Here is a 112,995-nt window from a genome sequence, read left to right on the forward strand (position 1 = left end):
TGGCTCCAAAGGGATCAGGAGTTGGAGAGGTGAGGCGTTGGGTACTATAAAATATGGCAGCAAGTGAGAATGGTGCAAAATGCTGTAGCTGCTAGAAGGGATGGTTAGGGGGGCAGGGAGGGTAAATAAACTTACCTGACCCCTTGTCAGGATTCCCTACTTTGGGATGACAGTGTCATCCGTATGTACTCAAGTTATGGTTAGTACATCATTTTGGCTGTGACTATAAATATATTTGTTAAGAATCCCTGCTATATGGTTATTGTTTTCCAATGATGTAAAGATGGGAACAAATTTGGTAGTACCCTTACAAGTTACAACTCCCTTAAACAATGCTTCGTTCCTCCAATAACATGATTACATTAAAAGCTATTGTTTCATACCTGCCTGCCTCAGAGACTTTGAAAGAGATAAATTATTGCTCATTCTCCAAATATATTCTACAATGGCACGGACAGATTTGTTAGTATCCCTTAGAAAAGATGACAAACAATTGGATTATATTAATAATTGCTTACTTGAATTAGGATATAATGTTTTCAATCTTGTAATCAGTCACTCAGTCTATTTAAATAGAGAAAAGTAGTGTCTGTTTGGTATCCTCATGTGCACCACACTGAGCATGGATCAGAAAACAGCAAAGTAGAGGGATCTCTGAGGAAATCATAAAGAAAGCTCTACACAAGGATGTTAAAGGTAAAGGCTATTAGACCACCTCCAATCAGCTTGACGTTCCTCTAACCGTAAAATGCATGGTTCTGTAGCCAACCTCCCTGGACGCAGCGGCAAGAGAAAAGTCTTAGGGGTTTTTCCTTATCTTTTTTTGCTGGAGACACTTTATTGTGGGGAAAATTACTATAATGGTTCTATTTCACATTTATATTCAGAATCTACTACATGTGAAATTGGACTCCCATCTTAGTAAATTTTCCCCAATGTGTTTAGCAATCAGCTGAAAAACATGGATATTAAAACATGGATGCTGAGAAAAACGAGAACACAATTCTTGACAAAACTTGATTGCAACAGAATTACGTTTACATGAAAGACAATTTAATATTTTAGTTACAAAGACTTAACAAAAATTGGTATTTCTCTAAAATTATAGAAAATATTCAATATATGTAAAGCATATAAAAATATTACTACAAAAACAAATGTATGCATCTGAAATTATTTAAACTGCAAAATAGAAACTATTCAATTACACTGGTGTTTCATATACAGCCAGTTATAATGGCTGTGCAATTACATTTACATCCTAGCCAATCAAATGCCGGAGTTTGGCATTCAGATCCCTCTCCTTGGCTAACAGTTCTCCACTGTGTTTTTTGTAGGCCTCAAACTCTCTCCTCAGGTGCCCCAATTCCTTCTCGGTATTTCCCAGTCTTGTATTTAGTTCTACTACCCTGGCATCAGCATTGACGGCTGTGATGTCTCTCTGATACCTCTCCTCGGTGTCTTTGATTGTATTTTGAGCACTCTGCAGGCGATTAGTAAGCTCAGCTGCTTCTCTCTGACGTTCTTGTAAGAGTTGTCCTCTCTCCATGCACAGATGCAGAAGATCTTGCTTCTCTTTATTTAACTCATCCACTTTCTTTTTAGCATCATTTTGCTCAGTCCTCCGTACTTCCTCCAAATGGCACAACTCCTTCTTTACTTGGTCACAGGTTACCTCTGAATCCTACAAGTCACATATAATCATTTTAGCAACAGATTTAAAAACATTGTACCATTGCTATCATTAATTAATTGTCAGCAGTGTCAGGACGGTAGAATTGTGGTCAATTTGGGAAGAATTTTTGCCCTGGCTGTTGATCATGGCATTTACCTGTGTCCAATGTTTAACTGAACCCATTGCTTCACTATAAATAGGGGCATAGGGAATAGTTCTGACTTGATAGCAAAGCTGCTTTTTAGCAAATGGACAAAACAATGTTGCACTGCAGGTGAGGCAAATGTATTATACAGTATGCAGAGAGTTAGATTTAGGGCAGACATAGGAAGAAGTCCCCGCTATGTACTAAAGTGAACTATCAGGGACAGTGTTAGCAATAGCTGCTATCTCTGTGAAGGTCCATACACACTGGGCGACTATGCCTAGCGTGTATGGACAGCGATGATAGAGTTCATCGCTGCAAGGAAAGCCGCTCCGTGCATACACACTGATCGGCTTTCCCCCTGCCTGGCACCGACGGAGGGGAGGAGGACGGCGTTGCATAGTGGAGCGCTATGCAAAGCTGTCCTGAAAGCCTCTCATCTGCTGGTATAACCAGCAGATGAACGGCTTTCCCGGTGATGTTGCGGGAGTGCGCAGCAGCGGTCATCGCGGGGCCATACACACTGGGCGGCTTTGAGCTGAAAGCCGCTCAAACCTGTTGTTTTGAGCGACTTTCAGCTCAAAGTCTCCCAGTGTGTATGGGCCATGAGTTACATGCCCAGCACAATGGAGGAGCCTTTCACATTTTTCAAAGATTCCTCTGAGGGAATATGACAGTGTGGATGCGGTATGCGGTCCCTGGGTCGGCAATCACTAGGTTGACCACTAATGGTCGACAGTAACTAGGTTGACACCTAACAATGGTCGACATACCCTAGGTCCACATTGACAGATGGCCCACACAAGATTAAGGGTAATATGGCATGGTCGACATGAATAATGTGGACATGGGTTTTTTCACTTTTTTAAGTTGGATTATCATACTTTACTATCCAAGTGGGCACAGAGTGAGAATATAATAGGGTGTCAAGCGCAGTGTGGCACCATTCCCAAAGCATGGCGAGCGCAGCGATCCATGTGAGGGGACACTTATATGGTGTCCGTGTCTATATACTTATACAACCAAAAAAAAGGTGAAAAACTCAGTCAGCCTTATTCATGTCGACCATGTGCACCGTAACCTTGTGTTGACCTTTTGTTAATGTTGACCTAGGGTATAGTGTAGCAATAGCAAAAAGCATCCCTAGGTATAAAACCTTATTCAACACACAGAAATACTCATGCACACAGCTCTCCTAGAGGACACAAATCACTGATCACTCTCATGGTGGGTTTTCTTGGATTTACTGAAGTGAATAGTAGTATACTTTTAAAAGATTCCTATTGGCTCATACATAAGATTGTACCCCTGATGAATTCTCTGTGAGACCAAACGTGTTGGATATTTTAGTTTCATCATCACCGAATACAATTGTTGTGATCCAGAAATGACTACTGAGATAAGAAATGTCCATTGTTTTATTTGAACAAATTCTCTTGAAGAAAGAAAAGTATTGGGCAAATATAAGCAGTGGTAGCACTGGTAGCAGCAGTAATATAAGCAGTGGTGGCAGTAGTAGTAGCAGGGCCGCCACTAGTAATTTTGGGGAATGGGACTGACCTTCAGTCCGCCCCCGCCCCCCCCCCCCCTTCCGCTCCCGCCGCACCTGCGCCCCGTCTCCCTCCACGGCCGAGGGGATGGTAGGGCATGAAATACCACCTGTCAGCACATGTTTTTTTTTAAAAATCCATGTCAACCTAATGCTTGTGTCGACCTAATGACCCTGTCAACCTAATGCCATGTTGACCTTTTGAGTGTGTCGACCTAAGGCCTGTCGATATTCAGTGGTCAACTAATACATGTTGACCTAGTTACCTTATACCTCCAAAATTATATTTTTGCACATGGGCCAACCACTTGCACGTTCCGCCACTAACTAGTAGTAATATGAATAGGGCAAGTAGTAGCAATGATAGACGTATTACTACGGTAGTATGGACTCTTGCCTCCAGTCTCTGCTGTAAGAGCTGCAGCTCCCGGCTCTTGCTCTCCTCCAGCCCCAGCAGCACCTCCACTCTCTCCTGCAGGGGACCCAGCTCGGTGACCGCAGCCTGAAGCTGGGCACGCAGCTCCTGGATGTCCCGGTCCCTACCCAGCAGCTCGGGGTACTTGCCCTCCCGCAGGCTCTGGCACTCCGCCCGCAGCGCCTCGTTCTGCCGCTTGTATTCATCCTTGAAGCGGATCATGTCCTGGTGGTTGGCGGCCAGCGTCCCGAATCTGTCCTCCAGCCGGTCCCCCCGCGTCCTCTCCGCGGCCAGCGCGCTCTCCGCCTCCGTGCTCCGTCTCTGCAGCTCCCGGTTCTCCCCTTCCAGGCCCTGGCACTGCAGCAGCGAGTCGTCCGCCCTTCGCTTCAGCAGGCAGATGAGCTGCGACTGCTCGTCCAGCCGAGACCTCAGCAGCCGGTTCTCCGTTTCCGCGTCCCAGGGCAGCGAGCTCAGCCTCTGTATGGAGGAGGCCCCGGCCTCATCGCCCGGGCTTCCCCTGATATCGCCCGGCATGGTCATGGTCATCACTCGCTGGCGAGACTGGGGACTGTACAGGACGCCGTACACGTCTCCATAGCAACCACTGTTGTTGGTTACTATGGCCGACAGTGCTGTAGTATGAATGAAAATACGTGCTGTTTACAAAATACTTACTTATAGCTTATGCTTATATAATTATATTTAATGTAGGATACAGTATTTATATGTATGATATGATTTGGTACTCTTTACCTAGAAGGGTGCCCATCGCGGGCATTGCATGCACTAAAAAATCGCATGCGATGCGACCGACGCGATGCCCGCGATTTCCTATAGGGAACAATGTTAAATGTCCCAATTGACCCGATTTTCCTGTTCAATGTCTCAATTGACCCGATTTTTCCATAGGAAACAATGTTAAATGGCCCACAGAGGCCAAATAGGCACCCTGAAGTGTGAAATGGCCCCCACAATTGTTAACGCCACCCCACGATCAACGTCAACCCGAAGCGTGGCGAGTGCAGCAGTATGCGTCCTACGACCTTTTCATACCCCCACTATCCACGTCGGCGTGGAGTTGAGAATAGAAAGTGTGGCGAGCGCAGCGAGCCACCGAGCCCGAAGCGTGGCGAGGGGACGCGGATACCTTCACAGGTATCCGCGTCCCCTCGCGTGCTTCACAGCTGTCCGCGTCCCCTTGCGGGGCTCGCTGCACTTTCTATTCTCAACTCCACGCCGATGTGGATAGTGGGGGTATGAAAAGGTCGTAGGACGCGTACCGCCGCCCCTCGCGGGCTCGCTGCGCTCGCCACGCTTCGGGTTCACGTTCATGGTGGGGTGGCGTAAACAATTGTGGGGGCCATTTCACACTTCAGGGTGCCTATTTGGCCTCTGTAGGCCATTTAACATTGTTTCCTATGGAAAAATCGGGTCAATTGAGACATTGAACAGGAAAATCGGGTCAATTGGGACATTTAACATTGTTCCCTATGGGAAATTGCGGGCATCGCGTCGGTCGCATCGCATGCAATTTTTTGGTCGCATGCGATGCGACCGACGCAATTTTTTTTTACAAACGATGCCCACGATCAAAATCGTGGGCGCCCTTCTAGGTAAAGAGTACCTATGATTTATATGTATGATAGCTGCATGCATTGTATGTACAAGTGCCTTGAGTCCTGTTGGAGAAAGTGCGCTATATAAATTAACCCCTTGAGTGGTGGGTTTTGCTGGGGCAGGACAAACCTACCAGGGCTGCCCCAGCAAAACCTACCACAGGAATTTGGAAGCCCCCCCTCCCTCACCTCTGCTCCGGCGTTAGTACGCTGGAGCTTCCCTGCCGCCGCTGTCCCCGCTGGGGATGTTCGTGTTGGCTCGGGAGGACTCGGGTGCCTGAGCGCTCCCGAGTCCCCCCGAGCCGCGCCGACCATACCCGAGCCTGCTGCCGACGTCACTGTAAAATGAGTGACGGCTGGCTGGCGGGTCAGGGGAGCTCTGGCGTACCGATCACCGGAGCAAAGGTGAGGGGGGGGGGGGGACTGGAAGTTTGTGACGGGGGGTGACCTCTAGAGGTGCTGCGCCAGTGGTACGCACCTATTGTATATTAGTGGTATGCCCGGAAATTTTCCGGGACAGCCCGCTGCAGCAGCGCATACCACTCAAGGGGGTAAACCTACAGACTGGGGCATTAGGGGCCCAACAGGGAAATGTAGCTGCAGGGACCCAGTGAAGGGATGTGTGGTAGGGATCAACCATCTATGATTCATAGTTTATGGCTGATATAGAATAGTTTTGCTGTTGATGGGGGAGAACCAGATGGTTTCCCTCCATCGATGGCACAACATAAACAAATAGGGTTGGTTTTTCCCAAATGTGCCTGGACAATGAGCGCAGCCCTGCCCCTGACACCTGTGAAGCCCTGATAAAAGAAAATGGATGACCATTGATAGTTAAGACCGTCAATGGTCATCCATCACATATTATGCTACCATTGATGACAGTTTGGGGTATTGTTATCCATGGCAATCACAACAATGGCCATCACTAGTGTGTAATCAGCTACTGGTAGGTGTGGTCATCAACGGGAGGGGTGTGACCATCTGAATGATACCGACACCGCAGGGCCGGACATCGCTATTGCCCGCAGTGTACACACGGGATGATTCTGACTTACTAGGTGTTTTTGACTATGTAGTCAAAATCTCCTGGCCAAATCGCACTGTGTGTACACGGCTTGACACACGCATGTAGGCAACAGGAGAGAGAGGGTTGGATCAGGCCAGGGTTGGTCTTTGTGGCCACTGGGATAGAGTGGCATGTCTCTGGGGCAGTCAGGTAGGTGGACGTGACACCATGAGCATGGAGCTGTGGGGGGAAGCACCAGGGCCAGCCAATGTAGCTATACTTCCCCATACATGAATGTGCCCCCACTTTCTCATAACCACCTGTACTGCTCTCATTGATGATTTTATGAGAATGATTTCTCAATATTTCCCTTTCATTTACTCCCCCCCCCCCCCCCAGAATACATGTACCCCACCATGTGCTATTCCTGTAATGTGTACCTCCTCAGATTGCACACCCTGCTGGCTCTGACCTATGCAGGGCACCAAGCTGGTTGCCTAAGATGGTATCTCTGCGGGCAGGAAGTGGTCACATGGATGTTTTTGTGCAGGGTTTATCATACTAATGCACAAGTATTTGCTTTCCAGTATATGCATTGGGTCCTTGTATGGCTCACCTCCTACAGTGTAACCTTCGTAGTGCGCCCACCATGGCTGCCTCATGTGGTGCACTTGTGGATGGGATGAAAAATACATGGACCTGAGTATACATTGAAATCATCCATTTTGGCTAATTTATTTTAGGGGTGATCTATTCCACCCAGGGTAATCCTACGCAGAGCGCCTAAAATGGCTGCTGCACCTGGTACCTTGTCAGGGTGGAGTACACAACCCATGGAAGTTATTATCTAAAATGCTACACCAATCCTGCATTATACTTAAGGGTTTCTTTTGTCTGTTACTGTACTACCAATATACTCTGTATTATGTGCATTGATTTTTAATGTCTGCAAAGCGCCTTGAGTCCTGTTGGAGAAAGTGCGCTATATAAATTATACTTACTTACTTACTTACCATCAGGCAGGTAATTGGAACATAGTCAAACAGGTGAATGTAATACAAATGCCAGATGGGTAGATGTATGTGACATAGTCAGGTTGAAGGGTAGGTGAATGTAACAGTCGACAAGACAGGTAAGTGGATCTGACACAGTTGGGAAGACGTATAGGCAAAAGTGACACAGAGAGGTAGATGATGTATGACAGTCGGGCAGATGGGTGGATGGATGTAATGTGGACAGGCAGTAGGTGGATGATGCAGATGAGTAGTAGGTGGATGTGACATAGATGGGCATTAGGTGGATGGGACATGGTCGAGCGGATGGTTGTATGACAGTCGGGCAGATGGGTGGATGGATGTAATGTGGACGCACAGTAGGTGGATGCGACATGGTCGGGCAGATGGGTGGATGGGCAGTAGGTGGATGATGCAGATGAGCAGTAGGTGGATGTGGTACAGATGGGCATTAGGTGGATGTGACGTGGATGGACAGTAGGTGGCTGTGACTCAGTCGGTCAGATGGCCAGTAGGTGGATGTGATGCTGTGGGGCAGAAGGTGGATGTGACGCAGTCTGACAGATGGAATAATGTGGATGTGACGCAGATGGGCAGTATGTGGATGTGACGTGGATGGGCAGTAGGTGTATGTGACGCGGACAGGCAGTAGGTGGATGTGATGCGGACAGGCGGATGTGCAGTAGGTGGATGTGACACAGACAGTAGGTGGATGTGACGCGGTCCGGTGAACGGACTGGCAATAGTTTGCTGTGATTGCAGTCGGGTGTATGGTCAGTAGATGAATGCGGTGCAGGTGGGCAATAGGTGGACGGGCAGTAGGTTGACGTGGCGTGGATGGGCAGTAGGTGGATGTGATGCGGATGGGTGGATGGCAGTAGGGGCTGTGTTGTGCTTGGGCAGACGAGCCGTAGGTGGTTGTGACGTAGGCAAGCAGAAGATGGATATGATGCAGTCGATCACACAGGCAGTAGGTGGATGTGATGTGGACAGGCAGTAGATATGCATGACACGATCAGACAGATGGGCAGTAGGTGGAGGTCACGCTGGTGGGAAGTATGTGAACATGGGGCGGACAGGCAGTAGGTGTATGTGACAAGGTTAGGTAGTAGGTGGATGTGAAGCGGACAGCCAGTAGGTGTATGTGACAAGGTTAGGTAGTAGGTGGATGTGAAGCGGACAGCCAGTAGGTGGATGTAGAATGGTCGGACGGATGGGCAGTAAGCCTTCGGGGGGCCCGGGGCACATTAGAAAGGGGGGCCCCCTCCTACTTGTCATTACTGGCCGCAAACTGCACGGGAGAATATTACACTGTCAAAGCACAGCATAAAAGCAGTATAAACTTGGTCAATGGTCAACTGCAGGGGGGGGGGGGGATTAATATAAATATATATATATATATCTCCTCAGCGCTGCCTCTGATTAAAAACCCTCCCATGACAAGGCCGCCACTGATGCTGTCCTACATGGGCCTGAGAAGCATATGATGAGCTCCACCAAGCAGAGCTCAGCACAAGCCTCTCATCCTCTGACCTCTTGTGCAAAGTGTTATGGGACTTCGTCAACTCCCAGTAATGCATTGCACACTTGCAAGTATTCTGGTGAATTTTTATCGATGTGCCATAGAGAGCATTCTGACCAACTGTGTTACAGAGGGTTGTTAAAACGGTCCAGTGAATTGTAGGGACCACACTTCCAACGGTGGAAGCTATTCAGCGGAAACGCTGTAAGCGCCGTGCAAATAATATTGTAAAGGATTTGACTCACCCAGCGCAGGGTCTATTCACACTTCTGCCTTCTGGTAGGCGTTTAGATGTTTTAAAAATAGGACAAGCAGATTAAGGAATAGCTTTTTTCCTACAGCAGTTATAGCTTTAAATTCTAGATAGTGTAAGTGCTGATTGTATTAATGTTTTATGTACTGTGATTAAGTTTGTCGCTGCTATACATTGATTTAAGGAAGATGTTAAAACTTAATTTCGTTGCCCTATTGTGGGGTAATGACAATAAAGTGAATCTCATCTCATCTCACTTGCGCAGTCAGTGTGCCTTGACTCCTGATGCTCAGCACCATTAATCACTGTAACATTGGCAGATAGGTGAAGCTGCAGCACTAACCCACTCCAATTTTTAAAATACATGCCAACCACAGGGGGCCCCTAGATAGAGGGGGCCCAGGGGTACTGACCCCCTGTGCCCCCATTATAATCCGGCCCTGGGCAGTAAGTGGATGTGATGCGGCCAGGCAGTCGGTGAATGTGAGGCAGATGCCAGTAGGTGAATGTGACGTTGACGGGCAGTTGGTGGATGTGATGCGGATGGGCAGTAGTTGAATGTGACGTGGTCGGGCGAATGGGCAGATAGTGAATGTGATGTGAACGGGAAGTAGGTAGATGTGACACATAACTTATTAACACATATACTCTGTACTTAATTTCATGTTACATATATGTCCCTTCATCTTGCTTGATGCCGCTGAGGATCCACCTTTTTATTTTTCTTCAGCTTCTTGCTCCTCTGTGCAGCATGGAGCACAGGCAGATTGACTCCTCCCCCGCTGATGTTATCACAGTGATTCCTGCTGCTGCCCATCCCCTTGGTGGACACGCAACACAGGATAACAGGTACAAGGTAGAATCCGACAGGGCGCAGGTACAGGACAACACACTGAGGCAAGATGCAGGAATGAAGACACAACATAGGCTTTAACAGGGCAAGACTGGCAGGACAACACACTAAGGCAGGACGCAGGAATGATCAGGGCCGGCGCCACCACTAGGCAGCTCTAGGCATTTGCCTAGGGCGCCGGCACCTGGAGTGCTGGGGCGGTCAGGGGTGTCCATGCCGTAGGGGTACCTGCGGCGCCGTCATGTGTATAAAGCTGGCTGCGGCCGGCGGGGTCCCTGTAGTGAATAGCAAATAACTAGCGCTATGCGCGCGTCGGCGCCGGAAGCGCTAGTTATTTGCTATTCACTACAGGGACCCCGCCAGCCGCAGCCAGCTTTATACACATGACGGCGCCGCAGGTACCCCTACGGCACGGACACCCCTGACCGCCCCAGCACTGCAGGGACGCCGGGGCAGCAATTTTTTTACACAGGTACCACCCCCCCCCCTTCCTCCCCCCGGCACCGGGGCGCCCCCACCCCGACTCGCCTGGGGCGCTCCGGTGCCTTGCACCGGCCCTGGGAATGATGACACAAAAGGGCAAGACTTCAGAGCATAGACAAGGCTTCAGGAAAGGAACAATGACCAGGAAACCACTCTGGGTCAGAGGCTAGGCTCAGAGGCTTTGACCGGAAGGGCATGGCTGGGCTGAATCCAAGATAAAGGAGAAGAGATACAGACAAGACCAATCACAAGAGAGCAGCCTGAGCTCAGGTAATGAGCTGGTCTACCACAGCTGAGGCACAGAGCTAGAGCACACACAGACTTGATTCAGGGTTGCCAATCCTTCCGCATTTAGCGGGAGTATCTCGCTTTTTGATCCTTTCTCCCGGTCTCCTGGGAATATATTGGATCCTCCCGGCTTTAGCCTGCCTGTCAAAAAAAACAGTGACTGTGCATGCGCAAGTCACAAAGTGCAGGGGCTGACGGTGACCTCGCGGCTGTCCTATTACATGCCGGCCGGGGTTCTGTAGGACCGGACGTGGTCACCGTCATAGCCCTGGCAGCGGCAGCACAGCACAGCATGGGACAGCCGTGGGAGCAGCAGAGGGCAGCGCCGCAGACGACATGGTAAGCTAGCGGCTGGCTGCTTCGATGCTTCCCTCCTGCTTTTCTCTCTCTGCTCCCCGCTCTTTTCTTTAATAGGGCTAATAGGGCTCAGGCTGTCTTCCCCTCCCAGGCTGTCTCTCTCCCCCCTCACTACAGACCCCTACGCTGCTGCTGCCGCTGCAGCAGCAGCGCAGCTTCATAAAAATCGTTCCCCTCCCCACTGCCTTATAACATTTTAATGAGGGTTCAGGAGGAGAGGAACAGTTCGTTTTATAAAGCTGCAGCAGCGTGGAGGGAGGGAGGGAGGGAAGAAGGAAGGTTTTCAAATTTGAAATGTACTTCGGATAGCTCCGCCCATGGCCCCGCCCAATTTACATGCCGTAAATGGGCCAGGGTCATGTGTGGAGCTATCCAAATTACGAATGAGAGCTCCCATGCCCCGTTTCCTATAACAAGCTACTCTCTCCTGCAAAGCCCAGCTGAGAAGCCGGCAAGTATGACTTGATTACTCCAGCTGAGCAGAACAAGCACACAGAAGCTGATTACAGCAGCTGTAACTGGTTACATACGAAACGATAAGCATGATAATATTGTTGATGATATCGTTATCCTTCATCTTATTTGCTAATATTGCATAGTGTGTACCCAGCTATGTAAAATAGGTGCCCGTAATACAGTCTTTTAAAAACTGTGTATATGGTGTGGTGAATACAGAAAAACACACACTACACAGATCACTGAACTATGAAAACTGCAAAAAGTACACAAAAATATTCAAAAAGTGACATTCGGTGAACTACAAATACAGAATTGACTTGCTGATTGCAGATCAAGGGCCACAAGACTGAAAATGGTCACGGGTGTATTGTGAGAAGTGAGGCAATGTGCCATGTGGGTGAGACCAGTATATTGCAAGGGTACTGTATGTGGGTATGACTACAGGTTAAGTATCCCTTATCCAAAATGGTCGGGACCAGAAGAATTTTGGATAATAGATTATTCCGTATTTTTCAATATTTTTATATTTGAATGAGGTATCTTGCATATATAAACACATCAAACACATGAAATACACACACATATATTTTATTTGTGCATGAAACAAGGTTTTAAAACATGAAACAACGTTTGTGTACAATCTCAGACACTGAATGTGAATGCCAAACAATCATGTCCTGTGCAAGATTTAGTGTCAGTTACATGTTATTTCCCCAGAAGTGGATTTGGATAATGGATATTCAGATAAGGGATACTCAACCTGTAGTACTGTGGGGGTGAGGCCTGGGCATGTTGGCATGTACACTCCCTAAACCAGGGGTCTTCAACCCATGGCCCGCCAGCCCGTCATGCTCAGGATTTTTTTTTTTAAAGTAAAAGAAAACGCTGCCGAGGGAGGCAGCGTAATGGAGTCCCCCCGGGTGCCGCCTACCCGATTTCCATTGGCTGCAGGCAGGGCAGAGGAGTGGATCCAGCGCGGCTGAGGGAGGAGGAGGCACGTCTGGTCACGAGCTGGGGAGTTGGGACCCGGCGAAGCTGCGGGAGGAGGAGACGCAGCTGGCAGGAGCAGGGGACCCGGTGCTGGAACTGCAGGAGTAGGAGGCACAGCTGGCGGAGGGGACCCGGCGAAACTGCAGGAGGAGGCATGGATGGTGGAAGCAGGTGACCCGACAAAGCTGCAGGATGAGGAGGTACAGCTGGCGGGAGCAGGGGACCTGGCAATGCTGCAGGCATTACTGGGGGCATTGTGTGTGGGGCATTACTGGGGGCATTGTGTGTGAGGGGCACTGCTGGGGCATTGTGTGTGTGAGGGGCACTGCTGGGGCATTGTGTGTGTCACTGTGCAGCCTTCAGTCAACTTAAGCGTGTGAGGACAACGACCATTCCTGCGGTAACCAATGTCTGGTCATGCAGGTTGCAAAAGAGGTATCAGGTAATTGTTTTCCTGCTAGTTCACACTCGTTATAATTAGGCCACACCCCTTTTTTGGGAGCGCGCCTACGGCGCTTGCAATTTATTAAATATCAAATTATATATATGGGGGGGGGGCACAAATTTTACTGTTTGCACTGGAACCCAAATTGGCTGCTGATAACTATTTGGGTATGTGTGTGTGTGTGTGGGGGGGGGGGGGGGGGGTGTGCTGAGTATGGGCGGCTGTGCCAACTATCTATGAAGGAATGTGCTGACGTTATAGGGGAGCTGTGATTCTATGAGGCTGTCCGAAATACCGCAGTAGAGTATAGTGGCCCTCAGGCTTCACTGGATTTTTTTAGGTGGCCCACGCTGTCTTAAAGGTTGAAGACCCCTGCCCTAAACAATCAGCCATAATGTCTCCTTAAAAACATATAAATACAATACTTGATTTAAGACCGGCGATGTTGATTTATGACCGTCGATGTTGCCAAGCGCCCAGACAGTCATAAATCAACATCGACTTCATATAGGGATGGTTGGATATAGGGATGGTTGGAAATAGGGACATCTGCTGTGTGGGTGAGCAGTGGTTCTGTTCAGGGGGCTCTGCATTTTTTCGGTGACACTGCTCCCACACCACACCCCTAGTTATGGCACTGGTAAATAGGTCCCTGTACCCTTCTTTCATCAACAAACAGTTATTGCTGTAACCTGTTGTGCACAGCAATATAAAAATAAGACTATAAAGCCTACTGAAATAAATGACACAAGCACAACCCAACTGTAATAATGAGCCACTCTTAATGTTTATTAGTATCTGAATCTGAAAGAGACCTTTCAAAAAAACAGTTCACTATAGTGACAAATCTGTACAGTGAGTTGCAATTTGTACATCAGGAAGTTCGGTTACCAGAAACTTATTGTTCCCTTCAGAATCTTTTTTCTCATGCAGCAGATTTCTCAGATACAGAACAGTACATATTCTTGTGAAATCAGTAGATTTACACAAAGGTGTACAGGGAAGTCAAAAAACATGAGGAATAATGAAATTCTTCCCTTGGGTGCAATACTCAGGCATAGACTTTCACAATCATTAAACAAAATCTAAGATTTGTTCCAGGCTAAAACTCCCAAAGCCCACCAAAGAGAAACGCAACACGTGAAGCCATTTATACATGTATGTAATGCAGTATATACGTGTACTGTAGCTGGAAACTATATTTCACTTCATTTAGAATTGAATTAAATGTTAAATGTTCTAAAAGTACAATTTCACTATATTGTGAAGGTCTAGTATTTCTCAAGTGTCAAACATTTTCATCTTGTGATTTATGGGTTGTGCAATGAGAAACCTTATAAAAAATACAATCAATATATACATATATAAGGGGTGGAATTATTTCAGGGCCAGAGAATACAGTATGGTGAGAAATAATAGCGTGAGGTACAGCATATTTCGGTAAAGTAGTTAGCCATAATTTCCATTCACTGTACATCAAGGTGAATGACTTGGGCAGGGGTCAGGTTGATCCCAAAAGGTCAACAGGCACAAGGTCGACATACAAAAATGGTCAATACGTGCAAAGGATCAATGTGAAATAGTCGACACAACAATAAGTCGACAATGGTTTTCGTGGGTTTTTTTTGTGTCAATTTATATATTTGATAACAGGATCCCAAAGTAGTGTACCGCATCTCCTCTCTTGGCTCGCTTTGCTCATCTTGCTTCGGTTAAGGTGCCTCACGCCTCTATCGCTGCATTTGTTACACTTTACCGTTCCCATTTGGAGTCCACATGGGTGGTGATGTACGTAAAAGTAAAAAGAATTCCCCAAAACGCATGTTACCTTTTTTGGTCTATGTCGAACTTGTCAACCACAACCATACTGTGTCGATCTATCATCTGGATCCCAAATGGCTTACCAATGTTATAATGTATGGTAGGAAATATATTAATTTATTAACATTTACTTATATAACGTCAGCATATTCTGCTGTTTTTTTATTTAAATTAAATCAAGAAATAAAGTAATACAGATATTAAATCAAGAAATAAAATAATCCAGTCATTAAACCTCTTTGAATCAGAAAGCAGCCGTTACCTCCAGACAGTATCTAGATATGTATATGCCTCCTGAGCATTAAGTCACCCAGTGGAAAGCTTTTCAGCTATATAACAGAGAACGTCACTGTTTTCTGCTTGCACCTGATGGCAAATTCTGCACACGCGAGTTCCTGTACACCTGATCCTTATATGTACACTTCCAGTCTCTGGCTTCCTTTTTTCTTGTACACGGGGCCTTTTCCATTTTGCCCTGCTGACTCAATTAATTTAACGACCACAGGATCCTTCTTGAACCTCACTGTAAACCTGGATCGGCAGAAAGGATGCAGAAATAATTACACAATGTACAGCATTAATAAATATATATATTATAAACAATAGTGGGAAAAGTGTGACAGTATAACCACCTGTAACTGGTCTTACTCAGAAACAGAGGTGAATGTGATAGGAGTAACAGGAATGTTTTAATCCTACTTCAGTTCATTTGCTGCTTTTTACTGTGTACAGTATTAATGTGATGCTAATATGTTTATTATTCATTTTATTTATTTATTAACGCATACCTCCCAACATTACCCTCTCCAGGAGGGACACAATGCTCTGTTTCTGGATTTTCCTCTGAATGTGTGATTGCCATCACCTGTGCCGGACAGGGTAATTGATAAGAAAGGTTCTTCAACACAGGTGATGGCAGTTATTCAATCAGAGGGAAGTCCAGAAACAGAGCATTGTGTCCCTCCTGGAGAGGGTCATGTTGGGAGGTATGTTAACGGTTTCTTATATAGCGCACACATATTCTGATTTATAGCCCAGGTAAGCAGAAACAAACATTGCTATATACATGCAAACTCTAAGCTGTTTGGGGGTGCACACAGCACAACCTACTCCATCCTATAGCCCAGTGGTTCCCAACCCTGGTCCTCAAGTACCCCCAGCAGTGCATGTTTTCCAGGTCACCTGGCAGGTGCACTCATTATTCGGGCACATTTGAAAAAATCCACAGGTGGAGCTAATTATAGCACTTGTGATTCCATGTGGAGACCTGCAAAACATGCACTGTTGGGGGTACTTGAGGACCAGGGTTGGGAACCACTGCTATAGTCAATATATATGCGGGTAGTGTATGGGTCATGGTGCTGCTTGTCTTATTTGCATCTGGAGCTAAAACACTAAACCTACCACTGGAGGCAATCGGCGTGTCATGTTATACATTATAGATAGTAATGATACAGAAACATACTCATCAGTAATCTGTAGGTTCAGCTTCTTTTGTGTTGTTTCCAGTGCGGATTGGTTAAGTTTGGTCAGGATTTCTATTACATGGTCACTGGTAAGAAGGATGTCATTTCCCCCCTTTCCGCCAGATGTAGATGTCTGGAACAGAGAGAATGGTGGAACTTCTTTAGTCTTCACAAGGGCACTATCTAAGGATGTGGTGAACTTAAAGGTCACCTACTTACCAGTATAAGAAGTCATTTTGGTTGCTGACTCAATGAGCAGGATGCATTAAAGAGAACATTGTGGAGTAAAGCTGGCATTACCCTCTAAAAGTCTATGGGCTTCACTTCGCAGCACTATCTGGGAGATCCGTCACAGATCCCTCCCAGCATGCCCTAAGGCCGGCACAGTCACTCTGCGCATGCACGGAGGGACTCCGAGGTCGCAGACCCAGAAGTCCAGCGACAGAGCCGCATCTTCTTATCAGAAGAGCTCTCCTTAGCATTAACAATCACACTTGTTAGTGCATATGCAATTATTAAGAATGTGAAGACCAGCGATGTGTGGCAAAATGCACCGACGGTGGTTAGTGCATCCAATATGAGAATGCACTCTATCAATTCACAGAGAAGATATGACATCACAGAATTGATAGGCAGCATTTGTATATTGGTTCCACCTACAAAATGGCTGCCTTCATGTTGGCATCAAGTAATACCTCAGTGATTACTTCAGGCATGTCACAAGTTGCTAGGAAACTTTAATATGCGCTGTGTGGACCAGTGAGGTGCATTTGTGCAAAACGCAGGTTTATATCCCTGTGCATTTGTTTAGATAGGTCTACTGTGTGTAGGTGACCTAAGCACTTTAGTGCATGGAACACATATTACCGGAGTCAGCTGAATGAAGAAGAGCCCATCGCTGAACTTGCTAACAGACACGTTGGCAATTTCATCCATTTTTACAAGCACCTTAACTTGCGCTTTTGAATCCATAAGAGCAAAGTGAGATTTTGTTAGTAAAAATATCATGGCTGTTCCCTGAAATAAAAAAATAAAAAAACACATGCACATAAAGTAAGTTTCCATAATCCAAACAAATGATTTTGATGTTATAATAAAGCATATGTTGAGCAGAGTAATTATGGAGAACATACCTTGCCATCAGTTTTGCTGATTCTTTGGATACTGGCAGCTACCTCTACCTTACCAGGTACACCTGAAGCCGCCTTCTGAAATTTAGGGTTTCTCTGTATACCCGCATAATCTCCCTGGAATGGTTTTGGAACACTAAAAAGAATGAAAAACATTTTTTTTTTAGTACCCCATATTGCAGACCTTTAAGGGAAGCATTCATGCACACCAAATAAGCTAAGTACACTAAGGACACAATCCAGTCAGCTGTGATTTAAGGTCCCCATACATGATACAATTATTTTATACAATTTGTACTAGATCACATCGCATCGCATAGGTTTTGCAATGCAATGGGATGAGATCTAGTACAAAAAGTATGTGCAGCACACACTTTTTGAGCTGTGCGATGATATGTGCACGGGAGCGCATATGTCATCGCACCCATCGTACCGTGTATGGCCATGTTCACTCATGGCTGTGAGTAAGTACTGAATGGCTAGAAGCCGTACGACACCTGTAGCACTGTCGGATTTTTGTTTGCAGAGGATTATACAATGTCACAATGGCCATTTGCCTCCTGTATGTGAATTAACTCATTTGTGCTCTAGGAGGGTTTTGTCTGTATTTAAATAGTAAAGAAATAAAATATCAGAATAAACAGAGTGAATGTTCTGTGAAATGGTCAAAAAAAATAGAAAATGGTTTAAAGGGTCTCTCTTAAAAAAAAAAACTATTAATTTGGGTATCAACCATTCTGTTAGTGCACGGTTTAGATCTCAGCTTTGAAAAAAATATTATATATTTTTTAATTCTAATCACTCAATCCATTATTACCTACCTGCAACATTGTGTATGTACATTTTGTTTACTGACCTTGCTGGGTAAGATTTCTTTTTGCCACTAAAGAGCTCACTGGCGCTTAGTTTATCCTGAAGGGCAGCCTTGCGTTGAGGAGTTAGGCCTTGTCTGTATTTCTTGCACTAACCAAGAAAGAAGAACAACAAATATATGTTCATCACATGCTGTACAATTATACTGTCCTCCAGAAGTCTACTCCCAGATCATTGTTCCAAACCATCTTTTCATTTTTATTTATTTTTTTAATTTAATATGCACATTATTATTTTATTAAGCTCACTGGGAATCTAGGAAAATCTCAGAAAATGACCACACAAAATAGCAACCATATTCGATCAACTCCTCATTGTATTCACCAACACGTGTAGAAAATCCCCCAAAGTGACATTTCTCTATGTTTTATCTATTTATGGAACCACTATCAATAATAGCGCCACAAGGTGTCTCAAGGATGTTTTGAATATCACTGGTGGGGTCAGTCCCTCTCCTACTAGGTGCACTGTGCTGCTCCCCCACTCATATGCCACCTCTTGCTCTAATACTGTAGACTCAACCCTTTTGGTCAGTATACTATACTGTAGACTCAACATGAAGCATGGCCTCAAGCCATTGGCCTGTATACTCACCAAAAACTGGACCTAGTCTAGTCAATGAACCCTGCCATAGTTAGTCAGGCTCCCACACAAATAATAATGCAATATTTGAAGCATGTCTTCATACTACAAATAACTTAAACTGAGAAGACTAACTTCATAGAAGAAGGATAGTGAAGCCAGTAACATTTTAGTACCCAGTGATGATTTTGTAAAATGTTAGTATATGATGTACGGTAATGGTGGTGGTACATTCTTGGCAGTTTGATGTTAAATATCTGGCACCCAAAGAGAAAACTGTTGCCTACCGCTGATATAGTAGTGTTGTATGCTGTTATAGCTTTAGTTATGGTATAAACTGTAGATATGTGTCCTCCTCATACATAGATTCAGTACGCCATGTAGCGAGAGATGCCCATCGGTAGTGAGCCGATAGGTCCCGTGTAAGTCTGCTAAAGTTAAGCATCTTGTTTGCAACACAATGTGACATACAAGTGGAAATCTGCTGGTTAATTTGATATCTGACATTTGTATATTGTGTGTGACTGAGTCTGAGACACGGAACAGAACGTATTCGAAAAAAGTTGTGGCTGATCCTCTGTATAGCGGGTCGGTATGGTATGGTTGACCACACTTAGTAGACTCGGCTTAGTCAGAGATAGTCAACAACCACTAGAGCGGCAGTAACGCTAGTTAGACACCGGCGGCTGATAGGTGGGACCATGGTCGACGGGATTTTTTCAGGATTTTATTTTTCCTTTGGCCATAGAATTCAAAGGAATCAAAAGGATTACATTATTAAGATGTTTTAGTATCCTACCTTCCAGTGCTGGAATATCCTCATTAATTCTTGATTTGTAGTTGTAAGAAACTTATATTTAGCAGGTGCCCAGGTCTTGTTTGTGGGGGACAGAGATGGAAGACTTTTCTTGAGTCCCAAAAAATATAGTTGAAGCTGGGTAGTCAAAAGAGGTAAAAAATATCAACTATATATCACTTACAGTATAGTATATACATGTATTGTCTGCAAGTTACATGCATATCACATTTGCATTTACTACTACAATGTTGCCTAACTGATGTAATAAAATTAGATGTTTCTTCTACACTGTTTAATCTCTTTAGTAACCAATATAATCTGTTCCCCATAGACAGAACAACTCACAATTCTGCGGTAGATGAAGTTGGCCAGTGTCTTTGATGCAGAAGAGCGAAAATGTTTCCTGTATTCCTTTCTGACCTGTAAATAGAATTTGTGTAATATATCTATTTCACACATATTCATACATCAGTCATAGGGTTCTGCTTGTGCTGTTGTGATTCATTTTTATTATTAGTTATTTTTGTAACATAATCTGTCCTACATATTGCAAACCATCCTCTTTTCCCAGCATGACAGCAGACATATGGCAATTACTACAAATGGCATGATTTTGTGATATATGACCAATGGTGCGATTAGATTTGTATTGTACAAAAAAAATAATGCATTGAGTTTTAAATAGCTAAAACTTGCTAAATGCATCCCATACAGTACTGTAGCTGGAAGATAATTTTATAAAATATTTCTCATTTCATTTTCTATAATATTATTGATCATTTTGTGCATTATCCCTTTGAGTGTCAGCATTGCCGTGAGAGACGTGCAAAATACATGCTACAAATACCAGCGTCGCTCACGGTTTTTTTGGCGCAGTGTTTAACAAAACTTAAAACTTAAATGAATTGACTTCAGATCATTTGCTGGCAATAACTAAAGTGATTCATATTCCTCGACTTTGACCTTGGAATTTTTAGCGTATATTTTGCACATCTCTCCCAGCAAAGTTGGCACTCCAAGGGTTAAATAAAGTTAGTAAACAATGCGCCATCAGAAAGCAAAGGTGTCACTATCTCAGTCTCTGTATTTCAGAATACTGTGTATTATGGAAATTTGCATATGGACCTGCTTAATATATAACATGATATCACAAGCTAGTTTTATATGATATTGTCTCTGCATAGACATCCTCTGAATGCTCCGGTTTCTTCCCACATGCCAAAGACCTAATGATAGGTTAATTGGCTCCTGACAAAAGAACGCTAGTGAGTTAGTTGTATGCTGTCCCTGGGGCCGATTTCACATATACTGTATGCATCCCATATAGCTATCCCAAGATGCTTAAGGTTCTGCATTGGCAGCATATGTGCCTGGTCTCCTACAAGAATGTCATCATTATCATCATTAGTGTATAATTGTACCTGCCCTATGGGATGCGGTCATTGGGTCACCAGCATGCTGGTCGACAGTCATTAGGTCAACACCATTAGGTCGACATGCATTTAGGTCAACATGAGTCTAGGTTGTCATTCAGGAAGGTTGACATGAGTCTAGGTTGACATGCAGGAAGGTCGACATGAGTCTAGGTCGACATGGGTTAGGTTGACAGGGTCATTAGGTCGACAGGGTTATTAGGTCAACATGGGTTAGGTCGACAGTCAAAAGGTCGACATGGGGTTTTGAGCCAACATGTGCCGACAGGCGGTATTTTATCCCCTACCATCCACTAGGGCGTGGTGGGAGAACAAAATAGTGTGCCGAGCGCAGCGAGGCACCGTGCCCAGTGCAGCTCATTTGTCCTGAATGTGTTGACATTGTCCCGAATGTGTCGACATTCGGGACAAAAAAAATATGCAAAACCCCATGTCAACCTTTTGACTGTCGACCTAACCCATGTCAACCTAATGACCCTGTCAACCTAACCTACAGTATGTCGACCTAGACTCATGTCGACCTTCCTGCATGTCGACCTAAATGCATGTCAACCTAATGAATGTCGACCAACATTGTGGTGACCTAATGATCCATACCCTGCCCTACAGTAGGAGAAAAAGATAGCATCCACACCCTATATATAGGCACTATACAAATAACTGTTAATAAATGAAAAATGTCTTTATCTATTGTTTGGTATTTCAGTAGAACATGATGAGATATATTTACAGCTGCTGCTGCTGTTCGCCCTCCATGTGCAGTGGTGTAGCAAAGAGCTATGGGTCCAATTCATGTTTGTAAGTAAAGCAAAAACCAGGCAATTAACAGTTCATGGTGCTTACATCATGCTGGGGGCAAGCCAAGCAATGTGGAAAGCTACTGCTGGGCTGCCCCCAGCCTCTGTCTGTGCGGTGAACTCATGTGCACAGCATCCACCCCCCCCCTGGCACCACTGCTTTCGGCATATCAGGGCAGACAGCAGCAGGGGCTGCTTGCTCCTCTTCCCAAACCTCCGGACTAACCACCACAAGCTGCGTTTGGGAGGTATGGGCCTCCCCCATTGCTGTAAACGGGTCCCAGGTGGTTACTTATTTACAATGTCCATTTTACCCGTGTTTAACCCGCAGCATTTCCTGGGCTAGATTACCAGGTCTTTGGATCCAGGATATATTTAGGGAGGCCTTTTACATTAAGGCCCGACCCTGGTCAACCTGGCAAAACCCTGGGGAATAAATCAAGCCTTATGTGCATGGAGCAAGCAAATGCAGTCACTCTCCCTTGTAGTACGAATGTGGAGGAAGGCCACAAGAAGGCAGAATGTTAGCAGTAACGGCTAGATGAACGGTGATGGTGACGGCTAGATGAACTAAGCTTCAAAAAGTGATAATATGGAGAATGATAACCAACCAATCAGCTCCTAACTTGGATGTTACAGCAGGGCCGTAACTAGGGGGGGGGGGGCTAGGGGGTCATGCGCACCGGGCGCTGGAGGGTGGGGGCGCTAGTGTGGTGTCCCAGCAGCGTGGTCCCTGGGATGAGCAGCGGGGGTCCGGGGACTGGTGGGTTAATGCCAGGTCCTAGCGGGGTCCCGGGGACTGGTGGGTTAACGCCAGGTCCTAGAGAAGGTTAACTCTGGCTCCTAGCTCTGCCGGACGGTGGGCGGGAAGCAGGTTTTGAAAAGACTTGCCGGATGCTGATTGGCTGAATTCAGCCAATCAGCGTCCGGCAAGTCTTTTCAAAGTCATCAGCGCTTCCCGCCGCCAGGCAGATAGCCGTGGAGAAGGAGTGAGTGAAGGCTACCGCTACACCAGTCCCTGGACCCCTGGACGCTACACACAGGTATGTTGGCAGCGGGGGTCCAGGGACTGGTGTAGCGGCAGCTTTTACATACACAGCCGCTCACTATTTGCCTGGCGGCTTTCACATACACAGCCGCTCACTATTTGCCTGGCGGCTTTCACATACACAGCCGCTCGCTATTTGCCTGGCGGCGGGAAGCGCTGATGATTTTGAAAAGACTAGCCAATCAGCGTCCGGCAAGTCTTTTCAAAATCTGCCTCCCGCCCACCGCCCGGCAGCGCTAGGAGCCGGAGTTAACCTTCTCCAGTCCCCGGACCCCCGCTGCCTGACCCCAAGGCAGTGATTTTTTTTTTGGGGGGGGGGGGGGGGGGGGCGGCGACCAAATGAACACCTAGTTTCGGCCCTGGTTACAGGCTGAGTTTTAAAAATGTCAGTTATAAGCTGATTGGCTGGTTGTTTATCACTTTCCACTTTTTGAAGCTTAGTGCATCTGGCCCTGAGAGGCCAAAGTACAGATGGAGCAGCTCTCATTGGAGTGGCTCCATGCGATAAAATCGCCATGCTCCATCCCCCCGACAGGATGAGTTGCGCACACACGAGACGCTGGTCCTGATGAAGCTCTGTTTGCGAAGTGTACACTGACCTAACCCTCAGTGTGTTATTCCCTCTTCCCCTCCCCACTTATACTGCATTTTGTGTCCAGTTTTATTTTTAGACCGAGTGAACGCCAGTCTCCACTGGGCTCACTAATTGTCTCAGGCTGCAGCGTGAGACGTCTGCGCTGCAGCTTGCTGTTTTACAGAGCTGGTGTTAAGTCGGAAGGCGTTGTATTTGGCACGCCGCCGCTCACCATAGTCTCTGTTTACTTTTGCCGCTACCTTGTATTTATTTGCCGTCTGCCTTGCTCGCTGTGTATGAGCTCCCTCCTTACCTTCTAGAGCGGGCAATAACTCGGACGGCGCTGTAATTGACACGCCACCGCATGCCTTAGCTCTTGAAGGGTTAACCACCAGTGTATCATCTCTATACCCCGGCTAACACAAGGTGTCAGAGGAGTGGCAGTCCTCATTGGCTACCGCAGGCTGGGGAGATCTGCAGTCCCAATTGTATGGTGATTGCTCAGACACTGGTGTGCTTTTTGGAGGGGCCTCTGTAACTCCCTAATTAATACCACACTATCTGGGATTAATTGTTATACTGGTTACACAGTTTCCAAGCCATAGTGCTTAAGGTGATAGGCATTTACAGATTTCTGAACACAACTCCAATCTGACAGGGCACATATAGTAAAGCATGTTGTACTCCCACAATACTAGTACTCACTGCCTGTCAGCACGGTTCTAATTAAAAAAGAAACACAGTTTGCAAACTCTTAAAGGGGACCACAGGGGAATTGGGCCACACTGAGTGAGGATAAATTCGCTTATCCTTTTTAATACACTGTCCGTGTTTTATGTTTCACTGTTTTGTCTATATTTCGCCTCTTTGTCTTTTAATATAAGTTAATAAAAGCTAAATTTTATGCTATTTTTCTCATGAGGTGCACCACACAGAAAGACATTTCCTTTTCTCCTTTTTGCTTCAATGACAGAAATAGCTGCCAAATTCACAAGTCATGGTCTTTTATGCAACAATCCTATATATTACATAACAAATAGTAAACTTTCTGAATGCACTTTTTCTCCCCAATGTACAGAGGTAGTACTGCATTTTTATTGTCCTCCAGTATCTTGAGGGGGATAAAGTATGCAGTTACCTTGTACCCCTTCCAATAAGCACAAATAGTAGACGATGCCTCCGACTGACGCTTTGAGAGTTTCAGGCGTCCTAGTATTACACGTGCCTAGAATCAAATTAACAGTCATTACAAAACATTATACAGTGCATGTATCATCTATGTCATCTATATCTATATACGTATCGGTCTAGTGTCCGTGTGTCAGCAAAACACTGCCATCTGTTGGCAACAATGAAACTACATCTACTGTAGCTTTTAAAGCACTTGCTACAAGCAGGGTTACAATGCCATCTGTTGGCATCAATTGAAACTACCTCTAGCTTTCGAAGCACTTGCTTTGAGCGGGCTTACTATTATTACACATATTTAGTTATTTACAACAGTTTCTGCCCTAGTGGAGCTTACAATCTATATCCCCTGCCATGTGGACACATACATCATCTGATTCATTTCTCATTAGAATCTAATTAGTGGGAGGAAACCTATATGGAGAACATACAAACTCCACACAGATATGACTCTGGTTGGAATTGAACCCATGACCCCAGTGCTAATCACTAAGGCACTGTGCTGGTAAAGTGTATAAGCCATAGAGGAGACACAATAATTATAAATTGCATGCAAACATTCAGCGCATCATGCAAAGATTTTTTATTATTATTATTATTATTATTATTATTAATATTATTACTATAAGTTTAACATTAAAACTGAGTCCAAGTAGTCACTTACCCTCCAGCCTCGGACATATGCTTGCAAAAGTAAAGCAGAAAACTTTATTTTCTGGTATTGTTTCTTTTGCTGTAAATAATATGCAGATACTGTAAATAAAAGGTTCATTTTGTAAACTTAATATTACTATGCTAAGTCAGTGTTACCATAATGCATATTTGTGTGAATTAGCAAAAAATTGTCTATTGGTTTACTTAATGTCTTTCAGTTTACTGAAATGTGATGTATATGGATTCAGCATCATAGATTGGACACTGGTCTAGAATTGTGTGTGAATTGAATCTAGTAATTTCCGTCTATAAAATCACTCACTCTCCATTATATCCATTATATTCACTGTGAAGTATTTTTGACTGGAAAAATAAAGGGAATTTAAGTTCCGCAGAAGATTCCTCCTCAGTTCACTACAGTATACAGTTATATAGCATGGAATATATAATGAGAACATTAATATAGCGATCAACTACCCTAGATCAAAATGATTATATATTATTTGTATTCATTCTGTATACAGGGTTGGTCATACTCTTTTGAGTCAGAAGGATGCGATCACTAGGTCTACAAGCATAGGGTCGACATGCATTAAGGTTGACATTCAGGAAGGTCGACATGCGGGAAGGTCGACATGACTGACGGTCGCCATGGGTCAGGTCGACAGGGTCATTAGGTCGACGCAAGCATTGGGTTGAAATGGGAAAGTTCAACAGCCAAAAGGTCAAATTGGGGGTTTTCACATTTTTTTGAGCCGACATGTGCCGACAGGTGGTATTTCATGCCCCGCCATCCACTAGGATGTGGTGGGAAAATAAAATAGCAGGGCACGAGGGGACGCCGGGCTACGTTTCAGTGTCCATGTCGACTGTGTCGAAATTCGGGACAAAAAATGTGAAAAACCCCATGTCGACCTTTTGACTGTTGACCTTCCCCATGTCAACCCAATGCTTGTGTCGACCTAACCCATGTTGACCTTCAGTCATGTTGACCTTCATGCATGTCGACCTTAATGCATGTTAACCTAATGATGACATCCTAATGCTTGTCGACCAACATGCTGTTTACCCAATGATCCCAACCTGAGTCAGATAAGTAAAGTTACAACAGAAGGGGGAAAAAAAGGGGGGGGGGGGGGGCATCCAAAGTTAATTTAAGGGTAGGAAGAAGAAACGTATTTATATGTAAATAAAATATAACATTTATTGATATACACTAAAAATTAGATAAGATCTAAACATAAAGAGACTGATCCCTGTTAATTAAAAAATATTGAGAAACTATATAAAGCTAATGTAGGGAAAAATTCTTGGGGCTATTATAGTTAATGGCTAACAATAGCTGTCATGGACCGAATATGAAATAGTTATTCTACTGGTCATTTAAAAAATATATTAATGTCAGCTGTCTTTATTAAGAAATCTATGGTGTAAGGAAAACAGACTTTATTGTAGATGTATATGTAATCAGATGAGGACTGAGATGTTACCAGAGTGTCAATCAGCAGAGTTTTGTTTGTGCTATACAAAACAATGTCTCCAGTTATGGTTACTGTTCTTTAGCCATAAGGTATTGAATCATAAATGTATTTACAGTATAAGATCCTGCAACTTACCGTGTGACCGCGATAAAATGCAGAAATGACGATCTGGCTCTTGCGCATACGCAAATAGTGACTTCGCATTCTCCATCCACGAAAGATCGTTTGTATTAAGGTGGCCAGTTCATTTAATTTAGTGAAACGTTTCTGTTCCAAGTCAAAAAGCTAAAAGCAAATCGGTTGTCAGGGAAATGTCACAAGGCAACAAACATAATAAAAGGCATGCCCTCAATAAGACAGTGATATGAAGAATATAAACGAGCACTACAGTAAGTCTAGGCGGACTTGTGCTAAGGACAAGTTGGACCAGATTTCCCTTGATCAGCTCCCCGGAAGGGCTCACTTGCCACTTGATGTGCCATTTATCGCATGTAACGCAGGAGAATAAAAAAAAAAAAAAAATCTATACTGTATATGTATATTGGTGTGATAGCTCTATGTTCCATGAGACACTTGTTTATTTTTTTTTTACTAACCCTTTACCACCACCTACAACCTAGTATACCACTATGATATAGTGGCAGTGATATTATTTGTTTTATTACTACAGTATATTGTATTTATGTTCTATACCATGTATGCTATTGTTCTTTATCTCCTCCAATAAACACAAATGTAAAAAAAAAAAAAAAAAAAACATACAAAAGAATGGAGCTCCCCTGCCCACCACTGCAGGGGATGCAGATGCAGAGCAGGGAGAGCGCCTCTCCTGTCTGGCACTTCCCCGCTCTGCAGATAGGTGTGTGCCACCCTGATGCGCTCCCTCCTTTAACCCCGTCAGCCACATCCCCCATAGGTTTCCCTGTATTAATATCATGTATCAGCAGAGTCAATGCTAACCATGCATGCTCAGACCCATGGAACCTGGTGGAGCAGATCGCAGGGAGGGGCTTCTTTCGGAGCCCGTGTCCCTGCGTCTACAGGAAGATGCATTCGGCTGAGTGGATTGCATATTGCAATGTGTCCTGGGCTGTAGATCCCATCCAGATCACATTGTATATGCGATTCTGTAGTATATGAGCCCTTTAGTGCTAAGGACCCACCAGGTGAAGTCCCTGGTCCCGGGCTACAATTTATGTTAAACGCCTCAATTTTACTGTATATTAGATTGCAAAAAGAGTATTTTATTATTCCGATTAGCGGTGCTTAGTATTATTGCTTAGTTCTATAGAATGTGCGCCTGCATTTTCTTTGTTACGAATAATCTTTAAAAAACAGGATTTAAAGACTATTATTTATCATGATATGTTATGTGGAATATAATCCCATCCCGAACGTTCAGTATCTTTCTTTGTGTATATACTTGATGCACATCCCTCTATTTTTCCCAATAATTAATCACTACACAATATTTTACAATATGTTTTACATGTTGGCAGCTTTTATCATTATAGATTATATTATATTATAGTTTGTTTTACAGAGCTAGTGGACAAAGACATACTTTTACAAAGAATTACATACCGTGCTTGGAGTCCTGATAAATAGTTTGGTTCGCCCATATGCAAGTTCTTCAACTGGAATATTGACTTCTGGGTCATTTAGCAAAATCTCTACTCCGGACCTGACAAAAACACCACAACATAAAACATTAGAATAAAGGTTACAATAGAGACCATGTCTTGCCCCATCTCTATACAGAATTGTATTATTCATATTATCTGTAAAGGCCCCCATACACTACTGTGATTTGGTCTGATTTTACTTGATTCCAACAGATGGGACCGATAAATCGGACCAAATCACATGTGTTTGACATCCCAAGGCGCCATTGGTGCTCCGCAGTTTAAGACAGGACATACATAAAATACCCATACAAGTTAAATAGACAAAACAAATGTAGATATGGAGGCTCATGCTGTGCGGAATTCTGGCAAGTGTGTCTGCATACCTGCCTGCACTCCAGACAATTATTATCTGTTTTTTTCTGGAAGAGTGGGCAAGTCTCCCAGTGTGGCTGGTCACCCAGCTGCAACCACCAATTTCCCGGGTAAAGTGGGCGATGACATGAATCTCGTACAATTTCATCATCAGAGTCTCGCCCCACTTCACATTGCCATTAATCACAGCACTGTCTGGCAGGGATGGGGACACGATTTTGCAATGTTATTATCATGCCCTCAGTGCCGCTCACTTCTGCAGTGCCATACCACTCTCAGTGCCAACCTGGCTGTCTACTCCCAGATGGAGCAGTGAAAAGGGCAGCAAGTATGTTTTCTGAGAGCATTTAAAGATGGTAAATCTGTGGGAGAGTCTTATTAGGCATATCAGGGAACTCCATAGGTGGGTGGTGGCATGGGAGAATGTGTGTAACTGGAGGTGAGAGGAGACTGCACAGACGCGGTGAGGTGCAGGTCTGAGGTAGCTATAACAGACACGTTTTTCACATGTTGAAATGTCAATCATAAAACTGTTCACATTGTGGTATCAACATTATAACGTTGCACTATAAACGTCAATCTTATGACTCCATTCTTTATACAACCATTCCATACTGACACATTTACTGTATGTTCCTGTATATGCTCTGTGATCCTGACAGATGACACTGCTGCCCCTTATTCTCATACCGTGGGTCTTCTTTCCAGTTAGGCCATGTCTTCTTACTCAGCATCTTGTAGCGTTCCAAGAAAGACTTATATACTTGTCTGTAAGCATATCCAGCGCGACGCACTCTGACATTCTCCAGCAGCCCCAGGTAGCAAACCTGAGTCTTCACAAGGCTGTCATCAAACAGAGAGGGCTTCTTGGTGCCATTGGGCTTCAGACATCTGTTTAAAGAAATAAAAATGAGCAAAGATGATATATTGTTTATTAACCTTGATATCTATAGCACCAGTACTTTATTGGCAGCACCTTATATTCACATGAGCTCCAGGTGGAGCTAATTCTCACCATAAACACACAATAACAATATCCTGCCATCACGCAATGATTCAAATATATTCCTAATAATGGGGGAGGGGGGATTACTCGCCGGCTGCGTTGAATACAAACATAGTTGCTGACGTCACACACCCTCACCAAAAAGCTTGGGCATGCCTGCATTTCCCTGTCACTCCCTGCGTTTTTCTGGCACGCCTAGCGGTTTTCTTGGCAATCCCATGAAACAGCTGGTTACCACCCACAGACACCTACTTCCTGTCTATCACCTTGCGTACGGCCAGTGATTAAAAACAAAGTAGCAGGCTTTCATTGCAGAACGGCCTCCCGCATGTGTACTACGGGCCTATACACATGTGCAGTCTATCTATAATCGCCCACCGTGCAAATTCGCTGCAATATGATCAGGTTTGAATTACCCTCAATGTGTAAAATAAAACACACTGAGACTGAATATTGTCAGATGCTAAGAACCAAAAATGAGTTCTGTAACGTGCAGTATGGTAATTAGTATTAGATCATTCTAATTATACTAGACTGCTGAAAGCTGCATTATGATTGGCTGTTTTGTGTTACAGTACATAACGGCTCTTAATTGTTGAGGCTACATTACACAGCCCTCTATATGCACATGAGAATTATTTAAGGACCCCCTTTCAGAAGAACCAGAGCAATGCATACTTAGTGTATATTCATTCATTCCTTGCCATGATATGTTATTTACATTTTAATTATTGTACTAATCACATACATTTTGATAATCAGCAGCAGCTGCAGCTCCAACCAGGTACTGCGGGGGGGGGGGGGGGAAGACACTCTCCCATTGGCTAGTTTTACAGGAGTCCAGGGGCAGGGTTAGGAGTGTGTGAAGCATGCTGACTACCAAGTGCCTGATGCATACAGTTCTGACGATCCAGCACATATATCCAGCAGATATATTACATACATGATCACATCTATGATTATACAGCCTGCACTACATGGTTGGTGCTGCAGTTCAGCCTCCGAGATTAAAACTGATTTAATTTTAACTACGTTGGGTGTACGGGAGCTGGGATGGCTCCATAACATTGTTTCCATAATACTGCTAAATAAATAACACAGATTCTATTTATTGTTTTTTGGGGGGTACAACAAGTCTTCCGTCAGCATCTCCACTCCTAAGTAAATAAGACTATCCATACTCCTATAGATTCATTGTCTAATCTGTCAGGTTGGAAAGAAACATCCATCTATGGTACTTATGTAGTATCTGGGCGCCCGATTTTTTGATTGTATGCCTTAAGTTAAGGCATACAATCAGATGCGATGCGATATCGCATCGCATACGACCATCGCATGCGATGACCCGATTTTTCCATAGGATTCAATGTTACAATGGACTGAGTCCATTTTAACATGGAATTCAATGGGAAAAAGGGGTCCTTTTCATACCCCTACTATCCAAGTGGGCATGGAGTTGGATATAAACCTGTGGCGAGCGTAGCGAACCACCGAGCCCGAAGCGTGGCGAGCGTAGCGAGCCCCGCGAGGGGACACAGAATACTGTCCCCTCGCGGGGCACGCTTCGCTCGCCACGCTTCGGGCTCGGTGGTTCGCTACGCTCGCCACAGGTTTATATCCAACTCCATGCCCACTTGGATAGTAGGGGTATGAAAAGGACCCCTTTTTTCCATTGAATTCTATGTTAAAATGGACTCAGACCATTTTAACATTGAATCCTATGGAAAAATCGGGTCCATCGCATCGCATCCGATTTGGTCGCATGCGATGCGATGCGATGCGCCCGATTAGACCCGATTTCTAAATCGGGCTCCCAGATACTACATAAGTACCCCATCTATCTATCTATCTATCTATCTATCTATCTATCTATCTATCTATCTATATATAATATAGATAGATAGGTAGATAGATAGACAGATAGATAGATCTATATATATATATATGGGTGCAAATGACAATTGATTGTTTGTCTGCAAACACTGAAAAACAGATAAAAATGGTAAATCAAACACTATTTCAATTCATTTGATTGGCCTGATTGTGTATTCGTGTATCTGAATATTAATGCACTGATGTAACCTGGCTCATATGCTCCTTAATATGTTGCTGATTTAGTCAATGAGCATAAATGGGTTGGGCACAAATGGTCAACAGTTATCATGTTGACGGTCATACATGGGTGACATGTCAACATGATGAACTATCCAGAAACATTTCCTGGTGATGTAGTGATGCTTTTGGGGTCCTGGTGGATTCAGATTCGTCACTGTCTTCTTCCAGGTCCTAGTGGTCACGTGAGTCTAATGGGGCGATGTGCTCAGTGCATGTAGAACTACAGTAGATCCCAACGAATCTAGTTCAAATCGCATGCGATGTGCTACAGCAGTGTGTGTTTTGTACTAGATGTGATGCGATCAAGTACAACAAGCACGTGCAGCACATACTTTTTGTGCTATGCAATGTGATGTGCTCTTTTTTCCAAATTTATCAAAAAATACTTTTTTTCCTAGGGATGCGATGAAAAAATGGTGGTACTCTAGTCACCTGATGTAGTTGGGGTTCTTGGCATACAGGTTCTTCATAAGCGTTGACACAGAGGCTTTGAACTGGAAGCCCACTGTAGGTGGACGTTTCAAAGAACTATTCTTAGGATCTCCATCTGGGAACAGAGATCTCAGCAGTTCGTGCTTTGCCCTCCACATGGCCTGGGAGAGGTCTCTGAAGAGAAGGTCATTGTTCTTGTCCAGAAACCCATCAGTGTTGTATGTGACCTGGGCAGTAATAGTAGTACAGTACATTGCATCAACTGCCTTAGTTCAATTACATCTATTCAATTATATCTATTACAAGACTGCTTTCTCATACTATGAGGTATATTCAATGCCCAGAGGGCAAGCTATGATGGCGAGCAGTGCCGATAGCTCGCCGTCATAGCCCGCCACCAGTATTCAACCCCCTTCACTCGCCGTTTACACCTTGCTGGTTCTTTTCAGCAAGGTAGGAACGGTGAGTGCAGCCATCAAAATGGCGGAGCTCGCCACAAAATGCAGCTGACTTGTGGTGAACCTCGCTGTTCCAGGAATCCTCCCCGTCCTCTATAGTCCATACTGTATCTTGCACAGATGCAGCCATAGTTACCACACACTGTTCTATGCAGGGGTGGGTAACCTTCGGCTTTCCAGCTGTTGTTGAACTACAAATTCCAGCATGCCCTGCCACATTTTGCTGTTTGGCCATGTTAGAACTGTTGCAAGGCATGCTGGGATGTTCCGTTCAACAACAGCTGGAGGGCAAAAGGACTACAGCATACAGTACAGCTATCCCAGAGAATTGTCTCTGAAACCATGGGGGTGATTCTGATCTGTTCGGTGTATTTGCACCAGGGTCTGATGTTTGCACTCTGTGCATGCTCAAGAGGCGAAAACGGGGGCGTGGCCGGAGTTCGCGTCACCCTGTGAGGCCACGCCCCCTTTTCTCGAGGCCACGCCCCTTTTCTTGAGGCCGCGCGAACGTCTCGACCTCCCAGCTTCAAAAGTTGGGAGGTATGACAGTGGGTCAATGGCTTCCGGGGGTGTGGGAAGCCATTGACCCACTGTGTTCGCATGGGTCTGCCCAGACCTGGATGCTGACAAGACTGACTTACAGTATATTGTGAACAGGATACAAACCATTCGATGAACAGCAACCAACTAATGATTTTGGAGCTGTCAGCACCATTGTGAATGGATGTTTATGAAAACATCCATTTGCAATGTGCCAATAATGTACGGCAGAGGTGGGCATCTGCATGCTTGGCGGGTGGCGTTAGTTGGCTCGCCAAGCAGCGAAATTACATTGGTTATCGAGTCAACCAGAATCAGGCCCCATGCGTGTAACTGCATTTCTAAGTGCAGTCAAAGCAAAATGGCGCAGCCTATTGCCATCTGTATGTAAAGGGTTAAACTGATTCTTACCTGCCCTGCATAGTGCTCAATGCGGAAACACTTATCAGGCAATGTCCTGTCTGTGATAAACTTCTCATTCTGGCTAAGCTTGCTCTTGAAGTGCTTATGGTTACTGAACTGTTTTCCAAGGTTGGTAAGGAAGGTGGCATCAGACACATTTCCTGGGCGCAGACACTCCTCATCCAGCACTGCTAAAATGCCATTTTTATGCTGCCAAATGAAGACATTAAATATTCACTTATGGATTGTAAGACATTATACTGTAGGTATCTTATGGCAAAAAGTATTCTCTGTCTCATTGTTAAGGAAAGAGGACCACAACTCATACTTACCTACCTGACCCTCTCCATGCGGGAGAAAATGCTCTGTTCCTGGACTTCCCTGGTAATGTACGATTGCCAGCACCTGTGGGAAGCTGGGTAAAGGTGTTTCACCACAGGGGATGGCAATCATACATTACCAGGGAAGCATTAGCACAGGTACAGATCATTTTCTCCCGCATGGAGAGGGTCAGGTAGGCAAGTATGCCACAACTACAGGCAAGTTTGCTAGTATATATCAATCAATCTGCAATACAGTTATATAATGTAGGTAAAAAAAATGTTTACTGACACAGGACAGAAAGTGGGACTGCTACCCTGGATTTTCCTGGCTTTTGGAAAAAAAAGTTGGGTCACGTTCACACTGCCATTGTTAAGAACCCCCGTTCTCACTGCTAGGCAAATTGCCTTTTAACACAGGTTTTTTTTCAGTACGAAAGGGTCAACAGCTGCAGTGGTGTAACTATCGAGGGTGCAGGGGGTGCAGTAGCTATGGGGCCCAAGCTGCTTCTAGGGCCCGCTGGCCCCCCTGCACCCAGTCACACTCTGGGATCTTCTCCTGTGGCAGCGGCAGAGCAGAACAGACAGGACACATAAACCCCCCCTGCCTAAAGCTTTGCCTCCACACTAAGCCCTGCCTTCAGACAGCAATAAGTAATCCCGAAAATGGTCTGTCCACAGCTGAGTTCCCCATGTTGCCAAGAGCTCTGCCTTTGGGCTGTTCTAAGCCCCGCCCCCTGGATCATCCATAGCTGGATATTTGGAAGACAAGTTGAATCACCAACCATTCCTGAACTTTGACTGATATAAATGCACCAATAAGCAATGGAAGAGTGTTAGCTGCTGTAATTTGCTGCTATGGTGACTGGTTGAGGAACCAGCATCTATAGAGGTATGTGCAGCAATGGGTATAATTGATTGGAACATAATGTCCAGCATCCAGGGACAGTCCTGAGGGGGGAGCTGAGGGGCAGCCCGACCACGTGAGTCACTGTTAGAGTGTCAGACTCATCAATCATCATTCATGGAGGGTGGGAGAATCTGCAGCAGGCCACCACAGCGGGGTGGCGGTGCTATTCAAGCAGAAGGCCAGGCAGAGCCAGTTACATGGTGACTGTAGTCAGATCCGTCCTGCAGTGCCAGTGCCACCCACAGTGTAAGCCAATACTAGTAAGTGTCCTGCTTGTTTTTTGTCCATGACTGACTACTAGTCCTTATTCCTACCACTACCCTAACCTAAGAACCTCTGACTTATCTCTACTAGTACTGCCTGTGGCTGCTGCAACCCGCACTGGGCATGGCCCATAATAATGTGTAATGGGCATAAAGATTGTATGGTACTTGTTTCCTAGCACGGCGCCCATCGCATACGATGGTATGCGATGCGATGGCAGCCGATGTTATACAATTTTAAATTGTACACCATCGCATTGTATGCCATTGTATGGCATATACAATGTTATACGATTTAAAATTGTATACGCACCCTAATGGGTGTTTTCAATGTTAAATGTGCCCCCTATAAGAGAAATAATTGTATAAGCACCGTAATGGGAGCTTACAATGTTAAAAGCACCCCCGCGCCAACCCGAAGCGTGGCGAGCGCAGCGAGCCGGCGAGGGGCGGCGGTACGTCCTCCGACCTTTTCATACCCCCACTATTCACGTCGGCGTGGTGTTGATTCTATATAGTGTGGCGAGCGCAGTGAGCCACTGAGCCCGAAGCGTGGAGAGCGCAGCGAGCCCCACGAGGGGACACGGAATACATGTGAAGTGATGCACGTCCCCTCATGGGGCTCACTGTGCTCGCCATGCTTCGGGCTCGCCACACTATATGAAATCAAGTCCATGCCGACGAGAATAGTGGGGGTATGAAAAGGTCGGAGGATGCGTACCGCCGCCCCTTGCGGGCTCGCTGTGCTCGCCATGCTTCGGGTTGACGTTGATACTGGGGGTGGCGTGGGGGTGCATTTAACATTGTAAGCACCCATTAGGCTGCTTATACAATTAAAAATCGTATAGGGGCTTAAACAATTTTAAATCACATCGCATCGCATGCCATATGCCCGCATGCGATAAGATGCCATACAACTTAATATCGTGGGCACCGTGCTAGGAAACAAGTACCGATTGTGTCATATTCTTTAATGGGCGTTACAGTGTGTGTCATAATGTGTAATTGGCATAACGGTGTGTTCCATAATGTGTAATGGGCATTGTAGTGTGTTCCATAATGTGTAATGCCTTCTTTTATGAAGCCCCGCCTCCTTTTCATGAGGCCACGCCCCCTTTTGACGCAAATGCCAGGGCCGATTTCTGGTCCCGGTCCGGCCCTATGTGGGGCAGCGGGCGTAACTGGCTCAGTAGGCAGTACTGTGCTGGGTGTAATGTGGGGCAATGCTCTGTGTGGAGCTGAATGTGGCACAATGGGAGTTACTGTGCAATGTGGAGTGTGGCACACATTGGGCATTTCTGTGTGAGGCAACAGTGGGTTGTAATGTGGTGCAATGGGCATTGCTACATGCAGTGTAATGTGTCGCAATGCGCATACTATGTGGGGCATGTGATGCAAGGCGCATTACTGTGTGGCGCATAATGTGGTGTAATTCTGCAAATGGATAGTATCAGGAATTACAGTACTCTAAATGCAGCCTTTTTTCTTGTTGCTATATACACCGCCATCTACTGTCAGGCTGCACCAATTCTCTGCTCTTCTGATGAGCTCAAAAGCAAACCCCCGACCATCACTCCCATTGCTCTCAGGTCACGGGGGGCCCTCTCAAAATCTTGCTATGGGGCCCACAAAGGTCTTGTTACGCCCCTGTCAACCCATTCCGGCATACCCGGGTTGAAGACCTGGCTAAAAAGCAGGGTTGGAGACACAGGAACTTTGAGACGGTTGAACCGTTCACACTGACAAATATCTGTGCTAAAAGGCAAATTACTGGGTCGAAGCTTAACCTGGGAATTTGCCTAGCAGTGAGAACAGGGTATAAGATGCTGGGGCAAGCATTTGGACCTGGAACTTTGAGGTGGAAAGCATGCTTTACACAGGTCCTTTCTTTGTATGACTGTCAGACCATGACCAGGGTCGAACGACTTAGGGGGAACCTTTCACACTGGGTTGACCCGTTTGCCTGGGCAAATTACTGGGTCATTTTCTCTGTGTCTTAAAGGGGTATGAATGTGTACATCTTCTGGTAGAAATCTCGTTTGTATACCCATGAATCTCAGTAACTATCAGAGAGTTATACAGTTGTATAAAGATGTAACAAGTAATATGCAAACCACTACTTACATTCTCTATGAGGTTACAGATGATCTCATTGTCGAAAAAGGTGATGTTTCTCCATTCAATACCCTAATAATAAAATTAGAACTTAGCCACACATGCAGTACACACAGGTATAAAACAGTTCCTTTATATATTTTGGCACTATCCTCTCCAAGATGATCCTCGCAACTGGCTTAATTCAGGCCCAACTGCACAGCTATAAATTTGCAGGTTGGGCAATTATCGATAAACTGCGCATGCGTACAGCCAGTAGGACACATGTGCAAGGCCATCCTGCATTAGATTCATGGTACTTTTTATAGCTGACCGTGCACAAGTTGATTGACAGTAAGCCAGTGTTTGTGGGTGGTAACCGCCCCTTTTTAGGGCGTGTCAGGGAAAACACAGGCATGCCCAGGTGTTAGAGAGGAGGGCATGTGACGTCTGCTCCGGCCTCGATCAGCCTGGTTCTATCGCAGCTACCGAGTACGTCCTGGGCTACACACAGACTGCACACACTGGAAAAATCATTCAATGGGGAACAGTTGTGAATGGATTTGCAGCAAATCGCAGTGCTTCAAATTTTTAGCAGGTCTTTGCAGGCTTGCACGGGGTGGGATTTCACTCTGACGGGGCGGTGGTTATCTGATTGCAGGGCTCCAAAAATTAGCATGGGTCTGAATTAGGCCCAATGTATGTATTCTAGGGACACCAGCTTGTCATTTCTTTACAGGCTTCTAAATAATATTTGAATACTCATTACATTTTCAATTGCGATCTGTACTATATTATTATATCTGTATAAACCATCCAACACCTGTATTTGTTTACGTACATTACAATGTTGCAAATATGACTTGTCATAACAATGTGTCTTTATTTAATTGCTATATGTATACTTACCAATTAATATTTGCCGCTACAGACTTTGCTTGTATCTGCTGCAGTAACATAGCTTATCCTTAACTCTAGCTGAAATTGTGTATACAGTAGCCCACTGCCAGTAAATCTAAGAAATGTAAGCCTATTTGATTTCATTATCAAAATGTAAAATATACCTTATAGATCATTATAGAGATGATAGCGCTTTACAGTGTGTCAATATATTTTATATGCACAAGTACAAAGATCAAGGTGGTGGGTTTGCTAATTACCCAGGCCCAGGTCTGATGGAGGGCCCAGTAGGGGCCCTGAGTCCTAACCTATTATGTGGAAGAAGAAGGAGCTGCAGCAGCTCTTCTCAACCCAGCACTCACTACTGTGTGTTGGGCTGCAGTGTGGTCAGGGAAGTGCTTAAAGGTGGGGTGTGGGGAGATGCCGGGGACCGGCGGACAGCGACGGGGAGGCGGTGGGAACCATCCCAACCCCGTCAGAAGGGGAAGCGTGAGCATCTTGTGTACGTGTGTCTCCTTCCAGTGGCTGGAAGGGGGCTGGTGGTTGGCGATCCGACCGCCAGAACGTCACTGAATAAAAGTGTCTCCATCTGTATTTTTTATGTATTTTATTTTAAGCATTCTAGAGAAATACCTGGGCCCAGCCAGGCTCTCTGCTGCCCTGTTTATTATACCTGCATATAGCTTCCTATTTTGTTATAAAGGTACTTTTTTCCTAGCGCGGCGCCACCGATTTTGATTGTATCCAACCAAATCGCATGTGATGCGATCGACCCGATTTTTACATTGGAATCAATGTATAATGGTCCCTGAGACCCGATTTTACATTGATTTCAATATAAAAAGTCCCAAAATACCAAACCCCCCCTCATGTTTGAAATGCCCCCCCCCCCATTGTTAATGCCACCCCACTATTGACGCCACCCGAAGCGTGGCGAGCGCAGCGAGCCCGTGAGGGGCGGCGGTACGCGCCCTCCGACCTTTTTATACCCCTACTATCCACGTTGGTGTGGAGTTAATTATATAAAGTGTGGCGAGCGCAGCAAGCCCGAAGCGTGGCGAGCGCAGCGAGCCCCACAAGGGTCCGCGGATACTTTCACAGGTATCCACGTCCCCTCGCGGCCTTCACAGGTATCCGTGTCCCCTCGCAGCCTTCACAGGTATCCGCGTCCCCTCGCGGGGCTTGCTACGCTTCGGGCGTAGCAACTCCACACCGACGTGGATAGTAGGGGTATGAAAAGGTCGGAGGACGCGTACCGCTGCGCTCGCCACGCTTCAGGTTGGCGTCAATAGTGGGGTGGTGTTAACAATGGGGGGGGGGGGGGCATTAAACATACATTTTAACCATATTCAATGAGAAATTGGCCATATTGGCCCATTTCACATTGTCACCTTTGTAAAATCGGGTTGATCGCGTTGATCGCATCGCAGGCCATTATAATGGCCCGCAACCGACGCAATCAACCCGATTTTCACTTTAAAAATAATTCAACATTGTTCCCTATGGAAAAATCGCGTTGATCGCGTTGCTCGCATCGCGGCCCCTTATTAGGGGCCGCGATGGATGCGATCAACCTGATTTTGTCTTTCACCGGCAAATTAGCTGGTGATTGACACAAAATCAGGTCCATCGCGTTGATTGTATGCCTTAAGTGCCTTAAACTGAAGGCATACAATCAAAGAGATGGGCGTCGTGCTAGAAAACAAGTACCGTTATAAATTATATTATACTGTATTACCAAAATGTAACCACTTGGATAATGATAACATGTAGTTAGGTAAAAGAAGTTTAAGTAGCAAGAAATAGATTTACCTCTCTTTCGTATTCTTCTTGTTCTTCTTTTAATGTCATTTGAATGAAAATCTGCTGCAGTTTTTCATTACAATAATTAATAATGAATTGTTCAAAGCTGTTATCCTGATGAAAATAAAAAAATATATAAGTTATAACAAAATAAGGTTTTCAGGTGTGCAAGGTTATGCATAGAATGCTGGGTATATTTATACACACACATATGCTTCGTGCTTGAAATAAAGTATAAAAAAGGCAACTCAAGGGAACGCATGTGCAGCTCTTGTCACCTATTGTATCATTCTTCTCATATAAATGGAGATTTAAACACCTAGTACACAAAAGCTGTTGTTGCACAGTGTTTGGGACCACAGTAACTGGGAATTGTGCAACAGGGTACATGGTCTTTTTACCAGTTCCCCTAGAAACCATTAATACACTGTGAGGGAAGTTTTACCTCCATATACTGTACACCGTACTAGACCTAAACAATGATTAAAAACAGTCTGACAAGCCATTTTTATACATTAGCTAGGAAAGTGCCTAGAGACAGCCATCACAGTATTGTATACATATTATTGCAGCATGTCATGTGATTACATGTAGCCCTCGCAAAGTATCCATTGATGGTTATATAGGGGGACATTTACCAAAATGGATTCGTAGAAAAAAGGTGTATTCGTAGGCAGAAATACACCTTTTTTCTACGAATTTGTATTTTCGGGATTTACAATCCCAAAAATACAACAATTTGTAGTCCTAAAGATGGGACATTCGTATTTGTAGTTACAAATACGAATGTCCTACACCATTGATAGGATACGACAGAAATCACCATTCAAAAGAATGGTGGTTCCTGATGTACTAAGCAGCCGTACTGATAATACGGCTGCTTAGTGGTGTAAAACAGGCATGCAAATACGACAGGAAAATAGAACACCATTTTCCTGTTCTATTTGCGTTTTAGCCTGCACGGATCAGTCAGATCCGTGCAGGCTTCAGTGTAAAAAAATAGAAAAATTAAATAAATTAAAAAAAAACGGAGTGGGGTTCCCCCCACAGCCGAAACCAGCACCAGGCTGACAGAGCCTGGAGCCGGTAATTAAAAATTAGGGAACCCGACAAATAGGGGCTCCCCGATTTTTAACAACCAGCCCCAGGCTCCAGGTCCGGGGCTGGTTCCCAAAATACGGGGGACAAAATGACTAGGGGTCCCCCGTATTTTAAGAACCAGCCCCAGGCAAAACCAGCCAGCAGGGTAATGCCACAGCCGGGGGGAGACTTTTTATGCAAGTCCCCCCGGCCAAAGCATTAACCCTACCGACCAGTCAGCCTGGCCAGGGGCCCTGGGGGAGTGGGGACCCCCCCAATAAAGGGGTCCCCCCCTCCAGGACTTACCTGACCAGGCTGAAGCCTGGTGCTGTCCTCGATGCCCCTGGGCGGTGGGCATCGAGCTGATAGCGGTGTAAAAAATAGAAAAAACTATTGTTTTTTACTGTGGCACTACAAGTGCCAGCAAGCCTCCCCAGCAAGCTGGGACTTGGATTACCACAAGTCCCAGCCTGCTGGGCATTAAAGGGCCCGCTGGGTCTTGTAGTGCCACAGTAAAAAAAATAGTTAAATAAAACACACTGACACCCATTTTAAATAAAAGTTTAATACACACATTACATACATACTGATACTTACCTTTCTTGATCCCGTAGGTAGCCCTGGTCTTGATGTCCTGTGTCGTCCTCCAGGTCCATGTCGGCTGTCTGCGTCGTCCTCCAGGTCCATGTCGACGGTCCGTGTCGTCCTCCAGGTCCATGGCGGTGTCCGGGTCCGAAGAAATCCATGTTGGAGCTGTGGAAGGAAATCCTACTCAACTGGTCCTGCGCTGAAGAAGTCTTCTCTTGATCCGACGTAATCCAGGTAATCTTCAAGCTGTCGCCGGTCCCCACTGTCTCAGCTGTCTCTGCATCGCGCTGAGGAGAGATGCTGAGAAGTTTCATATTCGGCGCCTCTCCTCAGACTGAATTCTATTGGCCGCCTAGCAGGCCAATCAGGAGCCGAGAAAGTCGGCTCCTGATTGGCCTGCTAGGCGGCCAATAGAATTCAGTCTGAGGAGAGGCGCCGAATATGAAATATCTCAGCATCTCTCCTCAGCGTGATGCAGAGACAGCGGAGACAGCGGGGAGCGCCGACAGCTTGAAGATTACCTGGATTACGTCGGATCAAGAGAAGACTTCTTCAGCGCAGGACCAGGTGAGTAGGATTTCCTTCCACAGCTCCAACATGGATTTCTTCAGACCCGGACACCGCCATGGACCTGGAGGACGACACGGACCGTCGACATGGACCTGGAGGACGACGCAGACAGCCGACATGGACCTGGAGGACGACACAGGACATCAGGACCAGGGCTACCTACGGGATCAAGAAAGGTAAGTATCAGTATGTATGTAATGTGTGTATTAAACTTTTATTTAAAACGGGTGTCAGTGTGTTTTATTTAACTATTTTTTTTACGGTGGCACTACAAGACCCAGCGGGCCCTTTAATGCCCAGCAGGCTGGGACTTGTGGTTATCCAAGTCCCAGCTTGCTGGGGAGGCTTGCTGGCACTTGTAGTGCCACAGTAAAAAACAATGGTTTTTCTATTTTTTACACCGCTATCAGCTCGATGCCCACCGCCCAGGGGCATCGAGGACAGCACCAGGCTTCAGCCTGGTCAGGTAAGTCCTGGAGGGGGGGGACCCCTTCATTGGGGGGGGTCCCCACTCCCCCAGGGCCCCTGGCCAGGCTGACTGGTCGGTAGGGTTAATGCTTTGGCCGGGGGGACTTGCATAAAAAGTCTCCCCCCGGCTGTGGCATTACCCTGCTGGCTGGTTTTGCCTGGGGCTGGTTCTTAAAATACGGGGGACCCCTAGTCATTTTGTCCCCCGTATTTTGGGAACCAGCCCCGGACCTGGAGCCTGGGGCTGGTTGTTAAAAATCGGGGAGCCCCTATTTGTCGGGTTCCCTGATTTTTAATTACCGGCTCCAGGCTCTGTCAGCCTGGTGCTGGTTTCGGCTGTGGGGGGGACCCCACGCCGTTTTTTTTATTATTTATTTAATTTTTCTATTTTTTTTTACACACTGCAGCCTGCACGGATCTGACTGATCCGTGCAGACTGCTAGAAATAATTCGTATTAGCAGCCGTATATACGGCCGCTAATACGGATGGCTACACCATCGGAGGGTTACAAAGCAGTCGTATATGACTGCTTTGTAACTGACCCTCCGGAACACGAGGTTGCATACGACTTAAACAGTCGTATGCAACCGTAGGGAAAAAAACAATACGAAAAACTAGGTTTTTCATATTGGTAAATTTCCCCCATAGTGTATTTGTGCAGTAGAGAGAGGAATTTTGCACATGCACAATGGGCCTGTGCTACGGACAACACTTGTGGGTGTGCATATTATACACCATCAGATCGGCACCAACTTCAGCTGTAGCATACAATGGTGGCCAACCATTCAATTCCTGGCATTAAATTAAACTATTCTTATCGAGCTGGAAACATTGATGATTGCTAACCATCAGCTTACAGTGTCCATTCATAACAATGTCTCAGAGATGTTTCTAGCAAATTAATAGGCTTCAAATTATGTAGGTAACAGGCCCACTATTTAGAGGTAGAGGTCAACTGTATTTAGCACTAAAAGTACGTATGGTGTAATGGTTAGCATTACTGCCTCACAGCACTGAGGTCATGGGTTCGATCCCCACCATGGCCCAACTGTGCAGAGTTTGTATATTCTCCCTGTACGTGCGTGGGTTTCCTCCGGGTACTCCGATTTCCTCCCACAATCCACAAATATACAGGTAGGATAATTGGCTTCAAACAATATTAACCCTAGACTGTCTTTGTGTGCATGTAGATTTGGTAGGGAATATAGATTGTAAGTTCCACTGGGGAAGAGAATGACGTGAATGTTCAATTATTCTCTGGAAAGCGTTGCGGAATATGTGTGCGCTATATAAATAACTGGTCATAAATAGTAATAGCAATGAAAAATAAATAAGCAAAGTGACTGATGTATTTACATGTTAGTAAAAATGGTTTCGTACATTTACCTGAAAGTGTCCCCTAATCATATTAATGTGAAAATAGAACCCAAACAACACTGAAACTCACCTCCAAAATCTCAAATCCATAAATGTCCAGCACACCCATCACCTTCTTCACCTGGGACTCAGAGACCTGACAGAGGAGAACACATTAAATGGGCTACTGTATATACAGTACAGCATACTATACAGCAAATACCTCAAGAGAAGCGCCAGGTTACCAGTGCGTGCCAATATGAAGACTCTAATGGAATATTTACATACACTACATGGACAAGTGTTCGGACACCTGACAGGTACCCCAACAGGTAACTCGGCGGGGGATGTTTAGAGCATCCCAAAATGCGGTAAAAACCCAGATAACAGGGTTTTTACCGCATTTTTAGTTTAGAGAATCCCCCCCCATGTCTTTATAGTCCTTGCTGTGTACACTTGGGCACAGTCATGATAGAATAGAAAAGAGCCTTCCCAAACTGTTGGAAGCATAGTATTGTTCAAAATATCTTTGTCTGCTGAATCATTAAGATTGCCTTTCACTGGAGGTAAGGAGCCAAGTCTAAATCCTGAAAAATAGCCCCATACCATTATCCCTCCTCCACCAAACTTTACAGTTGGCAATATGTCAGTCAGGCAGGTGATGTTCTTCCGGTAGCCGCCAAACCCAGACTTCTCATCTGGGTCAGATGTGCTAAGCTTGAAAAGTGATAAAATGGAGAGTAATAAACTACCAGCCAAACAGCTCCTACATGTCATGTCACAAGCTGTGTTTGAAAAATGACAGGTAGGAGCTGATTGGTTGGTGGTTTATCACTCTCCATTTTATCACTTTTGAAGGCTTAGTACATCTCGCCCTCTGACTAACAAACAGAGCAGCGTGATTCCTCACTCCACATAACATGTTTCCTCTGCTTTACACCACTCCATCCAAAGCTTGGCATAAGACTTGGTAATGTGAGGCTTGCATTCAGCTTCTCACCATCGAAACCCATTCCATTAAGCTCCCACCGCACAGTTTTTAAGCTTACATTATTGCCATTGTTTTTTAGAACTTTTCATCTATGGAATCAGCGGGGCATTGGTGACTTTTACACACCTTGCACCTTAGGGGGGGTACACACCAGAACGATTAGGGCTCAATTCCATCAATCTGGATCCAATTCCGACCGATTGGATGCAGATTGTATGTAGATTGGGCATGTTTAGGTCCAATTCCGATCCGATTCCAATCCGATGCGCGTCCCCGCTGTCGTTTGGTCGTTTTACAGATCCTACCTGCTGCAGTGAGGATCTGTAAAAGATCCATTCAACTGGATACAGACTCAGATCGGATTGGGATCAGATTGGATGCAGATCGTTAGCAGATTGTGTGCACCCAACAGATCGTGCGAGCATCACACAATCTGCTAACAATCTACTAACAATCAGGATCGTTCTGGTGTGTACCAGGCCTTAGCAGTCATTGACCCCACTCTGTGTTTTTGTGCTGTTGCTGTCTGGATAAATGCTTTCACTTTCTAATATTATCGCGAACCATGAAATTTTCGTGAAATTTCACTAATAGTCTTGTCAAAAAAGGTGGCATCCTATCAAAGTACCACAACTGAACTCACTGAGCTCTTCAGGATGACCCACTGTGTATCACAAATGTTTGCAAATGGAGCCTGCAAGGCTGGGTGCTTGATTTATTACACCAGTGACAATAGGTCTGACTGCAACACCTGAATAGAATAAATAGCAGGTGCTTATACTGGTGTTCAAATAGGGGGTTATTCTGGTTGCAGCCTTGTGAGTCCACCTAACCCCACCTTGCAAATGGTGGTACGCCGGCCCACCATTCACAAAGTGCGTTCCTTCGGACAGCATGCGAATGGATGTTTCACATATACATCCATTCGCATGTCAGTGGGAACCTCCCAAATCTTTCGATGGTCGCCGAGTCGCTCAGTGGTACGATGGTCAGTACCAACTAAATTTTAAAGGGGGTATTCAATCCCAGGTCCCGAATGTCTGTACTGGCCCATTTTGGTTCCGCTTGCCTGTGAAAATGGCCATGGATTTTTGAGATCCGGCTGTGATCTCGACAATCCACACCCGTTTTGGGCAGAACGGGCCCGAGTGCTTTTAAAGTTCTGACGAGATGCTGCTTCAATGCTGTCGGGAAAGACAGCATTGAATAGGCTCCCAAAGCTATTTCCCTTGTCGGAAATAGGGGCTGGGTTTGAATACCCCCCTTTATGTACCCCACCTGCAGTGCAATATGGTTTTACCAAGGTGCCAATTTACTTACTCTTTTTTGCTTTACTCTCTATTTAGAATCAGATCCGTGTCCTATATTATCTCTTTGCATAGTCATGTGCAACAGAATTCAGCATAAATAATTCATAGAATATGGGACAGTTCCCAGTGATATCTGCAGAAATATGGAGCGTGTGCTAGGACATAGGAAATTGCCAAGTATGGGTACAGGGTATGCAGTGTTCCCTTATGGACCCAGGGTCCCATGAGCACCACACATCCTGCACCCAATTTAGATATGCCGCCAGAGGCATTGCACCGGGGCCTCTGAGGACTAAGGGGCCCATTGCTGCCCAGACAAGCAGCTTGTATCCCTGTCACCCACTGGTGCGGGGCCTAAATTATACTTTTGCACCTGGGCCCACCACTCACAAGTTCCGCCACTGTATGCCACAGTCACTTTATCACTCTTCAAGGCTTAGTACATTTGCCCCTAGGAGACATGTTGCCTAATTCAGCGTGGATCGCTATTTGAGAGTTCGCAGTCTGGCTTATTATTGAATGGCTGCTGCACAGTGTTCGCACTGCACATGCACCGCCACAATTTGTGAATACATATCCATACTAACAGCAGCTGACATGAAGCCAGCATCTAGGTTGCAGAAACATGGCATTTTCTATGTGTGGCCCAAATCACAGACATGCCAAAGCTTTTTTGCAGTTTGTGTCGACGTCAGCGATGCAAGCGCTTCCAGCCTATTATTTAGCAGATTTGTGGAAGCCTTAGACTGGCGCAGATGGAAAAAACTCTTTGATGTCTCGGTTTTTGTGCATGGATCTGCGAATGCATCACTACTGATTCTTCCTTTCTGGGACCAGGCGACTTTTTGATAGCAGGCAGCTGCTTTTTTTCTAATTAGCAAACCATGCTGAATTATGCCTTATATTCACTGATTTAATGATCATTTAATTTTAGGACTAACCTTTATGCTTTCATTAATCCTCTGCACCAGCCAGCTGAAAAGCCGGTCATACATGTTCTTTGCCAGGGCATCACGAGCATACGCCCCCTATACATCAATAAATAACTGTAAGAACAAACAGTGGAGGCAGACATTGCAAAAGCTACATGCCAGCATATTACAAGGCTGGTTAAAAAGAAGATCAGTTACAATAAAGCAGGATAAAGTAGCCATAGAATAGATTTAGCATAGCTAGAATAGCATTGTTTTTCTATCTGCAAATTATTGTCATGTCAGTAAGAGAAATGTTCATATAAAGAACCTTGTTATTAATTATAACAATAGAATTACACGGTATAACAATATGGAACACATGCTATATAAAACGAGCCTGATTTATATTTGTTTGCTGAAATCATTTATTCATTTCTCGGTTCTATGTAATCCGCTATTCTCGTACTCAGTCTGGTTCAATACCTGGGATGCATTCAGTGTGGTCACCACTTTCTCTTGTCTGGCTTCCACAGTGCGGACACTGAAAGCACTTTCTAACGAAGGCGCATCCAGGCCAATAATGGTGCTGATCTCCTTGATATCTGGAAAGTGCGACAAAGCAAAGAAATAATTATAATGCTATACTTATTCATTTTAGAGGACCTGATGTAGAAATGGCTGTTACCAAGGCAACATAATATGAATACACTCTAATCTGGGTTACACACCAGGACGAAATGGCCCAAAACGAGCCAATTTAGATACAATCTCGACCGATTGAATGTGAATTGGCCGTGTTCGCTGCCCTTTTGATGCGATCACGATCCTATGCCCAGCCCCGCGGGTCGGTCGGTCTTTTCTGAGATCCTACCTGCTGCAGGTAGGATCTCAGAAACGACCATTGTAGCGGGTGGGGGTCGCAATCGGATCGCGATCACTTTGGGGCATTTTCGTGGTGGGTCGGCGGCACTGTCAGCTCGTGAGCAGGTGGTAAGTTCCTGTGACGACACGCTCACAAGCACCATCGTCCTGGTGTGTACCGGGCATAAGTGGTAAATTTACTAAGACGGGAGTTATTTTGAAGATAGAATGTTGCCCATAGCAACCAACCAGATTCTATCTATTATCTTCTAGAAGGTGCTAAATAAGTCTGAAGTAAAATCTGATTAGTTGCTATGGACAAAATCCCATCTTCAATAAAACTCCCATCTTGATAAATGTACCCCTAAATGATTGTGTACATAGATTGCGTGCCAAGAATTGTAAGAAATTGAAATAAAAGTTTTATCAAGTCCTTTCTACCTGCATCTGATTCAGATATATGCTAACCACAGCATAGCCAATTCCAGCTAGGGCGTGGCACGAACTATATACTGACAGGAAGATGGACCAGCCATTCACGCCCACACAGAGAACAGGAAATCTCCACATTTATATCATAATTCTCTAAGGTCTGTCACGTTTCCCACATGCATGCTCAGTGGGTGACGGGGCATCCAACATCTCCCGCTGCTAGGAATGTTACAATCATTGGGCATCTTTGTACTTCTCCACACTGGGACGAGGCAAGAGAGGAGACGCAGCTGGCGTATTTTAAAATACAGTACAATGACATCTTTTAAAATGACACATCAAAGAACATGAAAACATACAGTATAAACAGGGCTGGATTAAGGTATGTGGGGGCCCCTATCAATAAAACTAATATAATTGCAATTATAAAAATAAAGTATAATTTATCAATTGATATTGTGTTTAATTCCTTAAGACAGTAGATATGGTATTTTTTTGAAAACCAAAATGCAAATCACACTTTACAAAATATACCCTAATGTTCCAAATATCTTGCATAATATCATGAATAGCACAACGGTTTATGAATAATTCACTGATATGTCCGGCACCACACTGCTCAAAGCCTGCTGCCACCCAGTCACACACTGCCAGTGTCACTGAGGAAGGAGCTGGGACTGAAGTAAATGGCGCAGCGTCACTCTCAGCAGGACGTCGACGGGCAGCGCTGGCAGCAGCTGTGCAGTGGGGAAATTGGAGACACGGCTGGATCATTATGTGCTCTGATTTCAGCACCAGCGGCATGCACGATTCAGAAGGAGAGTGTGGGGGGCACTGGGGGCCCTTAATGTGTGGGGGCCCTAAGAGGACTGCCCCTTCCACCCCTCCTTGGATCTGGCCACGAGTAGAAGGGTAATGATATGCTATTGGGAGTTTGTTAGCACTTACCCTTTGTATCAGTGATGTAGCAAGAGGCCATTCCATTGGCCTGGAACTGTCCTTTTATCTCAATGTTCCCCAACTTCAGCACAACTGCAACAATTTCCAGAATTGATGTCATTTCAGCATTTGAAAAGCCAATAATTTTCATGGCATCCTGTAAATAATATAAAATACATTTATTATGTATTAAGTAGTTCTTACAAAATGGGTGAGATTTAATAGGATGAGAGATTCAGAAAGTGAGAGATTCAGAAAGTGAGAGATTTGGGAAGAAATCTCCAGTTTTTTTAAAGCGGCAATCATTTACACTGCAAAACCAGTTTGATTTTGCAGTGAAATGATTACCGCTTTAAAAAAACTGGAGATTTCTTCCCAAATCTCTCACTTTCTGAATCTCTCATCCTATTAAATCTCACCCAATGAATGTGTTTCGGTGGTGTTAGTTTACCTATGATTTTCTTAGCTAAAAAAAAAACACCAACAACAACAACTGACGGTGTGACTATTGTGTATGGGTCATTGAGTCAACCCATATTGGGTCCACCACTGAAGGGTGACATGGCTTATGTCGACACATGACATAGGTCAACATGGCTAAGGTCGACACAAGCATTAGGTCAACATAAGTTTTCCACATTTTTTGTAATGTTCACATGGTCGACATGTTTGCATGTTGACCTAATCTCCGTATTCCATGACTATTATAGTGGCATATAAAGCACTGCACTGCTATATCACATTGGGGAGGGCTGGCTGTTTGGGTGCCGGACGCGTTCCCGACAGTCGGGATCCCGACTGTTGGAGCCCCCTACCACACCCGGCTGTTTCCCCTGTGCTTCTTCTTTCTTTCTTTTATTATTGAACACAGGACACAGACCCAGCTAAGGGGCTGCTGGAAGTCATGCATTTCCCATTAGTGAGGAAGATCCTTAGAACTTCAATAAATAAATGGGTCCAATATGGCACTCCTGCACCAAATGCTCAATAACTTGTGGTTGAGTTGAAGTAAAACAAACCACCCAGTGAAAGGATATGCGCCGCATATAAATACAATATGACAAATAAAAGTTATCTCATTATAAATCATTAATGTTTTATTCTTCTGACCGGAATCATTGTAAAGCTGCTGCCAATAATATACCGGAAACAGCGTACTATACAAAGCTACAGACACCACAAATCACTAAAGCTCGCAATAATACAATACGTTAATGCAATTGGAAAGAATTGTCAGTAGTCAGGTGATCGGCCTGTTTTACTGTGTGGTGTTGTCCAAAGGCTGATAGAAATGGGCAGAAACCCAGATTACCCGATCGGTCGGCCTTGGTAGAAAATATCAGCCAACAGTACCCAATATCCTGCAGTGTGGTGGTGGTGGTGGTGGGGGGGGGGGGGGGTGTTTCTTAATAATCCTCTCACATTTGTTATCCACCTTGTGAGTGTGGTGTCGGAGAAAATCTGAGACTTTAAAAATAAAGCGGCAGTCTTATTGGCTGTCTCAATTGAGTCGGGACGCCAGCTCCCCGCAACACTGCCCTTAGTCTTTCAAGTGCATGCATCCCAAACTTTCCCTGTATCCCTCACCACTCCTTGCCCTATTTACAGGACTCTCTTCACACCTTCATCCATTGTCAATGTATGATTCAGTTTTTGTTGTATAATAGATTTGAGATCCCTACAATATTAAATGAAAGGCATTTTGCACACCTACACCTCATAGATTTTTTTCGATACCTTGCCATTCGGCTGATTAAGATCATCACCTCAGATTATATATTTCCCATTAAGCGCTGGTCAATATTTCTCTATAATATTAATGAACAAGCTACATAAGAGCAAAAAAAAACCATAACATCACCGGTTAGGTTACACCAGTTTCAGCTGTAGTGACATATAAATCAGGTCACAAGTCTACCTTAGTAGTACTGGCTCCACTGGGGAGCTTGTTTGCACATCTGCACACCAATTAAATCTGATGTTTAAGAAAGAGCCCCAAATTGTATATTCAATGGAGGGGGTGCTGTTCCCGGCAGTCGGGTATACAATATTTTTAGGACAAAAAGAGAAAAATGAGGAATCATAAAATATAACCTTTATTGTTTAATCGTTAAATATTCCCAAATTTACTATACGGGAATTGTGGTTTGCAGCAAAAAATAAGGGTTAAAAACTTTTAGCGAAAAATAAGGGTTCAAAACTTTTACCTTAACAGTTTTAAAGTTTTCCACATCATTGATCCCACTTAGACTGTTTGGGTCCTTGTTCAAGTAGACATACTTGCTGCAATCTGGACTCAACTTCAGTTTTCCTACAGAAAAAAAGCACAGTATTTAATGTGTCACTGGGAAAAGAAAAAGAGACATTAATACTATTTTCAAAGTCATATTTGTCTACTGTAACAGAATGTCTGGGGGACAACCCTCCCACAGCTTTAGTAGCAATGGGGATTTTACCCATTGGCCATAGGACTGCAGCCCCTCCCATAAAAATCCACCACATCAGTGAGCCAGTTACAGTCCATGATTACACCAGTGACTCGTCGGGACATCAAATTGAAAGTGCAACCTGCCAATCATGCACAGGACAGGCAGCCCCACTGCATACCTCCCAACTTCTGCGTCCTCTGATGAGGGATGCTCGCGCAGCATAGCCCCGTGCACGCTGAAAAGGGGTGTGGTCTATGCAGATAGGGTGTGGCATATACAAATGATGGTGCAGTCTGGTCACGCCCCCATTTTCCGCCCTCTGCGCCGCAGAACTGAATACTGGCCATAGTTTGAAACTGTAGCTGTCTCCTTCTATGTCTGGACACAGATAAACATCAGCCATATATTTGCATCCTTACCTAGCAGCTCAGCGCCTCCTCCTGACAGCAGTTGGTAAAACACGTGAAAGTTTCTTTCTCCCTTCACATGTTTCACCACCCGGGATTTCTCCAGCAAGTCTACATAACAAAGAGAAAAAAATAACATTTGGTGATAATATCTGTGTTGTTCCATAATTTATTAAGCAAGTGTCTGGTAACAATTACCGATTGATGGGAAAGCAGTCCTAATGTCGAAATCATGCTGTTGATATTAAATTAAACATGTCGGCATGTGGAGAATATTACTTTGTTCACAATGTCAACATCTGATATGTCAACATTCTGCATGGACTCAAAGCAGAGAAAGCTGCACATTACTCTCTTGCTTTTTAACCTCTTTGCCTGACCCAAAAACCCAGAGCCGCTGCTTTATAAGTAGAACCCTTATAATGCTATTCATAGCTAGGGATGGCCATCGACCACTGATGATTAAAAATCATTGATGGTTTATGGCCGATGTCAAATACTTTTGCCACAGATGGGCGAGAACCAGATTGTTTCACTCCGTCGATGTCACAGCAGAACCAATGTTTGTCTTTTTTTCCAGGCCCCGCCTCACATGCTGATTGAGTATCTACCACTATCCATATGACCCATGGTCCAGTCAGTCGACAAAAATGTATGATCATCGATAGCTAAAACTATTGATGGTCACATAGTTTGTTACTATCGATGGTTGGTTGCAGTGGCTGGTGACTACACCGATTCATAGCCGGGGGCTCTGCAAGAGGGTAATTTAGTAAGCATTGGAGAGAGATAAAGGGCCTAATTCAGACCTGATTGCAGGACAAATTTTGTTATCAAAATGGAAAAAACATGCTGCACTGCAGGTGGGGCAGATGTAATATGTGCACAGAGAGTTAGATTTAATTCCTGCCAATTCCCTGGTAAAGGATATAGCGCATATATACACTGACCGGTATCGTTAACATGATTCAGCGACATCATCGGGTCTCCTCCATATGGGATGCAGTCGGCAAGTCAACAATAAATAAGTTGGCGGTCAATAGGTCGACCACTATTGGTTGACAGGCCATAGGTCAACACATGAAAAAAGTCGATAAAACTTGGGTTGGCATGGTCGAAAGGTTGTCACATACAATAGGTCGACATGAAAAAGCTTGATAAGAGACTATCCACGTGGACATCGAGGGAGAATATAATAGTGTGCCGAGGGTAGTGAGGCACCTTTCCCGAAGCAGAGCGAGCTATGCGAGGGGATGGGGTCATCTTATACAGTGTCCATGTCGACTTTTGGCCTTAATTAAGTTGACCCTATAACCCATACCCCTCCATACATGCAGTCATGTTTACATGCAGTCATTGAAAAAATAGTCAAGATTGAGCTGCATTTCCAGATGACTAAGGACACTGTTAATGACTTGTAGGCACGCACATTGCTAGCGTACACACTAGACCAGGAATGGAGAACCTTCAGCCCTCCAGCTGTTGGTGAACTACACATCCCAGCATGCCCTACAGCAGTTTTACCATGGCCAAACAAACAGCAAAACTGCATCATGGTATGCTGGGATGTGTAGTTCAACAATAGCTGTTGGGCCAAAAGGTTCCTCATTGCTGCACTAGACGATATGAACAATGTATAGGGGCAGTACGGATGGTGTAATGGCTAGCATTACTGCCTCACAGCACGGAGGTCATGGGTTTGATCCCCACCATGGCCTTAACTGTGGGGAGTTTGTATATTCTCCCTGTGCTGGCGTTGTTTTCCTCCTGGTGCTCCGGTTTCCTCCCACATTCCAAAAATATACTGGTAGGCTAATTGGCTCCCAACGAATTAACCCTAGAATGTCTGTGTGTTGCGTGTACATGTGGTAGGGAATATAGATTGTAAGCTCCACTACGGCAGGGACTGATATGAATGTTCAAATATTCTCTGTAAAGCGCTGCGGAATATGTGTGCGCTATATAAGAAACTGTTAATAAATACATATATCATTAAGGAAATATCATTAATAATATATTGTCAGTGTATATGGGGATTAAGGGGCAGATTTATTAAGCTTGGAGAAGAGATAAACTGGAGATAAAGTGGAGAAAAGGTAAAAGGAGATAAAGCACCAGCCAATCAACTCCCAACTGTCTTTTTCAAACACAGCTGATTGGCTGTGCTTTATCTCCTTTTACCTTTTCTCCGCTTTATCTCCAGTTTATCTCTTCTCCAAGCTTAATAAATCTGCCCTTAAGTCTCTTTTTCTCTCTCCAATACTTTCTGTACATCTGCACCTTTAATCCATGAATCACAGTGTCAATATACAGTATTGTACTAAAGCATGGAAAACGTACAATGCTGGAAAAAATAACATTATTGATTATTAATAACTGGAGCTACCGTATTTATCGGCGTATAACACGCACAGGCGTATAACACGCACCATCATTTTAAAAGGGAAATCTCAGGAAAAAAAGTTAAGTTAAACCAAACTATCTCAATTGTGTTTCCTATCTAAGGAATCATAATGAGGTCTTTTACATACAACACATTTTTCCATTCATCCATTTAAGTGTAAGCTGGCTTTGTATTTTATAGCAGGCCTCTTGTTAGCAGATTATGGTTTCAACTTCTATGTAGCAGGTGACTAGTTAGCAATCACTTTATTATTTTTTTTTTTTCTTTTTCATGTCCACCTTTATATAAGGCTATCCCTTCTAAGGCACCTTAATATTCTGGCATCACATCAGTAACCACTAGTAAGATACTTGGTGTAATTTTCACGTACCGTATCTTTATCACGCCCTGCTGCCTCTCTCCCCCTTCCTAGCCGCCTGTCACATTTAGCAGTGACGTCGGCGGCAGGCTGGGGGATGTTCGCGGCTCGGGAGGACTCGGGTGCCTGAGCGCTTCCGAGTCCCCCCGAGCCTGGCCGACATTACCCGAGCCTGCCGCCGACGTCACTGTAAAGTGACAGGCGCGCCGGGGTGATCGGGGAAGCTCCGATCGCCGGAGGACAGGGGGACTGGGCTGGAGCTGATCGGAGGTATGGGGTAGAGGTGCTGCGCCAGTGGTGCACACCTGGACACCACTGGCGCGCACCTATTATATAATACAGGTACCGTCGGGTGTATTTACCGCAATTTACCGCCGTATAGCACGCATATCGGCGTATAACACGCACCCATCTTTTCCCCCTGTTTTCAGGGGGAAAAAAGTGCGTGTTATACGCCGATAAATACGGTAATTCTTCCTAGGATTATATGGCTGAAGTATTCAGGACAGTATTCAGGAGACTGATTCCCACACCGGGCCTCAGCAGTACCTGTACAGCAATTTCAGGGCTTCTGAGTGCTTAATTAGGGAACTAAAAATGTCTGCAGTTGTTTTGTTATGAGACAGGACACAGCTGCTGTGACTTACTGTACAGCGTCAGCATGAAACCTGTATGTGTCCTCCTGGCCTGCAGGGTCTTTGTGTATTGTGTTGTGTCTTATACACTGCCTGGCGCACATGAAATATGAGTTTTAAATAAGGGAGACACATTCCATAGGAAATGAGTTGATATTTCCTGCTGTGACGTATCGTACAATAATACTGTAGGTATTGAGATAAACGGGAAAACAACAAGAGATGACATAAAGCTTAATACATTTATGATAATAACTTGGCATAGGGGATGCAGTTAGAATCCCGATGGTCGGAATCCCGGCGGTCAAACTCCCGACCGCCGAAATCCCGACACTTTCTCCCTCTATGGGTGTCCCACGACACCCATAGAGGGAGAATAAATTAGGGAGAATAAATGAAGAAGAATGATTCAGGACAGATGGAGGATCACCTGCAAATATTACCCTTCTCTCTCTGTTATAACCTACAGCATTATACAGAGACCACCCCCCCCCCCCCCCCCCAAAAAAAAAAAAATTAAAAATTAAATAAAGACGATGAAAGAACTTTCGTAAATATTGAGAGGTATGATCAGTAGTGAATTTACCATTATGCTACCAAATTGTCTGTTTAGAGCCTCTGGGGTCAAGGGAGCCTGCCAACAAGGCTGTATCATGGCACACCACAAGCTCATTGGCATATATTCAATGCCATGGGCGAGCGGTGACTGCGAGCAGGACTTTTTGCGCGCAGTCACCGCTCACCCTGTCAGTATTCAACTGACCCCCCCCTCATTCGCAAATTCCCCCTCGCTCCGTTTTTTGAGCGAGGGGGAATTTGCGAATGTGCCTCCAAAAGCTGCGAGAGCCGAGGCTAATTACAGCGAGTTTGCTGCACTAGCCGCGGCTCTCGCAGTTTAGGGAAATCCTTGCAGTTCTGTGACTGCGAGGATTCCCCCGGAACGTTGCATAGTGCGAGCGGCCGGCGCGGGGGTTAAACTGCGAGGATCACTGGTTTTCTGTGATCCTCGCAGTTTAACCCCATCGCCGGCCGCTCGCACTGGCATTGAATACTCACCACTGACTGACTGAGGGGAGGGATTTGGCATACACTGACTGACTTACTGAGGATGGGTAGGCACTTTATCATACACTGATAGGTTGGGGGTGGGAATAATCATACATACACTGACTGGCTGGGGGTGAGGGGTAAAGGATGATTTGGCATATAGTGAGTGACTGGGAGGCGGGATTGTTTAAGGAATGGGCCCAAATCAGTTTTTGCTTAGGGCCCCATGGAGTGTAAATCTGTCTCTGGGTATGATTATAAGGAGAGCAAAAATGTACAAGGTCACTGCAAAGCAGAGAACATTCCTCACAAACTACTGTGCATTAGTGGAAACTTGAACTATAGCTGAATATTTGAAAGGACAATATTACAGTAGATGTATACAAAGCATGGCTTTACATGAAATAATACTTACAGTTACTAATAACACCGCCCACTGGATCTCCCTTGAAGTCAAATTCAATATCCATGTATTTCCCCTGAAAGATTCAGAACATAAGTCATGTGACTGGGAGCATCTTACCCCACAAGCCTCTCTATAGATTTCTGCATCTTTACATATACTGTAGGGTTTGGAAAAGGAGAAAATAATACAGGTACAGCACATGAATAATACGCTGTAGTCTCTACATAAAATAAAGATGAAAAAAAGGCTTTACCATGAAGAAAAACATACAAACATGTAAACCATATTTTTTTATTATTGCTACTGTAAATAACTTGAAAATAATAGAAGTTGCTCCAATAGCTTTTTTTAGTATTATTATTATTATTATTATTAATAATAATAATAATATTCAGCCTTACACTGTAATACCTAAAGAGCTAATATTAAGTAATTATAATAAATATTACTGTAGTTATTACATTATTATCAGAGTGTGGTATGATATGTCAACAGTCATCATATTGGGCCAGATGTATCAAGCTTCAAAAGTGATAAAATAGAGAGTGATAAACAGCCAGCCAATCAGATCGTGTTTGAAAAATGTCAGACAGGAGCTGATTGGCTGGCTGTATCACTCTCCATTTTATCACTTTTGAAGCTTGATACATCTGGCCCAGAAACTGATAAAACGTTGACATGTTATAAAGTACACATACAGATGTGGCCGCCTCAGCTTGCAAATTAGTCTCAGTTACCGTTTTCCATAAATAGTGTGCGCAGGCACGTACATATGCATCCACCTTATTGGAATCAATTTAGGGGTTTCCCGCTGTGCGGCACACTGCATATAATCCCTGCGTATAATTCAAACATGTCACAGCATGCGATTATACACAGGATGAGAGAGGACACATCTGCATGATCATTTCAGTGAGTAATATTTCCATATCCCTGATCCATGGCTTTAAAGGTACTGTAGGCTGGGCAGCCAGGGGGTAGCCGGTGATGTGTGAGTGCTTCACTATGTAGCAAAGTCCTTGCACTTTAGCAATGTGCCTGCAAAATGGGATGCGGTCATTTGGTCTACAGCATTATGGTCGACAGTCACTAGGTCGACACCATTAGGTCAACATGGGAAAGGGTTGACATCGGTCTAGGTCGACATGGGAAAATGTTGACATGGTTCTAGGTCGAAAGGACATCAGTTCGACAGGTCATTAGTTCGACAGTCAAAAGGTCGACATGGGGTCGTGGTGGGAGAATAAAATAGTATGTCGAGCGTAGCGAGGCACCGTGCCCGACGCATTGCGAGCACAGGGGATGTGGTGCACTTTAAACTGTGTCCATGTTGACTGTGTTGACATTTAGGTCAAAAATTAGTGAAAAAACCCATGTTGACCTTTTGAATGTCGACCTAGACATTGTCGAACTAACGACCTGTCGAACTAATGACCTTTCGACCTAGAACCATGTCGACCTAGCCCCATGTCGACCTTTTCCCATGTCGACCTAATGACTGTCGACCATCATGCTGTAGACCAAATGATCCCAACCCGATTCATCTACCCCATAGTATTTACAGTACAAGATTATATATATATATATATATATATATATATATATATATATATATATATATACAGGGCTATTTTTCAGTAGGCTCCAGCAGGAACTAAGGCCCTTATTCTAGTTCACTCTTTCTGACAAAATATTTCTTAAGGTGTGTACACACGGGAGCAATATTGTGTGAAATCGCTGGAAATATGGTCGCTGAGCGACCATATTGCCAGTGATTTAGAGCGCAGCTGGCGATAAATCGCCAGCTGCGCGCTCCCGTGTGCACTGCCCAATGGTCGCTGGTCGCAGGAGCATGCTCCTGCAACCAGCGGCTTTCCCCGCGATCGCTGTGCCTGGAGGTCAGCGCCGGGGAGATCAGCATTGATCTCCCCAGCCCCGTGCGGCTGCTCCCTCCCTCCTCCCATCAAAGTGACAGCAGCAGCGTCTGCTGCTGCTGCGCTCCCCCTCCGCCCCGTAGCAGTGTCACCTTTTCATCGCTGATGAAAAGGAGACACTGAGCAATATGATTGCTGGGGATATATTGCTAGCAATATATCCCCAGCAATCATATTTCCCCGTGTGTACACAGCATTAGATGGACAAAACCATGTGCACTGCAGGTGAGGCAGGTGTTACTTGTGCAGAGATAATTAGATTTGGGTGCGGTTTTACACCTGCCTCAAGTGCAGTGCACAGGGTTTTGTCCATCTAAGAAATATTTTGTCAGAAAGAGTGAACTAGAATAAGGGCCTCAGTTCCTACTGGAGCCTACTGAAAAATAGCCCTGTATATATATATATATATTGAGCACTCTCCACTTCCTTATAAAAAAAAGATCACTAGAGTTACTCCCAACACCTGTGCCAAAAAATTGCTAAAAAAAAAGGCTGTTCTGTATTGGCTAGTAGTTAAACCCTATGCAGAGCATAAACCCAATGAAGTACATTTGTAGAACTTTTGTACATCATTTAGTTGTGTTATGATTAATAAAATACATAGAAAGTAATGTAACAAATAACAGAACTTACAAATCTGGAAGAGTTATCATTTCGGATGGTCTTGGCATTTCCAAAAGCTGCACATGAATAATAATAGAAAATACAGTATGAACTTGAAAATCCTCCTATTTTCAGGTAGCCCCCCCCCTCTCCTTCGTACTCTCCTCTTGGGGTTTCCACTCTTCAATTAGCCCACCTTGCACTTGCAATGCTACATCTGGTCATACATTTTTCATGTGCCTTACTCTTATTGCAACTCTAAAGGTCCATACACACTGGGCGATTTTGCCCAGTGTGTATGGACAGCGATGATCATTGTCATCGGTGGTGGGAAAGCCGCTCAGTGCATACACACTGAGCCACTTTCCCCCTGCCTGGCGCCATCAGTGGGGGGCGGACGGCTTTCCATAGAGCAGCGCTATGGAAAGCCGTCCACAAAGTCGCTCATCTGCTGGTAATACCAGCAGATGAGCGGCGGCCAGTAACAATGATGTGGGTGTGTGCAGCAGTGCTCAACACTCATCGCTGCCCTGTATACACACTCAGACGAGAAGACTGAGCGGCTTTCACATGAAAGTCGTCCAGTGTGTATGGGCCTTAAATGAGACCAAGGGTAGGATTTAATAGTGAGTGGCCATGCAGGATGCCAGCGGAACTTTTTTTTAAAAGGGGGCAATCATTTACTAGGCAATACCATGTAAATGATTGCCCCCTTTAAAAATGTCTGCATTCAGCCGGCATCCCGAATGGCCACTGCACTCGGACGCTATTACTGTACATCCCGCCCTAAATATATATACACTCTAAATTATTTATCACTGCTTACCCTCCAGGACAGGATTTGATTGTAAGAGCTGCTCCTTCACCTGATTCGCTTGATCTCCTTTCCCGCACACAGCTGCCACGTATGACATCACAAGTTTACTGGCCTCTGCAAAGGAAGCATGGGGCTACATGATAATGTACCTACAATGGCCTTATTTTGAAATTATATAAAGATACAGAGAGAGAAAGAGAAATAAGACCGAGGTTTGGGGGTATTGCACCCCTTCACCAGGATATAATGAAGAAGAGGTACTGCACCCCGTAACGTACACAACATATTAAACATAATCGTGAGCACTACTAAGCCAGCCTCTAAGTGCCTCCTCCATTTATTTCCTACATGTCCGGAGTGCTACCCCGATGAGGCCACAAGAGTAATCCTGGGCTTTCTTCCAAGACAAGCTGAGAGGAGGTGGCCTATCAGCTGGTGGATGCGGATAAGTCATAGGACCCCTCCAGTATGTAACAAACGATTTACATGCTGCTGAAGCATTGAATACGTAAAAGCTGTATGCACTGCAGCATATCACTATACAAATAGTGAGACATATAAGTGTCACACTATATGACAGAGTCCAAAGGTTGACCCCATATTGTTAATAGTTTGATGTGGTCGAGTCACATGGTCAACTTTTACTTAGTTTACTTAATCCACGTGGACTACTATTGGGAAAAGCTACCTGTAGCGAGAGCAGCAAGCCACATGAGGGTACTACATGGTACACCAATTGTGGTCACATATAATGAAGCATGCAAAAGGACACCCCAAAAATGAAACAAAAAGCAGAATAAAGAATGAACAATAAACTACAATGCGGGATGCAGTGATAAATTACCCTTACTGTATGATAACATAATGACAGATATAAAATGGGACATGTATACTATATAATCATGGATAAGTAAATGACTTACTGTGCCTTATGTTATAAATGTACATGCTTTAAATGATAGGATAGAGGGGACTCTGGTGAGGTGTATTTACCAGTTTTCCCAGCGCCACTCTCCCCTGTAATGAGGATACATTGGTCCTTGTCGCGGTCGCGTAGAGATTGGTAGGCGCCATCAGCCAATGCATAACTGCAAATCAAAGAACAACACGGAAACACAAAACATTAGACTGAGGTGACAGGAGCAATGACAGAGTGAGTGAGAGGTCAGGCAGATCCTACTGGTCTACTTCTGTGATTGGACCAGGGTATAGTCTAACCAATCAGTAACTTTTGGATTGTGGGAGGAAACCAGAGGGCCCGGAGGACACCCACGCAAGGACAATATACAATGTCCGCACAGTTAGGGCCATGGTGGAAATCGAACCAATGACTTGTGAGGCAGTAATGCTAACCATCCGTGGTGCCTATAAGGGCCTGCATTGCAGGGAGGTCAGGGATATGCTTGTTCACAGCTACTCATGCTTACCAGAGCAGCATTAAGCTGGTGCAGCATGTAGTTAGGGGCATATGTATCGATAGTCAGATTACAATGATCACCCACATGTATCAAATACCACATATGTAGGTACAGAAGCCTATCCCAGCTATGTGTTAGCAGTACACTGCACACATTAGCAGTCACTTATCTACTATTTCAGGACTAATACACACTACTGAACATACATGATTCACTGACCACATATGTGCAGCAGCCACTGCTTGGGACGGTTACTGAGAAGCCATTTCCCAGCATTTTTTTTGCAAAATATAGCCTATAGGCTACAATGGCTAACTGCTGGCCTTTGCTGTGGGGGCAAAACTAGCTTGGTAGCTCTGAAAGCTCTGCAACCACTATAAAACCTATTGGGGGGATTGCAGCTGCTGTAGGAAATGGGGGGCTATGGCTGTGTCAGAAATGAAGGGGCTGCAGCAGATATGGTCCTGTGCTAGTAAGACATCATGGACGAGATGTAATAGGGTGCGATTTTTTGGAAAGTGCAATTTTTTGGGATAAAAAAATGGACATGGTGCACCTTTGCTGAAAATCGCACAAGTAGTGTACAAATTTCAGTAAAAAAAAATAGTACTTCAAAAATCGCATCCAGATGTTTTCTCACAGAAAACAACAAAATCGCAAATGCAATAGGGTCCAATTTTTCAAATCGCACCCTAAACATGACCAAAAATCGCAAAAAAAAAATAGACTTACTTCCGGCAGTGAGATCTGTGCATGGTTCTGTCTAAAAAATTGTATAAAAGTAAAAAATATATTTAAAAAACGGCGTGGAGTCATGGAGACGGCTACATCCAATCAGGTGGGAAACTTCTCTGGAGCTCAGCCCTGATTGGTTGAGCGGAGCCCAAGTGACTGACATCACTGGGATTTCACTCAGTGTGGGGGAGGAGCTGCATTTGACTATACACAAATGCCGCTCTTCAAATCTAACTCTCTCTGTACATGTTACATTTGCCCCATCTGCAGTGCAACACAGTTTGAATTAGGACCTTTGCCAGAATTGATTGTATATAGGAAGCTACTATCACAAGACTCATACAGATTTACCCAAATAACATATGCACCGTTTATTCCAGTCACACATCACATACACTCCCATAATTGTATTATTTATTGTATTTACTAGACACAATCTCTATTAGGCTTCAGTACAGTTAATAAATCTCAAACAGCTGTCATATAATAAAAAGGATAGGAGCACTAATCGGAATCATTGGTACATTTGCAGGTCTATCACAAAGTGATTTGCTATGCTACAGTAGTTCTGGTAACTGTTATCATGATCATTCGCAGTTTGATTATTAGAGTGCCATCAAAGTTCTTTAGCATGGCATACAAGCCAGATTCATACAAAAGTGTATATGCATACGCCCATTCGCCTGGGCATGCCCAGAGCGAATTCATAAGACTACGCTCGTTTCGCATTGCGTCAGGGCTTATGTTGGTTGTCTAAATACATTTTCCATTCCTAGATTTTAATTATATGAACTGTTAGAGGAACATCCAACAAAAAACACCTCATAGTAAATGAATATAAGCACAGATAATTTGGCTGAATGGTTTGCGAAGGGATAGATTACTTTTTATTACTTTTGCTAGTACAGTATGTGAGGATGAGTTGTTGCCCCTTTAAGAGAAATGCTGGCAAACAGCAGAATCTGCCAAGTTCTCCAGGCAGAGATTGAGTTAATTCTGGGCCTGCAGGAGCTGTGACTTCCAATCTATTCCTATCTATTCTATACACAGGGGTAGACGGGCAGGCTAGACTGGCCAGAAATTCTAATGCTATTACCCAGGGAGTGTTATAGAGTGGCATGGCTGTGTCTGAGCACTTAGTCTCTGTGAGCTATAGAAGCTGTAATGGATTTGACCAGTGGCAGACAGCAACTGGAAAGCCTTATATACCCTCATGGGCTCACTGCCGGAACTCTAGTATTAAATAGGAAATGCATGAATGCTGCAGCTTTTACTCCGCATCCTGGGAGCAAGGAGATGAAGTGGAATTGTGCTCCTGTGTACTGGTAGCATGTTGGAAGAATCCTCACGTGTGTGGCACAGAGGGCACAGTTATCTGGCCCTCACTTGGCAGCGTTATTCTCTTCTACACAAAGGAAAGCAGTGGATTTATGCTCTCAGATAAATACCATCTAATAGTCACTGTGAGACAAATAGAAGTATCTGCTAATCTGTCCTCCTGACTACCCTAGTAACAACCTTTCCATTCAATTTCCTTCCTATGTTAAAAGTAAAGCACAGAACCTGTATTATAATAACCTCCATTGTAGTATGTGTTATGCAATATCCATTGTGTTGTTTCAGCCCCCTCTTCAGTGAATCATTTTCCTTTACATTGCTTTGTGACGCCCGAGTAGATATAAATAGTACAAGCTACTGATCCCATGAGGCTGGTAATAAAGTAAAACTAATTATATTTGCTGTAACATGGGTGTGACTGAATTATTCTAACAGCCATGAGAAAAGAGATGTCAGATCATGCACTTCTGCAAGATTAAAGGAACATAACGGTAGAGTTCATTAGTAAAACATATTAATGTACTCGCACAGCTAGGCCAATTTTATCAGATATGTACACCAATCAGCCATAACATTAAAACCACTTGCCTAATATATTGTGTAGGTCCCCCTTGTGATGCCAAAAATGGTCTTTCCAGGCATAGACACCACTAAGACCATTGAAGGCACCTAGATGTTAGCAGCAGATAAGTTATGTCATGTAAGTTGCTATGTGGGGCGTAAGGAGTCCTTACTCTCCGCAGTGACAGACGCAGGAGTCCTCACTCTCCACAGTGACAAATGCAGGAACCCTCACTCCCAAGTGACAGACGCAGGAGACCTCACTCTCCCCAGTGACAGCCGCAGGAGACCTCACTCTCCCCAGTGACAGCTGCAGGAGACCTCACTCTCCCCAGTGACAGCCGCAGGAGCCCTCACTCCCCAGTGACAGACGCAGGAGACCTCACTCTCCCCAGTGACAGCCGCAGGAGCCCTCACTCCCCAGTGACAGCCGCTGGAGACCTCACTCCCCAGTGACAGCCGCAGGAGACCTCACTCCGCAGTGACAGCCGCAGGAGTCCTCACTCTCCGCAGTGACAGCCGCAGGAGTCCTTACTCTCCCCAGTGACAGCTGCAGGAGACCTCACTCCACAGTGACAGCCGCAGGAGACCTCACTCCGCAGTGACAGCCGCAGGAGCCCTCACTCCCAAGTGACAGACGCAGGAGACCTCACTCTCCCCAGTGACAGCCGCAGGAGACCTCACTCTCCCCAGTGACAGCCGCAGGAGCCCTCACTCCCCAGTGACAGCCGCAGGAGACCTCACTCCGCAGTGCCAGCCGCAGGAGTCCTCACTCTCTACAGTGACAGCCGCAGGAGTCCTCACTCTCCCCAGTGACAGCCGCAGGAGTGCTCACTCTCCTCTTTCAATCAGTGCCACCATTGAAATGCTGCCGCCCATAGGCAGGTGCCTAAAGCTGTATAATGGTAGCTCCGGCCCTGCATGGCCTAGACTTGTTTTTCCAGCACATTCCCCACATACACGATCAGATTCAGATCTGGGGAATTTGGAGGCCAAGCCGACACATTGAACTTTTTGTTATGTTCCTCCAACAATTCCGGAACATCTCTTGTGGCATCTCTTCCAATATGATGTAAAATAAAACGTAATTCATCAGACCAGGCTACCTTCTATGATTACTCCATGGACCAGTTCTGATGCTCACATGACCATTGTAGGTCCTTTCTGTGGTGGACAGGGGTCACCATGGACACTCTGACTAGCCTGCAGCTATGCAGCCCCTATACCCAGCAAGCTGTGATGCATTGTGTTGTCTGACAGCTTTCTACAGTATCCCACATGAACATTTTCAGAAATGTATGCAACAGCAGCTTTTCTGTGGGATCAGACCAGATGGGTTATCCTTCTTTCCCCATGTGCCTCAATGAGCACTGGGTTTCCAAGACACTGTTGATGATTCACCTTTGTCCTTCCTTGGAGCTCTTTTTGTGTATACTACCCACTACATACCCAGGACACCTATAAGACATGCTGTTTTGAAAATGATCTGACCTAGCCGTCTAGCCATCAAAGCCGCTTAGATCCTTACACTTGCCCATTTTTCCTGCTTCGAACACATCAGCAATTTGCTTCCAAACACTGGCTAATTGTCAATTGTTCAGACAAGTAGGTTTCATTTTAAATTAGGAATGAGCAGGTTTGAATCCTAGAGATCGGAACCCCCCTAGAACTTACCTGATCCGAGGCGGCATCCTAGTAGTTGGATGGGTCCCGCCATTTTTCCATGTCCAAAACGAGGCTGGACGTCATCTTCCCGCTGTCGGATTCTCGCAAGACCCGGACTCATATACTTCCTGGCGCCATTTTTCAAACACGGATTTATGCATAGAGGGGGCTACTTCAGGGGGCAGCTAATGAGGGGTCTACTATGGGGGGGCTGTATTATTTTAATTAAGAAAAAAGTTTTCTTTTTTATTTTTTATTACTGCAGGGTTACTGCCCAGTGTGTCCTATCAGTCCAGGGGTGCCCGCATGTGTCCCATATTAGTCCAGGGGTGCCCGCATGTGTGCCGTATCAGTCCAGGGGTGCCCAGATGTGTGCGTATCAGTCCAGGGGGGCCCGCATGTGTGCTGTCTTAGTCCAGGGGTGCCCGTATGTGTGCTGTATCAGTCCAGGGGTGCATGGATGTGTTCCGTATCAGTCCAGGGGTGCCCGGATGTGTGCCGTATCAGTCCAGGGGTGCCCAGATGTGTGCGTATCAGTCCAGGGGTGCCTGCATGTGTGCTGTCTTAGTCCAGGGGTGCCCGTATGTGTGCTGTATCAGTCCAGGGGTGCCCGGATGTGTTCCGTATCAGTCCAGGGGTGCCCGGATGTGTGCCGTATCAGTCCAGGGGTGCCCACATGTGTGCCGTATCAATCCAGGGCTGCCCGCATGTGTGTCGTATCAGTCCAGGGGTGCCCAGATGTGTGCGTATCAGTCCAGGGGTGCCTGCATGTGTGCCGTATCAGTCCAGGGGTGCCCGCATGTGTGCCGTATCAGTCCAGGGGTGCCCGCATGTGTGCCGTATCAGTCCAGGGGTGCCCAGATGTGTGCGTATCAGTCCAGGGGTGCCTGCATGTGTGCCGTATCAGCTCAGGGATGCTCCTATGTGTGCCGCATCAGTCCAGGGACGCCCGCATGTGTGCCGTATCAGTCCAGGGGTGCCCAGATGTGTGCGTATCAGTCCAGGGGTGCCCGCATGTGTGCCGTATCAGCTCAGGGATGCTCCTATGTGTGCCGCATCAGTCCAGGGGTGCCCGCATGTGTGCCGTATCAGTCCAGGGGTGCCCGCATGTGTGCCGTATCAGTCCAGGGGTGCCCAGATGTGTGCGTATCAGTCCAGGGGTGCCTGCATGTGTGCCGTATCAGCTCAGGGATGCTCCTATGTGTGCCGCATCAGTCCAGGGGTGCCCGCATGTGTGCCTTATCAGTCCAGGGGTGCCCAGATGTGTGCGTATCAGTCCAGGGGTGCCCGCATGTGTCCCATATCAGCTCAGGGATGCTCCTATGTGTGCCGTATCAGTCCAGGGGTGCCCAGATGTGTGCGTATCAGTCCAGGGGTGCCCGCATGTGTCCCATATCAGTCCAGGGGTGACCGCATGTGTCCTGTATCAGTCCAGGGGTGACCGCATGTGTCCTGTATCAGTCCAGGGGTGCTCCGAAGTGTGCCGTATGTCGACCTTCCTAGTGTCGACCCTATGAACCATACCCCACCTGGCAGTGGCTTTAAAATTAAATGCAATTTTTACCCATAAAGTGCCTGTATTATGTGACATTATTTCTGGAGGACGGCAAGCTCTGATTACACTGAGACGCCTAGGGGAACTTTAGAGGTCTAGTAGGAGATGTGACAATAGAGGCAATTATTTCATTACTTGTGTATTAAGGTTTTAAATATAGGCGTTTTTTTTTTTTTTTTTCATTTTGTACAGTATATATAAATTCAGTGTACAGTGCTCACGCGCAATATACGGACACAGTAAGTGCTGTTACATGGGTGCGGCATTGACCAAGAGTCGTCGCTCTGACATGAACTCCATCACTTCTGCCATTCAAGGAATTCTGTTATCAATTTGGAAGATGCCGCAGAGTTGTGAATGGCAAGTGGAGCGTATGTGTCATCAAGTGCTGCGCCCATATGTCATGTCTGTAGTATCAAAGCACACCCAGCCACTTAGATGTGGCTGCCGATCATCATCATGTATATTACAATAAAGGATGAGAACCACCTTGTAGACACATGTGTTGTGGTCTGGCTAGTGGCATTTTCGTGAACACGGGCTAAAAGTTCGTCCCAGCTTCCTGCATCCTTTTACAAATCTGTGCTTGATTCACACGCATCTAAGTTGTTTCTTTGTGATGGCTGAATGGGAGTCAGCGATTGGCCACTAGGCGGCAACAGAGAGCGAGCAGGTTTGAGTGTGCTTAATGGGCATATGTACTGTAGCTTATCCTGAGTTGTATGTATGCAGAGTGTAAACCAAACTCAGTTACATCCCCACTTAGCATAGGTGAGGTGAAAGAGCCAGTGTGATGGTGGCTGCTCGGACTGATGGGCGGTATAGTAGCATAGAGGCTTACTACTCTGAATACGGGTGTATATTGGTGTATACCTGCACGCTTACATATAGATTTTGATAATTGCAGATTATTTCAGCTAATACTGCACATTTTGACAGATACAATTTTAGTCTTGGTTTCAGTATACCTATAGTTCTGATTGAAATGCTTGTTTCTGATTGAAACGCTTCTGATTGAAATGCAGGAGGCAAGAATGGGTTATACAGAGCATATTTAAGTGGCAACATTACTTATTAAAAGCATGAAATCTATTGATCTGTAACTGTTGCCTTGTACTTCAAAGCAAAGCAGTGATACAGTAACATGAAACCAATGATGTAGTGTCCCCCCTGTCCTCCTGGCCTACTACAAACTACATCCTGTAGGGTGGAGCCAGTATAACTATACAGCAACATTCTCTAATCAGTTGTAATAATAAGAGTGGTCTAAGGAATCATCCAGTGACTGGCAGTACCCCACCTCAATAGTCAGGGCAGCCGAGAGGGGGGGGGAGGGTACTAATTACCTGGGCCTAGGCTTGCTGGAGGGGCCCTGCAGGGGCCCTGGTCCGACCACTCCCTTCCCCCTCCGTCCCAACCAGGTAGCAACAGCAGCACACACTTCCACTTCACACTTCTTCTGTGCTGATAGCAGGCTCAGCATGAGCATCTCACTGACAGCGTGTAAGCTCATGCTGAGCCTACTGTCAGCACAGCACATGCTGTAGGTATGTGCTGCAGTTTAGAGTTTTCTTTCACCCTCCGCTTAACATTTTGGGCGCGTGGCTTAAGTGCAGGAGGTGGCCACACCTCCCACACCTAGGCCACGCCCCCAACATTTTCCAGGGCCCGTCATTCCTCTCGGCTGCCCTGTCTATAGTTTCCCTTACTGTACTTACATGTGTGGCTTCAACTGGTAGAGATTGCTGTTTCTGTACTCTTCCACTTTCTCAGGGGTGTAGATGGGAAGTTGCTTGTAGGGGTTCACTGATAGAACTACATTTCCTATATATGTCTGGTAGAGAAAATAGACAAATTACATAATATTAGCATTTTGGGTGCAATATCACTAAACCTTACACAGCATAGGAATTATCATATACAAATCCTGTTGTTTTGGAGCACTGTGGTAGCATTGCATCTTACTGAATGCTGCCGACTCTATCACATGCAGTTAGAGCAAGGTAATGCATTGGGAAATGTATACATCTTCCTATGGGTTCCAGCCAGTGGATAGAAAGTGTTACTCAGAGAGTTGATAAGTCGACATGCAATAGGTTGACATGATCAAAAGGTCTACAGATCAAAGGTTGGCTGAGCTTATGGTAGACATGATGATGTCTACCATGATCATGATGATCGTTGATACAAGTTCTTCAAATGTTTTTTAAATTTCTCAACTTTTGCTTTATTTACCATCCACTTGGGCTATGGTTGGGAATAGTATCCTGTGTTGAGTGACGTCAGCCATATCACCTGCTTATTGCTATGAGGCTCACTTTGATCACCACAGCAAGCCCCCGAGGGCATACATTTGCACGAATCGGTGAATTTTGGTGCCAAAAAAAACGTCGACATGTTTGCATTGGCCATTTTCATGTAGACTTTTTAACCATGACAACCCTTTTTTGATCATTTGACCCTGTTGACCTTTTGACCATGTCCACCTTTTGCATGTGGACCATATGGCGTCAGCCTAATGACTATTTTCTGTAGATCTATTATCTAAGTTAAATTCCATTCATGCAACAGTCATATTTGAACTAGCATCACTGTGATTAGTATACTGCTTTGTCCTAGGTAAAATTCCATTCATGCAACAGTCATATTTGAACTAGCATCACTGTGATTAGTATCTTGCTTTGTCTTAGGTAAATGTACAAATTTCTTTTTAAAATTAGATAGTGACTTAAAATTGACTAGTGACTTGGACATGGTCTGTAACATCTCACCATTTGCTTATCTCAGTTTTATTGCTCACTTTCTCTAGTGGGAGAGGGGCATTGGGTGCGGTCTTAATTACTGAAGTTAGAAACAGCTTTTACAGATCTACTTATTAGAGTATTGGAGGCAGACTAAGCCTTGGCTGGCTATAGAAATCTGGCTTTAGAAATTTTGTCAGAATTCAAAGTAGGAAGATTCTAAGTAGGAATATACAACCGCACACTGTCGCCTAGACTTAGCCTGGACTTAAACTGGACAGAAACTGAAGGAAACTACAATCAACATAAGTGCAACTCTTAACTGCTAAAACTTTGAATATTACTCTTTCTGCTTGCATATGCACTGTCTGTTTTAAAAATGCACAGCTGTACCTCTAATGACTTTAGCTCTCCTGCTCTTCCATTGATAATAGGTGTCCCCCAACATTTTATTCTTGGCCCTCTTCTTCTCTATCTCTACATGTCCTCCCTGGGTGAGCTTATTTGCTCACTTAACTTCCACTACCACCTCTATGCTGATAATACTAAAATCTACCGATCCTTTCCTGATCTCTCTTCCTCTATCCTCACTCATATCTCCAACTGTTTCTCTGCTGTCTACTCTTGGATGACCCAGCACTTTTTTAGACTTAAAATATTAAAGACTAAGCTGACCTCTTCCCACCCTCCTGCATAAAACCTGACAATCTCTCAACCTAACCTGTTTAAGCTCACTTCTTCGCCTTCTGTGTCACCCCAGTCTGTCTAACCCTCCCCTTTAGAATGTAAGCTCTCACGAGCAGGGCCCTCTCTCCTTATGTGCCTTTCTTAGAATAAATAAACCTTTGCCACCCTGATAATTGCTTCAGTGTCCTGTCCCCTGGTGCACCTATCCATATTAACCATGTACTTGTCCGAAACTGTCTTGTACTGTAATTTGTTATGTGTTTTTGATTATAACTATGCTCTGTAAAGCGCTGCGGAATCTGTGTGCGCTATATAAGAAACTGTTAATAAATAAAATAAATAAATAAATACATACAACAACCTTGCCTGTATCCTCCATAAAGCAAGCACAGTAAAAACATTAGTAACAGCTCCATGGTTTGTCTATGGCATCTGATTTCACTGATATCTGTTATCTGTTATTGTTTTTTTTGTTTAATACAAATGACATGCCACTACCATACAGTATATGTGAGGACTTTTCTGATAAATAAACAACTTCATTGTAGTATTGTTTTAACAGTGCTGTATCAAGTAGCAACTTTGTTGCAACAAAGTAAACACTAACATCAGAATGGCTACCTCTAAATAGGAAAAGGAGGAGAATGTAATGATTGCCACCAGGGCTGTAAATCATATCAGTGTTGTTGCACAGGGTGTAGGGTCCAGGGTATCCCCTCCACCACCCCACGGCTACTGCATCTGGCTAGCAGGGTGTCTGTAACAGCCCACCGCAACCTACAGGCTCTCCCCCAAAATGTTTGTGTTACCACATGGGAACACCATAAAAGACAGGACCAGGCCTGTAAGGTACAGGTATTGTATTAGATAGCTGATCTACTCTAATCCACATGCTTACTATATGACGTATAGGAATTTAGGGGTAAGAGCTGTATGGTTTATGTATCACCTGTAATAGACCACTATTGGAGGCATATTCTTGCTGGCTATTGAACTACAGATGGAATTTTTAAGAAACAACACAATTATCAACATCACTCAATGTATTTGTTACTGATGAACAGAAACTTTAATTGATTACAATGGACTCATCCGATAACACCATTCTCCCATTTTACCTAGTTCACCTAGAGCACAGGTTCTCAAAGTTGGGACCTCACACAGGGAGGGATGAATTAAAATACATCCCCACCCCTTGCTGCAGCGATGCTATCGCATATGTACTAACATATGCAATTAGCATCGCAATGTGGTGACGGAGGCCCCCGCGATACCTGTGATGTGGTGTGCGCGGGGGACTCCGTCACCTTCCTGAGTGCCCTCCCCCCCCCGCCACGTCCGGAAGCCTAAGCAGGCTGTCCCTGGCGCCTCCTCCTCCCCCTGCAGCCAGAAGGACCTCTGGCTGTATTGCTAGGGGGAGGAGGAGTTTACCTTCCAGGTCCAGGCTTCCTGGAGGAAGGTAAGCCAGAAGGGAGGGGGGGTCGGCAGCGGGTTGCGGCGGGCGGCGATAAGAATCCCATAGGCTTCTATAGGGTATTGCCACCCAAAGGTGGCAATACCCTTGCCGGCGAAAATGCAGCAGGCCAGTTCTTAATACATTTGAAAATGCGGTAAAACCCCCGAAAACTGGGGTTTTACCACATTTTTACATTAGTACATCCTGCCCACAGTGCATGTTTTGCAGGCCTCCTCACAGAATCAAGTGAAATAATTAGCTCCACCTGTGGATCTTTTAAAATGTGTCAGTCAGTAATGAGTGCACCTCCTGAGTTTGAGAACCACTGACTTAGAGGTACAGTACTTACACTATATGTTTACACTTACATAGATCTCATCATTTTTGAATCTCTCCTTTAGGTTCTGAAGTATAGCATCCTCAGAGAGAGAATCCAGTAGAATCATATCTCCCACACCAACCATTTTGTCCAGGATGGATGATTTGGAGTCCATCTTTTCACCTCTGACCTTTAACTGAACAAGAAAATAAAAATTATGTTATTACTTACTACTCATGTGCAGAAATCTTTAAAAAAGCATCACCTAAGGTGTGTAAATTTACCTATGTGGACTGCTTATGGACAAAAAAAAATTCAGAATTCTGTTCCGGAATCACAAAAAAACTACTGGATGTTAGTTCCACTGAGCAATATTAGACATCCATGGGAGCGATGCAGCAGGAAACAATAGTAGTTCATAAATAAAAAGACAGATTAATTTTTCATCCCATCCATGAACATAGCAGATTGGGTGCCCTACAAGGTTACACTGTGAGAGCGGTACAAGCCCTACAAGGCATATATGTGCAGTGTGATATACTCTATATCAGGCATTCCCAATATTGGTCCTAAAGGCACACCAATATCCTAAGCCCCAGTGATATCTATGCCTGAGTACAGTGGCTTAATTAGTACCCCAGTTATTTTGATTTAACAGATTGTGCTGAAGCCTGGATACCACAATAACCTGTACTCCTACTGCACCCAAGGACCAAGGCCGGAAATGTCCGATCTATGTACATAGATCAACATGTAGTGCATCCTTCCAATGGAGGAACCATCCAGGGCAGCCATCTGAGGTGCACTGTGTAGGTTGCTGCTGGCAGGGTGTGCAGATACTAGAGATATTTCATACAGTGGTGGGCTAGAAAGTAAAACATAGCGGCATAAATGCACTAAACAGTGGGGAGGTCAATATAAAGTAATGGAATTACATTTCACATGTGTCGGAGAGCAGCAGATGATATTTTCAGCAGTAAGGGAGCAAGGTGGTTCAGTTGTATGTATGTATGGGGATACCGTCAGTAGAGAGTCAAAAGGAAGTAGTTGGATGTAAAGCGCCCATTGGAGCACAGTTGTCTCCTTTTGTTTTACTCCTGTTGGTACTTGTGGATTATCACGGCTCCCATCGCATGCCATATATAGTGGCATGCGATGGGATACGATTTTTGCAGTTTTTAACGTTTTTGACAAAATCGCATCGCATTGCATGCGATCGGATGCGATTTTTAACAGAAAAGCATCCAAATGCATTGTAATTTGTATGAAACATGTTCAATGGCCCCCAAATGGAATTTTTGAGGCTGTACCACCCCCACTATCAACGTGAACCCGAAGCGTGGCGAGCGCAGCGAGCCCGCGAGGGGCGGCGGTACGCGTCCTACGACCTTCTCATACCCCCACTATCCACGTCGGCGTGGAGTTGAGAATAGAAAGTGTGGTGAGAGCAGCGAGCCACCGAGCCCGAAGCGTGGCGAGCGCAGCGATCCCCGCGAGGGGACGCGGACACCTGTGAAGCCCGCGAGGGGACGCGGATACCTGTGAATACATGTGCGATGCCCATCGTGGGAGCCGTGATACTCCACAAGTACCCTCCTGTTTAACTCCTGAATAACTCTGATGTAAAAAACTCCTTTTCACTCACATGTAAAAACTCTAATAAGACTTTGAACTGAGCACTTAAATACTGTGTCGTCAATTACCTAATGGTGTTTACACACGGTCAGATGTGCCTTAAGATACTATCCACGATCCGATCAGATAGGATCGTGGATAGTATCTGAAGGCACATCCGATTTCCATACAAGTCTGACTATATAGTGCAGATCTGCACTATATAGTCAAGGCAGACAAGACTTTCTGCCTTGCTATACGTGAACGCGCATCGGAATCGGATCGCAAGGGTTAAAACCCTGCATCCGATTCCGATCCGATGTTGACTATATCGTCAACATCGGAAGGCAAAAAGTACCGTGTGTACACACTATAAGTTTAAAGGATGACTGATAGTATACCCAGTGTATATGATAGTAATACAAGGCAGCAGTATCCAGGGCTGGCAACAGAAATCTTGGGGCCCTGTACAATTATATTTCTGGGGCCCCCAATTAACCCCAAATCCACACAACCCTCTTCTGTACGAGCCTCATTTAACCTTTCGCTGGTCCAGATCCTGCTTTCAGGTGCAGACTTCTCTCGTTCTCAGTCCTGTTGGCCTGGCTCCTGGCTGCTGCTTCATGCTGGCCTGTCACTTTCACAAAAGAACATGAGCACTACAAGCAGGCATGGAACAGACGACCCGCGCATGTGCTATAAAGTACAGGACCCAGAGACTGAGGCTACAGTGCCAGTGGCGGGTATGGCTGTGCACCTGCGGCCACAGGCCATGTGCACACACAGAGTAGATGGCTTTGAGCACCGAACGGCAGGGTGCACACACAGTAGACAGCAGTGGCACACAGTGTCTGTCAGACTCAGCCACACACATGGTGCACAGTAGACAGCCTGGCCGTGAGGGTCACTGACAGGCCAGCGGCCGTAATGGGGCATGGAAGCTCTGGGGCCCTTGAGATTGCTGGGGCCTGTCAAACTTGTCCCCCTTGACCCCCCTGTCGCATGCCCTGGCAGTATCTGTTGGGTGCTGTAGTCAATTTCCTATAAGATTAAAAACTTGGCAATAGAAATGCAAAAGCAGCAGTATCTGTTGAATACTGTAGTCAATAACCTGTAAGTTTCATTGCTTGTAAAAGTCAGGTATACAGAAATATCTTAGTAATAATGTATGCGTAGCAGGGGCGGATTGGGGACTAAAAGTGGCCCTGGAAATTTCCTGGAAGTGGCCTCATGTAGGCGGCAACAAATCAATAATGGGCGGAGCCAGTATAACAGTAGGCAGCATTACTACATCACTATACTTGTGACAGGCAAGACTAAAGCATCAATAGTAACTGATACTATACAGCACACATGGCAGCACCCCTTGACTGATTTGGAACACTTAACAGCACCCTTGCAGTAAGAAAAAAAACTATAATAATAATAATAATTATATATATATATATATATTTAGTCTGATACGGCACACATGGCACTGCCCCTGGACTGATGCAGCGTACATGGAACACCCCTGGAATTATATAGCACGCCTTGCAGCACGCTTGAAGTTGTACAGCACACATGGTAGCACCCCTTGACTGATATGGCAAACTTGCATTAAGAAAAAAATAAAATACACTATTTAAAAAAAAAAAAAAAGCCAGCTGCCCTGAACTGAGATGACACACCTGGCGGCACCCCTGGACTGATACGGCAGAAATGGCGGCACCCCTGGACTGATGCGGCACACAGGGCGGCACCCCTGGACTGATACGGCACACATGGCAGCACCCCTGGACTGATACGGCGCACATAGCGGCACCCCTGGACTGATACGGCACACATGGCGGCACCCCTGGACTGATACAGCACACATGGCGGAACCCCTGGACTGATACGGCACACATGGCAGAACCAGTCAGACACAAAGAGATATATGTTTAGGGATGCCGAAGAGCCAACATCATGTGGATCCATACATTTATACACCACCACCCTCATACATGCATACACCGCCACCCTCATACAGACCTTTATACACCGCCACACTCATACAGACCTTTATACACCACCACCCTCATACAGACATACATTTACACACCACCACCCTCATACAGACATACATTTATACAGCGCCACCCTCATACATGCATACATTTATACACCGCCACCCTCATACATACATTTATACACTGCCACCCTCATACATGCATACATTTATACATACATAGATACATGTATACACCACCACCCTCATACAGACATACATTTACAATGCCACCCTCATACATACATTTATACACCGCCACCCACATACATGCATACATTTATACACCGCCACCCTCATACATGCATACATTTATACACCGCCACCCTCATACATACATTTATACACTGCTACCCTCATACAGACATACATTTACAATGCCACCCTCATACATACATTTATACACAGCCACCCACATACATGCATACATTTATACACCGCCACCCACATACATGCATACATTTATACACCGCCACCCTCATACATGCATACATTTATACACCGCCACCCTCATACATGCATACATTTATACACCGCCACCCTCATACATACATTTATACACTGCTACCCTCATACATTTATACACCGCCACCCTCATACATACATACATTTATACACCGCCACCCTCATGCATACATTAATACACTGCTACCATCCTACATGCATACATTTACGCCACCCTCATACATACATACATAGATACATGTATACACCACCACCCTCATACAGACATACATTTAAACACCGCCACGCTCATACAGACATACATTTATACAGAGCCACCCTCATACATACACCGCCACCCTCAGACATGCATACATTTATACACCGCCACCCTCATACATGCATACATTTATACACCGCCACCCTCATACATGCATACATTTATACACCGCCACCCTCATACATGCATACATTTATACACCGCCACCCTCATACATGCATACATTTATACACCGCCACCCTCATACATGCATACATTTATACACCGCCACCCTCATGTATACATTTATACACCGCTACCATCCTACATGCATACATTTACACCACCCACATACATACATACATACATACATACATGTATACACCGCCACCCTCATACAGACATACATTTAAACACCGCCACCATCATACATACATTTAAACACCGCCACCCTCAGACATACACCGCCACCCTCATACATGCATACTTGTATACACCACCACCCTCATACATACATTTATACACTGCCACCCTCATACATACATGCATACATTTATACACCGCCACCCTCATGCATACATTTATACACCGCACCTTCCCCGGGTAGCTTACTGGGGAGTTGAGTGCAGTGAGTGGTACACGCTGTGCAGGGAAGAGAATTATGCCGGGCGTCCTCCAATTATATGGAGAGGGGGGGGGGGTGCTCCGCGGACCGCATCCGATCGGTGTGCCGGGTGCTTCCCACAGCTTCTGCGACAAGGGGGGGGGGGGGAGCTGCATAGAGCCGGGCGGCCCCGCCCCCTCTGACTGGATGTTGGGCGTCCTCCAATTAAATGGAGAGGGGGGGAGGTGCTCCGCAGTCTGAAGCCGATCAGTGTGCCGGGTGCCCACAGCTTCTGCGACGAGGGGGGGGGAGCTGCATAGAGCCAGGCGGCCCCGCCTCCTCTGACTGGTTAGAGCAGGGGTGGCCAACCTGTGGCTCAGCCTCATTAAGGAGAGAGCCGCAGGTTGGCCACCCCCTGCTCTATGCAGTCAGAGGAGGCGGGGTCACCCGGGGACTCGGGCTTGGGCTGCCGCCTGGCTGCCACTAAAATCATGCACACTATACAAAATGTAATGAGGGTCCCTCGTGGGCTCGCTGCGCTCGCCACGCTTCGGGTTGGCGTTGATAGTGGAGGTGGCGTTAACAATGGGGGGGCATTTAACATATTAATCACCCATTAGGGTGGCTGTACAATTAAAAATCTGATCGGATCGCATCGCATGCGATCGGGTCGCATGCGATACGATCGATACGATGGCATAAGATTAAAATCGTGGGTGCCGTGCTAGGAAACAAGTACCTAAGAATGATATAAAGTCCCAACACTGACGAGCACATACAGTTTATTAAAACAAAACCATTGAGTGAAACATACTGAATGATCACTTTATGCTCCAGGATGTGTTTCACATTTACATCATTTATAGATATATTCTAGCTTTGCCTTGGTTATCAATGTAAAAAATGTGCAAGCGAGACAGCATCACTTATATGCCGACAGTAATTATGTGTGTATTATCTGTCATTTCCAAGCTGCATCATTGGTTTACAGCTATGCACATAGCAACCAGACATTTTATTATGACATTTGTGCAGGACTCGCACTGAATTACACTGTGCCATCTCCCTGCACATGTGAACTCTGCTCTGCAATAACAATTAAGAGAAGACAAAGATCATTCATTTCTAAAGAGCACATTTGGGGCAAAAGTATAGAATCTGAATGGTCATGATAACCAGGTTGTAAGGTTGTATCACCATCAGGGTCACAGGTAGGGTGGCTCTGATGGAGCGCAAGCTCCAGGAGCCAGAGAGGAGAGAGGGTGCACTGACGGCCGCCTCTCCTCCCTCCTCCACTGCGCCAGACAACAGGAGGCAGGAGGCAGGTGACACTGGCGGTTGGGAGCTGGTTCTGCAGAGTCTCCTCCATGGAAGATACAGTAACTAGAGGTCCTGCTGGACCTCTAGTGTCTGTCAGACGAGCACAGCATGCCCAGCACTACTGAAAGTGTGGTGTTCCATTACGATGGTTGGATATACATCCTCTTTAGTGAATGTTCTGGCTGACAGGACATACCATATGACCCGTGAGGGTCCAAAACATACTGTTGCTCCAGGCACCATGTCACCTCTGTATACAGTACCATACAGTATAATGTTGTAGAAATGTAAAACTCCACAGAGGCATTGTATCATACGGCCTTTGTCAGTCATGATCTAATTCACCCTTCATCAGCAATGATATCATACTCCCTTCATCATCCATGATATTGTAAATGATATCATACTTCATCATCTGTGGTATTGTACTCCCTTCATCAGCAATGATATCATACTCCCTTATCAGAACGATAATCACCAATTCATTAAGTATGACATCATAGCCACTTGTGATATGTGTGATATCATAACCTTCATTAAGCATGATGTCAAACAAACTTTATCAGGCACGATACACAAGGTATAATTCCAATATGTTGTATAGCTGTTTGCACTTAACGTACAGCTTGATGCTACAAGGCTAGTTACATAATACAAAAGTGACTGCACAAGTCCCCCAAAGTATCTTAAATATACGATAACACATATTTATGTATTTATTATTATGTTTCTTATATAGCGTAGCAAATTCTGTTGAGCTTATAAGATGATGCTTTGCAAATGGGGCAGTACGGATGGTGTAATGGTTAGCATTACTGCCTCACAGCACTGAGGTCATGGGTTCCATGACCTCCATGTCCCTAACTGTGCAGAGTTTGTGTATTCTCCCCGTACTTGCGTGGGTTTCCTCCAGGTACTCCGGTTTCCTCCCACAATCCAAAAATATACTAGTAGGTTATTTGGCTCCTAACATGTGGTAGGGAATATAGATTGTAAGCTCCACTGGGGCAGGGTCTGATGTGAATGTTCAAATATTCTCTGTAAAGCGCTGCGGAATATGTGTGCGCTATATAAGAAACTGTTAATAATAATAATAGGGAATCATTTAAAAGTGTGTATTGCTCAGAAATAGTATCATGTCTGTATTTCATGTTCATAAACAGAGACAAACACATTCATCCTCTGTGTTGTGTCCATTCTCTGCCATTTAATTGGTATTTACTGTATGACTGAACAATCCCTTTCATACACCTGGAAAATCTTTAATAACATCCAGCCAGGATCATTTACTGTATAGTTCCTACTGCTGACATCCGGAAAAGCAACTTCAATACACTTGAGAGGAAGGATGTGAAATCCAGGATACAAAGCAGCGAATGAGTGCCGCGGGTGCTACTAGTATGGAACAAATAAGCCACGGTGCGGAAGCTTCATGACTGAGCCTGGTAAACATCCTGACATGAGGCATGGCTTGTGGGGGATTGTGCTATATTACAGTTCTCCAGACAATAATACAACAATTATTTCATTTAAAAGTTATCACACAGTACATATATTTGTATGCATATTAGGCCATCCAGACCTGATTACAGGGCAAATTTGTTCTCAAAATGGGCAAAACCCTGTGCACTGCAGGTGGGGCAGATGTAATGAGCAGAGAGAGAGATAGATTTGGGTGAGGTGTGTTCAAAGTGAAATCTAAATTGACGTGTAAGAATTAAACCGCAGCAAATATTTACTCAGGATAGAAAGAAAATAACTCACCCAAATGTAACTCTTCCAAATAAGCACATTTACAATCCAGACATAATATTTTTAGAATACTGTGGTGCTATTCAATAAGATCCAATAACTGGCACATAGGGGGTTATTTTGGTTCACTCTTTCTGACAAATTCCTTCTCAAATGGACAAAACCATGTGCATTGCAGGTGGGGCAGATGTAACATGTGCAGAGAGAATTAGATTTGGGTGGGGTTTTACTTCAAAGTGAGATCTATATTGCAGTGTAAAAATAATGCAGCCAGTACTTACCCTGCACAGAAACAAAATAACTCACCCAAATCTAATTCTCTCTGCACATGTTACATCTGCCCCCCCCCCCCCCCCCCTGCAGTGCGCATGGTTTTGTCCATCAGGGAAGGAATTTGTCAGAAAGAGTGAACCAAAATAACCCCCTTAGAGAGAGGGGGATCATTGAATCTGCCCCTATAGCACCAGATTCTAAACAACAAATATATCCCTTGATGCCCTCAATACAGTGTGGATACTGTATAATGTCAAAATGATCAAATGTATCATTTTTCTTTAACCCTCTGAGTGCCAACGTTGCTGTGGGAGAGCCTCAAAATATCCGTTAAAAATGCCAGCGTTGCTCACAGCGACTGACCTTAATGCATGTCAACCTAGTGGTGTAGACCTAATGCTTGTAGACCTAGTGCTTGGTGACCCAGTGACTGTATCCGCTGGAGGGGTGCTATACTACTGATATAAAAAGGGGGCAAACATAAACATGTATGAGTATGAGTGGGCTCTGAGCTGACATATAAAATTGCATGAGGAAACATTGGGGCAGATGTATTAAGCAATAACAAGAGATAAATGCAAGGGTGATAAGGAGAGATAAACGTCCAGCCAATCACATCCTTACTCACTTTTTTCAAACACAGCCTGTAACATGGCAGTTAGCAGGTGATTGGCTGGAAGTTTATCTCTCCTTATCACCCGTACATTTATCTCTTGTTAAGGCTTAATACATCTGCCCCATTGAGGCATATGAAATGGAATGAAGGGGCCCTGTCCTGAGGATAACATGTTGAAGGTATTGTCCTGAGAAAAAATGTGCTTTTACGATCCAGGTTGAATTAGGCCCTCTGCCCAGTCATCCCACAGCACAGGAAGGTGCCAATGGTGAACAATTGCAGAAAATACTATCCAGCACCTGCTACTGGTGCAAGTGACAATGGTTGTTTGATGGTGAATTGTATGAAACAAGCTGCAGGATATAGTCATTGTGGATTTTAGATTCAAGTCAAGTAAATAGGTGATTACAGCAGATATAAAGTATGCAATAGATTTCTGTCAGTGGTTTCAATGGACAAAATAAATGCAATCCCCTACGTAGAGGTGTCAGGTCGATGTTTATACTTATTTAAATAAGGCCAAATCTAGCGAAACGTTTGCCTCTCAGCACTATGGGAAATGTGGAGAAGGCACCATGACATTACTACATCTACTCTTTTATATAAAGACAGAAAGATGATGATAGGAAAGCAGCAGACAGTCATTTATTACATCATACATTTGCACTTGCCATCTACATGTCTGCTTCTTGTAGGAAAGCATTTTACTATTTCATTTATCGCCTCCCCCATCCCTCTAAGCTTTTAACCTCCATTTATGTTTCATTAATTGATCTAAAAACTGGGATCAGTCAGATCATTTCAGGGAAGTGACTGCAGAATGTATATGAAATGGTGGCTACTTAATGTACAAAATGTTTATTCTCTCAGTTCCATGTATTTCAGCCTGGCATTGTCTTTCTTACCAATACCCACATTGTTTTATATTGTATAGCACAACCCTTTATGTACATGATCTAACCAGAGATAGCCAGTTCTGTAATGGAAAACCAAGAATGCAATCTCAATAAGGGCAAGAGTTAAGGCTGCCTTATATATTCAAACTGCCCCGACTACTATATTATATCTGCACTATATGGGTTTTGTCGTTTTACCGTTAATATTAATATTTTTAAACTAATACATTGGAAATATATACAGACTTACTCCAAAAATATGGCAACATTCAGGGAGTAACTTAAATAATTCATAGTCAATGAAAAGTAAAGCAGGAAAGAAACTGAGCAACTTCAGCCACTATATAAAGCATAACATATTTATTAAAAAGATAAATGCTGAAAACTATTTCCTAACTCCACTACATGTCATGGTACTGAGTATAACAGGTAAACATGGAGTATGGTGGTTGGATATCAAAAAGAAAATGGTTTTCTATATGTACTAAAACAGTGTATTGGTTCATATACAGTATACAGAGGTGTAATACTATTGGTGCAGCAGGTGTATTGCATAGAGGCCCTGAGAACGTAGGCCTCGTACACACGTCTTATGTCCTGTGCTGAGCAAGGTGCTTAAGAACAGATGGCTTAGCGCACATCCCTGCACACATGCGATGCACCGGCGATGTTTGCTGAGCGATCTGTACGGAGCATTGCTTTGCCTATGCTAATAGCTGATCTAAGCGGGATACACACTGCATGCACTGTCTATCTTTGCTGGCGATGGCGACGCGCAGGACCGCACGTCGCCATTGCTACAGGGTGTACACACAGATTGATCCATGCTTCATTTTTAAATGATCTAGTCAGATCCCTTCAAAATAGGGCTTAAATTGCCCTATGTGTGTATGCCCCTTAAGGGGCCCATTGCTGACCAGCAATTACTTCTTGGGTTGGGGTAGAGTAGGGAGCCCAAATTATATTTTATTTTTGCACCTGGGCCCACCATATGTATGTATATATATATATATATATATATATATATATGTGTGGCCATTGAGCGCGAGACAAAATGTCTACTTGCAGCTCTAGTTTATGTGAAGCATACTGGAGAATGTCAGCACTCTGCAGATTCCTGTTCTGCTTAATACTGTACCTTATTTCTACCTTTGACTCTAAAGCCAGAGTAATAAAACTAATCTTATCTTTCCCTTCAAATAAAAAGTAGAAATAATCAGCAATATCCAAGCAATAAATACATAAAAAATACATGAGTGAGCAAAGATCAAATTCTCTTTAGTATCCTGTCCAAGGCGAGCTATTGTGACGCTGTTTATATGTTATCAAGTTGTAGAAAGTATCTCTGACAGAATTATTGCACTGACACTGGCGAATGAGAAAAGTCTGGCACAGCATGGCCGCTGTATGGCACGGCAATACAGTGGGTGCAGCACTCTGCTATTCTGAGATAAGTCTGTAAAGGCGTGGCTTCCACCGACTGTTCCATCACCGAACACCCCAAAAATGAGCCAAGTTAAGGAAACTAGGGATTCCGATTTATTGAGTACATACAAGTAGATCAGAACAGTCCATAGCAAATCACACCTAAAAATTAGGAAACTTGGGGATGATGCAGTAAGGCAGAATCCCACATACTCCATGTACAGTAAGGACCAGGTGCACAGAAATGCGGTTAATGATGCACACCTGCAGAAACATGCATATACTGCATAGGAGGCAAATCTTCACCTGCTGGAGGACAGGAATACATATGCACTGATTATGGTGGAGAGAGATAAAGTGCAGAGAGATAAAATACCAACCAATTCATTCAGCGGCTGTCATTTTTTTTTTAAAATACAACCTGATTGGCTGATTGGCTAGTACTTTGTGCCTCTCCACTTTATCTTTCTCCAATCTTTTGACACATCTCCCCCTTGGTGTAAACCAGCTAAAATGTGATAGGCTTCAGCTATGTGTTACCATATGCAGATAGGGATGTCATGTAGGCCAGATATGTAGTTATGCATTAAAGATGAATCATAATGAATGTTGTGTTGTGTTTATACGCTTACATTTTATAGATATAAATATGGTAACATTATAGACAGTGTGATAACTTCCAATATGTTGAATACGATAAAATCATAGCACAATTTAAAAATTAAATACAAATTTCAATCATTGTCAGAGCTTAATCCTTTATGATACGGTTACAGAGAGGAGCAATTAACAGTTACTCCCTTAGAAATGCTTTAGTCAGGAGTATATACTCTATATTCATAAATGCATGAGGATAATCATAATTAATAATCATTAGGCAAAAAAAGTTCAAATTGCAGATAAAATGACCCCATTCCCTTCTACAGCATTTCCAGCAAAGCGCAGTAGGTGCTGTAACAAAGTTTTTTCATGATCACACCAGAGTGGAATGTGACACTAGCTGCATGTTCTACAAAGAGGAAGTAATCTCACTTTTCTAGTTGAACTATGGACCGGTTGCCAGTAACTTCTTTCATTTGGGAAATTGGAAAACAATTGCAAATCTGCACTTACCTTTCTACCAGACAGAAATGTGTATTTGGTGGCTCTCTGTGCTGTTTGTGGGTTCTGATTGTAGTCTGCTGATGATGTACTGGACTCCCAGGGGCCTTGGCTTGAACACAAGGTTACTGGAGCAGGATCCCTGTGTGCATGTTCACCAGGAGCTGTCCATGGTGTCTGGCAGCTATGGTTAATGACTTGCTGCACTTAGAGCTTAGCACGGCCCCTTAGCTACCACTCCTATTTCCTTAGGCCTTGTGTAGCTTACACTGAGACATCCCATAACATAATAGCTGACAAACTGCATAGAAAAAAAAAAAACTATTGTACAGAATGCTTGTTCTTATCAGAGATTCAAGTTGCCATAGCACAGTTTCAATTCTCCGTATTAATGTATATGGGAGAACAATGTCACATTTTTATGATAGTACAGTAAATCTAAATAGCAATCACAGCACATAAATAGTAAAGTCCATAATACACACACACTGGGGATCATTCAACAATGTACAAAGACAGGAGCTAGCAGATTGGGGTGTTTCCCTCTAATGGGGACTTATCGCCCACTTACAAAATCACAGACAAGGTTTTATGGGGCAAGAGGGCACCAGTACAGTGGACGTTTGGGGAGTCATCCTGTACGTTATGTTTTAACAATGGTGCAACTATAGATACATACATCTGTATATACAGCAATAACCCTGTGATAAAAAAAAATTGACATTTCATATTCATGTGAAATGTAACAAAGATAATTCTGATTGGCCTTTACATTCAGCAGGTTTTTTGCAAAACATGTAAAGGTTACATGCGATGAAGGAAGTCGACATGAAGTACAGTAGTAGTAAGCTGTAACATTTTCATTGGCAACCACACAATCTTGCCATAGTAAATCCTTCTGCATTCTCTGCTTGCTGTGCCCAGATGTGGAGTGTGGGAGCCAGATACTGATCTGAATGGAATCAACCATAGATGCTCATCTGCAGATGTTCATCATCTAGATCAGGCATGTCCAACGTTGGCCCTCCAGATGTTTTGAAACTACACATCCCAGCTTGCTTTGGAATAGTTTTAGCATTCTTTAATAGCAAAACTGTGGCAAAGCATGCTGGGATGTGTAGTTTCAGAACATCTGGAGGGCCAACGTTGGACATGCCTGATCTAGATGCACATTCACTTCCACCCCAACCCTGCATTTAGTCAACATGCCCTCACTGAACTTAGCCTATATGCCCATGTCCCATTACAAGGCCAGTTATGCCTGTATCCAAGTTAAAGAAATACAATAAACCAAACAAAAAGCATGGACTGCATTTGGGTAGAGCAGAGCAAACTTTATAAAATGAATATGCAGGTATGGGCTGGAACTGTCATCCACCCTTGTGTGTCCCCGTGGCATCCATTTTTCTCGGCATGCCAGCCGAGCAAAGTGCCGGTTGGCAAAGCTGCTCAGCCAAGCTTTCAGACCAGACTGGCCATCACTCCATCAGCCGTTCTGGCAATTGCTCAAAGTGACAGATGGCAAGTATTTATCCCATCTGATGATGTCACCAGCATATGGCTCCACCAAAGAGGTGGTGGCAACAGAAAAACACAGAGGAGGTTGGCAAGTGTGTAAGAAAAGTGCACACACATTAACCACATATTAAGGCTTGCAGTCATAACCTTAATCAGTTTGGACCCAACTACATAGGTGATTTTTTTTTTGTCTGTGGCCTACTCTACACTGATAAGTGAATCAGTTTTTTTAAAAACCCTTGAAAACATTTTTTAGAATCCATGCTTACATTGTTTTTTTGCAGGGTATGGGTTATAGGGTCGACAGTAATAAGATAAAAGGTCAACAGGCCATAGATTGACACCTGGAGAAGCCGACATGGTTAAAAGGTCGATGGTGGTTTGTTCACCTTGGGAAGAGGAGGAAGCCGACACCATCATCATCCTCACTCCCGTGCAGCCTTCACTGCATGTGTGACTGCCACAGCAGCTGCAACAACCACTGCCCATCACACATGCCACTGTCCCCAACATTGAGGAGCTCTCCATATGCCTCCCCCATTTTCAGGAGCACCAGCTAGCCTTCATGGATTGGAAAACCAGTCAGCTGCCAAATTGGGGTCTTTCTTTAATGGATGATCCTGAGAGTAAGTATTCTCCTAATGAATTAGTAGTGTAGCCAAAACCACCAAGACCCCCAGGGCTATTTTTGTGCAGGCTCTAGCAGGAACTGTGGCCCTTATTCTAGTTCACTCTTTCTGACAAAATATTTCTTAGATGGACAAAACCATGAGCACTGCAGGTGAGGCAGGTGTAAAACCCCACCCAAATCTAATTATCTCTGCACAAGTAACACCTGCAGTGCTCATGGTTTTGTCCATCTAAGAAATATTTTGTCAGAAAGAGTGAACTAGAATAAGGGCCACAGTTCCTGCTAGAGCCTGCACAAAAATAGCCCTGAAGACCCCCAAAATTGAGTGGATCATAGTCACCAAAGCGAACATTGGTTTAGTCAAAACACCCTCTTCTACTCATGATAGAATTACACCCTTAGCTCTCTACTTCTTACTTTTCACATTAACTTTCATTCATTTTGTTTAAACAAATTACTAGTTGTACTTGTACCATTGTTTTAGAGCCCTAAAGAAGCTGTTTATATTGTCTCTATTATACTGTTGTGCCTCAAAGTAGGGTTCACCATCTGCAATAACAAAGTATTGATGGTTCAACTATAGTATTACATCCAGCATCAATGGTACAGAGCCTCTCAATCCACCCCCCACTTGATGCTGAGACGCCCAACACACCCATGAAACTCTGCTCCGGTTTCCTTATTGGCCCAGGGACCAATGAATAAAGGAGCAGACCATTGGTGGGTGAAACCATTGATGGTCCACCATTACACAGATTGCTACCATCTATGGTCACTTATTGTTTCACCATTTGATGGTAACCATCCATAGTGAGAGCAGTGATGGCCATCCCACCCTCAAAGTGCATGTCCATTTTGTAAACATCTTGGATATAAAGATAACCTCTTCCACTTTAGCCAGATGCATTTTAAAACATCCAACATTATACAAAAGCAGGTTCACTTTTTTTTTTTTTGCCCGACATATTTAATACCAAGAGTTCTCCGTCCTGAAGACTGTCAGTATAGGATTTAGAGATATCCATGGTTTAGCACAGGTGACTTAATTAGTACCTCAGTTATTTTGATGTAACCATCTGTGCTGAAGATAGCGCACTAAAAACTGCACTGTGTGCTTTGAGGACCGAGGTTGGGAACACCTGCTATATAGCACTAAAGCTGGGTACACACCTGAAGATATATCTGCAGATATAGCTCTAGATGGGCCCCGTGTTTTACATGTGCAGCAAGTGTATGGGTAATGAGCAGATCTCCAGTACACACAGCACGATGCGCCACTATATCTTTAGATACAGTATATTGGCCAACGGTTATGCTACACTACCGGTGCGATATGTCTGTGAATAATGTAGTTCACAATCAGTTATCTAATTGAAGTGCAACTGGAGTCTATGTACTTTATATTATATTAATTTCCAACTAAATTTATCTAATATACTGTAGTAGAAAAATCGTTACTTGTGTGTTATCACGGCGCCTAAGTTTCTTACATACGGCACCGTAGGAAAATCGCATCGCATCGCATGGGCCATTGTAACGGCCGTTTGATGCGATGCAATCCGATTTTCCTATGTAATTTATTCACTGCTCTCTTAGCCCCGGGGGATCACATCGCACCTCCCGCATATATAGGGTGTACGATGCCATTACATTACCTATACAATGATATCATTGTATGACATTCAATGAGGTTTTAGGCCCCCCCCCCCCACACTATCCGCGCCACCCCGAAGTGTGGTGAGCGCAGCGGAACGCGTCCTCCAACCTTTTCATACCCCTACTATCCACATCGGCGTGGAGTTGATTTTATATAGTGTGGCGAGCCACTGAGCCTGAAGCGTGGTGAGCACAGCGAGCCCCGCGAGGGGACGCGGATTACTTTTCATGTAATCTGCGTCCCCTCGCGGGGCTCACTGTGCTCACCACGCTTCAGGCTCAGTGGCTCGCCACACTATATAAAATCAACTCCACGCCGATGTGGATAGTAGGGGTATGAATAGGTTGTAGGACGCGTTCCGCCGCCGCTTGCCATGCTTCGGGGTGGCATGGATAGTGGGGGGGGGGGGGTGCCTAAAACCTCATTGTATGTCATTATTGTATACCTAATGGCATTGTACACCCTATACCAGGGGTTCCCAAAGTTTTTGAATCACGGCACCCCAAAGCATCAGAAATGTTTTCGCGGCACCCCTAGGCTAAAGATTTCTCATTGAGAAAGTCAGTAAAAAATATTAAGTTAAATAAATTGTGTTTATATCTTATCCTTAAGATCAGTTATGTGGTAATTGACAGGATTCACTTCTGTTTGTCCACAATTTGATTATTATAATGGACATAAAGGACTTGAATTGGTCCTGGACCACTAACCCAGGGCACCCCTGCAAGTCTCCCAAGGCACCCCAGTTTGGGAGCCACTGCCCTATACATTATAAATAAAAGAGCACTGAATACATTACATAGGAAAATCGGATCGCATCGCACTGCACTTACAATGGCACATGCGATGCGATTTCCCTACGCAGAATAGCCCACTAAGCAAATAGCTTAGTGGGCGCTGTGATAATACACTAAATAGTACTAAAAAATCACATAAAGGTCTAAACTAATAGCATTACTGCCTCAAAGTACTGAGGTCATGGGTTTGATCCCCACCATGGCCATAACTGTGCAGAGTTTGTATATTCTCCCCGTACTTGCGTGGGGTTTCCTCCCACAATCCAAAAATATAGGCTAATTGGCTCCCAACAAAATTGACCTTAGAATGCCTGTGTGTCCGTGTATATGTGGTTTAGGAATATAGACTGTAAGCTCCACTGGGGCAGGGACTGATGTGAATGTTCAACTATACTCCAAAACTGTTAATAAATAAATATCACTTACATGTATATTTATTATATATATTATATTACTATAAGGTCCGAACTGAATCTAGTAGTCACATACTCTGTTCGTTCAATTGGGAAAGATGTGACTTCTATTTCACATGGGATATTGCTATGGACAACCAATCAGATAATATCTATTATCTTCTAGAATGTGCTAAATAAATAAGAAGTAGGTTCTGATTGGTTGCCAATAGCAACATCCTATGTGAAATACAACTCCCATCAGAGTCAATTTCCCCCAAATAGTTCAAAGTAATGTGTTTCTTTTTTTTGCATGCTTTCCAGGAATGTAGGCATTACAGTATATCCCACAGCCAGCCGACTATCCCAGCAGCGCTGATAGAACTCCTCCCCCCTATAAATGCGTCTGCCATAGGCATGTGCACCACATAACTGTCACTGTACCTTGGACCTGACTCTGAGTTACATGCAGAAAGATCATCATTTTGGATTACAAAAAGCTCACGCAGCTAAAATGAAGATCTGCTGCTATTCAGATTCATATGTAGATAGAAAACAGCACGTCCATTCAAGCAGAGCATTGCCTCTCAGTGTGCCAATACATACAACTTACTGACTTCCTATTCCGGCTTACATGTAAAGGTGTATGTGTTTCAATTCACATATACCTATGAATAGGACATTGGATGGAACAATGCAATGAGCGCTGTGTGTATACCGTATTTGGTTTATACACTACACTAGGGACCCGCCCTGCTTATAAAACATATGAAATGAGTGACATAAAATGTCCTTTTATTACAAATTTCACATTTGTCGTTTTTCCTTTGGTATTTCTGTGGGTTACAGGAGGCCGATTACGTGATTCAAGTTTTACAGAGTTTTGAGTAATGGAGCAGATTGAGAACCTGATATGGTTGTGACCAGAGAGAGGGAATGGAGTGTTCGCAAATTCAGCAAGGGAGTAACTACCATAGGTGCAAGGGGTGCAGCTGCTATGGGGCCCAGAGCCCCATAGCAAGTAAGTAATATGTTTTACATACATTTATCACCATCAGTCACTAAATAGGGGGCCCTGAAATTCAGAACAGAGCACAGAATGGTGAATACAAGATCAAGGCAGTGGCCCTCCTTGTGAGTAGAGGAGTCAGACCATTGGCCGAGAGATGAGGGCCTCACTTGTATAGTGGAGGTGTGCAAGGATGGAATAGCATGCAAATCAGCAGAAAATGGCCGCAAATCGGCCGCAAATAGCATCCGATTTTTGCATGCGATTTGCGGCCGATTTGCAACAGATTTGCGGCCGATTTCGCGGTCACCGTGATAATACATAAGTACCTATATGCCCTCCAAAGGTGCACCCGCAGGACGCCGATGTCCTAAGATACTTGCGGGGTGAAGCGCTATTCCAGTCATATAAAAAATACTGAAAGCCAAAACTTGTTAGACAACATTTCAGCACCTTTTATGTGGTCACCTAAATTTACCACACCATATACCCCTTATACAAATCATGCAACACAATAGTAACCCCCTCATACTGTACTTGCCTCTTACACATTATGCCACATGGAATGAGCCAAAATTCACACCAAATGAGCCACAAATTCACACTATGGCACATGGATTGAGTCACAATTCACGTTATGCCACACAGATTACGGCAAAATTCACATTTTGCCACATGGATTGAGCCAAAATACATACTATACCAAACGGATTGAGACAAAATTAACAATATGCTTCATAAACAGGGACATTGCGCATTCAAGATTTACACCATAATGCCCATTACATGTTAAGCCACACACCATAATTTCCATTATGTATTGCTGCTTACCTACGTGCTCATTGCCAGGGGTTCCATGCTCGTTGTCATTTGGGATTACATGCTCATTGCCAAGGGGGAATACATGCTCGCAGTAACTGGGGGACAGCTGCCGCTGGGCAGAAGTGACAGCCATTGACAGCCGGGCAGAGAGCGCGGGGGGGGCAGGGGCTGGCTGGCAACTTTTAGCCTGGGGGGCAAATCCAAAGCACTGGCCCATAAATAACAGCGCATCATTAAATTGAGGTTTTTCATTTAAAAAATATGTATTAATAAAAAAAAAAATAGGCCTGGAGTTGATTATACCATAGACACTTTATTATTATAACTTTGGCAGGCCGCTCCCCCTGCATAATAATACCAGGACACCACAGGCCACTCCTCCTGCATAATAATACCAGGACACCACAGGCCGCTTCCCCTGCATAATAATACCAGGACACCACAGGCTGCTCCCCTGCATAATAATACCAGGACACGACAGGCTGCTCCCCCTGCATAATAATACCAGCACACCACAGGCCGCTCCCCCTGCATAATAATACCAGGACACCCCAGGCTGCTCCCCTTGGATAATTATACAAGGACACCACAGGCTGCTCCCCCTGTATAATTATACCAGGACACCACATGCTGATCCCCCTGTATAATTATATCAGGACACCACAGGCTGCTTCCATTGTATAATTATACCAGAACACCACAGGCTGTATGTGTCCTGGTAATAATTATACAGGGGGAGCAGCCTGTGGTATCCTGGTATAATTATACAGGGGGATCACCATGTGGTGTCCTGGTATAATTCTACAGGGGAAGCAGCCTGTGGTGTATAATGGGATCAGCCTGTGGTGTCCTGGTATAATTATACAGGGGGAGCAGCCTGTGGTGACCTGGTATAATTATATCATGACACCACAGGCTGCTCCCCCTGTATAATTACACCAGGACACCACAGGCTGATCCCTCTGCATAATTATTCCAGGACACCACAGGCTACTCCCCCTGTATAATTATTACCAGGACACATACAGCCTGTGGTGTTCTGGTATAATTATACAGTGGAAGCAGCCTGTGGTGTCCTGGTATAATTATACAGGGGGATCAGCATGTGGTGTCCTGGTATAATTATACAGGGGGTTCAGCATGTGGTGTCCTGGTATAATTATACAGGGGGAGCAGCCTGTGGTGTCCTGGTATAATTATAATTATATCATGACACCACAGGCTGCTCCCCGTGTATAATTATTTACAGGACACCACAGGCTGCTCCCTGCGCCCCCCTCCCCATATAAAAACATACAATAAATGTCACCTCACCTGCCTGTACAGGCACTGGCAGTGCCTTTCAAGTTTTGCCGGCCGGGTCCCTGCTGCAATGCTGCGGCTCCCGCCTCTCTCACCGCGTCTCACTCAACCTCCGTCCTCCGAGTAGAGTAGAGATTATTTCTGTCCCCCTCCCATTTCCCCCACCCGAGACGCACGGGTGGGTGGTGTCGGCGCCAGGCTTTGCCCTGCACATTGGAGGCTGATGGACATGCAGGACACCGGCGGCCATGTTCTTGTAGCCGCGGCGCTGCTTACAGGAGGACAGGACTGGAGGAGGAGGTAAGATATGAGGCGGCCCCACCATTACTTGTTAGAGCAGCCCGGGGGGCACATGGCCCCCTGCCCCCCGGCCCAGCCCGCCCCTGGGGGGGGGGAGGCTGCCCGGCTATATCCAGACCACTGCAGGTCCTGGCTATTTGAAATTATACCCCCCTTTCACACCAGAAAATGCAGGAAATTATACCCCCCTTTTACACCAACCTAGTCCCTGTATTTTCTGGTGTGAAGGGGAGAGAAAACCGGCTGACCCATTTACATGAGACCAGTATCATATTGAAGAATTTTTAAATGGGATGATGATTTGGATGATTATGGTCGCATGGAACTAGGCCATTTGGTTCCAGAGAAATTTGCCCTCAAAGACCATGTTCAGCCATGAAATTACATTTCAGAAATAAAAATATCGATTTACCCACAAAATCTCTGGAACCAATTAACCCATACGAACCAGCCTGGTATCAGATTGAAGGTCCGGTGATTTAGGTTTGAATGAGATCAACCTCGCTTCTGTGATGCCTGGGGGGGAACTGGCAGCCAGCGGAACTGGGTGGGGGTCGGAATTAGCGGTTCCCATGTTATACTACAGGGAAAATGGTCCAGCTTTGCCCGGCGGTATCTCCGGTTCCCGTGGGCTAGCAATGCGGGGCGGGGCTCATTGGAAAGCCCCGGCCCTCAGCTACAAAATGCGCTTATTTGGAGAGTGGGCCTGGAGCTGTAGCTCCATCAGGCCCATTGTTAATCCGGCCCTGTGTTTAGGAGCAAATGGTCAATTGTCATTTGATCCCAAAATATTCCAGATTTTCATTACAACCAGCCAGATTGGAGAGATAATCTTGTGGTGTGTATGGGCATTAATCTAGATTTCTATATTGTTTTGACTCAGCTGAATGTGAGTGGAGCAGGTTAGGGCCTGGATTTGTGGATATATCACCAGCTAATGAAATCAGAAGAGCAAAATAAATGTTGTTGGAGGTTTGTGAATATTTTGTTTGGTGGCAAGTTTTGGATGTTAAAGTGCATGAAGCGAAGAGAAGTAAAAGGCTCATGAGTGTTAAGCAGAGGAGAGTGAATAATAAAAGCAGAAATGTGCGATAATTGTAGGGGTAGTGTAGGATGAGTAAATGACATGATGTAAAAATGAGTAGTTTGGTGAGCATAAAGTTTGTTAAAAGGCTAAAGTTAATACAGGTCGGGTATCCCGTATCCGAGCATCCTGTATCCGAATTATTCCAAAAAACGTGGTTTTTTTGGAATAATTCAAATTTTTTTTTCCCCCCTAACCCTCTTTTAATACTTACCAAGTCCTCCGGCGTCCACGGCAGGCCTTCAGCATCCTCTCCGGCGTCTCCAGCGGTCCCAGGAGTGCTTTGCGCGAGTGCGCGCGCCGGTGATGTCACTGGCGCGCCTGGGAACTTGCGCAAAGCACTCCTGGGACCGCTGGAGACGCCGGAGACGGTGTTGGTGGCCTGCCGTGGACGCCGGAGGACTCCATGGATGCGGAGGGACCATCGGGGACCCACTAGGGGCAGGTAAGTATGGCAAAAAAAAAATTATTCCAAAAACCGGAATTTTCCCTTATCCGGAATGCTCGTGGTCCCGAGCATTTCGGATAAGGGATACTCAACCTGTATTAGAAGGGGAAAGTATTAGTTGGATCTATATCTACCTTTCCTCAATGTTGTCTAAGGCAAAATGACTTATACTGTAGGTATCATGTGCAATGAGATATGCTCTTTACACACAAACATATCTATCTATCTATCTATCTATATTGTAAGAGGGTCAGAGGAACATGTACCATCTACTGGAGTAAATGGTAAGGTGCAGCAGCTGGAAGGTCACAAATCAGTCCAATACTGTGGTTTACAAAACTCCCACAGGTGGAGGCACTGATTAACCTTCTGTGAGGCTAACAGTCCAAAGACCTGAACTGGACCTAATGGATGGTGAATATTCTCTCTCTTATAAACCACCCAACACCAGGTACCTAATCCAGTTTTTATAAAGAGCCCAATAGCTCACAGCAGAACCAGCAAATCTCCTGGGGTTTTAAAACACATTTGTTAGAAACCTGGAGGAAATATACCTGCCTTCCAGTACTATACCAGTGACCCTTTCACAAAAGTATCTCTTATATATTTAGCCAGATCTGTCACTCATCCCCTGTGTGTATAACGTTGCCGCCCAGCGTTCTACACAAACCCGCCCCCCCTAGGGAAAAGACCAGTGTTATACACACCACCACCCCCTTGCCATCACCTCCCCTCGCCCAGCCAGGGCTACAGTACATCCACCATGGTGTAGGTGAGCGGTATACCCCCCCCCCCCCCCCCCGCGGGCCCCCTGTGCCCTCCCTACCGCGATTCGCGGACCAACGCGACCTCACGCGATTCGTGGCCCCCCCTCCCGCGATTCATGGACCCCCACAACCCCTCCTCCCACAATTCGTGGACCCCCGCCCCCCACCCTAAACTGCGATTCACCACCCCCCCCCCCACCCCGCATTTAGCGTACTGGGCTATTCTCCGTAGTGAAATCACATTGCGCAGCGTGTATAGTGCTGTGCAATGCAATGCGATGTCCATATGAAGTGCACAGGAGTGCTTATACAATGAAATATCGCATGGAATCGCAGGGCACGAGATGCGATGCGATATTTCCTAGTAGAAGCACTCATGCGATGAGATGTGATGGGTGCTTACTATAAGATGTGATGAGATGATGTGTGCTTAGTATGTGATGGGTGCTTACAACTGAAAGCACCTATGCCATTGTTTAGTGTCACCTCCAGTATCAACGCCACTCCCAAAGCATGGCGAGCACAGCGGAATGCGTCCTCCTGACCTTTTCATACCCCCACTATCCACATCGGCATGGAGTTGACCTTATATACTGTGGCGAGCGCAGCGATCCACAGAGCCCCGCGTGGGGACGCGGAATACATGTAAAGAAATCTGTGTCCACTCGCCACGCTTCGGGCTCGGTGGCTCGATGCGCTCGAATATTGGATAGTGCTGGTGTTTTAGGAACTGAGAATAATTACAATATAAGAACTTTAAAATCAAAAACATTAATGATTAAAGAAGAACAAATAAAATCAGAGTTAATCATCCTTAGGGAGGAGCTTCAGTGCTTGAACTATGCGGTGGAATGGGTCCTCAGCTCCCAATGTCTTTCTCCACATAAATTCAGTGAGATACGACTGGAGCTCGTGTCGCGCAGTGACTCTTTGGTGCTTATTGCGCAACTTACAGTCGCTCCACATTTTGTGCATGTACCCATGTGGCCGGGTCAATAAAATTGAAGCGATGGTTCACAGTAAAGTGCTGATAACCAGCCAATTCCAGTTGTCCGGTGCTGGGCCCTCCAGCAGTCCGTATAGATAGTGGTGCCCGGCTCTATATTCTCCAGGATACAGTCCATTAATGTGGTGGTATCACATCTGGGCACCATTTTCAGAAAGCAATGTCCAGTGTCCCGACATATCCCACCGAAAATCCACTGCTGTGGTAAAATGCGGCCTGCGTTATTTTTCCGCTACCGGCTTTCTCGTCTACCTCCACAATGCGGACAGGTCCACCGATCCTCCGCCCCATAATGTCCAGTGCGCAAGCCTCCCGCATCCAGCGGTTATAGAGGACCGCCGTTTTCTTCGAAATGTCTAGCTGCTGGCTGCAATACTCAATAGAGGTGAGCACCTGGGCCCAGAAATAGATGAACCGCAGCATGGTAACAACGGACAATCGGCACCCAGGAAACCAGTGGGCCGCTCTCAGGCTCACCTTCAGCCGGCATGCTTTTTCATGGCAGCGCCACATGCATTCCTTCACAGAAAGGCGCATTACGTGGCCATTCACGCAATTCTGCACCACCGGAAGGAGATTGTGTCCTTGAAAAAAGGTGATAGCCTAGTCTTCCATCTGAGGCAGCGTAAACATGGTAATAGATACAGCCATCTCTATAACTTTCAATAGATCACCAGCAGCTCTGAGGTATGCTTCTACTCCTGTCAGAATATCACCTCAGAGTGATTTCTGAGAGGATCTGACAGGGGGCGGGAATGACAGGGAGCTGGAACGGGAAAATCGCATTGCATTGCATGCTACTATAACGTTATGCGATGCGATGCGATTTCACTACGTTTGCGTACGTAAGAAAACTGGTCGCCCTGCTAGGAAACAAGTACCAGATATTCCATGGGATCAAATATTGGAAAGCCACCTAAGAGGTATGATGAGGATTCACAAAAAATGCATTAAGTGAGCCTTTGGACATCCAAAAGCCAAAGTCAAGGTCAGGTTGGTGGGGATAAGTTCGTTGGGTCACCAACAAGTAGGTTGACACCACTAAGTCGACATGACTTTAGGTTGACATGGGTTAGGTCCACAGGGTCATTAGGTCGACATGGGTTAGTTCGACAGGGTAATTGGGTCGACATGGGTCATTAGGTTGACGTGGGTTAGTTCGACAGGGTCATTAGGTCGACATGGGTTATTTTTTACAGTTTTTTGAGCCGACAGGCGGTATTTCATGCCCTACCATCCATTAGGGCCTTGATGGCTAACCTTGACACTCCAGGTGTTGTTGAACTACACATCCCCACATACTCTGCTTCAGTTTTGCTATTTGGCCATGCTAAATCTGATGCAGAGCATGCTGGAGTGTCAAGGTTAGCTATCAAGGCACTAGGGCAGTGGTTCCCAACCTGGGGTACTAGTACCCCTGGGGGTACTCTGCAGACCAGTTGGGGGTACTTGAAAATAATATAAGTAATGGCGGAATAAGAAGTCTCCAGGATAAGTCTCCCATTGCCATGGAGACGAATCACGTTACATCACTTCCGGTTCTGTCTGCATCGTCATTAGCACATTCTCATGTTTTTGCCCGATCAGCAATGCACTGGGAGCTACCTGCGCTGCCACAGGTGGAGAAAGCAGTGGCATTAATCTTACAGGCGTTAGCAGGAACCCTGGTGACAGTACACAGCCAGCAGGGAGACACAGAGAGACTCAATTCCTGACCACACACTACTCCTCAGCTACTCCTTAATATAAGGACACACATAAGGACACACATACCGCTCACTTCCACTCCACTTGTAAGTACTGTGGATAGTTCAAATTGAGAGGAGGGGGTACTTATAAATGAAAAGCTTAATCAAGGGGTACGGGAGAGAAAAAAGGTTGGGAACCACTGCACTAGGGCATGGTGGGAGAATAAAATAGTGTGCCGAGCGCAGCAAGGCACTGTGGCCGAAGCATGGCAATTGCAGCGAGCCATGTGATGGGATGCAGTGTTATGTTTTGGTGTTCATGTCGACACAACATGTGCTGACAGGCGGTATTTAATTAGGCGGAACAGAATAGTGTGCTGAGCGCAGCGAGCCATGCGAGGGGATGCGGTGGTACGTTTTAGTGTTTATGTTGATGGTGTCGACAGAAGGGTAAAAAAAGCCATGTCGACTTTTTCACTGTCGACCTAATGACCCTGTCGACCTTACCCATGTCAAACTAGACTCATAGGTCAAACGAGGGTGATCTATTGCACAAGACTGGGAGTTGAGTATTGATATTATTTTACTGAAATAGGCCCCCTCTTTATTTACTGGTTAAATACAGTTGTATACAATTGATAGTCTTTTAGGGGTGTGCTACCACAGACAAAGGAGTATAGACTTTAACATAGAGGAAAGAAGAAAGTTTGTCATATGGTGGTGCACCATTTATAGTAACGAGACATAAAATATACCTTTTAATATTTATTGGTTTAAAATCTGCGAAATATAACGAACAACATACAACATAAACACAAGTGAGAACAAGTGTGAATTAAAATGGCTCGTGCGGGTTCTACAATCAGTTACCTTACTAATGATACTATTCTGACACAAATTGAGTAATCCCTCTTTATGATTATATCAAGTTTAGGGGAGACATGTGTCTTATTGAAATAATGGCTGTTGACTGTATACAGAGCCCTGCAGCTCCAATTGTAACTCCTCTATTATGCCACACTGTGCAATTATGAAGGTAATACTCTTATGGTAATTTAGTATATTACAGTGTGGAGAACAGTGGCGTAACTACTTATTATGCGCCCCCCCCCGCTGCAAAAAAAAAAATCGCTCCCCCTCCCCTCGGCGCCCCGCCCATGCCCATACCTGCCCACCCGCTGCTGTCTGCGGTAGGTACCTGCCTGCCGTGCCGTCATGGTCCCGTAGCGCTGGCTCCTGCTGCTAATAACGAAAACGGTCTGCAGTATGGGGGAACGGGACTGTGACGGCAGTCACGGCACGGCAGGCAGGTACCGCAGACAGCAGCGGGTAACTATAGCCCTGCAGACCCCCGGCGCCCAAACTTTCTCTGCGCCTCCCCGCCACCTCGGGGGCTGCGGAGCTATAGTTACGCCACTGGTGGAGAAAGTAGGTATGTATACAACTGGAGTAGATAACTGCAGGACTTTCATGCACCGCAAGTAGCGTGTATCATGGAGATAAGTTGCAATGTGGCTATGCACCTAACTGGTGCAACTGTAGTGTACAGCATACATGTGGGCATATAGAGTTAATTATAGGGTCGCTATAATGGTGCCGCTGCTGCTGCTAACCACAGACTCTCCCTGTCGGGGATGAGTTCTTGTGATACAATCAACCAACTGATTCATACCCAGTTCGTGTGAATGGAATTCCAAGATAGGAAAAACACTTTTGCAAGTTTAAAATTTCTGAAGTTTAAAATATTCCAGCAATTGTGACAGTGACATCAATCCTAAATTTGTGAGTTCAGAGACTGTTGCCATGGTTCATGGTGTCAATGTGGGGACTCTTACAGATATGTTGACCAAAAAACAAACAAACAAACAAACAGACCAATCACGTGATATATTGAATTTTATATGTTTAACCCAACCTTTCTTACAGGTCACTAGGAGAAAGCTGAAATGTAGGACAGGAGGGAGGTGGGATCAGAAAAGAGTGCGCTCCTGCACTGTGCATACATGCTAGGTGGTGGGACTGTCCTCCAACCTTATGTGCTGCTGTTGCATGAGACTGCAGCCATCTTGTACAGTACATCCTTGCCTTATAGTACTGTATGTGAGATTATAAAATTCTAATGATGCAGACACGTCTCCATGCTTAGCTCCAGCTAGACCTGCATATAAAGCGGTTTCAGCATTACTGCATATCTGGAAGCAGCTTTCATTAATGAGAACCAGTGCATCACAGTGAGTACCAACAGCACTGGTAATGTAATTGGGCCGTCATCCACCGGTACAGTATATGCCTACATAACTCTGCAATAACTACATCTGCACATACACTCCTAACAATTCTTACTCCTTGTGGAGTTTAAAACATACAGTTTTTACACTTCTAAACATAAAATTGGCCATTTTTAATTTTTTTTTAAAGGCAGTAAACTGGTCTGTCATAAACCTGTGCAGGATATTACAAAATGCTGTAAGCACTTTAAGATCCATATCCACGATGAGAGCTGTGGACATGGATCTTAAAGTTCTTGGTTATTCTTTTCAAGTTCCACACCGACAGCGTTTCATGTCACCACACCCATTAGGGCATTCTAGATCTCCTTGGTGAAAGTCCACAATGATCAGTGAGTAATTACAGGGTAAGGTACGGCCTATATTACAAATCTTATCCAAGGTAGCAAACCCTTCCCAATGAGCATTTATGACATGGGTAATTAAGAATGTAAATGCCATGAATGGATTGGCTGCTGCTCGCATACTTCTTTTTATATGATATATTATTCACATTATAAATGGACAAGGAACATCTGGCATTCCATAGCTTATGTAACAAGATTCCTTTCTTGTCTGACGTTGCTCTCAAATCTATGCTATAATGAATAGCAACAAATGGCATAGTAAATCTAGAGTTATTCTGCGCATTGAAAATATACAAAAGACTAAAAGGGCAGATCCAGAATTGGTAGAAAAACTTGGTAACGCCAAGCTGCACCGCATTGTAAAAACGAAAGCTGTGTGGGCTACATGCAGTGTCAGACTTGGACACGAAGAGCTCACCAGGACAGTCATAGGGTCCCACTAAGGGCATAACCAGTCACATGATGCTAGCGATGATAAAGCGGGCGTGTATGGAGGAAAGGATTAGCACCATACTATGATACTATGTAGACAAATTTGATAAGTTTATTAAGAGCATCACCAATCCACATTGAGATTGGAGATAAAGTCAGTAGGGAACACCAGATATATCCACAGACACCCCTAGCAATATGCAAAATCAAAAATAGTTTTTGTTTTCTTGGGAAAAGGTTACTTATTTTTTTTGCTTTGCTCTCAACTTTGTATAAATCTCTAAAGGTCCATACACACTGAGCTATTTTCAAGGACAGTGAACCACTTTCCACAGTAAGAGACTGGTAAAACCAGCTGACGGACGTCGGCGGCCATTGATGATGTGGGTGCGTACATCAGCACTCATCGCCGGGCCATACGCACTGGGAGATTTTGCACTTAAACTAGCTCAAAACACCAAAAGTGAGCTCAAATCGCCCAGTGCGTATGGGCCTTAAGTATCATTTCAACAAGGCAAAGCCCTAAATCATGCTTTTGTGCAAGATTCTGCTTATTTATCAAAATCTCCCTTCTGGTGATGGCAATCGCTGACATTTACTTCCAGTGGGGGACTCCTGGAAAGCAGGTATTGGTACTGCCATCTGATAGCAAATGCCAGCAACAGAGTTGAGGATTTCCAGTGTTTTTTTTTTAATTTTTTATTCCATCTCTACAGATCTAAGGCTATTCTACAACTCAGAAACCAGAAAAGTGTCTAAAGACTCTACATCAGTGGTGTCAAACTCATGGCCCTCCAGTTGTTGTGGAACTACACATCCCAGCATGCCCTGCCACAGATTTTATATAATGGATTGCTAAAACTGTGGCAGGGCATGCTGGGACGTGTAGTTTCACAAAAGCTGGAGGGCTAGAAGTTTGACACCACTGCTCTACAGTATTGTGCAATGTTTTCTCATTTTAATTTTTTATGTTGTCAGAATTTTTATGGTTCTTCTTTAAGTTGCATATTTAAATAAATAAGTTTTTATTTTATACACCTTTTCTAAGCAAACATATAAAAATATTCATCACCCTAAAGGTGCCCAAAAATCCCAGTAAATCCTTTTCTCTGAGTTCTTATGGGATACAGGTAAGTCGTTCATAATGATGGGGAAAAGAGGGTTTCCATAGGAGACAGGCACATATAAACTTTTATACAGGGTGTACTGGCTCCTCCCCTCTGCTCCCCTCCCATCTAGCCAGTTACTAGAAAACTGGGATCCGATATGATTTCCCGGCGGTCGGGATCCCGGCGGTCGGAATCCCGACACTGGAATCCCGACCGCCGAAATCCCGACAAGGGGGGGACATGGATCGCCCCCCCTTGCGGGCTCGCTGCGCTCGCCACGCAGCGGGCCCGGTGCCTCGCTACGCTCGGCAAGCTATTTTATTCTCCCTCTATGGGTGTCGTGGACACCCACGGAGGGAGAAAGTTTCGGGATTTCGGCGGTCGGGATTCCAGTGTCGGGATTCCGACCGCCGGGATCCCGACCGCCGGGAAATTAACCGCATCCCGAAAACTGTGCCGAAGGAGAAGAACAATATGAGAGGAATTTGTGTAATATTTAACGTGGTGAGATTCATCCAGCACACCCAGACATAACTTTCAACATACAGAGACCACTGTAGCGACCACAGAACACGTGGAAGTCTCAGGGCCTTAAGAATATGTCAACTATTGACAACATTTGTAAACTCTTTGTGTCCCAACCGGGACAACTTGATAGGAAATGTCACCTAAGTGACAACATACACTCGTGAACAGCTGAGGTACACGATGTAAAAGATAAAGGTTACCTTGGTAACCTCCACCCTTGTGACCCCAAGGAAAACAGGGTAATGGAAGGACCCAGTATTGGTCCACGGCTCACCAGAGTGAGTAAGGCATAACTCCGCACAGAGGCGGGCACCCTGTATCCCATAAGAACTCAGAGAAAAGGATTTACCGATAGGTATTAAAATCCTATTTTCTCTTACATTCTTATGGGATACAGGAAAGTCGTTCATAACAATGGGGATATACCAAAGACATCCGAATGGGTGGGATTGTGCGGAGATTGCCGCAGCACCGCTTGCCCAAACTGAGTATCTTCAGTGGCCAAAGCATCAAATTTGTAAAACTTGACAAAAGTGTGTTGGCCTGACCATGTAGCGGCTCTACACAATTGTAAGGCCGACACTCCTCAGCAGCTGCCCAGAAAGTCCCCACTGAACGCGTTGAGTGGGCTTTCACCCCAGCAGGCATAGGAATCTTCGCCACCACATAAGCCTGTTTTATGGTTGCACAGATCCAGCGTGCAATAGACTGCTTAGAAGCAGGCCGCCCGATTTTTTGGGCATCATATAGGACAAAAAGTCCTTCAGTCCTACGAATTCTTGCCGTTCTCTGGATATATACTCGGAGAACCCGAACCACATCCAAAGATGTCGGCACCTCAGACTGAGGGCCACTAGCAGGAACCACAATTGGTTCATATGGAACGCTGACACTACCTTGGGAAGAAAACGCGGATTAGTGCGTAATTCTGCCCTGTCTTCATAGAAGATCAAATAAGGGCTCTTGCAGGTTACCGCCCCCAGCTCAGAGACCCGCCTAGCCGAGGCCAAGGCTAATAAGACCATCGCCTTCCACGTCAGATATTTCAAATCGATTTCCTCCAACAGTTCGAACCAGGAGGATCTCAGAAACGTCAAAATGACATCCACGTCCCATGGTGGAGTAGGGGCCACAAAAGGAGGCTGTATGTGCAAGACGCCTTGAAGTAACGTCTGCACTTCAGGTATATTAGCCAGCTTCTTTTGGAAAAAGACAGACAGTGCAGATACCTACACCTTCAAGGAGCCTAAACGTAGGCCCAGATCCAAACCAGATTGAAGAAATCTGAGGAATCTTTCAAATTTAAACTCCGCTGGAGCAAACTTCCCTTGTTCACACCATCCTACATATCTCCTCCAGATATGGTGATAATGTGCTGCCGTGACCGGCTTCCTAGCACTTGTCATGGTCTTGATGACAGATGTGTGAAATCCTTTCTCTGTTAGGATCTGCCACTCAACCTCCAGGCCGTCAAACAAAGCTGCTCTAAGGCCTGGAAGACGCACGGACCTTGCATGAGCAGGTCTCTTTGCAGAGGGAGATGCCACGAGTTCCTTCGGAGACTTAGAAGATCTGGATACCACGTTCTTCTTGGCCAGTCTGGAGCCACTTGGATGACCTCGGCTCCATCTCTCCTTATCTTCCTTAGTACCCGAGCCACGAGGGGGATCGGTGGGAAGATATAAATCAGGCTGAACGTCCACGGTATCGAGAGGGCGTCCACCCCCTCCGCCTGTGCGTCTCTGGCCCTGGAGAAATATCTGGACACCTTCCAATTGTGTCTCGATGCCATCATGTCTACTAATGGGGTCCCCCATCGAGCCACCAGAGCATTGAACACCTGGTGGTGTAGACTCCATTCCCCGGGGTGAAGCTCGTGGCGACTTAGAAAGTCGGCTTCCCAGTTGTCCACCCCGGGTATGAAGATGGCAGACAGACCCTGACAGTAACTCTCTGCCCAGGACAGGATCTTTGTTGCTTCCCGCATGCAGGACCTGCTTTTGGTCCCGCCCTGCCTGTTCAGAAACGCCACAGTAGTGGCATTGTCTGAATGGATGCGGACCGCATGCCCGCTGAGGAGAGAGGCCGCCTCCAGAAGTGCATAGTACACAGCACGTAACTGCAGGTTGTTGATATGGAGACGTTTTTCCCAGAGGGTCCATTTGCACCGAAAAGAATGACTGACCCATGGTTACAGCACCCCATCCCAGGAGGCTCGCATCCGTGGTGACTAATACCCAATTTTGGATGCCAATCCTTCCCCCCGGGCAGGAGGTTGGGCATGTGGAGCCACCACTGAAGTGACAGTCTCGTCCGAGGCGGCAACACAATCTTCCGATGCATCTGAAGATGTGAACCGGACCATTTGCTCAGGAGATCAAGCTGGAAAATCCTGCTGTGGAACCTCCCGAATTGGAGGGCCTCGAAAGAGGCCACCATCTTTCCTAGAAGGACAATGCACTGATGCACTGACACCTGGGGTGTTTTCAACAAGTCTGTGACCAGCTGTTGAAGGGCCACAATCTTCTCTTGTGGCAGGAACACTCTCATGAGAGCCGTGTCCAACACCATCCCCAGGAACAGGAGTCTCTGCGAAGGGATCAGAGAGGACTTTGATAAATCACGGCCCGCAAGGACTCCATCTTGAACTTGGTTACACTCAAGAATGGGTTTAGGGATTTTAGGTTCAGTATTGGCCGAACCGACCCATCCGGTTTTGGGACAACAAATAAATTTGAATAATAACCCTGCCCCCTTTCTAGGGAAGGGACCGGGGTTATTACTCTGACCTGCACCAGTTTTTGGATTGCTTGCTGCAATACCATTTGGTCCACTGGGGACGCTGGAAGGCCCGATTTGAAAAACCTGTGAGGTGGTTGTATTGCAAACTCCAGCTTGTAGCCGTGAAAAATAAGACCCCGTACCCAAGAATTGAGGCACGAGGCTTCCCAAACATGGCCGAAGAATGCCAGTCTGGCTCCCATCTCGACCGGAGCTATTGGTGGAGCCCCACCGTCATGCTGCAGGTTTACTTGCAGCTGCCCCGGATGGCCGCTCTGTGGTGGCCGAAGCAAAAGGCTTCCTGAATTTACCTCGGGAGCCTCTGGCTGCATTTGAACCACCCCTGGCTTTTGGGCGGAATTTGCCGGTCTGAAAGGACTGCTGTTCGTGAGAAGGAAAAGGACGCTTGGGCGCCTGTGGGGTCGATGGCAGGAAGGTGGAATTCCCTGCTGTGGCTTTTGAGATTAACTCATCTAAATCGCTGCCAAAAAACCGTTCGCCTGTGAAGGGAAGGTTTTCTAGACTCCGTTTGGAGTCAGCGTCAGCCATCCACTGCCGGAGCCAGAGGGATCTGCAACCTGATACCGCCATGGCTGAGTTACGGCCGTTAATGGCTCCTAACTATTTCTGCGCCTTACACAGAAACCTTAGCTGTGTCCTGAATATGGTGTAATTTCACCCAGAAGGCCCACTGTCATATCACCCAGAAGGCCCTCCTGAATCTGGGAGGCCCATGTGTATATAGACTTTGCCATATAGCAAATTGCTAAAATTGGATGCTGGCACGCGCCACTAGCAGTGAAAATGGACTTAAGGGTATTTTCAACCTTTCTGTCCGTGGTGTCTTTCAGCGAGGAAGACCCTGGTACTGGAAGCACCATCTTTTTTGCTAAACGAGACACAGAGGAATCCACCTCAGGTGGCTCCTCCCACACTTTCCGTCCCGCAGGATCAAATGGAAACGTGGCTTTACATTTTTTAGCAACTTTAAACCTCATTTCTGGGTTTTTCCACGCTGACTTAAAAGTATTCTCCAAGTCAGTCTGCCCCGGGAAAACAACCTGCTGTTTTTTCTGAGTGGCAAAGAAGGAATCCCCTTCAGAGGACTCAGCTAAGGGAAGGTCAAGCACCTCCCTGATTGCCATAATTAATGGCTCTGTGCCCCGGAGCAGTGACTGTGAAGCATCAGGCTCCTCACCCCCTATGTCTGCTTCTTCATTCTCATCCTCCTCCCCGTCCTCTGCGCCAGACTCAGGGGTTTGGGAGGGTGCACCTCTCTTACGAGACACCCCAGGAGTAGGAGTTATTATATCAACTCTAGCAGAAAGGATTGCAAGCTCCCTTTGCACTCTTTGGATCTGTGCTGCGGTAGCAGCTAACTGTGTAGTTAGTTTCCAGCATGGATTTCATCCCTGCTGCCCAGGCAGGCTCCTGTGAGCTGTCCTGTGTGCTACTTTGCTGTCCTGTAAGCTGTGGGGGAACCCCACTACCTTGGGGGGACATGCATGGCCCACAAGTAACTTGTGAGGAAGAAGCTGGCAGACACTTATCACTGCACACCATACATGTAAGTTTCCTCACCATTGTGACAAACAAACAATCTCCCCTCACACACAGAGCAAACACAGTGGATATGCAGTGTGAATTAGACACAGATAATTATTATGTGTAGTACTATCTGACCAGTCTGTAGCTTAACAAGCTAGTGGGGTAGTGTACAGAGGGTAATGGAGGGGACCAATACACCATACAACCTTAGCTCTCCAATTTTAAGAGCTGGTATACAGAACAGTAATCTAACAGTACTTTACAGTGTATACAGGCAAGTGTACAAGTACACAAGCGCTGAAAACCTGATGCTGTCTCTGCAAGCAGATTCCCTCTGTTCCACACTGCTGAGGAGTGTCTGGAGCAGTACAATGGCGTTTCCAGCAGCCAGGGAAGAAGCAGGTTTTGGCGCCCTCACAGAGCTATGGTCCCACTCTGGGTAAGCTCCGCCCAGCGTAATGGGCCGGAGCTTACCTGCATTTTTATACTGAGACTGACGTTGAAAAATGTCCAACCCATGGTAAACTGCCCTGGACAGTACAGAAGGCAGTACCCTGATCCAGTGTAGGCAGGGGGTTGTGCGGTCCCTGTGCAGGGCACCACCGATGCCGCCGCCATCTTGCCGCACAGTAACCCGGGGGCCCCACGGCAGGGTACCCTGGTGTAGTTCTCACCACATGACGTCTTCAGACTGGACTAGGGGTGTGCGGCATGCCAGGGGTGTGCGTGCTGCAGCGCAATGCCCGCGGTAACATCACCCACACAGGACAGTGGTCCTGTGGCAGGGACAGCTTGGTACCATGAAGTGGCCTGCAGCTGAACCCTTCCCCTAATCTCCCACGATGCAGGACTGCTGTTGATTCCAAAACAGCAGTCCCAAAATAATAAAGAAAATAAACAGAAGAAAAACTCTGGAGCTCTTCCTAAAGCGTGCTTCTCCTGAGGCACATTTTCTTAAAACTGGCTAGATGGGAGGGGAGGAGCCAGTACACCCTGTATAAAAGTTTAAATGTGCCCGTCTCCTACGGAATCCCTCTTTTCCCCATCGTTATGAACGACTTCCCTGTATCCCATAAGAATGTAAGAGAAACTAAGTTTTTTTATAAAAAAAAACTATGGCTGTTACCAACTGATAGGAATGACCAATCATTTAAAAGTAACAGTGTGGGCGATCCAATGTGGGTGTCTGTGGTTTGATTCATAGAGCCTGCTGATCCCTTCAGCAGGTGGAAAGATGATCAACTCATTGTGCACAATTTGGCCACATTGTCATGGTTCTCATGCTGCAAATGAACACTATAAGGGCAGAGTTATATTCAGGACATTGTGACCAGGGAGTAGTCCCTCTGCTGGTGAAATAAAACAATTATTATATAGGTTGTTCTGGTTCAGAAAGACTAATACTGTATGCACTTTGTCTACACTACTTAAGCATGTTCAAGTGCCTATGGCTTCCCAAGTTCCAGCCACGTCCCTTGTGTATCGGGTGAAGCTGAGATGGCCTCCAGATGTCCATAATTTAATTAATTCACTCTTCAGTATGAACCTACCCTGTATGTACTTTGCTGGATGGTATACTTAAATCATACTAGAGATGGGGCAGGACCAGGCTTTTTTTGTCAACAAGCTTCACCACAGCAGGGAAACTGCTATGTCTGACTAAAATCTGCAAAAGGGTGGCATATAATTGCATCATTAAGCTCCACTCCCTCTGCAGAGCATGGGAAGTTGTTGTTGTAGGCAGAGGGCAGAATGTGGGAGGAAAGGCTACTCTCCTGGGGGGCAGACACATTCTAGACACAATTCCCCATAATGACAACGTGAAAAAAAAGGGTATTTTATCATCGATACGGCAACAGCTTACGCTACAGAACCGTACGGCGAGAGGACGGTGAATAGAAAAAAAAGCAGTATCAGTTCAGGAGTCTTTGCGCACCACCACCCTGTGTCCACGCCACCATCTATTATCTTTAGTAAAGTTGTGGCGAGCGAAGCAAGTCACCAAGCCCGAAGCATGGCGAGTGAAGCGAGTGCTGCTAGAGCAGATTTGCTACTATTCCCTCGCCGAAAATCCTTACATAGCGGTTAAGTAGCAGCTAATATAACTGGCATATCGGTAGCCGCAAAGATGAGAAATTACCAAGAAAAAAAAAAGTTTGATAGATTTTTGCAAATTTATTAAATATAAAAAAAAAAAAAAAAAAAGAAATCATAAGTATGCTCAGTTGCTGCAATGAGGAATGGGCGTATCTGCCCATAGATAGGTGGGCCAAGCTTGTGGCATCACATTTAAGAAGACATGAGGCTGTAATTGCTGCCAAAGATGCATCAAAACCGTTTTGAGCAAAGGATTGAGATACTTATGTACATGTGATTTCTTAGTGGTTTTTTTTATTTTAATAAGTTTGTAAAAATCACCAATAAACTTTTTCCACATAGTCATTATTGGGCAGAGGTGGCCAGATCTGACCTCAAGATCTACCAAACGTTGATGTTTTTCAGGCAACCTGTGGATCTATAGTAGGAATGAATGCAGCATGTTTGACAATGTGACAGTTAGTAATGACTGCACCTGTGCACCAGCTAGGTGATTTGGAAAACATGGATCGTTGGTAGATCTCAAGGACTGGTTTGGCCACCCCTGCTATGGGGTATGGTGTAGAATTTTGAGGGGGAAATTTTATTTATTCCATTTTGGAATAATGCTGTAACATAACAAAATGTGGAAAAAGTAAAGCGCTGTGAATACTTTCCAGATGCACTCTATCATTCGCCAGTCTAGCTTCATTATCTTTGCCAACACTGCCCTGCTGCCCCACCTCCGGATACAATACAAACTCAGAATGTGATACCAAGCTATAAAAAAGTATTACCATTTTCTTAATTTATTTATTTATTTATTTATTAACAGTTTCTTATATAGCGCATACATATTACGCAGCGCTTTACAGAGAATATTTGAACATTCACATCAGTCCCTGCCCCAGTGGAGCTTACAATCTATATTCCCTACCACATGTACATGCACACACAGACATTATAGGGTTAATTTTGTTGGAAGCCAATTAACCTATCTGTATATTTTTGGATTGTGGGAGGAAACCGGAGTACCCGTATTCTCTGTAAAGCGCTGCGTAATATGTATGCGCTATATAAGAAACTGTTAATAAATAAATAAATAAATAAATTAAGAAAATGGTAATACTTTTTTAATGTGGGATATTTACATTCTAGAAAGAGATGCATGTAACATTAAATTCAATTCAACATTAAAGTTCTGTCAAACCGTAAACCTTAAATGCAGAGGGATTCTTCATCTCCCACATTCCACATAGACATCCAAAGAACGCAAATGCCTCAATCTGTGTTAGAACATTTGTTGATGTTCACACCCTCAAAAGTATCTTCTAGTTCAAAATATTTTGTGATCAAACACGATATAATAAATGTCTTATCTGCCAGCTCATCATCTGATAAGCGAATGTATTTTTCAAACTTGGATGCAAGAATGAACACTCTCTCCAGAATCTACATACGATGGCATAAAGCATGAATGCAAATGAGTTACATAGAACCAATGGCAAGTGTGCAGCTACAAAATGGCCTCCAGGTAGCAGTACTGCAGCTGTGTGTCTAGATATATGGAGAATTACTGCAGATTAAGGAAAAATGGGGGGGGGTAAATCAAACCCACAAATATTTTTATGAAAAACATTTTTAATAAAAATATATATTTTATACTATCCATTGTACACAAACATTTTTGAAAAACAGTTTATTCTCTGGAACACAATGTAAAAATTTGGTGATCTACTGTTATGAGTATTCAGTACCATTTCACTCAATTATAACGAATAGTAGAATAAAAATATCACCCTTACATAGTATTGTTGCTTATAATAGGACTTTGGTGTGTGTTTCTTGGGAGGTAGAGTGGTCCACCTGCAAATGACTAAGAAAATTGACTTGTGCAAATAGAATATAGTGGGACATATGTAATCAGGTCACAGTTTGACAGATGTGTGGGCTGCTGATCAATCTCGGACATTTTTTTAAAGGGGCAATCATTTACAAGGCAAGGCTTTACCTTGTAAACCAGGGCTGTGCAACACCAGCCCTCCAGATGTTAATGAACTACACATCCCAGGATGCTTTGCATTAGTTTTGCTATGTGGCCATGCTGAAACTGATGCAAGGCATGCTGGGATGTGTAGTTCATCAACATCTGGAGGGCCGGCGTTGCCCAGCCCTGTTGTAAAAGATTGCTGCTTTAAAAAAGGCATCCGAGATTGTCTGGCACGCCGCACCTCTGTCGAACCCTTTCACATATCTCCCAGTGTGTTGTTATTTAGATTACTTGGCATGGATTAGTTTTGTTGCCTTTGGATATGTCAGAGACCAGTTCTCTCTCCGCATAAATGTATACAAGGCAGGCAGCAGAGCAAAACAGCGAGAAATAAAATACAGATGATTGGTATATAGGAGTCAATAAAGGAATCAGAAAGCAGTAACTGGAGCCTGCAATTGTGGCTTATAATAAATATATATCAACTTTAAGGTCTATTCAAGTTTTCTAATGCAGTATAGCAGCCACTGTGTCAATCGTGTCACAAAGGGCGATTACATATGTATAATGGCTTCAAGTATTTGGTAAGTGGCCTTTCTGTCTGCCTATTGCTTTCCACAGAAACAGAAGCAGTAGTTCGCAAGGATGTTTCTATGTGTAAAAATTACAGGTATACCGTCATTAGGTCAACACTATTAAGGCCTTCGGTTGACTCATGAAAAAAAGTCGACATGTCTAAGTTAGACAGGGTCAAAAGATTGACACAAGCATTAGGTAGTCATGGGTTTTTCACTTTTTTTTTTTTGAGCCAATCTACGGTATTTCATGCCCTACCATCCACTAGCATGGAAGCAGAATTTAATAGTGACAATTTTATCGCTGTCCATGTCGACAATCAGAATGGAAAAAAAAAAAAACACGTCTACCTTTTGACTTGTTTCGACCTTTTGATCCTG

The 112,995-nt window shown here is 44.9% G+C and overlaps 2 protein-coding genes across 2 annotated transcripts; both read right to left on the reverse strand.

Moving 5' to 3' along the window:
- Positions 1-938: 938 nt before the first annotated feature.
- On the reverse strand, positions 939-4,383 carry CCDC89 (coiled-coil domain containing 89). Its single transcript, XM_083171228.1, has 2 exons — positions 3,767-4,383; positions 939-1,684 (listed from the first exon to the last, which is right to left on the reverse strand). Exons 1-2 carry the CDS (start codon positions 4,328-4,330, stop codon positions 1,262-1,264), a joined length of 987 nt encoding a protein of 328 aa, XP_083027354.1. The 5' UTR covers positions 4,331-4,383; the 3' UTR covers positions 939-1,261.
- Positions 4,384-13,851: 9,468 nt separating this feature from the next.
- On the reverse strand, positions 13,852-85,684 carry MYO1A (myosin IA). Its single transcript, XM_083169339.1, has 29 exons — positions 85,532-85,684; positions 73,236-73,382; positions 69,702-69,817; positions 61,705-61,799; positions 60,721-60,825; positions 59,925-59,971; positions 57,367-57,430; positions 52,520-52,618; positions 51,879-51,982; positions 49,681-49,828; positions 47,923-48,041; positions 47,467-47,553; positions 44,316-44,381; positions 40,171-40,275; positions 37,489-37,551; positions 33,881-34,081; positions 32,472-32,698; positions 29,609-29,809; positions 28,503-28,602; positions 27,054-27,203; positions 25,448-25,516; positions 24,734-24,820; positions 20,089-20,163; positions 19,744-19,878; positions 18,346-18,452; positions 17,493-17,625; positions 17,227-17,376; positions 16,359-16,492; positions 13,852-15,424 (listed from the first exon to the last, which is right to left on the reverse strand). The coding sequence occupies exons 2-29, from the start codon at positions 73,359-73,361 to the stop codon at positions 15,304-15,306; spliced, it is 3,234 nt and encodes a 1,077-aa protein (XP_083025465.1). The 5' UTR covers positions 73,362-73,382; positions 85,532-85,684; the 3' UTR covers positions 13,852-15,303.
- Positions 85,685-112,995: the final 27,311 nt, after the last annotated feature.

Source organism: Crinia signifera, chromosome 2 (assembly GCF_055691185.1).
Source record: "Crinia signifera chromosome 2, ASM5569118v1, whole genome shotgun sequence".
NCBI lineage: Eukaryota > Metazoa > Chordata > Amphibia > Anura > Myobatrachidae > Crinia > Crinia signifera.

Bases quoted from the DNA above. Each gene is read 5' to 3' on its own strand.
- CCDC89 (XM_083171228.1), bottom strand. From the start codon at position 4,330: ATGACCATGACCATGCCGGGCGATATCAGGGGAAGCCCGGGCGATGAG. The intron at 1,685-3,766 runs GCAAGAGTCCAT...TGTGACTTGTAG, and splicing joins TCTTACAGCAGAGACTGGAG to GATTCAGAGGTAACCTGTGA.
- MYO1A (XM_083169339.1), bottom strand. From the start codon at position 73,361: ATGGACTCCAAATCATCCATCCTGGACAAAATGGTTGGTGTGGGAGAT. The intron at 37,552-40,170 runs GTAAATCTATTT...TTTTATTATTAG, and splicing joins AAGAAGAATACGAAAGAGAG to GGTATTGAATGGAGAAACAT. The intron at 16,493-17,226 runs GTAATATGTGTT...TCTCTGTTCCAG, and splicing joins TCTTCATTCAGCTGACTCCG to ACATCTACATCTGGCGGAAA.